The sequence below is a fragment of the Peromyscus leucopus genome, chromosome 12 (assembly GCF_004664715.2).
Source record: "Peromyscus leucopus breed LL Stock chromosome 12, UCI_PerLeu_2.1, whole genome shotgun sequence".
NCBI lineage: Eukaryota > Metazoa > Chordata > Mammalia > Rodentia > Cricetidae > Peromyscus > Peromyscus leucopus.
This window is the reverse complement of record NC_051073.1, coordinates 69,834,783-69,978,961: the sequence shown is the minus strand read 5'-3', so window position 1 is coordinate 69,978,961 and position 144,179 is coordinate 69,834,783. Positions and strand designations below refer to the sequence as shown.

At 40.2% G+C, this 144,179-nt stretch overlaps 1 protein-coding gene and 2 pseudogenes across 1 annotated transcript; 2 read left to right on the top strand and 1 right to left on the bottom strand.

Moving 5' to 3' along the window:
- Positions 1 to 33,102: 33,102 nt before the first annotated feature.
- On the bottom strand, positions 33,103 to 33,463 carry LOC114697086 (annotated as a pseudogene).
- Positions 33,464 to 56,088: 22,625 nt separating this feature from the next.
- On the top strand, positions 56,089 to 56,811 carry LOC114697123 (annotated as a pseudogene).
- A 7,095-nt stretch (positions 56,812 to 63,906) lies between these two features.
- LOC119088834 (tumor protein 63-like) lies at positions 63,907 to 143,758 on the top strand. The gene is made up of 3 exons (XM_037209993.1): positions 63,907 to 64,784; positions 142,682 to 142,810; positions 143,557 to 143,758. The coding sequence occupies exons 1-3, from the start codon at positions 64,723 to 64,725 to the stop codon at positions 143,756 to 143,758; spliced, it is 393 nt and encodes a 130-aa protein (XP_037065888.1). The 5' UTR covers positions 63,907 to 64,722.
- The last annotated feature ends 421 nt before the right edge of the window (positions 143,759 to 144,179 follow it).

Sequence of the window (144,179 nt, the reverse complement as noted above, 5' to 3'; positions counted from 1 at the left end):
TAAACCTTAATCCATTGCAAGCTCCTTTCATATTGGCAGCAGTAACTTCCACCCTTTATCTACTTGGGATGAATTCAAACAGGTGTCTCAGAAGCAAAAGTCCCCTCATCATATTACAGAGTGCCTTGGCAAGAGAGAGAGTGTCCATTAATGAGATCCTTCTTGAATTGATGTGGGGTAGATGCCAAGAGATCTCTTTCAATAGGGGCCTTGAAAGAGCTCTGTCGTGTGCTCTTTTGCTTCAAGTCTTAAATGATTGCTTTACAAAATGTAATTTAGCGCCTCCATAAGCCAGACACTCTCCGAAAAAAAGAGAACAAACTAAGTCATAGTTGACTGTCCATCTCTGAGTGTGACAAGGAAGCTTATAAGGTCCACGTATTAAGCAGGCTAAAAATGCCCAATAGAGAATGAAACATGCTATGAGTCTTAAGGAAACACGGTTCCAAAGAGGTACAAGGATATTCATAAACTGTTATGATCCCTCACATGACCCAAAAGAGCATATGAACAACATGAAAGGGGATCAGTAGCTCTGTGTTCACTGTTTTAATCCATTCATTGCGTTTAGCAAATTATAGGAAAAAATAACTCAACATACTTAGGATAAAAATATCTTTTTTGTCTTGTTTGGCTTGGTTTGGTTTGTTGTTGTTGTTTGGTTTTTCGAGACAGGGTTTCTCTGTGTAGTTTTGGTGCCTGTCCTGGATTGGATCTTGCTCTGTAGACCAGGCTGGCCTCAAACTCACAGAGATCTGCCTGGCTTTGTCTCCCGAGTGCTAAGATGAAAGGTGCGTGTCACCACCGTCCAGCCAAAAATATATCTCTTAAATAAATATATAAATGGAGATACTTTAAATGGCCTTTAAACATCTGTCCTGTTCACTCCTCACTGATATCACTCACTACCCCTTTTCCTACGCCTCTTTTATGGCTCTTCTGCTATAGTTTCTCTGCTGCCTTAATAAAGATAATGACCAAAAGCAACTTGGAAAGGGTCCATTTCATCTTACACATTAACGTCACAGTTCATCATGGATGAAAGACAAAACAGGAACTCAAGCAGGAATCGAGGCAGGTACTGAAGTAGACTCCATGAAGAAACAGTTTACTAGCTTTCTTTCCAAGGCTTGCTCAGCTTCCTTCATATATGATACAGGAACACCAGTCCAGTGGTGGCAGGACCCACAGTAGGCTGGCCCTCCCACATCAATCATTGATCAAGAAAATGCCCCACAGACTTGTCCATTGGTCAGTCAGATGGAGGCAATTTCCAAAGAAGTTTCCTCCTCCAACATGAACTAGTTGGTGTCAAATTGACAAAAACAAACCAACACAGAGGCCACTCACCCTTCTCTTCTTCTTGACAGCAAAAGAGTCATTATAGACTCCAACCCTAATAGTTTCGGATTTTCCACTGGATCTGATGTATCACTCATTGTGAAATTCACTCTTACTCTTTCACAAGTAATGAAGACATGAAGTTTTATAGATATGTGGTACTGAGCCAAAAATAAATGACCAAAGGATTTTTTTAGGATAATACTCAATGCATTAAGGAAGAATTTTAAAAATGATTTTCCTTTTCATCTTTCTATAAAACAAAGAAAGTACAAATATTTAGTCATATGTATATTGTCATTTCATATTGGGTGAAAATAATGGATATTCAGTTTTTTATTTATGGTATCTAGTAGGGTCATTGTTGCCCCTTTGTAGGGTAAGTGTGTGTGTGTGTGTGTGTATGTGTGTGTGTATGTGTGTGTGTGTGTGTATATGTGTGTGTGTGTGTGTGTGTGTGTGTGTGTGTGTGTGTAAAACCTCTACAGTGGTAGATTTCCATATGACTCAAGATGTCTTTAGTTCCAGTCATCCTTCCCTGGATGTATTTCCTCCTCTAGCCTGCCCTCCCAACCCTATCCCAATTTAACCCTTCCTGGTTTGTTATTCCCCTTTACCGTTTATACCAGTACTTTCTACTTTCCTATCTTGAAATCCAGCCCCCATGGTCCCTTGCTAATTTTCTGACTTTGATAAGTATTACAAATGAAAGACATATTGAAGATTCTAAGCTGGGTCCCACCATTGAGAGAAAGCACCCCATATTTGACATCACTCAGAGTGGCTGCTTCCTTCCCCATCTATTTATCTGTGAATTTCATAATTTGGTTTTTATTAACATGGAAATAATATTCCATTGTGTAAATGTACCACATTTCCCTGTCCACTCATCAGTTGGTAGACGTCTATGCTGTTCCACCTTCTTGGCTATTGTAAACACATCAGTGAACGCAGCTGAGCAGGTATCTCTGTATGAGGATGCAGAGTCCTTTGAGTACATGCTCATTGAGAGTGGCATGCTGAATCATGTGGTAAATCTCTAGCTTTTTAGGAACAAACACACCAATTTGCATTTCCAGCAGTAGAAAACGTGTGTTTCCCTGACCCCACATCCTTTCCAGTATCTACTGTCATTTGGTTTTATGATCTTGGTCATTCTACCTGGACAAGATGAAATGACTGGTGAAATTAATCTCAGCATATATTTAATTTGTATTTATTTCCCTTTTCTCATTTGCATTTCATCTTTTCAGAATTCTCTGTTTAGCTCCACACCCCAATTTTTAAAATTGGGTTGTTTTCTTTCTTTCTTTCTTTCTTTCTTTCTTTCTTTCTTTCTTTCTTTCTTTCTTTCTTTCTTTCTTTCTTTCTTTCTTCCTTCCTTCCTTCCTTCCTTCCTTCCTTCCTTCTTCCTTCCTTCTCTCTCTCTCTCTCTCTCTCTCTCTCTCTCTCTCTCTCTTTCTTTCTTTCATAAGTCTTTATTGATTCTCTGGGGATTTTAGACCATGTACCCCAAACCTGCCACTTTCCAGTCTTTACATACCTGCCCCTCACCCCTTCGTGCCCAAATTAATTAAAAACAAACAAAAAGCAACCCCCCTTGCCTCTCTCCATCTCTCCCCATCTCTCCCCATCTCCACCACCTCTTCATTCCTCCTAGAGGCACTGGGAACTGTGGTGTGTCACACAGCACGCACTGTTCTGCTTCGCTTTCTCTCCCATTTCTCCACTATATATTCACTCATCATAATGGCACCTGTGGGTTTCTTCAGCCAGCCCAGGCCATGAAGACCCAGGATGGCCTGTGGGTGTCTTCCACCTGCTTGGGCCTAGTGACACCAAGTGGGCCTGTGGATGTCTTCAGCCAGCCCCGACTGTAGGTTATTTGTTTTCTTGCTTTTTTTTTACTTATTGTTTTTAGTTCTTTGGGTCATTTAGATACTAACCCTCTGTCAGTTGTATATCTGGTAAGTTTCCCCCCATTCTGTAGGCTGCCTCTTCATTCAAATGAGGGTGTCCTTTGCTGGACAGAAGGTGTCTAGTTTCAGATGATCCCATTCATTAGTTCTTGGTTTTCATACCTGCACTACTGGGGTCCTGTTCAGAAAGTCCTTTCCTGTGCCAGTGAGTTCAAGCATATTCCTTAATTCCTCCTCTGTCACGTTAGGAGTACCAGGTTTTTTGTTGAGCTTTTTGATCTATTTGGAATGATGCTGTGTGTGAGAGATAGCTATCCAGTTTCAGTCTTCCTTATGTGGCTATCCATTCCAGTTTAGTCAGCACCATTTGAAAATGTCCTCTTTTCTCCAATGTGTACTGTTGGCCACCTTTGTTAAAAAAAAAAAAAAAAAAAAATGAAACAAGTGACTGTATGAATGTATGCCTGTATCTGGGTCCTCATTTCATTTATTAATGAGTTTCTTTTTATGACAGTACCATGATGACTTTGGAGAAAAACTATGTTATTTTATGTGTACGAGTGTCTCCTTATCATGCATGTCTACACACCATACATATGCCTGGTACCCTTAGAAACCATAAAATTACATTGGATTTCCTGGAACTGGAGCTACAGAGGCTGTGAGTCATCATGTGAATGCTGTGACAGAGCCCAGGTCCTCTGGAACACCAGCCAATGCTCTTAGCTGCTGAACCATCTCTCCAGCTCCCCTGATGGTTTTATTGCTATAGATCTGTAGAATAACTTAAACTCTGGGATCATGACACTTCTGATAGTTTTGTTGTTGTCATTCAGAATCGTTTTTGGCTGTCCTGGATCATTGGTATTTTCATATGAAATTTAAATTTAAAAAATTCTGTGAATATTTGTGTTGGAATTTTGATGTGAATTACAGTGGAAATGAGTTCCCTCTCTCAGAGTTGTTGCCAAGTGAGTTCTTTAGACCCCAAACATTTCAAGTCATTCCTGATGCTCTTGGTCACCCTTCAGGACTTGATGCTAAGACCCTGTTGCTGAAACCACCACACACATGAATCATGGAACAAGGGAAATCAAGCTGGTGTTGGTCAGAAGCCTCATCCCACTGGCTAGCTTTCAGACTTCTGGAGGATGCCATGCATGCTCTTGGAGGAGAGAGTTATTGTCAGTCTTACCCAGCTGAAGGCTGGAACACACAGCATGAAATTCTCAAAGAATTAATAAAAAAAGAAAGAAAGAACATTCATTCCTTCATGAAAATTTCAAGTACAAAATTTATAATCCTCTTGTTATTCTGTCTCTCTATTTTATTGAAGCATGTAAAAGATGCAGACATATCATATGTTTAGAAGCCCCCTCCTTTCCATGGCTTTATGGAAAGCAAATATCCTGTTTAATTTTACCCTCCCTTGGCAGCCATAAGAAGATTTTTTAAAAATTTAATCTGAGAGCTGTATCTTTTCTTATATTTACTTGGCTCCAGATCTCTTCACAGAGAGATTATCTATCGTTTTGAGGAACTTCCAGGCACACTTGTCAGTTTTTGTTGTCTTAAGAGATTACTAGTTATTTCATCATTTTGATGAAAACTTAACCTCAATATTAGTAGAGGGCTCCATCAGGTAAAAAAAAAATCTTCAAATGGAGTTTCCTGGTTGAATAAGATCTGTTGAACTGTATCAATAAGAATTTTGGAAATATCTGAAGGCCAAGTATGGCAAGGTGATCCAGTTCCATACCTGTACTGAATGTGAGAAAGGGTTGCAGCTGCTAGAATGTCAGTGAGAGTTGAAATATCATCAACTCAGGCGTTTCTGTGACCAACACTCATTCCTAACAACCTTGAAACTGCATCTGGGTGTGTTTTCCCTGAAGACCAAGCACTGACATTTCCTTTTCCTCCTAGTTTAAAGTTGAGGCTTTGACTTCATTACCAAGCATTCTTGTTGGGGCCAGAGTGATGGCCCAGAGTATGCTTGTATGCATCAGAGTAGATGCAGTTCTGGCAGAGGAACTGTTCACTTCCCACCACCAGCATCCGTATTGGGCAGCTCACAGTCACCATGGGTACCTGCACTCACATACCCTCAAATGGACATACACATGATAGACATGTATCCATGCCCATAATTTAAATGATTTTTATAAAGAAAGTGCTCTTGTAGTTTTTACGTACCTTCCCATATTCCTTTACTCAGCTCAGGCCTCCATTCCTCCTTGTTGGAAAATCCCATATTCATTCCCTGTCTCAGTCACTTGTTCTCATCAACTCTTTCCCTTTCACTCCTTCCCTTCTTTGTTTTCTCCTTTTTTCTTTCTCATCACCTCTTTTCTTCTTTTCCTGGTCTCCTTCTTATTTTGTATCTCTTCATGAAAACATTAGAAATACATTTAGATTTCCTCCTTGTTTATCTTTCTCATCTTCCCTTCTCAAGGAAATGATGGTGTAAATTTTGTGTGCCTGGTTGGTATACATAGTTTCCCATTTTCCTTCCTGTAGCTGTACATACAAGAAGGTGAGGCTGCTTTGTATATTGAAAGCTTATGGAACTGTTGTGTGTGTTCCATCTTTTGGCAGTTTTCTCCTTCACCTAACATTATACCTGGTTGCATACTCATAGTGGGAATTTTAGTAATGCCGTCATATTTCTTTATCAAAGCTTGAAAGGGCACAGGGTGCAATACCCAGGCTGAAGCAATAACGGTGTCTTCTCCCTCTGGTAGAGTATTGATTTGACCAATCAGACTCACATGTCTCAATCTGAAACCAGGAAAATAGGTTCAGTCCCTTGATGGTGACAGATTTTCAAGCACTTTTATTTTCAGCAAGGAGAAATGGAGGTTTGAGCTGAATAAATGAGGTGGCTCTCAGAGAGAAGCAGAGAAGCAAGGCAGAGACTGTACTAGAAGTTCTCAAGTGTCCCATTCCAACCCGAGGCTAACCACCATCCCTACAGTGTGCATGATGAGCAGTAAACGTTCTTCCTTGTCCTTCTGGGTTTGTGCTGAGATTCTGACTGAACATCAATTTTCATGAGTTAAAAACAATACTATTTTGTCTTTGAAAAGAATAGAACCAGTGTTTGTTGAAAGCCTACTATGTGTCAACTAATGCTCAAAGCACTCCGTACATTATCTAAATTAATCCTTACAATAATGTCTTAAGACAGATATTACTCCTCACAAGGAAGGTATTTATAACTCAGAGGCTGAAACTGAGATGGTACATGATTTGGTTAAACCAAACATCTAACAAATGTGAAGTTGAAACTCAAAGCTAAGCTTTTATGCCTTTGAAATCTGTTCGGTTTTGATGTTGCTCATCATCTCATGCCACTTGGGAGGTAAGCCAACGTTCAGTCAATACCACATGCTAGTTACATAAAAATACAACGGAACTTGGCAGAAGATCATTGCTTAGTCAGGGAGTTAAGTCCTAAGTCTGTCCCTTACTTTGATATGTGACAAGCTAACACTCTTTATTGATCATTTTCCTTCAATTGTAAAATTTTATCTTCAACAAAGAGTACATAGACACCAGCAAATTAATAGCAACTTTTAATTCTCCAAATGCAGTATGACTTTCCAGAAAGCATTCCATAAACCCCTCTGTATCTTGGAGTAAGTTGTAAAACTATTAGCAAGGGTTAACATTTTATTTGCTAGACTCCAAATAAGCTTAATAACATGGGTGAAGGATCGAGCCTCTAAAATCCAACTTGCATTTGATAGAGGACATAACTCCTGATCAATAAAACCTACTGAAATACTACTCACTGGGTTAGCAGAGGTTTTCATAGCCTATTGTTTTCAAAACTGATTTTGCTATAAATAAACAATTTCACTATTCATTTACTTCAGCATTCCGCTTTGAATTTACATGATTGTAGTTTGTTTATGTTTTAGGTTAATGATATTTTCCAAAGCTTTTTAACTACTTTTACAAATCTCTAAGTAAAATTTAACCCACAGAAAAGGGCTAGTCCTATTCAACAGCAAAAGCAATTACCAAAGTGCTTTCAGCTCTTAAAAAGAACGGGGACATATTAAAAAACAAAAACAATATGCTAAGTTCTCAAAAAAAATTGCTGTTGATCTGAGCACTCCATGTTCACCTAGAACTTGAGAGAATGTTAACATTTTTTTCTATTAGACACTTCATTTTGAATCCATTTGAATATTTTGTTCATTTTTCTCCTATAGTTAAGACTTGCTGGAACGTAACAGGCTAAATGGGAAATAAAAGTGAGATGGTTGTTAGATTGAGCCACACTACTGGTTGGTTACTGGTTATGAAACCTGATGGGTTGGTTGAACTTTAAGATGTAACTTCTCTGCCTTTTCAGATTTGTGACCAAAAGGCAAGGTTGTTCTGAATGCCTAAGACTTTCCATGGAAAAACAAAATTCAGATGAGAGCTGCTGTTATCTCCTTTTTGTGTAAAGAAATCAACGGAAACTTCCAGCCTAGGCACATCACTCTCACCTTCCAGAGAGTCCTGGAAAAATGATGAAAGCATGCTATTTTCATTTATGAAGACATTTTCTTTCGTAACTGCATGAAAGTGAAAGATTATGTCAGCACACTGCTTTCCCCCAAGTTCCTACTCCCTGTAGGAACTCACCTCTTGAGTTAGGGGGACAGAAAGGGTATGGGAAGACACCCACTAAATGCCCGATTGACCTACCCTAGAGAAGGTTAATAATACGATCCAAGAAGACAAAAACTACTTCCAAGTAACTTAACAGAACAAAGCCAAAATATGTGTTTTAGGAAAATGAAACTATATAGTTTTCCAATTGTTAATATTTTCAATTAAAAATAAGAGGAAAGCAAAGAATCAAAAACACAAAACCCACGATAAGAAGAAAAATTGGCTAAAACTGAGCAGGGACAAGCTCAGGCTACAGAATCATCTTGCAAAAATATTTCCACATTTATTATGGTTGCTTTCAATGAGTTGTGGAAACTATAGGCAATGTAGAACTCTTCAACAGAGACATGGATGATAGAAAGATAGAAACTTCTAGAAATGGAAGCTATAGGGGCTGGAGAGATGGCTCAGAGGTTAAGAGCACTGGATGTTCTTCCAAAGGTCCTGAGTTCAATTCCCAGCAACCACATGATGGTTTATAACCATCTGTAATGAAATCTTGTGCCCTCTTCTGGCCTGCAGGGATGCAGGCAGAACACTGTATGCATAATAAATAAATAAATAAATAAATAAATATATTTTTTTAAAAAAAGAAATGGAAGCTGCAATGCCTGAAATGGAAACTATAGTAGGTGAGCTTAGTAGCAGATACATATTTGATTTTAAGTAAATCCACGAATTTGAATAACTCTTGTTTTTTTTAAAAAAAAAAAAAGTACAAGAGGGGAAAACAGCAGAATAAGACTAAAGAGGAAAAGTTTACCAGAACCCAAATCTCAAAGAACTCAAAGAACAATTAATCATATATATAATATATATATGAAGAAAATTAGACAAAGATACAATCAAATTACTTAAAATTAGTGACAAATAGGAAACTACTAATAGAGAACAGCCAGACTAAAAATATTTTATGTAGATAATAAGTGATGGGTGATACAAAATAAAATCACAGTGTCTATAGTCATATATTGTGGATTGCACAAAACCGTGAGGAGACATTATTTAAAACTATTACTTGATACCCTTCCCTCCAACAGGATTTGCCAACCACGACACCATGGACAAAGTGAAAGTGCTAAAGACAAACTAGGGAAAGAACGGAATGGAATCCATGCTTCAAAGAGCTAGTAGCTTTAGTTTTTAAAGAGTTTTTTGCACATTGATAGGAAATAGATATCATAACATCAAAACACAGGGAAACGCCATGAAGAACAGTTTCTCAAGGAAGTCCAAATGGCCAGTGAAATATGTTAATAATCCTAACAGAAACCAAAGCAATTCAAATTAAAACAAGACATCCAAAGCACTTTTAAATAGAAGACTTCAATGTGACAACTGTGAACAAGATATTAGGAAGTAAAGGGCCCCTCAGGTTCTCCTGGTGGCAGCGCAGTGGCACACTTTCTCTGGAGTGATCCTCAGAGGTACCCCACTTGTCTCTCGATCTCACAGTGCCGCTGCGAGCAATTCAACTTAGGACAGAGCTTCAGGGTGTGTGGAGAGGCGCAGCTAAGTAGATGCTTGCCATCCCTGTCTTTATAATAATGAGGCGTTCAAAGAAGTCGTATACCTAACAGGATTGAAATGGGTAGAGGACTTATACATATGCAGGATACTAAGCCAGCATAAAACTGTTTAAATATCCTAGACCATCATGAAATGACTCAAATCATATGTAATTGTGGTGTGAAACACAGTAGAATAGAAACTATATTATCTCACCTGGCAGACATGAGTGTGTGTGTGTGTGTGTGTATGTGTGTGTGTGTGTGTGTGTGTGTGTGTGTGTGTGTGTGTGTGCATGTATAAGGAGTAAGATCTTGAAGGGTATGATTCTAAAAGAGCTTTTTTCTAGGTATTTTAAAAATGTTTTTGCTCATTTGTATCTCCTTATTCCACACCGAGTGCTCGTTAACTTGTACGACAGAATTTGAAAACACAGCAGAGAAGCATCTCAGCACTTTGTAAGTTTCCCAGCCAGGTGAAACAAGGACTTGTGAGTACCCAGGCTTTTTAGAATGGCAGTTGCTTCGCCTAGATAACGTGGAAGCAGTTCAGCAGGATAAGAGTTAAGGAGTCTCTCCTGGAGGGAGGTGAATGTCTGGTGTTTCCATTTTTCCTGCCAACTCCAATGCCATGCTGTCTCTAGCAGCCTGCAGGTGGCTGCTCTCTTCTGCCTTGCTGGGAAAATGTGGAGAGACCGACTCTGGGCAGTAGCTGCTGCTGCAGTTTGGGCACCCACGGGTGTCTCTGCTGTGACTGCGCACCTCTGTGCAAGTTGTATTTTAACATGTAAGCACAGGCTTTTTCAGCCTAAAGGGTTGTGGAAATCAGGGGAGAGGACCACAGATTTCCATTTTACCTTGCAGTTTGGAAGGCTTGAGGTATCCTGGCCTTGACGACTTGTATTCTTTTTTGGCATCTCTGGGTGAAAGAGTCTGAAGCATCTGACTTCAAAGGTGGAATTTTGTCTTTGATGATGTCCCATATTTCATACTTCTGCCTCTGTGGACTTTCTCTAAGGAAGCTTCTAGGCTTCTGCCATTAAAGCCACTGCCACCACAGAGGCAGCTTCTGGAATCCGGGGACTGAATTTTGCTGCTTGACGCAATGGAGAGACTTCTTTCCCATTTAGGTTTAGGGGTACAGTTGGCCAAACTGTGCTCTCTGTTATGAACAAGACCCTCATTCTTACTTCGGCTGACCCTACTAACAAAGGCACCATTCAAAGCAATTCACCTGAGTCTCAGTTTGAGAACTTCTACCTTCAAAAATGAGCCAAAGACTATGCTGAGAATCCAAAAAAAGAATTAGACTTCTGATAACAGAGTCACAAATGATGTGGTACGGATAAAAATGATGGATTGAAAAGTCTGGAATGTGGGTATATATGCACAATAATATGTGTACAATGTCAAGGATGACTCCAGCAGCTGACCACACTATCGTTCAAGTCTTCAGATTGGACATATGCCCTATTTAGTATAAAATGGAATGCACTATAGTGAGTCTACAGAGCCAGACCTCATACACAAGAGAGCAAATAATGATGCCCAGTGGAAAGAAAAGTCAAGGGGAGAGGCAGACTTCATATATTGAAAGGCTTGTAAATGGGTGTTTCACAAAGGGGGATCAACACTGGAAAAGGGAACAGACTGCAAATGTGTTTGAAGTTAGAAGTCATAAGAAGCTTCCAAGAAGTCAAGGTGAATAGTATTGTTTCTTGGGGTCTGGGGCCTGGGACACTTTAACAAGACCATGGCCCAGCAAGACCTTTCTTCTGGCACCATCTGACAGTCACCAAACACATCAGAGCACAGCCAATGTTCGGGTGAACGGCTTGGCAGCTGTTGGCTCCCAGCACATATTGAGAAATAGGAGTGCAGGTCTACTCCAGTGGCTTACCATTTCCTTTGCCTGCCGCCATTTCCTGATCTTTAAAATGTAAATTAAAAACGCTTGACTTGGGTGTTTGGTGGGAGATGAAGATCTTGAAACATTTTATGTTATAAAATTCCATTTATTCAGAATAGGTGGTGTTCTTGACAATTACCTTTCTCTCTTTACTTGGGGAATTCTCTAAGCCAAGAACCAAGCAAAAGCTGGGCACTGTGTTTTAGAAGCTCATCTAACCCTGGCAGCACCAGACGCAAGTTTCCTATTGGCTGATCCTGTCCATCGAATACTCAAATGAAAAGAAATAAACTGTGGCTTCAGTGTTAAAGGTCATCTGTCCATCGAATACTCAAATGAAAAGAAATAAACTGTGGCTTCAGTGTTAAAGGTCATTCTTGACTTTACTTCCTGACCCCTTAAAATTCCATTCCATGCATCAAGAGCCACGTGTTGATGGGAAATTCCAATAAATTCTCCAAGCGACTTTTAAAAAAAAAAAAAAAAAAAAAAAAAAAAACATGTTTTAGGAGATGTCTGTTGCTTCTCACATGGGCACTTTTTTTTTTTTTTCTTTCTTTTATACACATCCACATCGCAGTGAACTCACAACCTGTGACTTTATGGCAGACACCATCCGTTTCCTCTTCCACACCATCTGTCAATCAGCCCTCTGCTCTGAGCCTGGCTTGGCAGACCATATCAACATGCTCTCTGCTCTCCAGATCTGGTTGGTCCATGAGTGGCTCCATCAGGAAGTCAGAGTACGGTGGCAGAGGAGGGAGGGTCTTACATTTCTGGTTCTTAGCTCTTGCCAGTCCCCTTCTCTAAAGGTTACCTGCTCTTCTTTAAGCTCTGAAAGTCTCAGCTTTTCCAGATTCATCCCATCTCTTGTGCCTTAGGTTGGGGCATTGGCATGGATGTTGTTCCTCTCATCTAATCTATATGCCTCTATATATGATTATATATATATATATATACATATACACCTATAATATAGACACATTATTGTGTATTTATATTCTCCCTATATATGTACATAAACTATGGATGAACTAAAATGAATTGTTCCAATTCAATAGACATCTGTATACCATTGGAACATCACTTAAATAGTGGCATTAAATAAACAACAACAATAAAACATGGATTTATGGAATTATTATAATCATGTTTCTGCCTATAATATACCATAATGCTGTCCCCATTAAGGCTTCAGTTTTCTATACCTGAACGAAAGTGGAAAGTTTTGACTAGGGTCCCTTCTACAGCCATCATCTGAAGGACACAATGACAAAAGTTACCAAGAGCTGCTGTAGAAATTCGAGGGTTTGCCACGATGATCATTTGCCACAATTTGCATACCTGTGCTCGTCACTGTCATTTCATCAGCTGCCACTTCAGCATCTGTGCAGGTGAGAAAGCCTCTGATGCTTGAATTCACTTTGTGATTCCTGGTGGGCGGTGGTTTTGATCACTGCTCATTTCTCTGGAAATGGCATTCGCATTAAATTTAGAAATGCCTGATTGTTGGCCTATGTTGTCCAAATCTGCATGGCTTCAAAAAGGAAACACAGCTTTCTGTTCTTCTAGACAACATCCCTCGTCGTCCATCAATCAATCAGCCGGCTGTCTTGGAACACAGACTGTCACTCACGCTGATGGTGGCTTCTCAGTTACCACTGTTTTGACTCTTGGTAGGCAAAGAGAAGCACTCTATGAAAAGGCAGTGACAGGGAACGCTTGTCCCTGGCAGCACAGATTTGCAGGCGGCAGCGACACTGTCAGCTTCCTTCAAAGCAGGGCTGTTCGTTTGTCATGTTGAGATCCTGAGTAAACTTCCCTTGCAGGAGCCTAAATCAGAAAACTAGTGTTTTAATCTTTGGAGCAGAAAGTGTCTATTGAGCTCCTGGGTAACCTGTGGAGACGTATTCAACATGGAAAATCAGTTCTCGTTCCTTACAATCAAACCCAGTGTTATGTTGTTCGTTACTTTCTTTTCTGTCAAAGTATCTATCTATGGTGCTTGCTAAAGAAAAAGTTAAATTAGCCATAAAGGTTACTCATGCATGTGCAACACACAGCATCTTGCACAACCTTTCAGTTCTTTTCATCTTCTTTCACCCTAACCATCACTGTGTGTTGTAGTGGCATTTGGTAAATGTTGGCATTCTTACACAGTCATGTTTTTGAGTGTATGAGGGGTCATTTTGCTCTTCTGTAGATGTTTGTCTGTACCCTAGAGAGTGGTCCATACACAGAGTGTGGGCTGACACTTCCTTGAATCCAAGGACAGGTAGAAGACACAAAGGTACCTTATTGAGATGCAAAACAGAAATAAAGTAATACCATTTCTCAGTCCTCTCTCAAGAAACACATCTCCTCATTTAAAAAAAGGCAAATTAGAATTGAATTCAAATTCCAACTTGGTCAAATGTACACATGGGACACCTTGGCACTTGTCAGTAACAAGTCCTAAGTATAGATCTTCACAATGCCGCTGGCATCTAGTTTCCTCTTTGCCATGTAGGCCCCATTGGTCTCTTGCTGACTCTGCACCAGTATCCATCTTCACACAGATAATAGTCAGCCTCCCTGAGATCATGACTGAACCACAAGAAAGGTTTGCTTGAGGGACCTGTGCTGAAGAAGTCGGTCACAGAATGTAGTGAGGACAATGAAGAAATAGTACAGAAGGAATTAGAGAATACTATCCTCTTGTATGTGGCATAGCTGTTATCATCTTGGAACCAGAGGACCTTCTTAAATAAACACTGCTCCAGCCCACACTTTTTTCTTTGAACTTGCTGTCTATATTGTGGCATTGTCCCCCTCCTATACGAGTAAGGAGGCTCTAACTCCATTTCCTTCTACACAAGACCCTAAGCAGTCAAATTCTTCAAGAATTCTAAGAAAGGAATCATTTAAAATGCTGATAAAAATGCACTTTAATCAATTAAAGTGTTTTTAAAAGAACCATTTTGCACCTTAATTCATAAGTCACATTTTAACACTGTAGTCCTCTGGTTTGAGGATGTTGAAAATAAGCTCAAATTTATTTATGTGCTTTATTGTTAGATGTAGGGATGTAAGATCATATAAATTGAATTGCACTGTGTACAACCAGTGGTCTAAGCATTGGATCAGAGAGTGAAATGTTGACTTCTCAAAAATACATTGTGAAAAGGTAAAATAATATTGAGGAAATGGGGTGAAAATATGTAATATTTCCCAATGTTGAAATGCTTTCTCAGTTATTTTAAAAGATGCATTTAATATGTCATGTTAGCATTGCTTTAACACTCTATTAGACCCATTAAGTGATTTTGTGTTAATTGTTTTATTTTACTGTCAATTATATTAGTCAGGTTAACTAATGAAACAGAACTTATAGAATGAATGTACCTATGCATTATCAAGATATGCTTTATTAGAGTGGTTTACAGTCAGTGGTCCAACTAATCCAGTAGTAGCTGTCTCTCAGGGGAAAGTCTAAACATCTAATAGCTGTTTGGTCTATGAGGCTAGAGGTTTCAGATGGTCTTCAGTAGCCACTGGAATCCTGAAGAAGCAGGCTCTAATGCCAGTGAAGGAATGAACTTACCAGAGAGCATGAGGGCAAGCAGGCAAAGAGCAAGAGCTTCCTTCTTCCATGTCCTTTATATTGGCTGCCTCCAGGAGGTGTGGCCCAAATTTAAGGTTGGTCTTCTCAATAAAGAAAAATCCTTGGGTTTTGGTTAATACCACATATATTCAAGTAGACAACCAGAATAGGTATCACAGTCAATATTTACACTATTATGAAATTATTGTACTTGCAAACATTCCAAGTTATTATGGCATTAGTAGTAGTAGTAGTAGTAGTAGTAGTAGTAGTAGTAGTAGTATTGTTATTGTTATTATTTTGAGACAAAGTCTCTCTATATAGCCCTGGAACTCACTACAGAGACCAACAGACCATGAACTCAACTCACAGAGATCCACCTGCCTCAGCTTCTCAAGTGCTGGTACTTTTAAAGCATGCTTTCTGGCAATTTGGCTCTACAATCTTCCTGCCCCCCCCCCCATCCTACCCTGTTCCCAGAACCATAGATGCAGGAGCTCCTCATTTGTGATTGGTTAAACTTATGCATGGTAATTTTTCCAAAGAAAGGAACAAATTGCTTTATTGTGAATTCTACATAAAAGAAAGCAAGGCACCTCACGGCTTCTTTAGGCTCTGGAAATGCACTTAATAGTCACATTCTGGTCTACATATTAAGTGACATAGAGCACTGATCAGTCCTGGATAGTGCCTGGAGCAGAGGAGAATTTGACAGCCAGTCCAGTCCCAATCCATTCTGCTCTGTCTTTCAGGCCAAATGATATATTACACTGTATAATATGGGAAATATACAGTACGGCACATATGGAAGACTCCAGGCATGCTGCCTTAGAAAGTTCTACCACCTAAATGAAAGTCTCTTGGCATTCTACTGGCCTTTGGTAAAGAAAAATGCTTCAATGAGGAACTCAAGCTGTGGTTTTGGAACTACTCATAATTCCTTATATTCTGAGATACCTAGAATTCTGAGAAATAATGTCGGAAGGACCTGGTAGGCTTAGTAGTTGCTCGTTACAAGATGTACATAATACTTGAGGCTGAGAAGACTCTAGGGGCATGGTGGCCTGTGGAAACTGGCATTGAGCCTGTATGGGAGGTGTGGCATACTGCATGGGTATGTAATCCTAACCCTCACCTCTGCTAGTGACCTTATCCCTCGCTGCATCTATGACAATATGGGGATCTTGAAAGATGCTGAAAAACTCAAGTGTGGGTTGCAAATGGATTGACTTGATTTTTAAGGACAAGTCACATATATATGGTGTTTTCATCAGTGATAACCTAGAAGATAGATCAGAAGAGGAATATTATCAGTGTTTGGACCTGAGTAGAACACATTATGGTATCCTTTATGGGGAAGGAAATGCGAGGCAAAGAGACAAAATACGTAGAACTAGAGAGAGTCCTGGTTAACAGCCTTCATGTTGGATCAAGAAAACCAGAGACAATTAATAAATACATATATGGGAGTGAATACAAATATAAATGTCTTTGTGTCATATACTGACAATCATCTGTAACTAGACAAAGTCCTAGCCAACCAGCTATATAAAGTGGCACAGTTTGCTTTAGTTGAAGACAAAAGGGCCATGATTCAAGTGGCCCTCTTAGGCTCAACAGCACGAACGTGCCTGGAGTCAAGTAAAGGAAGGGTCATATCTGTGATGCTGGCCAAAACAGGCTCCTTGGCTTTCAAATAGGACCAATAATCATTAGAAAACTTTTTTTCAGAAGTAAAATTTGCTTTTCTAGTGGTGCATAAAAAACATATAAATTGTATTTACTAAGGGCATACCACACAGTGGTTCAATTCATGTGGACTTTATACAGTGTTGACTTCAGGCAATTGTCCACCTCAAGCAGCTGTCACTTGGTTACAGTGAAAATAATCTTTGCTCAGACTGTGATAGTAAGATGCTACAGACTGAATAGCTTATGCACAACACAACAAAAATTTATTTCTCACAAATTTGGAAAATAGGAGGACTATTGTGAGATTAATGACAGATTTGGTGTCTGGTGAGGATCGATTTCCAGCTACAGAGATGGCATCTTCTCCTAGTGCATCTACTCACTGCAAAAACACACAGAAAGCTCTCTTGGTACCATTTCATATGGTCACTAATTCAACTCCTGTGACACCTGCTCTCATGATCTAATGACTTCTAGAAAGCCCTCATCTTCTAATAATTGTAGTTTGCAGAGTCAGGATTTTAGCATTTGTACATGTAGAAGATGTAAAGGATTAACACATGGCCAGGCTCTAAAGCATGAACACACTGGGAAGTCTAAGGAAGCAGCTGGATCCTGCTGCTGTTGGTTGGTTGGATGGTTGGTAACATGCTTACTTTACAGGTATGAAGAATTGAGTTGGATTCCCAGAACACACATACAAAGCCAGAGTGGTAGTGTACACTTGTAATTCCAGTGTAGATACAGGTGGATCACCAGAGCTTGCTGGTTATCCAGCCTAACTGGTCACCACTACACCCATGTGAGATCCTGTATCATAACACAAATGGACAGCTCCTGAAAAATGACACCTAAGGTTATACAGTGGTTTCCACATGCATTTTTACACGATGCATAACCCCATCTATATACACACCAAACAAACAACCTATATTAAATGAATTTACTATGCCAAGATAATAAGACATTATGGAGTCAGATATTAAGCAGTTACACATGAAACTAAAATTATCATGGCCATGACCACTGACACAGTCATTTTAAACAAAAGTCAAGTTCAAAATCAAAGCAAAGACTGAATCTAGTGCAGTAGCAAGGACATTTTTATTTAACTTTTTAATGTCACGTCTCAGGTAGTCGGGAATCTAATGGGTGATATCATTACTAAAGTTCAGAAGTCAAGAACTGTCTTCTGTCCAAGACTAACTGGAATTTTGGGAGCACTGGATAGAGTGGCTGCTGGAAGTACATCTGGAACCCTTAGAACTGTTATTAAACTTCTCTCTGTGCTTTTAATGTTAATAACAAGGCCAGCAGAATCATCTGATGATGAAAGCTAAGGTATGCAAGATTTTGCCAGAGAGGGTTGCGCCCAGGGCCTCTGGGAATTTTCTTCTCGTGTTTCTAAGCCCTGAGTGCCTATCTAGAAGTCAGGAGCCCCAGAGCCTCAGTCACCCACCCAGCTCCGCACAGCAAATGGGGCTGTTTCCTGTACCAACTACGCTTTGCTATAGCAGATTGACTCAGATGTGGTATTTTAATTGGTATTAAATAGAATCACTACTTAATTAAAGCAAAGGCTAATTAATTTTCTGAGTCATTGTTTGTGTAAAAGATGCTAAATTCCAGTCAAAACCAATTTAACTGAATAATATCCAATATTCAATTTGGTGCCTGTAGGAGGTCTCATTTATTTTCGTATCTAAAGGGATAGTTTTACTAGAAATAACCTAACATAGAATGTTTAGATTCATTAAATGTCACCCTGGAAAGAGACTTTGGAGAACTCGTTCAAGCTTGTTCATTTTGTAAGTGGGAAATTGAAACCTAGACAATGAAGAGCAGTTACCCAAGATCACACATCCCATTCCTGTGCTCATTCTTCTATTCTTAGAAACACGGGTTCTCTGTAGGTCCTACAGCAAGACTAACAGAAGCAACAGAGAACCAATAAAGACTGCCAGCATCACAGATCTGGGCCAGGACAAGAACCCCAGTTTCCACCCCAATGACCTCTCTACCACAACACAGCACACTCATTAAGTCCAAGGGAGTGTGTAAGCCTTTTGGGTTGCAAAGTCATGATGATTCTGAAACACTGTTTCATTGATGTTAAACATTGGAAAGATTTTTTTCTTCTGTTGGGGGAAGGGTGAGTATTGAATAAGACTGACCTTCAACCTTTCTGGTGATGAGTACACTCTCTCTAAGTGAATTTAGCCCTTTCGAGGTCGTTTCTTGGATAAAGACTTCCTAGGACAGGTGACCATCCTCCACTCATTGGGTAACATGGTCCCACTTATGTTTGCTCTATACCTCCCCACAGAGTTTTGATCCCCCAGCATATTCCCTGTATGCACCTCTCTGTAGTTGGAATGTTGGAAACATTCCAGGAAAAGCAGCTCAGCTATTTTCTATGACGTCTACTCATGTAGTCAGTGTTCCAATATGGATGACCACCATGATTTCCAAAGGTCCTAGAATCTGACAGGTTCAGAAGGATTGCAGATCTAGACTCTAACTGATGCTTCTCAAGCAAGGAAAAGACATAGATTCTCTGTAGTTATAGGTAATGTGGCAACACTTCCTGGTTTTCACATTTGCTTTAGAGTAGAGAGATGAAGATCCAACACAGCCTCCTGTTTTACTAAAGATCAATGGTCTAGTTACTCCTGGTGATACTTTTAGGTTCTTCGCTATGTTACTGAAGATGTTGGGTAGGTAGAAAGAGCCATGCTTGATGATTCTGTTCTACATGCTCCTTTTTAGAATTTTTTTTATTACTATGCACTCTCAGAGTTTATTTTGTTTTGTTTTTTGGCTTGTTCTATTGGAATAGAGTGGATGTAACTAATCTACAAATTTGTCTGAATTCTAATTTAGATTGTCGCCTTTTTTTTTTTTCAAAACTAAGGCAGTGGATAAACTAATGATGAGCTGTTGTTGAAAGCTTCTAGGTATATCTCTATTAATCCACAGAGGAAGGAAGGCCAGTGTGTTCCTGTTGAGGCTAGCATGGAGCCATTATTCTGCTCTCTTGTCATGAACTCAGCCAAGGTGAAGAAACCAGCCCTCACCTGAAATGGCCGTCTCAGTGCAATGCATCCTGAACAGGGAATTATAGGTTGTGCACAAACCCTGCCATGCCCTGGGGAATGAAAGGCTAGTGCCAAATTTTCCCTTCAGTACATGCGCGACTCCAAACTGAAACACATTCAGAATGAGTTCTGGGCGATTGGGCGTGTGGAAAGGGAAGGTGGGGGAAGTGTGTTGCTAATGGTTGCATCAAGAGTTTTATGGGCTTTCCTATACCAGGCCTCCATCTTGGTGATTTGCTGGAACTTACTTGAATGATATGTCTTAGCCAAAAGCTCAGGGGACTCAGTAACTACTCTGCCAGGAGAAACAGACTTTGATGAACTTCAGGGACAGCCCCAGGAGGAAGTATGACTCCTCAAAAGACTCAAGGCTGATTGATTGCAAAATCCGGGGATGGGAGGCAGGGAGGGAGCCCTGGGTCTGTCTTCAGACAAGCAGGGACAAGGCTTAGAAGGAAAGAACAATCGTAGGGAGGAGCTTTGCCTCAGACAGACACAGCTTTTGAGACAGAGTGAGGAGGAAACTCTCACATGGAATGAGGCTATGATTTGAGCAAGTATACCAGGAAAGGTTCCTAGGATCAGGCAAGGCCATGTCACAATGCTTCCGATAGGGACAGGGAAGCCCTAAAATCTCTTTGACTTCTTTGAAGTAGAGTGAGCTGTTACCCCCTCTTCTCAGTCCCCATGCCCGAATGAAGCGTTGGGATCTTCTCATAGGTAGAGATCACAAAGTCCTTTTAAGTTAGGACACTAAGTAGGAAGGTGTCAGGCTTTGCAGTAGGAAGAAGAACCTACGTGGGATCCCAATCTCCTTCAGTTAAAGGAGCAAGTCAGTTTGAGTCACTCAACCTTACGCCTTGGTTCTCTCAGTTGTAAATAAAAGACACTGGTACCATCTGCAGGGGGTCACTCGGATGTGTAAACACACTACAAGGCAGTGTGGTTCTCAACGTGTGGGTCATGACCATTTTGGGGGGGTTACCTAGCCAATATCAGATATTTACATTATGATTCATAATAGTAGCAAAATTACAGTTATAAAGTAGCAATAAAATAATCTTATGGTTGGGGGTCACCCCAACGTGAGGAACTGTATTAAAGGATCACAGGATTAGGAAGGTTGAGAGCCACTGCTGTAAGGGCCACTCATGCAGGAACTCTTACAGTTCCTTCATTGTCTGACTTCTGTTTCACCATTTCAGTAGTTCCTGATATTGAATGATGACTGGTGTCAGAGGAAAGGAGGTAACAGTAGCGCCCCGCCCCCAGAAATGCTTAAACATCCTTTCCTCTAGGCCGAAGCAAACACGGATGGACTTAATGACCAATGACACCCGTCCTTAGCACCCTGTGTTTTGCATGAATTATCCCACTTGGTCTCCCACGGACCCCTGTTGAATGGCACAACCGTTCACATTCTACACGCGAAGAAACTCAGATCCAGAACCTACTTTCCAGGCAGACACCATTAGTAGGTGAGAAAAGCTATCCTTCTTAACAGCAAACACTTCCCAATGTGTTGAGTGAGGTGGTTCAGAGATTCTAGGGATGTAACACCCAGGAGGTTGCAGAGTAGAAAGTGAGGGCTGATGTAGGCAATTTCTGTGGAGGAAATTTGGGCTTGATTTTTGGAATATATGTAGGGTTTAGGCCAATGTAAGAATGCAGGAAGGTATTCTAGACTTAAGAAACAAAATTGGCAAAATTTCACAAAGATGTAGAGCACATTCACGGAACTGTGTCTTATAATATATGGTAAATGTCTTTGTGTAGGGGCAGGTGTGGCATACTGTTGTATGTGTCTATTGTATTTCCTTGTTAGTGTGTATGTGCATGGGTGTGCATGCATGTGCATGTGTACATGGGGTTGTGTGAGGGCATCTGTGCAAATGCATGTGGGCACCAAAGATCTGTGGCAGTGCCTTTCCTAGATTGCTCTCCACAGCGCAATCACAGACACAATCTCACTGAATCTGCAGGCCATCAAGTAAGCCATACTAGCTGTCATTGAGCTCGGGGGACCTGCTTGGTTCCACCCCTTTCCCTCTCGGTGCCGGGGCTTGTTATGTAAGAGACTTTTCAAGGGGAAATGCAACACATACAATTTTATTCACCCCAGAAAGGAACCCTCAATAGACCAATGTAACAGTTCTACCGACGTCCGGCTTAATGAACCGATGAGTGTTATTGGGTTTGCTAGCAGGATTACGGATGAGAGATTCTTTGCAGGGGGAGAGACAACTCAAATCAACTGCATCACTGAAAAGCCCACCCCAACAGCACCAGTGGCGACTTACAGAAGCCCTTGAGCTCTCCTCAGAATTTATAGGCTGCTCCAAAGTTCTGAGAACCCTCTTCTGGTAAGGAGGCCCATCAGTGTCTTCCCCCAGTAATTTCTGCTTCTATAACTCGGGGAATGGGTTCTTGTGAGTCTTGAACATCTCAGCTCTCCAAGACATGTGCATTTTGTTTACTTTCTCAGTCCTCCAAGCCTTGATCTTAGAGAGAATGCTACAATTTGGATGAAACTGTTATACAGCAAGGTGACAAAGCATTCATTATGCCCTGAAGGTTCTGAGCATCTGATCTCAGGTCTTCGCATTTCTTAGCTGGTACTTCACCAACAGCCATTTCCCAGACCTTAGGCTTCATATCTTACTAATAAGGTAACTTTCCTGCTTATCTTCAAAGCCTGGTAGTTTTTTCCTGATTTTATGAGGTAGGAAATACTGGATGACACATTTATTGGACCCCAGGTTCGCATACACCAACAGCAATGTTCTACGCAGCTCATGCTACTCGGGTACATGTAAGGAACAGAAAGAAGCCTGTTAGCAGTTACCTTGGAGTGTCTTGAGAGAACACCTCATCTGCTCTTCATTTTCTCCCCCAGCTCCTCCCTGCTGATCCTCTTCCTTCCCCCAAGTAGCCCCTTTGCCATCAGGACACATATTATTTCATTACCTTCTCTTGTTCTCACTCCTTCCCTTCCCTTAATTAAACATCTTCCTCCTCTCTCATAGTCCCCTTTCTAGTAACATAATATTTATATATTTACTTCTATATTCCACATAAGAAAGGAAACAATATATAGTTACATTTATTTCTTTTCATCCGTGTGTGTGTGTGTGTGTGTGTGTGTGTGTGTGTGTGTGTATGTATGTATGTGTGTCACAGCATGCATGTGGCAAACTGCAGGAGTTAGTTTTCTCCTTCTAACATACAGGTCAAAGTTCGGCTGTTAAGCTTGGTAGGAAGTGTTTTTACCTCCTGAACCATCGTTCTGATCTTTGAAGTGTGTGTGTGTGTGTGTGTGTGTGTGTGTGTTTGTATATACACATACACCATTTCCCTTCTTCATCCTTCTCCTCCCACTGACACAATTTTTTTTGTCTTCTGTATTTGTCTCTTCTTTCTGTCTGTAACCCATTGTGCCTGAGCCTAGGTGAGAGGTTACTCTATGGATTGAGACCAACTTTATGATAGATATACCAATGAAGGAAAAATATGACACCTCCTCATCCAGTGAGCTTTAATTGTGAAGAGTTCCTCTCTGATAAAATGCTGATGGTCCCAGTCTTGTCAGAGTCTGGTGTGGACAATCACACTGTAGTGAGGTCATGAGATCAACAGTTCTGCCATGTCCAGAAGACACCTTTCTGCTGCATACCTGCCTCACCTTGGCCCTTGGGTTTTTTCCCACTTCATCTTCTGCAATAGCCTAGAGCTTTGGAGATGATAGCAGACCCTGTCCCCGTGGGGCTGAGCACTCCTTAATTAATTAACTTATTGAATTAATTTTGTATGTAAGTAAGGCTTCATGTTTGAAAACTCTGATCTAAGGAACCCCTAACATTTTTAAGAAGGAAAAAAAAAGACCAAAGAAGAGAATAATCTGCTTCAAATTGTAAGATTGTTTTATAGGAAGCTCCCTTAATCCTGGGGTTTCTAGTACAGAATCTTTCTCCCACCTCAATATTTGGCTTGAAATTTAGAGCAAATCTCAGGTTTCCATGTTGTTCTGAGCCTTCTTTATTTTCTTCTTTTTTCCCCCTCCTTCCCTTCCCTCTCCCTTTTCTTTCTTCTGTTCTCTCCTTTGTCTCCTCTGTGTGAGGGGCCCGAGGAGTTGCTGCTTCAGCACCCTCCTGAGTTGCCTTGCAGAGCCAGGCAGGGCACTCAGCCTCAGTCCCGAGACACACAGTGTACTTAGGTCATTCCCACTTCATAAAGTGAACCTGCTCCTGCTGAAATGTTCTCCACCCTGCATCAGCTCGGATTCCCCAGTGCTATGTGAGTCATTCATTTCTTTCTTTCTAGTTCTTTCTAATCCAAGTCCAGCATTCCCAAAGGCTCTCAGTCCTCATTCTAAAACCAGACCCACCACGTTCTTTCTAAAAATCTCCTGGGCTGTTCACACTCCTGAAAACTGTAGCAGTAGCCAGTTGGGTGACTTTAGCCTGATCTGAACATCATAGTCATCTGTTTGCAACCATGTTTCCAGTACTATGGGACTGTAGCTTTTATTTATACTTTTGTTTTGTTCTGTTTTGGTTTGGTTTTGGTTTTTCAAGATAGGGTTTCTCTATGAACCCCTGGCTGTCCTGGAACTCACTTTGTAGACCAGGCTGACCTAGAAATCACAGAGCTCTGTCAGCCTCTGCCTTCTGAATACTGGGATTAAAGGTGTATGTCACCACCAATGGGCATTTTATTATTATTTTATTATTATTATTATTATTATTATTATTATTAATTTAGCCACACCACTTTGGTTTTTTTTTTGTTTTTTTGGGTTTTTTGTTTGTTTGTTTGTTTGTTTTTGTCTTTTCGAGACAGGGTTTCTCTGTGTAGCTTTGCGCCTTTTCCTGGAACTCACTTGGTAGTCCAGGCTAGCCTCGAACTCACAGAGATCCGCCTGGCTCTGCCTCCCGAGTGCTGGGATTAAAGGCGTGCGCCACCACCGCCCGGCTACCACTTTGTTTTAGAAACCAAACCTGATGCTCCTAATCTGTGTTTGGTTTCTCATCCTCTTACTTTGCCATTCTTTGTTTCTGAGTGATGAAATGCCCAGGAGTTTAGTTGCTCCTTCCCGTACTGGAATTGTTCAGTGTGAGTTTTTTTCCCAACTGGAAAATGATCCCGTGGGCTCAGAGCATGCCATCCTCTGGGTATCTCTGTGGCTGTCCTTAACAATGTCACCAGTTCACCTCCCAAGTCTCTCTCAAGTCATCAGTGAGTGTGGGATTAACCTTTTTGTTTTAGATAATTAGCAATAAAGTGGGTGGTGGTGGTGCACACCTTTAATCCCAGCACTTCGGGGGGGGGGGCGGGGGCAGAGGCACGTGGATCTCTGTGAGTTCAAGGCCAGCCTGGGCTACAGAGCGAGATCCAAGAAAGGCACCAAAACTACACAGAGAAACCCCATCTAGAAAAAAACAATGTAGATAGATAGATAGATGATAGATAGATAGATAGATAGATAGAGATAGAGACAGACAGATAGATAGACAGACAGACAGATAGAAAAATGGGCTCCATGAAATTGAGCTTTCCTGCTTCCAGACTGCTGTCACCAACTGCTTTTTGTTCATACCATTATTGAGAAATCAGGCTGACTCAGTGGCCCACTGGAGCTACGAGGACTCGAAGGTTTTACTGCTTTTCTGCCACCTAATTTTCACTCCATCGGCACCAGCAACACTAATAAGAGTAGTATGACCACCTGGAAATCATGTTATGTACCAACAATTATCACTTCTCTAAACCAATCTTCTGCCTCTTGCTCCTCCTCTGAGGAAAGAGTTGGAGAAAGTTTTAAGAAAAATCCATGCTAGCTCTCTTCAAATGTTTCAAGGGCTCTCAAGGACTGGGAGAATTAATCTGTAGCCTTCAGAGTGAGAGGGAGCAATTGAGTTAAGAGGAACCACAGTGGCGTGCAATTACCCATGAAACAGCGAGACTTCAGTCGCTGGCTGTCTTGTGAGGAAGTGTGTTCCTACCCAGTGGCAACGGGCAGACAGAAGTTAGGTAGCACTTAAAGCCGGTGTGAGAGCAGCTGGTTCTTGGCTAACAGGTCCTCTAATAGTCTCATCAATTTGAGATTACAGAATAATGGCAAAGAAAACATCTTTACATATTCTTGGCACCAGTGAACATGACATCAAGCCCCTCAAGATCAGGGTAGCAAAATCCTAAGTTTCGAAAGAGTTCCTGGGAAATTCTCTCCAAAGAGTCACAGGCAAAATGCCCAGGGTTGCTCTACCCGTAGGATGGAATCCAGTACTACCAAATTCTGTGTGCTGAAATCTTTCTTCCACCCCTAAATGTCCGGGGAAGGTGGTTCCGTACGGCAGGAAGCTGGGCCGACAATGTATGATGCCAAAGATTCGTTTTGTTCTTTTCTTTTTAGTTGCTTAGTGCTGCGTTTTCCCCTCTCAGCACGTACTCAAAGTGATGCAATAGACAGCTATAATCATCACAGAAACTCCAGCGCAAAGGTCGATGGAGTTACTTTTGATATGTATGTCTGTGGACGCAGAGGACAAGTGCATGGTGAATCATGCCTTGAGAACTGAAACTTCGGGGAATTACAGAAGTCTTATTCATTAATCTATTTTGCAATTCTCCATATTTTCTCCCCAAAGGGGTTACTAACAATCTTGTGAATATTAATATATTATCAAGTTAATTCGTCTTCTTTTCTGAATCAGACCATAAATAAATCAGCCATCATTTATATCTTTCAGCCTCCTAAGTCAGAGAGAGAGAGAGAGAGAGAGAGAGAGAGAGAGAGAGAGAGAGAGAGGAAGAGGAAGAGGAAGAGGAAGAGGAAGAGGAAGAGGAAGAGGAAGAAGAACACACAGAGCAGGGAGAATCCTTTTATTTTTTTCTATCTTTAGTTTCTAATTTTGAATTCAATTCAGGCAGCTTAGGTCTGGTGAGGTCCTTAGAGGTCATCCAGCTTAGTTAGGATAAAAAGGATGCTTTAGAGTTTGTGGTGATTCAGCAATGCATCCCTTATGGTGCAAACCATGCCCAGTCCTTTCCAGTGCCCATGCCGAAATGTTTGCTTTCTAGCTCCAACATGACTAGCAGCTGCAGTTTTACCACGTGTACTGCCAAGTACATAAATGTGTGCTTCAGAATGAACTTGGTCAGCCAGGCAAGCCACAGATATGCATAGCTAGCCGCAGAAACACCTTCAAAATGTTTTCGTGGTGTCAGAAAAGTAGCGAAAGCACCACCATCAGAAACTCCAGTGGGAGAGTGTAGGCATTAGATGTAAAACAGAGATCAGAAAAGAGTCAAGAGGAGAGCAGAAACTCACCTCCTCCCCTCTGAAACTGGTCCCATTGGCTGTGCATGCCCACAGCAGTTATATGCCCTGGTGTTTGCTTAATTGGAACCTTGTCACTGATCAGAATGACACATCGGTAGCATGCTTTTTATGTTTACGAGCTATTGTCAGTGCGGCCAAGTGGATTATAAAGGTGCTTTGTTCCAAAGACTGTTTTAATTGAGGTATCACTGCAAAGGTGCAGATGGCTTATAAAAATACTGATGAAATTGGAAGGGAGAGTGTTGAGATATTGGTTCATCACCCACCAAACCCTTCTTCTTTTTTTTAAATCTGTCTGGGAGGGATATACAATCCTAATGTCGGTGGCCAAAATCCATTGGCTTTTGCATGTATTCATGTATAGCACAGTGAAACAAATGCAGGGTTCCTCGTGTTAGGAAGATTGCTGCCTCTTACAGCTGGATGGTGGTGGTGGTGGTGGTGGCGGCGGCGGCGGCGGCGGCGGTGGCGGCCGGCCGCAGTGGTGCACACCTTTAATCCTAACACTCAGGATGCAAAGCCAGGTAGCTGTCTGTGAGTTCGAGACCAGCCTGGTCTACAGAGCAAGATCCAGGACAGGCACCAAAACTACACAGAGAAATCCTGTCTTGAAAAAAAAACATAAAAAAAGATAATCTTACAATGCACAATAAGTTTGACTAGACCACTTCTACAGACAGGTGCCACTCAACTTATATCCTTACTTCTAGATTTATCAGACTACTGCTTTATATATATGATTTAGATATATACTCAAATATGTATATGAATAAGATTTATGCATTGCCCCAAAATGCATGTCATTAAATATTGTTAAAAGTAAATGCATGGGTTGGGCGGTGGTAGCCCACACCTTTAATTCCAGCACTCGGGGAGGCAGAGGCAGGTGGATCTCTGTGGGTTTGAAGACAGCCTGGTCTACAGAGTGAGTTCCAGGAAAGGCACCAAAGCTACACAGAGAAACCCTGTCTTGAAAAACCAAAACCAAACCAAACCAAACCAAGCAAACAAACAAACAAAGAACTGCCCAAGCCAGAAAATGTATTGAAAACAAAATATTTTAAGAACAGAGATTTAAAAAAAAAAAGTAAATACATGGTCTGGAGAGATGGCTCAGCTACTAAGAACATGAGCTGCTTTGCAGAGGGTCCTGGGTTCAATTCTCAGCACCCATTTGTCAGCTCACAATCATCTGTAACTCCAGTTCCTCTGGACTCTGCAGCCACTAGGCACACACATAGTTCACACACATCTTTACAGGTAAAATACCTACAACCATAAGATTATTAAAAACCAAAAAGAAACCAATTAAATGCATAGTGAAATAAACGTACACCACAAGTTACTGTTTTTATTTTATTGATATTTCTAAAGACATAGAAAAGGAAATAAGAACAACACAGCCATAGCAGAGATAGAGTACATCAATGGGATATTAGAGTAAGTTTCATTGTATACTTGTCACAGAAACATTACATTGAAAGACTTTTATCCATTAAAATAAGTTCAAAGTCCAGGTGAGAGATTATACACCTATGGAATACAGAAAAGAGAGTAGTCTAGGGTAGGAATAGCAGTGTTATACAACCTGTATCACTCATCCTTCAAGCTTTTTTAGTATATTCCAACAAAAGATACTTTCATGCCATAATTTCAACCTGAGGTCCCTTCAAACATCCCTAAGAGCTTAGTTCCCAGTGTGGTGTTACTGAAAGTAGAACTTAGAAGAAGCAAGAGCTAAGGGGTAGTTCTAGGTCACTGACAGGGTGCCCTTGAAGCAGATAGTGAGCTATTAATCTCTTTTCCTATCTCTTTCATTTCTTGATCAGCATGATGTGAGCAGCTGACTACCATATGGTCACAGCCATGATATGTTATCTTTACCACAGGCACCAAAGCAATATGGCTTTGTTAAAGGAATGGAAAACTGACTTCTTCCCTCCCATAGAGAAAGTAAAGAAAAGTCAGTATCTAAATCACCAAATAATGGGGAAGACAGAGCCCCAACTGGGCATCTCTTGTCACCAAACAAAACTTCCAGTATTGGAAACAAGTTGCATCTAATTGAGTTGTTGCCCAAGGGCCCCCCATGGAAACCCCCAAACAACTCAGATTATTTCACAGGCTGTTGGTTGCTCTCTGCAAATGACAGTAAGGCCTTATATCTGAAGAAAACACCTATGTAACTAAGTCATTAAACATGGAGTAGTCAAGCTGACGCCTGCCTTCAACCTTCAAGCCTACTGACTGGTATTCATGATACTGGAAGGTACTCTGTATGCTACCAAAGGAGAAAGGGAAACACCAACCGAGCTACAAACCCTTCAGTCTACAATGCTGACCTTCCTTCAAAATGCACTAATACAATAGTGGCACAAAGTTTATGGAAGTAACCAATCACTATCCGATCTGAGTTAAGGTCCACTCCATTTGATGGGACCCATCCCTGACATTGCTTGGGTTGTCAAGTCCCTGCAAATACATAGGTCAGGGACCTATGGTAAATCCAGATACTATTGGTCAGCATCCAACTGTGTGACCCTAGCACCTTACTTGTTTTATAACTTTGATGAAGGACTGGTTTCTGGAAAATTAAAAGCCAAGCCAGATGTTTTACACCCAGTTTCTAGATCCATTTCAAAGCTAACATAGCTCCCACAGAGCAAGGTACCATAAGCAGCTCTATGATTCTAAGAAGTAGGCCTGCCTGCCACTAGGTACCATATCTGGCCACCACCTGAAGACACAAACCTATGCCCAGTCCCCATAGCCACATCCCCAGAATCTCTGAATCAGTTATCCTGTCCTATTTATGACACTCTTGAAAGACTAACAAAGTACTTACCTTTTCAAATCACAGATATAAATGTAAGATAGACAAAATAGGAAGAGAAAGGAATGAAAGCATAAAAATATGAAAAACAAGTTACCAAAGAAGAAAGACCCATAAATGTGAGGAAGAAAGAGGAAAACAAACTGTTGTCAAAAATAATCAACAAAGCAGGAATAGTAATTCCTTTCTATCAATAACTATTTCAAATGCAAATGGATTAAATTTTTTCATCAAAGATACAGATAAGCTAAATTAAAAGAAAAAGAAAATAAATTCAAAACTCACAGCTTTCAGTAGACCAACTTTAACTTTAAAGGTGGGTTGGAAACAGATGTGCCTCACAAATGGCAACCAAAAATGAGTAAGTGTGGCTATACTTCTATCAAACATCATTGAGGTCAAGCTAAAACTGTCATAAAGAATAAAGGAAGTAATTATATATAGGCAGCAATTAATCAAATATCTTTTAATTAATATGTATGTAACTGACATTATGAAGCCTAAATATATAAAGGAATGCTAATATAAATGCAGATAAGAAAAAAATAACAAAAATATAGTCAGTAACAGTAAAGAAATTCAATACCTTTCATTTTTTGAATATTTATTTTTTTTTAATTTTATATATGTAAAGATTTTGCCTGCACATATGTGGACCATGTGCATGTCTGGTAGTGTGGAGGCCAGAAGAGAGTGTTAGCTCTTCTGTAACTGGAGTTATTAGAGCTACAGATGATTGTGAGCTACCGTGTTAGAGCTGGGAATTGAAACCAGGTCCTCTTCAAAGCAGCAAGTTCTTTTAACCATTGATCCATCTCTACAGGCCTCAATAACTTACTTTCAGAAATTAATAAGATATTCAGAGGGGAAAATCAATGACAAGAGATTGGAACACTATATACTATGAATTTATACAATACTATGTATGGTATAACAGATATATATCTGTATTTTTATCTACACACACACACAGACACAGACAGACAGACAGACAGACAGACACACACACACACATACACACACACCACATAGTGATAAAAGTACATGGATGCCCCATCTCATTCCTTTTGAACACTAGAGCTACCTACTCTGTCCTGAGAGAGTTTTGGGGGCCTACCTCTCCTCGTCTCCCTATTGTTGGGATTGGGGGACAGTCTTATCTACCTCATCAAACATCATTTTTAGAGACATCTCTCTCACACACACATTCTTAGTGGTGCCAACCTGCCCTGTACCTCTAATGGGAAGGAACCTTCCAAGTCATGGCACCAGATGTTGGTTAAGCAGTGGTGCTCATGACTGGCCGCAGCCCAAGGCGGCCATGCTGATGGAAGAGAGCACCGGATGTAATCACGAGTCATGGTTGCTTTTTAGAGCTTTATTAGGAGAGAGAGAGAGAGAGAGAGAGAGAGAGAGAGAGAGAGAGAGAGAGAGAGAGAGAGAGAGAGAGAGAGAGCACCACACAGAGGACAGAGGGAATATGGGGCGAGAGAGAGTATGGAAAGAGGGGTCACAGAGAAAGAACTCCCGCTTTTTAGGCTGGGACGCCATCGCAGGCTGGTGACATAATTAAGGACATAATCCTTACATCCATGTGTGTGTGTGTGTGAGTGTGTGTGTGTAGCTGGGCATTCCAGCTAACAGCAATGCTCTTTTCTACTACATGGTATCTCCCAGAAATGCCATATGTACTCTAGAAAGTGAGTTAAGATTGAAATAACATCACTAATTTTTCTACAACACCATTTTGAAACAACAAATAATTTAAAAAAAGACATTATAGAGTTCACAAGTAGGTGAAAAAACCAAACAACTTGTTCTTGAACTTTCAGTTGATAAAAGGGGAAGAATAATAAGAAATTAAAATGTCAAAATGAAAAGAAGATACAAACGAAAGATAAAACAAAATATGGGAACGTCTGAGCTCCAACAAAATCTTGTCTAAATAGTGAAAAATATCTCCTTGGAGGAAAAATGTTGAAGAATGAACCCAACGTTAAAATCCAAGGAACAAGAAAAGGATAGACAGGCTAATTCCCCAACTAGTACAAGTTAATCATTTACCGATTTCAAGTAGACATTCAAGTCAGCACATCTAATTTATGTGAATACAAAAACATGTGCAGAACCTACTAGTAGATGCGACAACTAACAGCTCATTAAAAGGTTCGTGCAGCACAGAAAAGTAGGATTTATCATGGAGAAGCAAGGATTGTTCAGCACATGAAATTAGTAAGTGTAGCACAGTATTAACATCATAGTGAGTAAGATAATATGTCAAGTTCGGGCTCTGTCTTCTCCATTATCTGGCGATTTAGATTGCCGTTCGATTGCCTTCAGACTTGCATTTATTTTAGGATTAGGTATTATTAGGTTTCCATATGACCCCTTGAATGGCCCTTAGTTTTATCTGCCCCTCCCTGCATTCCCTTCTTTGTCCTCCTCTTCGCTCCCTGTTTGATCCTCACATTCTAGTCCTCATCCTGTTCATCCATAACTATCTATTTCCCTTTCATAGGGAGCTCTACCTCTCCCCTCTAGTCTCTTACTTTATACCTAACTTCTGTGCTTATACAGATTGTAGCTTGCTTATCAAAGACTTAACAGATACTATCCACATATAAGCAAATACACACTGCAATTTTCTTTCTGCGTCTGAGTTATATCACTAAGGAAAACTCTTTTCTTTCTAGCTCCATAAATTTACCCCCAACTTTCATGACTTTGCTTTTTATTAATGACTGAGTAATATTCCATTGTATAAAGTGCCACACTTTCATTATCCACCTAGGTTTTTGACGGACATCTAGGTTGCTTCCAATTTCTGGCTATTTTAAATAAAGCAGTGATGAACATGGTTGAGCAAGTCACTCTGTAGTAAAATGAAGCATACTTTGGGTATATGCCCAGGAGTGGTATAGCTGGATCTTGAGGTACATCTATTATCAACTTCTGAGAAACTGCAACACAGATTTCCATAGTGGCTGTGCAGGTTTGCACTCCCACCAGCAATTGAGGAATGTTCTTGCTCCACGTCACCAGCATGAGTTGTCATTTGTGTTATTGATCTTAGCCATTCTGACTATATAAGGTGAAATATTTTCTTTTTAATTTTTCCAGTCATTTTTTATTAGTAGTTGCATGATTCAGGGTCCCTGGGAAGGGACCATCATATACCCAGGTTCCCTTTACCATCTGGGGAGAGGGACAGAGAACAGAGGTGAGGTGGGCAGAGCCAGGTCAGATCTTCCCAGGAAACGTGCCTTCTGCTCTGTGGTCATCCCAGGCTGAGACCCACGATTCGGGACAGAGGGACTTGTACACACGCCGGTACCACTCACGCACGGAGACCCCCTTTGCGCTCATTGCCTTCTCGCAGTAGTGGAAGTCCAGGTAGTTCTGCCAGCAGTTCCTGGTCTAGTTCTTGTTTGGGAAGCAGCTGTCAGAGGGGGCAGTTTTGTGGTTCTTGATTTTAGTTTTGATGTCTTCAGCCATGGTGATGATTCCTAAAGACTGCCCTGGAGCAGCGGTAGTTCAATGTGACCCTTAGCAAAGACGCCAATGCCAAACCGGAAGTGGAATTCTTAAAATAGCACGCCGTTAATCCCAGCACTCGGGAGGCAGATCCAGGAGGATCTCTGTGAGTTCGAGGCCAGTCTGGTCTGGTCTTCAAAGTGAGTTCCAGGAAAGGCGCAAAGCTACACAGAGAAACCCTGTCTCGAAAAACCAAAAAAAAAAAAAAAAAAGGTTCTGATTTTCATTTTCCTGATGGCTAAGTAGGTAGAATATTTCTTTAAGTGTTTCTCAGCCATTTGAGTTTCCTCTTTTGACAGTATTCTATTTAGATTTGTACCACATTTTTAATCACGTTTTCTTGAAGTCAAATTTTTTGAGTTATTCATATATTTTAGATATTAGCCCTCTTTCCTATGTATAGTTGATAAAAGTTTTTTCCCATTTTTGTAGGCTGTCACTTTGTCCAATTGATGGTGTCCTCCACCATACAGAAGATTTTCAGTTTTTTGAGGTCCCATTTATTAATTGTTGTTCTTAGTGAGGTGGATTTTGTTATACCTGAGTTCTGTTCAGAATGTCTTTTCCTGTGCCAAGGAGTTCAAGACTATTCCCAACTTTCTCCTCTATCAGATTCATTGTTTCTAGCTTTATTTTGGAGTTGATTTGTGTGCAGGGTGATAAGTATGGATCTACTTGTGTTCTTCTACATGCAGTCATCCATTTTGACTAGCACCATTTGTTGAAGATGGCGTCCTTTTTTCCAGTGCGTAGTTCTGGATTCTTTATTAAATACCAGGTGCCCATACATGTATGGATTTGTGTCTGGGTCTTCAATTTTCTTCCATTGATGGATGTGTCTATTTTGCACCAATACCATTCTGTTTTGATTCCTATAGGTCTGGGGGTAGCAATACCTGCTTCAGTTATTTTATTGTTCAGTACTGGTTTTGCTATTTTGGGTTTGCTGTTTGTTTGTTTCAATATGAATCTGAAAACTGCTCTTTCAAGATCTGTGAAGAATTGCTTTGGAATTTTGATGAGGATTGCATTTTGGTAGGATGGCGAATTTTATTATATTATACTGAACCAAGAGCATGAAAGCGCTTTACATTTTCTAATATTTCCTTTGATTTTTTCTTCAATGACTTTAAATTTTTATCATATAAATCTTACACTTGTTTTGTTAGAGTAACTCCCTCGATTTTTTGAAGCTACTGTGAAAGGTATTGCTTCCCTGATTTCTTTCTCAGTTCATTTGTATTTGTCTATAAAAAAAAACTACTAATTTGTGTGTATTAATTTTGTATCCTGCTACTTTGCTTAAAGTGTTTATCAGATGTAGGAGTTTCCTGGTGGAAATTTAAGGGTCACTTAAGTATATAATAACACCATCTGCAAATAACAATACTTTGACTTCTTCTGTTCCAGTTTTATGGCATTCTTACTGCTCTAGCTAAGACTTCAAATATATAGTGAAGAGGTATGGAGAGAGAGTGGATGTATTTGTCTTATTTCTGATTTTAGTAAAAAAAAAAAAAAGCTTTGAGTTTTTCTCCATTTAGGCTGATGTTGGCTGTCAGTTTGTGTAAATCATCTCTATTATTTTGAGGTATATCCTTTACACCCTTAGTCTTTTTAATACTTTAATTATGAAGGAGTGTTAGATTTTGTCAAAGGCCTCTTTTGCATCCAATGAAATGATCATGTGGTTATTTTTTCAGTGTGTTTATATGGTGGATTACATTTATTGATTTTGTATGTTGAACCATCCCTGTATTTCTAGGATGAAGCTTATCTGATCATGGTGGATGATCTTTTTGATGTGTTTTTTACTTTGGTTCGCAAGTATTACGTTGAATGTTTTTGCATCTATGTTCATAAGGGGAATTGTTCTGTCATTTTCTTTCTTTATTGGGTCTTTATGTGGTTTAGTTATCAGAGTAACTATGGTGTTGTTAAAAATAATTATGCAATGTTCCTTCTATACCATGGAGTAATTTAAGGATAATTGGCATTAATTTTTCTTTGAAATTCTGGTAGAATTCTGTATTAAAATCATCTGACCCCACGCTCTTTTGGTCCCCAACCTTTTAATTACTGCTTCTATTGGGGTTTCAGGTCTTTTTTAAATTGCCTATCTGATTTTGATTTAACTTTGGTAGGTGGTATATATCAGAAAATTACCATTTCTTGTAGATTTTTTCCAATTTGCTATAATGCAGGTTTTAGCTACACACACCTTGCCATAGTGCCACTGCCTGGGGACAGAGAAAAAGGGCTGTTTTCTTTGAAAATGCTTGGACCTTTAAGTGATAGTCTAAATCCAAAATATGGCAGAAAGTTAGACTTCAGACCTGAAACTGTAAAACTATGAGAAGAAAACTTACTAGGTTTTCTTTATGGCTTATGTAATAAGTTTATAGATATGACTTCAAAAACCCATCCAACAAAAGTATAAATAAACATATGGGATAGAAGCTTCTGCACGGTAAAGGAAGCAAAAGAGAGATGATAATTTACATGGCATGAAATTTCAACACATTTCCAAGCCACATATTTACCCACAATGCATAAAGAATACAAACAACTTTATAGCAGGCCAACAAATACCCTGAATACAGTAGAGGCAAAGGCTCTGAACAGGTATTTTTAAGCAGAAGACATACAATCGATTAAATAGTGTAACTACATCTCCAGTCACAAGGGAAATGTAATGTAAAATTGTATTAAGATAGTGCATCATGGCTGGTAGATAGAATCGTTACCAGCAAAATGCAAATGATAATAAGTGTCAGCTCTACTGTGGAGAAGATGGCAACTTTGCGTACTGCAAAGGGAAGTATAATTGCTACGGTAATTATGGGGTGTCCTAAAAAAGTTAAGAGCAAAGCTACTATGTGATCCAGAGATTCAACCCAGTAGGATACACAGCAATAGAAAATAAAATTGGTGATTTGAGACAATATCTGCACACTCATATTCACTGTGGTATTCACAATAGATACAATATGGACTCAACCTGTGTCTTTTGTTGGATAAATATATACAGAAAAGTTGGTATATATAGATAGAATGATATGTTATCCATGCTTAAGGAATATGGAAATCTTGGCATTTGTGATAATGGAGATGAACTTAGAGGAAATTATGCCAACTGATATAAGCCAGGCACAGAAAGACAAATAGTGCACAATCTCATGCATATGAGTAGTCTAAATTTTCAGAGATGAATTCTTAGAGGCAGAGAGGATGATGGTTTCCAGGACCTGGGGGTGATGGAAATTGGGAAGCACTGGAGGAAGTATGCAATAGTTTAGTCGTGAAAAATGAAGATACTCTGGAGATCTAGTACACAGCATATAGTGACTGCAGTTCCTAACAACATGTCCTATGCTTAGAGCTTGCTGAATGAGTAGATCTTATGTGTTCTCAACACATAGACTCAGGATAAAAAGGTATTTAGGTAAGTTGATAAACATAATCAATAAGTTGATTATGCTGATCATTTTCATCATATGTTTATACCAAAACATCATGTTATACACTTCAAATGTGTCTACAACTTGTGTTTGCTAGTTATGCCATAAGGAATTGGGTTGGAAGGAAAAGGCAACTTAAACTATCTTAAGCAAATATTTGATCATTGTAATAAGTACCAGTAAAAAAAAAATGTATACATATTCTATTGTTCTATAATGATAGCAACTTAGCTTTCAAGGTACAGGAAATTGCTCTAGAAATGTATTTTTAATACTCCAACAAAGTACCATACACGTGCCTGGTATGATGTACCTCTTTAGAAGTTGTTGGGCAGGAAAACATCTTCAAAACAGTATAGAGTTTTCCCAGTGAGATGAATGGTTGCTTCTAGGAGCTAGAGGATAAGATGCCATTTCTATAGCCTCTACACAATGTGATTGCAAGATATAGAGAAAGCAATCTGAGAATAACTGAAAACATCTTCCCTGATGACTGATTTTCAAAGTGCTAGAAGCTGCTATGAAAGCTCTTGGGTGGAGGGGGAGAGAACTGTGAACCTTATGAATCATAACATAACTTGCCAGGCAAGATATGCCCACTTATGCAATAGTGGAAGTGATTATTAGAGGAATAACCAACCACTCTATGATTGGATTTGTGCTCTTATCCATAGGTGGGAGTTTATGCTTAATACTATAAATATGATCAATAACTGATGGCGGCAAGGGACATAGAAGAAAGTTGAGAACTTTATACTGTCAGTTAACTAATTTGACATAATATAAAACTGCCCTCCAAGTATGTATGTTTATACTAATTAACAAATCTATTCTTAGCCTCAATCTTAGGAGCCTCTCTATGCAGTTAAAGGTGGTAAATATGGAGACTCAAATGGTGCTGGTCCTCAGCGTGTAGAAGAATACAAACTGATCCATATTTATCACCCTGCACAAAACTCAAGCCCAAGTGGATCAAAGACCTCAACATAAATCTAGATACACTGAACCTGATAGAAGACAATGTGGGAAATAATACTGAACATATTGACACAAGAGACAACTTTCTGAACAGAACACCAATAGCACAGGCACTAAGATCAACAATTAATAAATGGGAACTCATGAAATTGAAAAGTTTCTATAAGACAAAGAACACCATCAATAGGACTCCACATCCAACAAAGGGCTGATTTCCAAACCATGTAAAGAGCTCAAGACACTAGACATCAACAAACAAAATAATCCAAATAAAAATGGGTTACAGATCTAAACAGAATTATCAACAGAAGAATCTCAAATGGCCAAGAGATACTTAAGGAGATGTTCAATATTCTTAGCCATCAGAGGAATGCATAAAAATGATTCTGAGATTCCTTCTTACACCTTGTCAGAATGACTAAGATCAAAAACACAAGTGACAGCTCATGCTAGAGAGGATGTGGAGCAAGGGGAACACTCCTCCATTAATGCAAACTTGAATAGCCGCTTTGGAAGTCAGTGTGGTGGTTTCTCAGAAAACTGGGAATCAACCTACCAAAAGACCCACCTATGCTACTCTGGGGCTTATACCTGAAGGATGCTCAATCATGCCACAAGGGTACTTCATGCCACATATATCAACTATGTTCATGTCAACTTTATTTGTAATAGCCAGAACCTGGAAACAACCTAGATGTCCCTCAACTGAGAAATGGTTAAAGAAAATGTGGTACATTTACACAATGAAATATTACTCAGCTGTTAAAAACAAAGACACCAGGAAATTTGAAGGCAAATGAATGGAACTAGAAAAAAGTGATCCTGAGTGAGGTAACCCAGACCAAGAAAGACAAACATGGTATGTACTCACTCACAAGAGGTTATTAGCTGTAAAATAAAGGATAGCTATGCTATAATCCACAGACCCTGAGAGACTAGGTAACAAGGAGGGTTCATGAGGGGACACCAGATCTTCCTGGGAAGGGGAAATAGAAGAGATTTTGTGAGTAGTCTGAAGGTGGGTAGGGATGGAACCATGAGCAATCAGGTTGGGGGGGTACAGAGGGGGAGAGTGCTGAGGGGGACTGCTGGAGGAGCATTTTAGGTCAGGAGGAAGCCTAGTGCAAGGGAATCTCTGAGAAGTCTATGGGGAGGACCCCAGCTTAGACTCCGAGCAATAGCAGATAAGTACTGTGAACTGGTCGTCTCCTGTGACCAGATTGGTGCCTGGATCAATTGCCATCAGAGAGGCATCATCCAGCAATTGATGGGAGAAGATGCAGAAACTCACAGCCAAATATTAGGCAGAGTTTTGGAATCCTTTAGAAGAGGAAGGAGTGTAGGAGCCAGAAGGGTCAAGGACACCATGGTAAGGTTCACACAATCAACTAACCTGGGCTCATAGGAGCTCACAGAGACCAAATCAACAACCAGGGAGCCTGCATGGGACTGACCTAGGCACTTAGCCTATATATTACAGTTGTGTAGCTTGGCCTTCTTGTAGAACTCCTAACAGCAGGAATAGGGGTTAACTCCAACTCTTTATATATATATATTCAGTTCTATATATCAACCCCTATTCTCCCCTCCACCTTCCCTTACCCCAGCCTAACTCCAACTCTTTCACTGGCTTTTGGACCCTACTCCTCATATTGAGTCACCTTGTCCAGCATTAATACATGGAGAGGTGCTCAGTCTTACTGCAGCTTATTTGCCATGTTTTATTGATATTCATGGGAGACAGAAAAGGAGGGGATTGGGGAGTGTGGGGGGGAGGGAATGGGGGACTGGGACTGGGAGAGGAGGATGGGGTGGAGGCTGCAGCCAGGATGTAAAATAGATGAATAAAAAATAAAACCATGATGAATAAATAAAAATAAAATCAAAAATATTAGCACTGAAGGCAAATGAAATTTTATACAGATTATTACTAAGTCAAATTCCGCAGCGACTGTTGGCTCACATCTGGTTAAATATTTAACCTTGTTTAATTAACTTCAGTTTTCCATGTTAGCCTAATTTGTTTCATGTTCACCTTCTTGCTGAGGACAGTTTTACTATTAAAATTATGTGTTCAAGGCTTAGGTTTGAAGATAGGAAATTGAGGCCAGCCTTGGCTGAATATCAACACTGGGTTTCAGAAATAGAGCAAATATTTGAAGGCATTTAAAATAAAATGATGCAAGCCTGCCAGAAGAGTGCTAAATCTGAAAATAATAAAAGCACAACTATTGAGCTCCAAATTCACTCTGGCATTTTTTCCCCCGTGGGAGAAAGGTCCAGTTTGCATACTGGAGCCACTAAAGGTCACCAAGCAGGAAGCAGCATTTCACCAAGGGAAGAAGTGAGCAGTGGACTGTTTAACTGCTAAGGACTAAAGGAAGCAGGGAAATGGAGGCCCTACAAACAACTCCAACATCAGTACGAAGATTTTATTGGAATTAGAGCGGAAAACCTGGGAGACCCACAGCCAGGCACTTGGCCGAGCTCCAGGAGTTCGGTTGAAGAGCGACAGGAGGGGCTAGAGGAGCAAAGGAGGTCAAGGTCATGATGTGGAAAACCACCCAGGCAGCTGACCCTGGCTAGCCAGAACTCACAGACTGGGGACTGACAGCTGGGAACCTGCATGGGACCGAACTAGGTCCTCTGAATGTGGGTGACAGTTGTGTGGCTTTATCCGTTTGTGGGGCCCCTGGCAATGGGAACAGGACTTATCCTGGGTACATGAACTGGCTCTTTAGAGCCCATTCTCTATGGGTGGGATGCCTTACTCAGTCTTGATGCAGGGGGGAGGGGCTTAGTTCTGCCCCAACTTAGTAGGACAGTCTGTGTTGGCTGCCCAAGGGCGGACTTACCCACTGTGAGGAGTGAATGAGGGTGGAATGGGAGGAGGTGGGGGAGAGGGAACAGTGGTTGATATGTAAAATGGAAAAAAAAATAAATAAAAGAACATTTAAAAAAAAACCAAACACTAGAAATGAGTGAGCCACAGTCACAATGATGCTCCAGGAAGGCAGACAGGCAGTTTCTCCCTTAGAAGCTATATTTTTGGGAAAACAGATTAGGAATTTACCAAGAAACAAGCCACTACCAGATTCTGCAATGCTAACCCAAATTTTAGAGTTACTAGTTTTTTTTTTCAGGAAAGTTTTATAGTCTAGGGAAAACGTATTAAATCCAATATCAATGTCTTTGGCAGCTTCCTCTGTCTATGGTTTGAAAGTCTTCCATTTCCCTAACAACTGTTCAGTAACTCTCTCTCTCTCTCTCTCTCTCTCTCTCTCTCTCTCTCTCTCTCTCTCTCTCTCTCTCTCTCTCTCTCTCTCTCTCTCTCTGTGTGTGTGTGTGTGTGTGTGTGTGTGTGTGTGTGTGTGTGTTTATACCTGAGTGCATGTGAAAGAGGACATCTGATATTTTACTCTATCACTCTGCCTTATTCCCTTGAGAAAGTTAGAAAAGTTCTTCTCACTGCACCCAGAACTTGACATTTTCTCAGTCAGGCCAATTGGTCACCCAGTGCCCACTGGCTTCTCCCAGATTAGACACACATTGCTTAAGGCTGGGTTTATCAGAGCGCTGCCTGTTCTTTCCTGGCCTTTTGAATGGGTACTACAGGCCTTATGAGTGTATAGCAAGTGCCCTTAGCCACGAAACCACCTTCACAGCTCCAGTTCAAGGTCATTTATACTATGCCTGGGTCTTTTCTGTTGTCATTACACCTTTTTTTTCCTACTCAAAAATGAATACTCAGCTCTTCAAAAAACTTTACTGAGCAGGTTGGAGAGAGAACTGCAATCTGTTTATGCTGAGTTGGAAGAGCCTATTTGAAAATCAAACCTATCACTTTATGGGGGGGAATTAAAAAGGTTTCCTGAGGTCTGACAGCAAGCACACAGCATGGAGTCATGCAGGCAGTTCACTGTCAAATCCACATCGTCACGGCAATGCATGCCTCTCTAATACTGTTTTAGGTGATCTGGCCAATATTAGATCTAGGACTGTTAAAGCTCCCAAACACATGTTAATGAACTAATGAATAAATTAGATTTTAGGGTATTTCTAAAGGCAGACTCAATAAGAGGCAACAAGATATCTGTAGAATCTGGTAATTTCATGTTACCACTTATCCACTTTGATACTTCTGAGACCATCACAAATAAAACTTTGAGGTCAGCACACATACACACTTGAATGTACGTTAGGAATCAAACATACCATCTGATGCAGCTGTCCTTGCTGTACAGGGAGTATAACTGAATCTCCAATCAGTCTAACATGTGGTGGAATTTAGGGGGTCTTGTTCATCTCACCTTGTGAACTGATACTTTCATTGGATATTTTTAATGACAAGCTTGTCCTTCATTTTCTGCCTAGAAAGTCACTGTTTATTTTTGTTATTACAGTTGATGCCCTATGACTTCCTGTGGTCCAAATTGAGTATCTTCTTTTAAAGACTTGGTTGTTGTTCTTGAACAGTAATCTTATGAATAGCTAGATTTTGTATTTAATAGAAAGTTCAAGAATTTGGAGGAAATGAAACTTCAAAGTATATAGTCTTACCCTTTTTAGCCCTATGGGAAAGTCCCCATGTATTTACCTAGTCTTCAGAATGTCCAGATGTATCTTCCAAAAAGGCATTCAACTCACATGCTAGAATTATATGTCCCAAACTGCTTGTCCTCCTCCAGTGTCCTGCTTTGGGACTACAGTAAATCACCCTCAGCTTCCCTAAACACACACCTCTGAAATTTAGAGTCCGCTTTAGAAACCATGGAAAAATATCCAAGCTAGATGACTCATCAGAAGATGCTGAATTTACCAGTTGGAGAAGGTTAAGGTTTAGGGTTAACACCCAATCTTCAGAATGTTGCTAGAACAACCTATTTAGTTGACTAATTCTGTTTTTCCTTCTGTGAATTGTATTCAAAAAAAAATTTTTTTTTGGTTTTTTTGTTTTTTGTTTTTTTTTTCCGAGACAGGGTTTCTCTGTGTAGCTTTATGCCTTTCCGGGAACTCACTTGGTAGTCCAGGCTGGCCTCAAACTCACAGAGATCCGCCTGCCTCTGCCTCCCGAGTGCTGGGATTAAAGGCGTGTGGCACCACCGTCCGGCTGTATTCAAAATTCTTGTTGTGCAAGGTTAGAAGTGAAGGATCATCCTGCCCCAAATATTTATTTGATCCCTGCTTCAGTGGCATCGTGTACATGATGAGCAGGTTCACTGCAGGGAAGGAAGGAGAACTTGCAATTGTTCTGTGTCTCTCTTTCATAGTCCCATCATGGTCTGATTCCATCTACCACACACATCACAGGGCGTGGAGTAGTAGAGAGCTATTCATGCGGAAAGGTGTGAACTGCCTCATTTATAGCTCTGGCGCCCAAGAGGGGATTTCAGATGAGGGGTGGAAACAGGAACTATGGGGAAGTGAGACCCAGTACCTACAGATGTAGCTTTCTGTCCATGCACTCAAGTTGAAGGACTGAGAGAGGCACATTTGTGCCCCATCTCAGTCATGATTTCACTCATAAAACTAATGTATTTAATGAGCATGCTAGGAGTCTGAACTAAAGCTGATTTCCAAAGAAAACTACAATGGGCTTTCCACTCTACACCCTTTAGAGGAATGGCTTTAGGGACAGAGAACTCTGCCAGACCAGGAATAGGTGGGAATCTTACATTCCACAATTTCTTTTCTCTTTCAACAATGGGGGGGGGGTCTTTAACAACTCCATTTTCCTAGTGTGGGACTTGAACAAAAAAAAATGTCTCTATCAAAAGAGTAGTCCCAGATCCCCTTTGTCCCAGGAAAGGACTGGTCCTATAGCCAAATATTCATGTGCTCCAGCCGTTGTCTCCTTGCTTTCTATAAATTATAAGACAGCCATAAGCAAAGCATGGAAATTAGGCTGTTCCCCTGGTTCAGCCCAACCACAAACAAACACATTTTCCTTTGCCAATTTTTGTTAACTTAATTTCTATTTAGATGCAGGGCAACTAAGGTGGTGGGATTATGGACCTAAGCCTACAGTGACACCTTCAAGTCTACCAACTGTTTCACCTCAAAGTAAACTAGGAAACTCTCAGACTCTCTTCTCACCACTGACAACGCAGGAAACAAAACTCTCGGGAGCTGGAGAGATGCTTAAAGTGATGGTACAGTAAATAGAAGAACTAGCTTTAAAATGGTGGGAACAACGCATGCAGAAAGGTAACTGTGAACAGGATGTTGCCTTTGACCGCTACACAGGAAAGGCTGTCTGACATGTACGCAGTAAAGGAAGAAGAAAACGTCCAATGGGTGAAAATAGTTCCGACACCTCAGGTCTTAGGCTGGGATCACTATACCCAAGTGTTTCCTGGGTCTGTTTAGATGTACCGTTGAAGGGAATATCCACAGGCCAAAAGAGGCGGGAGGTGCTCAGAGCAAGCCTGCCATGAAATCCCTCAGATCTTTTTTATAGGTGGGAGTTGTGAAATGCTTTTTGCATCTATAATTAGGGAATGGAGTGGAGCAGATGGCTATGGCGCAGTTATAATTAAAGTATAATGCACAGTAAAATCACCTTGTGCAGCCAGTGATGCATACAAGCCAGAAATATTAACTCTCTTTGAAAGTGCTTTTAAGCTGTTTCTTTGGGCTGCAGGAAGAGCTATTGCATCATGACACCGATTTCACACACTCTTTTTTGGTACCAAAAAGTTCGCCCTGCAACATCAGGAATGTCCTCTACTAAATTGCTCACTGAGTCTCCTTAATAAGGAACACGGTTGTTAAAATAGAGGCACATACATTATTTTAACAGCACAGAGCTGGTGTGCTGCGATAGATACCCACCAGGGCTACCAGTTCATTTACAACTTGTCGGCTGTACTAGCAAGCAAACTCAAAGGATAAATGTCACACGCAAAGACTCTAGGGCTTGCTTGTTAGGCTGCAAACCAGTTCTGTCGTTCCATACACGCACATGCTGGCTTCTAAAGTGGCAACAGTCCATTTTTAATTCTTGCTAATTGAGAAATAATAAAGCAATGGGGCCAGCATCATGGTCTGAGAGGATGACTGTCTTATGCCAGGCACTGAATGGCCTGTCTTTCTCAATGTTTAAAGGGAGAAAGTGAGACTACATGATGAATCTGGGCCTTTCTATGTCCTGGTTATTCTTGTTCTTGGCCTCCTCCCCTCTTCCTCCTTCTTCTCCTCCTTCAATTTCTACCTCTCTTCTCCCTTCTCCTTTGAGGTTTGTATTCAACTGGTTTCTGTAATTGTGATTATTAAGATGCACACAGGGAGCACAGGGTTTCTTCCTTTGATTATCCAGTCTACTTTGCTTGTCAAGAAGCAGTGAGAACTGAGTGGCTCACATGAGCTTTGACTTCTGCTTTCCTTCTGAAGAAGCCATGGGACTCCACACACATGCAAATTTCTTGGAATTTCATTGTTGCTGATGCTGTCAGGGATACAAAGAATCACAATTCTCCAGTCACAGATCTTATTTTTCTAATTTATCACATTACACCTTACCCCCACCTCCACCCCCAACCCATCAGACCCACTTTGTTCCTAAAAGAAAATCATCCACACCAGCATACAAAGTCCCAGTATCCTTCTGGAAAAGAAGTGATTTATTTCACATTGTCTGTCAGGAAAAAAAACATAACACAAATAGAAGTTCTTCTTGCAAAGATCAGGCCACAACGTTAGCTCTTCAGCCTAGCATCCAATGACAACTCATCTTAAGAGGCTGATGGTGGGATAAATAGGATTAATGGAACTCTGGAAAGAAACAAGCCCCTTTTCTTCCAAGGAAGAATTATGAGTGAAGTAAGCCAGCTCTACTCTAGTACAGAAGTGCTGGGTCGGGTCAGATAGTTCAGGGGCTGAAATGCCTCCCTGGGCTGTCCTTGGATGAGCCAGCTTCCCTCTGCGCTTCTACTTCTTAATCTGTGAAATGATTGAGCCTAGAAGTCAAGGTGGGCAGAATTAGAACTTAGAACTAGTAGGCACAATGTTTAGAATAGAGAGGCCTTTACTAAGTTCAACCCCCTCTTGAGTGCTAGTGCTCTGACTGTTGTCACTCATTCTAAGATTCCTTCATGTGTCTCCTCTACCATCTCCACATAGATCCCTACGTGTCCAGTACAACTGGAGAGGTGGGTGGTGGGATTAAGTTTGGGAAATAAACCATTAAGCTCAACTTTATGTAATTATGCTACCTAATTAGTGGGAAAAAATCATTTACAATGTTTAAAACTGCAAAGTGTCCAGGTCAAGCTTCTCATGGGATTCTCAACAAATTCTTGGAAATAAGTAAGTCCTACACAGCACAGTTACCTTGGACCCAAAGAGAAGTACACCATGAGCCACTCAAGAAGAAAATGCAAAGTCCATTCTCCACCACACATCTGTCTCCTGGATATCTCGGTTCCCTTCTACTCTTTCATGAGATGACCAGACGCTGAGGGGGAGTTCTTTTCCCACACACTCTCCCTAGTGATCTTAAGCTCTCCATTCCCTGTATACTTTGAACTGTGAGCCTAAATCCTGTCTGTTGCTGTTGTCAAGGTAATGCAGAAATAGGAAAAGTAACTCATATCCAATTTCAGAAAAAAAAAAATTACCATGTTAACATCACGGGTCACCATGTTCTCATGCACCTTTGATATGTTACAAACAGGTTCCATCAATTTTGGATATTCTTCCTGAATATCTAAATATTTGAGATCTTGAAGTATAATAGAGACACTGATTCAGGTCACAACCAATGAAAGGACTGGGAACTGATATGCAGCATCCTGCCTTACCTGAAGCAGGAAGAAATACATTACTGTAAGGTCTGGTGATGTCTGTATAGAGTCTACAGCACAGTTCATGTTCACTTAAAAATTTGTGTCAAGCATGCAAGTCTTGTGGTGCAGGCTGGTGTTCTCTGCTCTCAGAAGACTGAGGCAGGAGGATTATAAGCTCATGTCCAGTGAGACCCTGGATCACAAATCTGACAGTAAAAGCAAATAAGTCACTGACTAACAAAAATCTAAAACAAATGACAAAAGTCACACAAAACATGAAGAAAACAGTTCTTCAAACTTGTTATGTAGGGAGATAGAGTTTCGAGGAATGGTCAGTCTACCTTGGAAACATTTTTGTAAGTCAAAACTATTTCAAAGGTTTTTGAAAGCTTGTTTTTGAGAGGTTAGCTGAATTATATATATATATAATATATATAATAATATATATATATATATGTGTGTGTTGAAACCGTATCTATTGTGATCTTATCTGTTACTACAAATAAGAAGTCTTCCAATTTTGAAAATTAAAAGTCTATTTTACTACTGTGAAATGGCTAAGAAGACCTTTCAAGAAATAGGCATTACAGTAAATCTGTTGCTAGGATATAGATATTTTCTAACATAAAGTTCAAAAGTAGAGTGACATATTTATGAATATAACACATGCACATTTATTCTTTTACAATAGTTTATATGCCTTTAGACAAAATTCAGAAGGAAATGCCATTGAATAGCCAACAGCTACTTCAGGAGCTCAATACTTTCCACCTTGCATCATATGGTTCCTAGGACGAGCTTAGAGTATTTTTGATATCACAGATAGTCTCACAAAACTCATGAAATATTTGGTGGTACAAATATTTACCTTAATAGGAGGCTAGCTGGTGTAGTGTACTAAAAACTATCTGATCGAGACAGAAGCACTATCATAGAAAATGGTGGCACTCACACTTTATCTGCATTCCAGATATAGAAATCTCTGGATTCTTGAGTTCAAGCCACATGGAACAGCCAAGATGGTGACGCCTTTAATCAGAAAGTCAGCTTTAATCCAGGAGTGGTGGTAGAAAGAAAAATAATAAGGTTGAGGACAGAAACTAGAGGCATTGGCTTGTTAATCATTTGGCTGGTTAGCATATCAGGCTTTTAAGCAGCAGTTCAGCTGAGAGCCATTGGATGAGGACATCAAAGCTTCCAGTCTGAGGAACAGGACAGTCTGAGAATTGGCAAGTGAGGTTACTGTGATGTGCGATCCTGCTACCAGCATAAGCTGGCTCAGTTTGGATTTATTATGGGAACTCTTTAAGATTCCTGCAAGCTAGCAAATATACTCAGGACTCATGTGATTCAAGAAAAGGACAGTGGTGCTTAGATAAACAGGATCAAGTGTTCCAGTAAAATTCTCATCCACTGATGCATCACTGCCAAGGCTACTTGCACTGATTAGGAACAGCCAAGTTTTCTATGTGGGGTCCCGGGCACATGGCAAACTGGGGTTTCTGAGCCCAGACTATGTTTCAGTCAGAAACAGAGCAGAGCCAGGCCATGGCCAGATTACAGTACGATAAATTCAAAGTTGACGAAGCAGGCTGACATAAAATTTACATAAACTGATGGCTTGGGCTGTTGATAAATTGATTTAGTTTATTTTGTTCCTCGTTTCCAAACAAATGTAACACAGCAGTAGCTTAAATACTTTATCAGTTATTGGCATAAATTATTGTCCCTGAAGTTGTTCTGTTCTATTTTTTTCAGACTTTAAGTTATGATTACCCAAAATTGTTCTAACTTGTTAACCAAACCCCAAGCCCTCATTAACATTTCCGAATTGTCCCTTAGCATATTAGAATACCTTTACATAGAAACCCAGTTGCAGCAACTCCATAATAAAATCAACAAGGGCAGTTCCCACTGGAGGAGCCCTTATCTCTGACTTTCTTCTGAGCACCTCTTTTCTCCTAACCCTTATGCTTAAGCCTACATTAACATATCTTTTATAAAAACCTCCAACTTGAATCAAAATGTGCACTGTAAAGACATCACGAATTTTCTGCCCCTTTGTCTGTTGACTAGTTTCCCTTCTGAGTCTTGACACATCAGAATAAACCTATTCATGCATTTCTTCTTATTTGCTGGTAGGCAAGCACTCTGTGGCTGAAGTACATACACCCTTAGCCCACGAGGTGTATATTTGATGCATATGTATAAGAAACTATAGTTCAGGGAATAAGCAGAGTTGTTTCATATAATATATCTCTTTCTTTTGCTCTTTTTTTATTATCTAGTTGAGATACTACTGGTCAGTTTATATCACTGAGTTATTATATTTTTCTGATTTCATAATTACTGAGAGAAAATCTCTGACAAAAAAACACTGTCTATAATGAGAAATCACATTGTTCTACATTTTCATTATTCTTTAAAACTCCTTTTAGATGTCTTTCTATATCTAAATGGCAAATAACTGCCATGTAGAGCGTGGAGAAAATTGTGACTCAAGTATACATGATTAAATGGCTTTGCTTTTCTCTTTTGTGAAATAGTAATATTTAATATTCTTGGCAGCTTAATAAAACACAAGAAAAAAATCAAGTTATTAAGTCACCAATAGGATGAGCGTGCTTTGTGTAATTATTTCTTCTGAACTGAAAAATCTCTTTCTCCCCACTGCAAGGAGAAAAGAGGGGTTCCAGAAAGTGAGTGAAACTTAGAAGAGTTATAAAGCTCCTGAAACTTAGAAGACTCGGAGGGCCTCATATAAATAGTAACAATTGTTGATGAGAAGAGACTCTGATTGTCCAAGCTGCCTACACACTGTGTAGGGAGCCACCCCCACCCCCCACCCCAGCTTCCTCATGTAGCCTCTACAATCTGTCACTCAAGCAGAGTGACTTTTTCTATATCTCAATAGCCATTGAAATGCTCAGACTCCTTGAAGTGACCCTAATAAACTCACTGGTTCATTAAACCAGACTTGGGTGCCATCATTTCTTTGGTCTATCATAGGTGCCCTATCTGGGATGAATAGGTTTGTTCATATCTTCCCAAGAAAAGTCACTAAATCATGTGTCATTTTACTATCCATTGATGGCTTTTAAGGTAGTAATGTGATAGACTGTGGTGGTCATGAGTGCTCTTGAGGACTCTGTGTTCCTTTGTCATATATTGCCCCGTGCTAATAACACATGGGCAATTCTATCGGTCAAGGTTGAGAACTTACTCCTCCTTTTTCCTTGCTTTTATCCACTGTGAGAAACCCCATGCATAGGTTGCATGCAACTGTACAGATCGAATCTCCATTGGTTGCTTTGCTCTCTCGATTTACTTCACTGTCAGATTAGGAACAAAAGCCAGTTAATAAAACTTGGCATTTCCAAAGATGTGATATGGGAGCAGATATTTGAAGAGTTGAGAGAGGCATAGTCTAGTAATGTTACCCCAGTACTACTCTTGCTGATCTGGAAGCATTCTAGGCCACATCTGTTTTGGAGAATGAGAAGGTCACAGAGTGTCAGCCACTGGAATGTCAGCTGTGAGAAAAAGGATGTGTCATCCACCCCCTCAACTACTACCTACACAGGGACAGACAATGTAACCCATTCACAAGGCAGGTGAGGTCCTATATGATTTGGATTGTTATCTAAATGCTATCAGGGGAGCTTCCTAACTGATCCTCCTACCCCGTTCCTGACTTACAGGTAAGCCAGAATCTTTATTTAAAAAATGCATTAATTGGATCATGTCACATATCTGGTGAGAGCATTTCAAAAATTTTCCATTAATCTTTGATTAAGATCCTGGCATATCTCATCCCTGAAGAAATATCTCCTCTGACACCATCTCCGTTCAGTCACCTTGGCCCATGTGAACTCTGCTTTCAACCCCCTGACCCAGTCCTGCCCTGCCTGACTCTCTTCTCCCGTCATGCTCTTTCTCCTACTCTCCAGATGAGCTCTTTTTTCTCAGTCTCAAGAGCACCTCTCCAGAAAGGCTCTCCCCCAGGGCTGGAGAAATAGTTTAGTGGTTAAGAGCACTGACTGCTCAACCAGAGGACCTAGGTTCAGTTCCCAGCACCTACATGGCAGCTCCAAATCATCTGTAACTATGGTTCTAGGGAAGCTGATACCCTTTTCTGGGTACCTCTCTGGGTATCAGGCATGCACATGGCATGCAGACAAAACACTAATATACATAAAATAAAAATGAAAAAAAAATCAAGTTATAAAAAGGCTATTTAATCCGAGCTATTTAATCTGAATTTCTCACACCATTTCCTCTCCTACCTTTAATTTCACATGATTTCTGTTTTTTCCAGGTGCTGAGATGTCATGCTGACATAATTGTGTATATGTACTTTGTCAGTGTTTCTTCCTGGGTTCTGACAAGAATGAGCACATGACACTAGAATCTTCATCTTGATTTCTGTGTTCGCATATCTAGTTTCTGGACGGCACTGTCTCCAATCCTTCCCTCCCTTTCTGTCTTGGCCACTGAAAATGTATCCAGGCCATAGGTGAGTGTCCATACTCTATTTTGTTACTTCAGGGAACTTTTCTTTCTCACAAAGTGGGTGACTAGGTTCACTATTCACTGCTTGTAGATTATTTTCTGGCTGTTGTATCTTCCAAATCCATCCAGAAATGTTCTGAAAAGCTGCTGCCATTTACCTGCATGCACATACTGAGGTAGCCCATGCATAGCCAAGGCTGAGCTTCAAAGAGACAATGAACAGCTCATGAAAGCCACAACGTTCTGTGCCTGTAGCTGACCCTGGTATGTAGAACTGTCCTGGGACTCAGACACAGGCCTTCCTGTCATCCTAGAAAACTTAAACACAATGTGACAATCATCATCAGCCAAGATGTCTGCAGTCCTGAGATGGCACAAGATGAAATAAGGTCAGTTTATAGCTACTTAGAATAGTCAAGACGCATGCTACTTCAATCCCCCATCTCAGTTAAGGTAATTTCTGATGCTTTTATCCCAGAATAATATAATTTATTGTTGCTTGTTTGCTTTTTGGATCAGACCTTGTATATTGCAGTCTAGTATCAAATTCACTGTGTAGCTGAGGAGGACTTTGAGCTTCTGGTTCTCCATCCTCTACCTCCCAGGTACTGAGATGGTAGACCTGCACCTGCACACCTTGTTTATGGGGTATAGGAGATCAAACCCAGGACTTCATATATGCTAAGTAAGCCCGTTCCAAACTGAGCTTCATCCTCAGCCCATAGTTTGAGTCTTGCATCCTATTATGTCTTATAGTTTAGATTACAATACCCAGTCACAGAGCAGCCTCGCCTTGTACAGGAAAAAGAGTGCAAAAAACACACAATCCTTTGAACGCTTTCCAAAACAAGTCGATGCAAACTTAAATATCCAGATAACTCCCTTCTAACAGATTCCTACTAAGCTACTCCATGGATCCCCAAGGTTACATACTTATTCACTATAATAGATAATCAATCCAAACTCTTAAAGGTTATCAGCCAGTGCTAGTGCACTTGCCTAGCATACATGAGGTCATGAGTTCAATCCCCAGTCTGGATAAATAGATAAATATTAAAAGAGAAAATAAAATCCATGAAGGACCAAACTCTGCTGCATATGTGATTGGTCATCTTAGGTGGAAGGGTATAGACAAGTTTCCTCCATCTCTTTTATTTGAACTCAAGTGAATATTAGGAGAGGATCCCTGGTAAACTTGAATGGATAATGGATATGTGGGTGACCACTCACGTAGTTGACCAAGCTCTTGTCCCTCTAGGATCCATCTGGGTGTAATATTTTTGCCTTTTGGTGACTGGCTGCGAGGCATCATTATTCCTTGGAAAAATGGAAATAACTGCAGTTCCACACATGACTGCCTCATGTTCCCCTTCCCAGTGTTGCCACAGTTTAACCAGTGGACTATTTTTCCCGGTATATATGGCTTGAGCTTACCCTTGCAAGTCAAAGTTCACATCATGATTATTCCAATGCGTTTTCCTTTAGCTCCAAGCTGCGTCTTTTGCCACAGTGCACTCGAATTCTATTGTCACTCAGCATGTGATCCAGAACTCTATAAATAGCCATGGGAAGTGTTGCCCCAGAGCTCAGAACTGATACAAAGCTGTTTCCTGAATGGTGATAAGTAATTCAGGATACAATAGTCTTTCTTTTCCTTCTCCTTCAGAAGGCATAATCTGCAAAGTCCTAACTCATGGATTCCTAAAGGTTTCATTCAAGTTCCAGGTTCTGAAATCTTCCTGGAGCTTATCCTCTGTTCCAGTGGTTCTCAACCTGTGGATTGCAACCCCTTTGAGGATGAATGACCTTTTTACAGGAATTGCCTATGACCCTGTAAAAACAAAGATATTTACACTACAATTCATAACAGTAGCAAAATTACAGTTATGAAGTAGAAATGAAAATAATTTTATGGTTGGGGGTCACCACACCATGAGGAACTATATTACAGGGTCACAGCACTCAGAAGGTTGAGAACCACTGATCCATCCTTTGACGAATGTAGACTCATAGCTATCTTATCAAGAATTCCTGCATAAAAGTCATATATTGTTTGTTCTGCCTGATCAGCATGCTATTGGTGTAAGGGAACATCAGTACATGCAGTGTGATGTGCTGTGGGTTGCACAACAAACCCAGATATTTTCAGTGTGCAATATAACAAAGAAGAGTTCATATAACCCTGAGGTAAAACTATAAATACATTTTGTTACACATCCCACACAAATGTGAATTATTTCTGATGCTCCTCTACCATCAGATTAAACAAGAATGCATTCCTCAAGTCAATGGCTGCCTGAACCTGAAACCTTGTCCATCTTCTTGGCGAAGGAAAAGCAAACAAACAAACAAAATAAACAAGCAAAGACCTCATAGAAGTTGTACATAGATTATTATTGAATTATTGAATTGAAATTATAAAATATTTGGTCTCTGAGATCCATCTGAACACTTTAGGGACCACATTGAGACATTAACAGAGACACAGTAAGCATGCTCCCTGTGTTCCTAAGCTTTCAGCCATCATATGGTGGAACTAATATCTACCATCTTCAGAATATGATATTTCTTCTCAATTTCAACTCTGCATGAATGAGAATAGAGCAATAAAGAGTTTTTTGTAGTTTTTTTTTTCTAGTCTGAAAGCTCTTAGTTCACAAGCTAAGATCCTAGAGTAGGTATCACACTGCTGATTTTACTATTCCAATAGAATACTTGGAAACTGGAAAGATGACCACAGGATGGTTTCCAGATACAGTGAACAAGTTAGACTTTAATCAACATTGTTTGATGTGTATCCACGTGATCTTGAACTCCAACAAAAGTCCATTCTCACCTCAGACCCTCCGTGTTCAATGTCGTCACTCAAGTAAATACTATACATGCGTTTAATTACACAGTTGGCATGGCCAGTACAAATGAAAATGTAAAGCGCTTTCTGTAGGAACTCTGTTTTAAATATTTCAAGCCATTGTCTACGGAGCCATGCATGTATAAAAAGCCCTGTTAACAGTAGGGCCTAGTGCATTTCTCTGAGCATCCTTGCCCATAGATTTATTTAGAGAAAAATAAACCAGTCATCATGACATACATTTGCAGAGCATAAAGGCATGCTTAACCAGAGGCCTGCAGTCTTCGAGCTATAAGCTTACTTAAAGCATTGTGAGAGGGTTATGGGCAAATATTTTTGTAACTTAAGTTTACAACTGTTCTCAGGTGTGAACTTTGTGGATGAGAACATTGTATTGCAATGTCAGATTAAAAATTCCTGCTACGTATTTCTTTATTTTTTTCTAAAGACTAAGATATCACTTAAACTAATGAATTATGAGTCTAAAAATGGGCTCAGGTCAAGGATTGAATCAATGAAATGCATGTTGATATTTCTACAGCATCTCTCAGCCTCACACACTCCACTCTCTTTTGTCTGGTTTTACATGTTAAGATGTACTCTTCATTGTTGGCCACTTGTCATATCCTTAAGAATGTAACGTCTTGGCTAGACATTTCTATAGCTCCTTGCAGGCCAAGCCCATTAGCAGCATCTCTAAGCTTTTTTGCTTTTCACTATTACAATTACAGCTTTCTGCTATCTGGCAGGTAATGAGCACCATTTGATTCTTACTGGTGAGAGTAGAAGGATGCCATCTCCATGAATAGACAGGAAGAAGCCCAACTCCAATCTGTCTCCTATCATCAGGCCTGAGCTACAGAGGAGAGGTAACATTGAGAGTCTCACTGATGTTGCAACCCTATCTTCCACATTCCTGATAGCTTTGCTGGCCCACCCATCTGCATCTCCCCTCATTAGATCTCTTGCCCTCATTGATCCAATTTAGTGTGTTCAGTTTCTTTATTCTGTTTTTTCTTTCTTCTAGGAAAACTCATGCAACAATCTTTGTTCAGCATTGGTTATCATCTCCATTAGACTTTCTAGAGCAAGCTACCCTAATAGTGGTAGGCTTACCCTGTCCATGGCAGTCCTTAGCAGGGTGTTGAAGCCCATGAGAAAATATGTACAAGTCACCAAACTCTTGTATGCCTTATTTTTCAGCCCCTTCAGTGAAGTACCCTCAATATGCAACCTTGAGGATTCCTTATCCTCAGCTGGTATATGCTACTAAATTCTGGCCACTTCTCTGATTGCTGTGCTTTCCTTTATTATGACTAGAATGTCTCCTTGTCTCCTTCCTTATTCTGTTGGAATTTAACCTTAGATAGGAGGCTGCAGCCCTCAGGAGAAAGTCAAGGCACTCATGCTGTGGGTGACTGCTGCAGGGATACTTTCCCAGCATTTCAGCAAGACGAAGTCTTAGCTCGAATGAGGGAAGGGTGGTCCACCCCAAGCGGTCTCTGAGAGCTTAGGAGATTCTGAATGATTGAGTATTGGAGTTTATTCAAGGTCCCGTCCTTTAGTTCAGGGTAACAGGTGTTTGCAGCCCATCTGCATTGAGCCTGGTGTTTCTTAAGCTCTGTGACTTCAACCACTGGGTTCTCAGGCTGCAGCTTTGCATTGTTTGTTTTTGTGAAGAGGCTCTTGACTCTTCGTAAGTGACGAAGAGACCATTTGTTCCTATACTCACCCTTTAATTGCGTGTTAGGAATCTCCTTTCTCAGTCTCTTTCTGGGGTGTCACTATAGCTTAGTAACAACCCCACAGTCCTACTGTTTGATCTGCATCTAGCAAAAACATGAACTTAGCACTTATGGGAGTCTCTCCAAAGGAGGTCTTCCCAGGTCAATGTCAGTGAAATATACAGCAGTTAAGCTCCCCCTCTTCAACTAGAACTGTAAATATTCTACATGCCTCAAGAAATATCCTCCTTTTTTTTTTTCTTTTTTGAGACAGGGTCATACTATGTAACCCTGGGTAGCCTGGAATTCACTATGTAGAGCCTCAAGCAGCTAGAGCAGGGCCATGTTTGGACACAAGCTCATGGTCTCCTACAATTCCAGGGGCTTCAACTACAAAGATGATACAGAATTTAGAAGCTTTATTGTTAGAAAATCAGACACTAGAGGACCAAAGACAGAGGTAACCTGAGAAACATCCAGAGCAGTGACTGACCCAAGTTCTTCTAAAAGTAACTCAGAAATGTTAATTGTCCTTTCAAGATTCAAGGTCAGCAAGAAGCAACTGACTATCTTCTTGTTTTATCCATTAGAGTTGAATATGGAGATAGTGCTAAAAAAATAAAAGGAATTAGTACCTGATAACAGGAAAAATACTGAAAATGCAGATAAAAGTGGAGAGCCATTGGTCAACCTGGATGTCAATAATCCAGATTTTAAGGCTCGTGAAATGGCTCTGGCTAACTTCCTTCAGATTCCGTGTCTTGATGATTCCTTGGTAATGCTTAAGGAAATTCACATTTTGGTTCCGGAGAGTCTAACACAGGATATGGTTACTAAAGCAAATGGAACAGAAGAGGGCTTGCCTGTTGCTTTTTTAGACAAACATTCTTGCTTTTGACACAGGGGATGTGGTTCTTCATGAAGCTGCTCAGATTCTGCAGTTCCTGCATATAGACGTGCTCAGAGAGCTACCGACAAAAATTAATGACATCGTCGTAGTAGCAGGAGTTGTCGGGCAATTATTGATCTAAAGGCAGACCACAGATTGGGACAAGTTGGAAGATGAGCATCCCAGGATTTCAGCTACTCACCTGTTTAGCATGACGGGAAGAGTGCACCGCATGTGTTTAGGAGTCAATTGTCACATTTTAAAGGGAGAAATCCCAAGAGATTTACCATGTTTTACTTTTTCCTTTAATAAAGTTTCAGAAAGCAGAAAGAAAGGAAAAGAAGAAAGAAAGAAACTTGGCAGGAAAGCATTGCTGTAAACAATACTCAAACGGGGTCATTGCATGGGATATCCCTGTAAGGATGCCCTGAGAATTATTTCCAGCCCACAGAAGCAGTTTATCAGTCCGTCCACCTCCACATATTTAAACAGTGCACACAACCTGATTTCAAAACAAGCAGAGCTAACATTCTTGACTCTCAGCCCAAATGTGGGTGCTCACTATGAGCTCATCCCTGCATTTGGAGGATGGTATTTGTGGGGCTTAGGGTATTGTAGACTCCCTGGATCAGAAAAAGAACCCAAGGGACATGTGCTAGCACCATTTATTAGGCCTCCAAGATGGAAGATGCACGTGGAAGCATTCTGGATCTTGCCAGGATTGTCAAAGTGTGATGCTGATGTTAGGGAAACAGCTGGACCTGAGTTCAGATTCTGGCTCCATTGCTCTCTGGACTGCACACTCCCCAGATTTTGTTCCCCACTTCAAGGGGAGAAAACATGACCAGGGGTGTCTGGCATTTACATAAATGGGCAATGAACATAAACTATTTAGTCAAAAGCATTTGTTTTATTTACATTTATTTTGCCAAAGGCCTGTATACTACTGAGAATACTATGGGCATTTAATTAATGTTGTTTTCCTGAGTAGATGGTAGTCTCAAGACAGTTGTGAGCTGCCATATTGGTACTTGGAGCTGAACCCATGTCCTTTGGAAGTGCAGGCAAATGCTCTTAATCGCTGAGCCATTTCCCAGCCATTTTCACTTCATTGTTATTTTTTTTTTAACTTTCACCAACATTAAATAAGATGAAATTTTGTGAGGAAGATGTAACACAAACACAGCAGCAAGAAAGAGGAACAATACAAAATTTGGATAGTTTACCTGCATTTAAAGGGATCATGGTGGACACTGAGTTACTATGTATTACATTGTGTTCTTTGTGTAGAAAACTTAAGATATAAAAAGGGAAAGAAAGTCCTTCTCAAGAGCTCTGGGAGCCACTTAGACCCAGGGATTGGTTCTTATTGATCTGGCTGCTACCAGAAGCTTCCAGCACACTGATACCTACATAAAGGAGAACTTCAAGAAATATTTGTGCTGACTGTATGAATCAGTGGTTAAATAAATGAATGCTCTGAGGGAATCACATGAGAACCCTGCTAAAATTCAGATCATATCATGACATCAACCACGGTCACTGACGTACCGTGAGCAAATGAACAAACAGGCATGTTAGACTTGGGAACTTTAAGCTCCTTACACAGCAGGAATTGTCACTTTACACGTCATATCAACAGAGTGTGTGTGTGTGTGTGTGTGTGTGTGTGTGTGTACTTGTGAGTGTGTACATTTATGCGTGTGCACATGTGGGTAGAGACCAGAAGACAGTCTTGGTGTCACTCCTCAGGGCCTGTCCACTCCCCTCATTTTTTAAAAAAAAAAAAAAAAAAAAAAAATGGAACTCTGGCCTAAAGCTCACCAAGTAGACTAGGCTGGCTGAACCTAACAGAGCATCTTGTTGTCTCCTGCTTCCTAGGGTTGGGGTTACAAATGTCCACCTCCATGTTCATCTCTGTACCTGGCTTCTGAGGATCAAATTCAGGTCTGCATCATTGTAAAGCAAATACTGTACTACCTGACTGAGACACACCCCTAGCTCTCATTCAGATTTTATATGCCTAGAATATATGATGCAAAACAAAAGTCTAATGTATTGCTTCAATAGAAAATTTTGTAAAATCCTCCTTAGAAGATCGCAAATTCAAGACCCTTATAGACATTTATGTATATTTCTGAAGAAATGCTTTCTGATTTTCTTTTGTTTTTCTTACCTTTGATGTTTATGCTGACTATTGATTTCATCATTTATCTACACATATTTTTAATTTTTAAAATCCAGTATGCAAAATTATACATACTATTCACTGCCTTCATCATTTTTACACGTACAGTTGAGTAGAGCTAAATATAGCCACACTGTCATGTAACTGATCTCTAGAAGTTTTTCATCTTGCAAAACTGAAATCCAATGCCTGTTAAACAACTGCCCAACTTACCCCTCCTCCCAGACCCTAATAACACCACAAATGTATTTTGTAATCTATAAGCATTTTATAAGCATGATTTTTAGAACAAAATGACTTTATATAGTTATATACATAGGTGGATCAAACATTTAAATAGCTTTTAATAAGTTAATAGCCATAGAGTCTTAGATTCCTGGAGCTGGAAAGAATCTTCCCTAGGCTTTTCTTCTATGGTGCCAACTTGAAACTTGACAGATAATCCTTACTCTTTGTGGCTCTTCATAGATTTGTGTGTTTATGTTCACCAAAATTAATATAATTTCTATTTCATATATTCTTCTCAAAACAACCATATCATGTACAGTATATGTATAATAGTATATCATATAATACATACAAACATATATAATATGTATACTGAAAGTATTCATATATTGGATAGTAGAAAGCAATTTGAGTTTTAAGTAAATACTGAAGTCATTGATTTTCCTGTACCATATTACATTCCTGATAAAGGAGCCTTACAGACATTTTCCTGCCAGTTCCTAACGTGATCCTGTGGTGACCTCCAGCCTGAGCCTCTAATGACTCCACACACCAGAAACCAACCTATGAGCAGGAGGAACATGCTCAGTGACCATTCACACACCAGGGTGAAAAGCAGCAATTTCTTCACAAGCAAAACTGAAAACGACTTGACTGGGTCTTTTCAAGCCCAGCTGAAGGTTTACCCTCTTCAAACAGCCTTTGGGCGACTCTTAAAAATCCCACCCCTCCTCCTTCCCAAGACCATGTGGGGCAGAAGGTGATAACACAGAAATAAAGTAGAGAGAGGCAATGGTGTAAAAAGACCAGGATTCCAATATTTCACAAGTATATGTCTCCTAGTGGTATATAATATTGTAAACAAACTATAGAGGAATTTCCGGAGGTCTTGAAGTTACTGTGTAAGTTTCAAAATGATCTGCTTCTCAGAGTTTTAAATTGGGGAAAATCCACTGGTGGTGTTTTCAAAGCCACACAATCCCTGAGTCGGTGCATGGAGTGTTGATTTCATGCCATTTCGGCCAAAAAGTGAAAAAGTGAGTAACTGAATCTACCCAGGAGAAACTGTCCCCCCAAAACTAAACTAGGCAGCTGGCCTGTCAGCTTCCCAAATAGCCATGTCGTGAAGCAGCTGAAGGGACTGTTCGCAGTGAGAGAAGACTAAACAGGCCAAGGCGTGAATCAGGGCTTTTCTGTCACTTTCCAGGCATGATTGGCACAACAGGCAACTTTAAATGGATGCAGACAGTAGAAACGTTCAGGATGTGCATTTCGTGGTTTCTAGGGTTGAACCGTGATTATGTAAAGGATTTCTTCCTTTAGGAAGCACACACTGAAACGTGTAGCGGAAAGGCACATCTTGTCTTGCATCTAACAGATGCTTCCGGAAAAACAAATCTGGGCAGTACCAAATAAGGACTTCTTCCTGTGTTTCCTTATTTATCTCCCACTCACGTGGACTTTGAGTGAAGGAGGGGTGGGAGTGAGGAGCATCCCCCACACAGCTGTTCGGGTATGTCTGGAGGAGAAGCCCACCCACATTGCTTTTGGACACTGGGTGTGACTTAGAGGGTATCAGGTTTGTCTGTTAGGGAACCTGCCAACCTCCTCCCAGCTTAATTGGCGTCTGTGTTTCCTTGGATGCCTTCTGAATCAAAACTTCCCTTTCACTGGGACAACCCCCTGAAGCCTTTTCTTTTTTCTGAATAGACTCTAGTCATGGGTTCAAGTAGAAATATTTCCATTTGGTGGATTGCAGGACCTGCAAGATGTTCAAGGTCAAATCCAAGGACCAGAGCTAAGTCTGCAATGTTGTTTTTTTTTTTCCACTGAATTAACACTTGCCATTATCAGTACACAGTGATTCTGGTTCTAGCTTTACTCTACCTAGACATCAGATTGTAACGATTGTAAGAAATATGGAGCGCAAGGGGGGAGGGTTTGTAAGACTCTCTTCCCAACGTCGAGCCTTGCTTTCCCCATCAATAAATATAATCTGTGGTTGAACTGAGGTGACATGCTGAAAAATGTTGAACTCAACTGTCCCTTCATGTAGTGATAGTTGGCAAAATTTCCACCTTGTATTCTAGAAGTTTCCTTCTTGGTTCCCATAGTCTGAAGTGGTATAGGCCATAACGCGCTTGACAGGATGGCTCCTAAGGTCATGTTGCTCTGAATTCAGCTTTTCTAATTAACAGTGGCCACAGTCACAAACTGCCATGACTGGGGGAACACAGAAGGTCATCTGCTCTAAGCTGTTCACGGCACCATCTGTTTTCCAGCACCCTGCACTTACTGTTCTCTCCTTGCATGGCAGAACCCTTTCTTTCCCCTGTCTTGATGAGACTCATAATCAAGATGCAAAGGCACAGTAGCAAGAAGAGCATGAGCTGTGGCGACAGGAGCATGAGGCTGCTTGTTCACATCTAGGTGAATCGAGAGCCAGAGGTGTAACAGGCAAAGGAACTAGATTATAAATCCTTAAGCCAATGGCCCAAGAATCATTTCCTTCTACTAGGCTCCACCTCTCAAAGGTCGAAGAACCTCTCAAAATGAGATTAGATTACATGAGCCTGTAATGGACATTTTATACTCTAACCAGAGCAGTTGAATGTAATAATTTAGGACATGAGAGACTAAAGTCAGTTCCTCCCATCTGATGAGACAAAGGAGTCATTTGGTTTTTGAAGATTATACAGAGGAGGTTTGAGAACATCTCTGGTGGAAAACAAAAAAATGATCCAAAGCAGGATAATGATAAAAGTTTGCAGCCCAGGCCAGAAAGGCACGGCACTTGTAAGATAAATGTCACAGACTTAGGAGAGAGATTGTGTGTTGAATATCTGAATCAGGCCAGATACAATCTCTGCTGCTAGAAGCTGAGAAGGAAGGCATTTCTTCCTGTCACGTTACATCCAGAGCACCACATCCTGAACATTGCTGTTTCCCTGTGTTCTTTATCACCTCTTCATACAAATCAAGGATGTTCACAAGCATCTCTGAAGCATGTAGGTTGGAAAGGCCATTCATTACCTTCTCCTAGGTGTCCATGTAGGTTAGTCTGTTACACTTTCTGAGTAAAAGACTTTAGACTCTAATAAAATTTTCTAACTTGTATCTCAAAGAAATAATTTACACATCTGGGGGAGTAACTTAATCTGGGGGAGTGAGGCAATACAGATGTGAAGCAGGTATATTAATTACGCGATAACTGTCACAGATTTTCTCAGGTCCTCGGTGCTCATATGCTTTAGATGTGTTGCTGAATCCTGCCTGGGGAGTTTGCTTTTCTCTAAATCAGGTCAACTCTGTTTATTTCCATTAATCAGTTGGAGCCAATATCCTTCATAATTATTTCTATAGAATTTGTTGTCCTCTAATAATGTTGTATTTACCCAAACAAATTTAGCAATTTTTTTGTAACAACTGTTGATGGAATGGCATGTACTTTAAATTATTTTAAACATAAACCTTTCAAATTAAGCCATAAACCTTGTAAACAAAAAATACTCATAAAAGATGTTTGAAAATTGATTATGTGGAAGTCTATGACTTTGGAAGTCATTGTAAAATACTTCAATAAGTTCCTTCTTCTTTTCAGCAAGCATTTAATTATAAATACCTGACCAGCAGTGAGTACAGATCTTACCACTTGAGAATTTAGCCCTCAGGTCAGCCAGCCTGGCATAATAATCCCAGGGTTAGAAGTGTAATCTCAAACCCCACCCTGGAATTAAAGATCCAGATTCTTCATGGACAAGAATTCCAAGTCACTCATAGGCTTATTAACATTTAGGAAATTCTACACTTGAAACTACAGTCTTACTCTTCCTCACTTTCAAAGGTTGAGGACTGAACCTGAGCCTTTTCACACTAGACACGTGCTTTGCTACTAAACTATATTCCCCCATTCATGTGTTTTAAGGACAGTTCAGGCTGTCTTTGAATAGGAGGTCATCCCACCTCTGCCTCCAAAGACTCATCTTACAACTAGGAACAGACAGGCGCTGTGTGATGGAACCTCCCCATGGCCATGGCCACAGGACATTGCTTAATTCTCAATTTAAGAACTTTGCGAATTCGGTCATTTGTCTGTGCTGAGAGGAAGAAAGCCAAACACTTCAATTCCAATGATCAAATCTATAATTAATTAGTGAAATGATCTTTGCTTCAAGTTTCACATTTTGTAGAGCAAGCTGTCTGATTTGGCTGGGGCTCAGGCCAGCATGTGTTCGAGTTTCACAATTCACAGATGTTAGACACTCTCAGTCTGAGTAAAGGAAGAGAATGTCAAGTTTTAAATAGCTTCTCCCTGGCTGGAGCAACAAATAAAACATCTTTATGAACACATTTTGAACCAGAATTTCTTACAGGAAAATGTCAGCTTTCACTTTGGATTGTCTCACAACTTTGACATTTTCTGACGTCACTGGTTTGCAGGTGTCTATGATTGCCACATGAATGGAGGTGTCTTCTTGCCTTGTCAGTGACACTCGGGCACACAGCTTTTATTTCCCTGTTGGACTCTATTCCTATTTAGCTCCTGAATCATATTTCATTCAATTTCTAATCCACAGGACCAGGATCGGTTTACAGTCCTACATTCAGAAAGGAAACAAATTAATCTTCATGGTAACTTTGTCTGATAATATATTAATTCTTGAATGTATGAACAACGCTTAGATTTCATAGCAAAGTAGGTCAAAGGAGATTAAAGGCAGCAAATATGAGACACAAGAGACTGATAGAGTTTGAAATAAACTTCATTATTTTCTATCGACAGGCAATTTGAAATAATTCTAAATAAATACCTAAATAATAAAATAATTCAAAACCATTGTAAAATAAAGTATCAGTTCCTATTTTAATAGCACATTTAAAATACTATTACTCATGGATGGATGGATAAAATAAATCTGTACAGATTATTTTATTTGGGGCAGAAAAAAATTCTAGGGACATAGGCATGATAACTCTCTCTCTAGTTGAAACGAAGAGTGAGTTCTAGGTTAAATATAATCAAGGAATTTCCCTGTCTTTGCTATTTGAGATTGTGACCACAACAGGCGGTTGGCTGAAAGAGAGGCTGAAGGGGGGAGGGGAGGGAGAAGACGGAAAAAAAAAAGCTCTCTTAAGCGTCTCTGCAAAACATTCTAGCCCCAGTAGCAGTGACAGAAGCTCTCGAATCAAGTCAGGATCCAGATACGAGGTGGTGCTACTCAGCTGGAGCGAGGGGGACATTTATTAGCTCAGTAACACAAGTCCTGGCTCCTGAGATTAACCTCTGATGCCATTCATGCCAACACCCAATCACGAGCAAGATCAAAAGTTCGGAGATGCCTACAAATTGGCAACAAGTGTGGACACTCTACGTCAGGGGCTCTCAGACTGTGGCAGAGAGGAAGAACAGCTTTAGAGAGGATGCCCAGCTGGTAAGAACCGACTGTTTATGATGCTCTAGTCACTTGAGGGCTCTCATTGGCTGAAAGGAAGAAACGCCCCGCCTCTTTGCAAATCTGAGTGAAAGGGGGAAGTGTCTAAACTTCTATGTCTGATGGCATTTGACCCGATTGCTTTCAGCCTCCTGGCTCCATACCTAGATATCCTCAGGTGTATGTGTGTATTTTATAGAATTGCTCCCCATCTGTTGGTACCAAAGAGAGTTGAAGGAAATGAATTTTGAAACTCCACGGTGTGCCACCCTACAGTACTGTCCCGACCCTTACATCCAGCGGTGAGTTTAAATATGACGTGACTTCTGTCAGAACTGAACTGGTGTGAAAACTGAACTGGTGTGCCTGTGTAGTTCGAGTGTTTCAGCTGTGTACAAAAGAACCATTCCTTGTTTAGTGAGCACAATGATACTACTTGGGACTTCGTGTGGACTTAAAGTGGTCTGTAGGCATCTTTTCTAGAAGTTATGTTTTACTTTATTTCTTGAGTTACTAAGTGGCAAAGTTTGAAGACATGCATTTTTTTTTAAAAAAAAAATTGTCACATCACTGGATTCAAGAGAGAGAGAGAGAGAGAGAGAGAATGAACGGTGGGTAAAGGATGAGTGAGGAACTGTGAGATACAGGAGGTTGGAGAAGGGGGATGAGTATGATCATTCTCAAATTAATCAAAACATTTTAAAATTGCCACATCATTTTAAGATGTTAAATTGTGTTAGTTGGCATGCTTAGTTCCCACCCACCCAAGAAAAAGAAATTTCATTGGGCAGGGATGTAATAATCTATTGGGCAATCTTCAAGTCAAAACAAACACTGGAAAATTTGATTTATATCTTAAAAATAGATGGCCATTGTTATATGGAACAGATTGTGGCTTGTCATTTTAGCTCTAAGGAATATTTTCTGTTTGATTTGTTTCAAAACAAACATCATCTTTTAACAAATGTGACTTCTAAAACCTGTGATTAAACTGAATTTTATTTGTGTTTGTAGAAAAATATTTACCTAGCACTGAGCAGGGATATTAGTGAGAGTTCACAATAGTCTGCCTGTGTCGGGGGGAAGAGACTGTTTCAAATTAGAGTCTGCTATTTTTAAACGGGTCAATGAAACCTGAAGAGTGTTTCCCGTGTAAAGTTATGGGAGACATTCACACCATACACAGCAGTGTGATGTTGTTAATTTAACGGCATGAGATTTGAGGTTGGAATTTGGTACTTTGTACGGCTAATGAGAGGTCCGGCGTGTTGAAAACGGCGGGGTTAGAAAGGGGTTAAACTGACACTCGCCACCTGTGCTTGCTGGAGGCTTGCACTTGAATCTTAGTCAGTAGCGCTGGGCAGGGCTCGGTTACCATAGCATTGCCTCGGATTGTGAAAGGCTGCTCTGTTTTCATGGATGTGATCCACTCTCATGGAGGGCTGACTCTTTCTCTTCCTGTGAGGTTTCTGGTGGGAAAAGCAGAAGAGGAAAGATAAAGGGAATGGGGAAATCCAGCAAGAAAAGAGACTACAGATTCAGTGGAGCGGGGGGGAGAAGATAGGCAGAGGCAGAGAGGGATTGTTACTGACCTCTCAAGCTGAAATGGGAAATGTGAATGGTCCTTGCTGTCGGTACAAAACAGTATAAGCAAAAAACAAAGGGACCCAGAATCTATCTTCTTGGTTGACCCAAATGTTAAATTTAGCTGGACCTGGGCATAGGAGTGATGACAGAGCAGTATATCCATGATTATTGAGTTTTCCAAGACCTTTCTCCAATCTCCAAAACCACATCCTTTCACCAGCTTTAGCCCCACGTTTCTAAGAATGCAGCTGTGACTCAGCAACAACTTTTATAATGTTCCCTCCTGGGCCTTTCCTGAAGATGACTGGGTTAGATTCTGAGCAGCTTCACAAATCCCCAGCTTGTGGATTAGCTAGCCCTTTCCATCCATGCATGTTCTTCTGCAGGCATTTCTAGTGGTAGATCAGAGAAATCAAATAAATACAAGCAAAGAAACTGCTTTTCATGTAGCCCTGATGACCTATTAGCTAGCTCATGGAGAGATGGAATCTAAGTTCTCAACATACTGAAAACTCCCAGGCAGTAAATGTCTTCTTAAAGAGTTTCCAGTTTTAAAGCGCCCTGGTTTCAGTCGCCTTCCCAAACTGGGAGAAGGCCTAAGACTCTGTGCAGAGCTGTGAGACTGTGGTTCAATATGGCCTGGGAAGAGTTAGAAAAAATTGTTTGGGGCTAAAATGTCTATTCATTTATAATGAAACATAACCATTCAAATAACACAGAAAGAAGGAAATGTGGCCGCTCAGCCTCCTTTAGTAAGTACATTACTAGGAATGTTCATGAGAATGGGGGTGGGGTGTGCTCATGCTTGTGATCCCAGCATGCAAGAGGCTGAGGCAGGAGGATTGCAAATTCTAAACCAACTAGAGAGAGACTGTATGAAAATAAAAAAAAATTACGATGTTCATTATTGACATTTGATTAACTCTATAATACTTACCTATTTGTACCTATTTGATATTCGATGTCTTTTTAAATATTTTAACCTTTTTATATAGATTACTATTATCCCTCCTTAGTGATTAAATGAACAAGTGAAATATTACTGAGGAGAGAGGAATTATGGTAGAGGAAAACATAATTAAAATATATTGTATGACTTTTTTCAATAAAATAAAAAAAATATGGCAGCACAGCAATCCAGCACCGTTCTCTTTGCTGTCCAATGGGTGAATAGCATGAGCTGATTTTTCTAAGGAGCAACCCTGAGAGTTCTCAGTTTTCAAAATCTATTTTAAGAAAGACCAAATTTAATCATTCCATAATCATAGTCATCTACATACTTAAACTTGTCTTTCACGACCTTGTCTTTGAGAGAAGCATACAGAAGCATTTCATGATTGTTATTGTATTAAGGGAGGGCAGGACAAGTCAGTATTTTTAACTCCAAGCTACTGTCATTCATGAATTTCTTCTTTTATATAGAATAGAAAGAATAACATGCTATTATAACTAATTGATGAATACTAGTGCCAGTCCAAAGAGGACAGTAGAAATACACATTTCAAAGTGCTATGATCTATTAGAGATTTCACTCTCTATTTTTTCTTTTTTCTTTCTCCTTTTTACCTGAATGTATTGACATACCATGGATTTGGTTGTGTTCCGAATCAATACTAATTTATTTCAGTCTTTGCAAAAACTTTTCTGAAAACAAGAAAGGTGTTTTCATCTATGGAGCTTAGTATATTTGTATTTGGTGATATTGGCAATCACACAGAATCATAAGAAAAGATGGATAAAAATTATGAAGTCTGTCATTTGATATCTGATCCATTTTAACAAAGATATTAAAGTATGAATAAATGGTGCAAAATCAGCAACTAAATCAGCGGATTAATTTCCTAATAAGCAAAACACATGTACAGTAAGTCAGTTTGTTGTTTTAGCCAGATGAATACTAGAAATGAATGTAAAAGCCAGTATCTTAGAATCAAAGCCGTTTACTGTTTGTGGTATAAATTGTGTCCTTTCAATGACTTTCTTTTTAGAACTACCATCTAGTTTGTTAAGTATATTTTGAATATGTTCCGTGAGGCATTCAATTCTTTCAAATATATCTTTTCAAAATATAAGTCTGTGAAAAAATAAAAATAAATCAAGATTACATTTTGAAAATGATGTGATATTGCAGTTCAAAATAAAATAAAATAAAAGTAAACATCATTATACTATGATCCACTTATAAAATATTTTGTATTCTTTCACAGTGAACTTCTATCAAAGGCAGTTCATGCTGCTAAAATATTGTAGGAGTGTTCCTCATATGAATTAGTACTTTGTGTATGTGTTGTGAATTTCGTTTCATTTGCTTAAAGGTCAACTTTATTAGCTGTGCTTTCTAAATATATCTTAAGTGGAAGGGTGGTGATAGCCACTTACAATGGAAGACCACTTTCTTTGTGTTTGATGGAACTCACATTAAGGCAAAAGCATGCCAAGTGTGGGCGTAGTCATTTGCCCTCTGCCCCCACTGTGACCTTACTCTGTGACCAGGCAAGCTGGCTTCCAAGGATGGCACTGACAGTTCCTCTGCCATCTCCTCTCTTACTGACATCTAACAGTGGAGACAGCAGGAAGAGAGTCAGCATAGGCAGTGTGACCTGAGGATATACTTTCTCTGGCTGACTTCTTGTTGAGCATCCTACTAAAGCATATAGACCCTGTGAGAATTCTCCCAGGCTCACATTTTGGGACGATTGCTGTCTTCTATTTCTTTAATGTTTAATGTAATAAACACTTCTAGCCACTGCTAATTCCAGGGAGTCTCAATGTAGTCATTACTTCTAATTACAGTTAGAATTTAAAAAACAAAGATTAAAAACTCTTTATGTGTTTTTAGGAGGGCTGCCTAAATAAATAATACATACTTAATGTAATTTCTAGTGTTGGATGAAGAATAGATCTGCATCTTTCAATGAGGAAATGAGAGTGGGTTTCTCTAAAGATTAGGTTTGTCTAGCTGATAGATTGTCAGGAGGACAGCACATTGCAGCTTGCTTATGTTGTCTAAATTCAGTTCTTAAGTGACAAGGCTAGGATCAGAACAAATAGATACACTTCCCTTAAAGGAATATTGGCTTGTAATTTATGTACAGGGTCTAATATATACTTCAGGTGCAATTGTGAAGAACCACTTCAGGTTCCTATCATGATGCTATTATAATGGTCTATGTTGCTTCTGAGATTCTAGCCCATTTGAATGTTCCAGGGACAGGGAAATCTGTCATCAGAGTGTGTATACCATGTGTCAAAGGTCTGGACTGTAGTACCACCTTCAAAATGGTCTGTAGATGTAATGATCTTATTAAATAAGAAACACAGAGCCAAATGCAGAGTTAAAAGCCCAAAAGGTCAGAGCAGTAGCTAAGAGCTGAGACTAAAACCTCCTTCTTACCACTCGTTACCACTGCCGTTCTTCCCCTGAGAAAGAGACCTACTTCCTGTGTGTCTGTCTTTTTATTGACTTTCTGTTCTGCCTTCTCATTGGTTGGAAACCCAAACATATGACCTCCTCATCACTGCCTATCTATACAGACCTCCATGTCTCTATGGTTGGTATTGAGATTAAAGGCGTGTGTATCCAGGCTGGCTCTGTCCTTGAACACACAGACTGCCTGCCATGTGATCAGATTAAAGGTGTGTGCCACCACCACCTGGCTTCTGCTATGGCTTGCTATTAGCTCTGACCCCCAGGCAACTTTATTTATTAACATACAAATAAAATTATATTTCAGCACAAATAAAATATCACCATAATTGTCTCATTATGATTGTCATGAATGCCTTAAATTGTCAGAACTTGGGCTCCTGGGAGTTGAGATTGAGACCGTTGAGATGCAGTTCACAAGGACTTGGAGAAGCAAACACCTGCCAGTTCAACTCTAAAATGTGCCTCCTCCCTGAAGTGCTCACTTGTAGTCTGTGTGTAGTGAGCTGGTACACTAGTGCTTCCTTTCCTTACACACCTATGTCCTCACCAAGGACACAATCAATGTATAATAACAGTCAAGGTCACTACACTTTGAATTTCATTTTCCAGGTTAGCAAGAATAAATTAAGAACAAGAATCATTACAGTTCTTAACATCATCCTGTCTCTGAACTTTTACACTTTAGAATTAAGTAATATGGACCCTAGAGGGGCTGAGTTGCTGGTATACATCAAAATTCTAGCAAAACCAGGATGAAAATGTAACTCTTTTGTTCAAATTCCAAACTCTGGTTCAACATCATACATACTAATGACAAGATCATTTTATTATATTCACATATAGAAATTTAGTTTAAGGATCTCTCAATGTATAATGATCCACTTGGAAGGTGGCAGATGAGGTTGGGCAGAATGATAGCGCCCAGAGGAAACCACATCTTTATCTCTGGAACATATGAGTAGACTACATTATATGGACAAAGGGAATAAGGTGGCTACTAATTAAGGATTCCAATTAGTCATCTTTGAAACAGATTAATCTGGATTGCCTATGTGCAAAAGACTTTAAAGACAGAAGAATCAAAAATAATGTAATATGAAAAAGACAACATAACATAGCTGATTGGTGACTTTGGAGATGGAAGAGAGTCCTGAGGCAAGATAGATGGTCAGCTTCTAAAGGCTGGGAAAATAAGGCAACAAATTCTTCCCCACAGGAAAGAGCCCTGATAACCCCTTGCTTGATTTCAGCCTTTTTGTAAGCCTTCTGACCTGCCAAACTGTAACATAATGAGTTTGTGTTGACTTCCATCACTGTGTGTAGTAATAAAAAAATGACTCTACTAACTACAGGATTTTTATCTTCAAACTGTAGAGAAAGAAACTGTGATTTGCTGTAGTTTATTTGACTAAAGTAGTTCTCTTTATAGCAGTGTTTATGGTGCAGAGTCAGGAGGGGAGAAGATGAATGAGATCTGTTCCTAGATTTCAGGGTACCTCAAGTAGAATGACCTGTGTGGAAACAATGTAAGAATAATGTCTGAATCACATGCATTTAAAGGTTCTGGAAAGGCTGTCAAAAGACGGTATTAGAAGCAGCCATTTGAGAGAGGGAGCAAACTGGAGTAGTGATTTTTGTTAACAGTGTTTAGTAAGGTGTTAAATTGTTTTATGTGAAGTTGAACTTGACTTCTTGACAGTATCCCTAATACTCTGAAGCCCATCTGTAGGTTTGGTAAAGCCAGGAATGTACATGCTTACTTCTGATTTTTCCAGGGTTGGAGAGAAATGTCCTATCCGTGCTTGGAGGCTGTGATTGGCAGGTTTGGCTGGAGTCTTAAAATTGTGAAATTACAAAAAAATGATTTGATTTGCTTGGTTACCAGGTCACACTTGAAGAAGCAGCTCCCTGTGCTCTGAGGTTCCTCAGTCCTTTGAGATTTGAGATAGAGAAATGGATCGTAAATAAAAGGAATGCAAAAATCAGCATTTTTATCAAGTACTTCTGATGCGTCACTTGTTTGTACACCACGACCTAAGTACAATAAACTTATACCCAATTCCCCCCAAAAGAAGCCAAAAACTAGGTAGCCTGGGATGCGTCTTCCTAGAGAAAGACTTCATGGTATCACTTTACTTAAAAGGCAAATGGATTGTAAGATTAAAGTGACAATTTCAATCTGTGTTTCAGGACAAGAAAGCTAAGTTTCTGATGAGGTGTTTTGAAGCTCAAATTTGTCTTGACGGGGTTCTCTGCTCCTTTAAAGGGCTCACAAGGACTAGTCCTCCAGCAACAAGTGATGGACGGATAAAGCACTGTAATTATGATCAAAGGCCACCAACTTCTGCCTATGTAATTACGCATTTCCCGGCTCCTGAAAGTCACTTTGTTCCATTAAAAAGAAGATGAGAAAGGGACACGAGTGATGTGTACTTATTGGTTAGTCAAGGTTTTGGAGATGACACTTATTAATTTTTTTTGCCTTAAGCCATAAGAATTGGGAGAATAATTTAGATGGTGAAAATTAATTATGACTCCATTCTAATGTTTATTATTGGTGTTATTTACCTTCTCCATTCTCACTCATCTTTCTCTCTAATTATAAATCAGACTTTATGGAAATTAGATTGAAGCCACTAAGGCTGAGAAAAGAATCTGAGCACTCACATTCTCCTGACACTTTCAAATTTCCATTACGTTTTGTCATTTTTATTTCAAATGAGCAAACTTAATTTTCCAGGTTCAGCAGCAAACAGCCAGTCTCCAATTCCATTAACTGACGCCTTCTCTCATAATTGAAGGCAAAATTAGTGGCATAAAAATAGTAAGTCTGAGAAAGTCTTTTGAGCCAAGAAACACAAAATGGAAACAAGTGTGATAATCAGCCACATACTTACCTAGAGTTTTTTTTTTTTTTTTTTTTTAACGTAAGCTTTTTATTAGATATTTAATAGCATCAGGTGAAATAAAGAAGAGAACACTACAAATGTGTCATGGAAGAAGAGTGTGATAGAGACATTAGCTTTTAATACTGCATAGTATACTACACCTCCAGTTTGTCAATTGCCTTTAATTTGACTATATGTCATTATCTGGAGATTCACCAGTGTGATCATGATCAAGCTTTAGAATGTGTTTTTGTTGTTGTTCACTTGTTTTTGATTGTTTTGTTTATTGTTTTTTTTTTTAGGTGTGGTTTTTGTTTGGTCAGTTGGTTGATTGGTTATTTGAGACAGATTTTCTCTGTGTAACAGCTCTGGCTGTCCTGGAACTCACTTTGTAGAACAGACTAGCCTTGAACTCACAGAGATCTTACTGCCTCTGCCTCCTGAGTGCTTTCTTAAAAATAGTAAATGTAAATATTTTATTTTAAAATGACTAGAAAATTGGCTTTTCTTTCTTCCCATCTTATCCAAGTTCACAGATACCTCTATTTTCATGACCAAATTTAATTTAATAGTGCATTTATTTCTTAATTACAAATGAGAGTACAGAAATATGTTTTCAGAGAGAGGCCCTGCTTCCTTCCACTTTCTCTATGACATTGGGCCTATCTCTCAATATAAAAAAATAAGACGCATGTTTCTCTTTGCTACTTGTTTTTCTTCAGACAATGAAGGATAGGTTGGTTTGTTTGTTTCAAATTAAATGTTTAGCAATCACAAGACTGCTAGTAAAAACAAAGAATTTCATTCAAGGTCTTGAGTACTGAATCTAATTGGATGAATCTTTGAGACTGAGGGTGCTTTCCTCCAGTGTCCTGTAGAGGCTGTTGGGAGTTCTGTCGTGACTTTTCCAGTACACAGGGTTATGAATAAATGACTTACCTCAGCTAGTGCTGACATGCTCACAGAGGCACTGTCCCTAGTCTCACAGAGTCAGTGAAAACTTCCCATGCTTCTCTGTCTGTGAGGACACTGCTGGTCCTGCTGTGGGGGTGATGAGGTCTCACTCAGGTCTTAACATGTATTCATATACATTTTACCTTCAATTCCTTAATGGGGTGGAATAAAACCTCTTCTATTAACTTTTCTCATTGCCCTAATTTTCCTTTATGTCTTTCACTAAAGCTAATAATATTTTTTTCAGCATGGTGATATAAAAAATACTTTAGCTTAAAATATCAGAATAATTTTTAATTAGTTCAAGTTCTACTTTACAAAAATAAAACTGTACTCATTTCTTAAAGAGATTTTTAAGAACATGTCAAAACTAGAAACATAAGTGAAACTAAGAAAATTATATTCCCTTTGGATTTTATAAAGGTTTTGTTTGTAGTATCTAGGATGTTGATTGCATTTTAAAGGAGATTTGTAAATGAATTAAATGAAGATTTAAATAAACTGATAAACATTGTGTGGTTGGAGGAAAGGGACAAAATTTAAAGGAAACAAAGATGCCCCAAAACCTCAATTCCATTGCCAAATACAAAAACAATAATATTTTGTAAGTATTTATTGAGTGCTAGATTCATGAAATACAATGAAGGCTCTTAGGAGTTCTGAATTTCATTATGTATTGATTAGAAATATTGTGAGTGCTTTCCACTTGTCAGGTAACTCTACATCTCTAATGGAAGCCACTGCATTGGATACTTTTAGTCATAACACTATAACTTGTTAAAATCTTATTATGTGTCTAGAGTTTACACAACTATTTTGTCTGCACAGGGTAGACCAGTTGGACTTTTATATGTAGTCTACTGAACTCTACCACCTTATGTTTTATATGGTCAACACCCCTGATCACAGTTCTCGGTAGGAATGACTTGTATACATAAATTTGAAATAGATACCTTAAAATATAATAGCTGTTGTAACTCTTGAGAGGACATGAACTTTTAAAATTGCTTTGCATGTGTTAGGAATTGAACCCAGGGCCTTGTGCATGCTAGGTAAGCATTCCAGCACTAAACTGTATCCCCAGCCCTAGAGGATATGAATTTTAAGGGATCGTTTTCACTATTAATATAACACCACAGAGCCAAAATTGAGGGAAGTCATTTCTGCCTAGAGAATAAAAGTTTTCATCTGAGTAACAGAGACCTCCCACACAGGGCTTCAACGTGGAAAGCCAGGAATTACTCAGTTTGGAAACTTGGGGCTGATTATCCCAGAGGACTCCCCTCTTAATAATTTTTAATGCAATAATTTGGTTCCCTGTCAATTCACAAATCCCATTTGCTAACTTCAGCTTTTGAAATTTGCTGAGTTCTACACCCTGTAAACCCTATCAGATTAATTGCACTTTCCCCTTTTCTCATCATCAACAGGCTGTTTTCTCCCGTGTGATAATTTAACTGCACCTAACAATCTGAACAGAGGAGTCATGTTGGCTTACTGAAGCTCGAGACAAAATAAAGACCTTTATCAAGCATTGTTCTGTCACAGGGCCCCTTTCCCTTCTCACAGGGACTTCTTCCAACTCATTAGAACTACGCTTTTTTGTTGTTGTTGTTGTTGTTGTTTGGTGACCTTCCTGCAATAATTTAAACAGTTCCTACTGCTTCAGCTCCAAGAGATCTCATTCCTATTGCCAACAGGTCCAGCTGTTACCACCAAAATGGAAAAATACCTCCATCTTGAAGTAAACAGACAAGGCTGGGACTCCTCCCAGGGCAATGGATGAGTAGAGTCTAGAGGAAAAGTTAGGGAAGTTTTTAAACAAGCAAAATAATAAGGGAAGTGTGCCTTGCAGGAAGAGAATCCATTGCCCTGATACTTGAGATCCTTATAGCTTTGACTGAAGATTAGCTAGAGCCAGGCTGACATGAGCCCCAGAGACAAAACAGGATTCCTTTCTAACACTTTTGCACACATCCTAAACATGGGTCTTATTACGGAGGGGGAAGTCACACAGCTGAACTGTGTGGCTTGTGAAGATGAGGCCATATGAGAAGACCCTTTCACCCATATAGGTCTAGCACTACTTGTTGGAGATCATATAATTGTCACTAGACTGATTTTCTGGGTGGTTAGACCAGCTTACATTCCCAGCAGCAGTGTGGAAGGGTCCCCTTTTGACAGCATCCAAGCTAACATTTGCTGGTTTCTTGATGATCACTAGTCTAACTGAGGTGACACCAATCTCAATTTCCTTTTCATTTGCACTTCTTTCATGAATAGTGAGGTTGACCCTTTTGTCATGGAGTTCTCGGCCACTTGTGTTTCATCTTTCACAATGTGTCTATTTTGTCTGTCTGCTTTTGTGTGGGTTGCTTGATTTCTTGTTTTTAGTTATTTCAGTCCTTTGTATGTTCTAGAGATTAATCTTCTGGTAGATACATAGAGACTGAAGATTTCCTCATATTATTACAGACTGTTTTCACTAGATTAACTGTTTGCTGTGAAGAAACTTCTCAGTTTCATGAGTTCCACTTGTTAATTCCTGCCATTATTTTCTAGGCAGCTAGAGCTCTATTCAGAAAGTGCTGCTGATGCTTATATAACAAAGCATTTCCCCTTCTTCTTCTTACAGTTTTTGAGTTTTAGATTCCATATTGAGGTTTTTGATCCATTTGAGGTTGAGTCTTATACAGGGTGGAAGATGGGAATCTAGTTTTACTCTTATACTTATAGATATCTACTTTTTACATACATGTATTAAAGAGCCTAATTTCTCTCCAACATGTATTTTCAGTAGATTGTCAACTTGGCAGAATCTAGAGCCACTTAGGAGACAAACTTCCAGGAATGTCCATGAGGGATTTTTCAGAGGGTTCAATGAGGGAGGAAACCCCACTCTAAATGGAGGTGACACAATTCCATGGGTTGGTTTCCTGGACTGAAGAAAAAGGAAAAAGAGAATTGAATATCAGCATTCTCTCTCCTTTTTCTTTCCTTACTTGGCTTGGACACAGTGTGACGAGCCATGCCACACTTACGTTACTATTCCTTCCTGCCACCCTGAACTGTACCTTCGAACTTTGAGTCACTCTAGACCTTTCTCGGTTTCATTTGCTTTGGTTGGATATTTTGTCAGAGCCACAAGAAAGGTTATAGTGTTTCTGTCACAATACAGCTGCTGCAGTTGGATGGATGCTTACCTGGATTCTTTATTCCTTCCCACTGACTCCAGTGTCTGTTTTGTGCTGTTTTACTTATATGGCTTGGTAGTAAGACTTGTTTTTGCTCTGTTTTGCTTTGGGTATTTGGGATCTTCTGAGCTCCCACATGAATTAAGGTGGTTTTTTTTTTCCATTTAGGTAAAAAATGGAAATTTTATGGGGAATTTTACAGATTATAAGTTTTGCAACATAGCCATTTATACAATATTAATTATTCCAATCAATGAGCTTGAGATATCCTTCTATCTTCTACAGTTTCATTCGATAGCTTCAGTGTTTTAAGGTGTTCTCAGTTTTTTTTTTCTGAGATTATGGAAACTTTATTTTTATTTATTTTACATCCTGATCACAGTTTCCCCTCCCTCCTCATCTCCCAGTCCCTCTGCCTGCCTCCTCCCCCAACTCCTCCTCCATTTTGGTTCAGGAAAGGGCAGGCCTTCCACAGACATCAAGAAAACATGGCATATCAACTTGCAGTAAGACTAATCACCTTGCCTTGTATTGAGACTGGGCGAGGTGATCCAGTATGAGGAGTAGGGTCCCAGAAGCCAGGAAAAGAGTCAAAGACAGCCTCTGCTCCCACTGTTAGGAGTCCCATAGAAGACCGAGCTACACACCTATTATATATTATACAGAAGGCCTCGGTCAGCACCATGCAGGCTCCCTGGTTGTTGATTCAGTTTCTGTGAGCCCCTGTGAGTCCAGGTTACTTGGTTCTGTGGGGTTTTCTTGTGATGTCCTTGGCCCCTCTGGTTCCTACAATTGTTCCTCCCCATCTTTAGCAGGATTCCCCAAACTGAGCTTAATGTCCGTCTCAGTTGTTGAATTAAGCCTCTTTGATGACAATTGGGCTAGGCACCAATATATTAATATAGCAAAATATCATTAGGCATCACTACATTGACTTTTTTTTCTCCACACATACTCTCCTAGGTCCCTAGGTCATCCTATCTGTGGGTCCTGGTGCTCCAGGCAACTTCAAGGGTGGGTTCACGCTCATGGCATGGGTCCTAGGCTAGACTAGTCATTTGTTGGCTAATCCTTCAATCTCTAAGCCATCCTAACCCCAGCACATCCCTTAGGCAGAACAGACTGTAGGTCAAAGGTTATGTGGCTGCATTGGTGTCCCTATCCCTCCACTGGATGTCTTGTCTGGTCACAGAAGATGGTCAGTTCAGGCTACATATCCACATATGCTAGGAGTATTTACTGGGGTCATCTTTGTAGATTCCTGGGAGATTCCATTGTACCAGGTTTCTACCTGACCCCAAAATGCTTACTACCTTTCCAGTCCTCTCTTTCAGTACCCCCGCCAAACCTGATCGATCATATTCCCTACCCTCAGTCCACTCACAAAAATAGATGGAACTAGAAAAAAATCATCCTGAATGAGGTACCCCAGACCCAGGAAGACAGACATGATATGTACTCATTCATAAGTGGGTCTTAGCTGTAAAACATAGGATAACTATGCTACAATCTACAGACCCAGAGAAACTAGGCAACAAGGAGAGCTTAAAAAGGGGGCACTAGATCTGGGAAGGGGAAATAAGGTGTATATATTAGTTTTGTCAAAAGCCTTCCCTACACCTATTGAGGTGTTACATGATTACTGTCTTTTAGTCCACTTATGTAACAGGTTACATTTATTGGTTTGCATGAGTTTACTATTTTACTGGGTGAAACATTTTGATGTGTTCTTGAGTTCAGTTTAAAAGTATTTTATTAAAAATTTGCATTTATATTCATAAAAGAAATCAATCTATAATTTTCATCTTTTGTGTGACTTTATCTGCCTTTGGCACCAAAGCTTCATAAAAGGGCTCAGTAGTGTTCTGTGGTTTTTTATTTTATGGAACTGTCTGAGAAGAATTGTGTGGGTTCATCTTTACATGTTTGGGAGAATTCAGCAGTAATTGCATCTGGGCCTGGGCATTTTTAGTTGGCAGATTATTTTTATCACTGCTTCAATCATGTTGCTTGTTTTAGATCTGTTTAAGTTGTTTACCTCATATTAGTTTAATTTTAATATGCATTTAGAAACTCGACCATTTCTTTTAGACTTTTCCAGCTTAGTGGAATCAAAGATTTTAAGGTATGTCCTAAAAATTTTCTGAAGTCCACTGGTATGTTTTATAACTCTTCCCTTCCTACCACTAATTTGGTCGAGATGTCTCTTTCTCTTAGTTTGGCTAACGGTTTGTCAGTCTTATCAAAACCAAATCAAAACAAAACCAGTTCTCTGTTTTGTTGATGCTTTGTGGACTTGCTTTTGGTATTTGTTGTTGTTGTTGTTGTTGTTGTTTTGCCCTGGTTTAAATTATTTCTTTCTGTCTACTGATTTGAGATTTGGTTTGTTCTTGTTTTCCCAAGACCTAGGATATATAGTTATTATTTAAGAACTCTCAGACTTTTTTTTAAATAAAGGCACTTATGGCTATAATCACCCCTCTCAGATCTATTGTCATTGTATTTTATACATGCCTTTTCATTTTCATTGAATTCTGGGGATCTGTTTTTCTTTACTTCTTGAATTCTTTGACCTTTCGTCATCTAGTAGTGTGCCGTTTGGTTCCCATGATGACCTACAGGTTTTATACTTCCTCTTACTGTTGAGTTCTACTTTTAGTCCACTGTGATCAGATAGAACACAAGGAAATTATTTCAGTTTTCCTGTATTTGTTAAGATTTATTTCTGTGCATGGTTATAGGATTTATTTTACAAAAACTTGCATGAGTTGCGGAGAAGAATGTGTTTCAATGAAATGTCATATAGATGTCTGTTTGTCAAATAGACATATAGATGTCTATTTGATCTACGATATAATTTAGCTCAAATGTGTCCCTATTTTTCTTCTGTGTTTTTAATGTAACTTAATAGTAATGTTATAGTGGATTAATCTGTGCCTTTATATTGAGTAGAGCTTATTTTCCGAAGCTGGTACACCCATGATCAATGGTTATATGTTTAAAATTATAATAACTTCTTGATGTATTGTTCGCTTAATTATCATCTCTACTAAGTTGAGCATGAAGTGAAGTTTACCAGATGCTAGAAGACATCTGTTTTGTTTCCTGGTTCCATGTACTTGGAACACCTTTTGCATCCTTGGCTTCTAAGCTTGTGTCTGTCTTTGATGATGTGTATGTTTCTTAGAGACAGTGCATGGATGCATTCTGTGTTTTAATCTGGTCTACTAGTCTGTGTCTTTTGATTGGTATGTTGAGATCATTAATATTCAGTATTACTAAATATATATATTAGTTTCTATTTTTCCTGGCTGTAGAGTGTTTGATATTTTCTTATTCTACTTTGCTTAACTGCTCTTCTAATATTGCCTTCTTTAATGTGTTCTCCTTGGTCTGGTTATCTCAGACTGAAGAGTTCCTTCTTTAAGGATTGTGTCTTGAGCTGTCAGAGTAATCACAAAATTTCTTTAACCTGTTTTTGGCAGAGAAATGTTTATTTCTCCTTCAATTATGATAGACAGTTTTTCTGTATAAAGTGGTGTGGGTTGGTAGTTACTAGCTTTCAAGTATAACATCCAAGGCCTGATGACTTGTAAAGTTTCTGTTGCGTCCTCAGCTGGTATTCTGTTGGGCTTACCTTTGTGTGTGACTTGATGTTTCTCTCCTGTGGCTCTCAATATACTTTCTTTGTTCTGTAGATTTCATATTTTTAATTATAATGTGATATGAGGAAATAATTTTCTGGTCTTACCTATTTTATAGACTAAATGCCTCCTTTACTTAGATTTTTGGAAAGTTTCTGCCCTGAGTTTTAAAACGCCCCTTTTTCTATTTCCATGAGTCACGGATTTGATCTTTTCATAGTATACTATAGATCACATATGTTCTCTTCATACTTACTTATTAACTTGGTGTTATCTAACTGTCTGAACCCATCTACCTTGTCTCTTTCTTGTGCTCTCTTTGATTCAGTCTGTGTGGAAGGCTTCCCAGGGGCCCATTGTTTGACCTGTTGAATTTTCCTCCCCCAGGATTTTTAATATGTCTTTTTTTAGTCATTGTTTCTTTCTCTTTGTTGAATTCCACTTTTACATCCTGAACTGAGCTCACTTTTAAAGCTCTCTTTCTCTAGCCAGAGCTGCTACATTGCCTGTCCCTATTTCCTTCCTTATGTACTATTCCACTCTCTACTTTTGCTCTATCAACCCTAGACAGGTCATTAGTAGCATTTTGACTTTTCCCTTGCCGTTCATATAAACATTAACTTACGGCACAGTGCACACAATGTCCTCATTATTCCTTTACCATGTGAAATAATAGAACTTGAAGGGGTGATTCTTAAAAATTATTACTATATTTTCATTGTGGGTAAAGACCCTTTGATAACAATTGTTTTGTAGATTGTTTTCTACTCCCAGGGGAGTAATGGGGACCAAACTCAGTAGATCTACCTATTGAGATAGACGCTCAGTCTAGTAGAAAAAAAAACACCATCTCGGTCCTGTTTGAGCCTGGCCATCTTAAGCATTGTAAATACTTCCCTGAAATAAATATGATTTAAAAAACTCAACCAATGATAATGTATAAGCAAAGATTCATAAGTCTTAGAGCAAAAATGTAAGAGACATGAAAACCAAAGCAATATGATTCCTTCAAAAACAACTACACCTACAGTAATGGCCTTTGAAATATCCAAAGAAATCAAGGATGATATAAACACTTGAAAACGCCAAAATGTCAATCAAGAAAATCCAAACAAATGGCTAAACACTATTGAGTTCTAACCTGTGTCTGTCCCAGTCTAGAGGTCTAGAGGTACCTTTCTTTCCTTTCTTTCTTTCTTTTTTTTTTTTACAGTTTTTCTGCTTTTATTTTTTATATATTTTTATTTTATAATTAACTTGATTTCACATATCAGCCACAGTTTCCCCTGTCCTCCCTCCTCTCACTCCCCAGGCCCCCCCCAATCCACCCCTCATTCCCACTTTCTGAATGGGTTTCAGCATAGCATCCTGCCACATTTGCTGTGTTTCCCAAGAGTGTGGTCCACAGAGGCTCTGGGACTATAGACCACTACATACACACTCATCAGGGGTCCTTTAACATGCCACCCCTTCATGCCCCTGCTGCAGTCCTGAGAGTCTTTTCTGGCATTCCCCCTCTCTCCTGCTCTTGTTCCCCCACAATGCACAAATTTTCTCTCCCCTCTGTTCCTTTATCTTTCTTTCTTTCTTTCTTTCTTTCTTTCTTTCTTTCTTTCTGCCTTTAAAGTGTCTGTTTCTAGGAGTTCACTTGTGATTTTCTGAGGCTCTTTTGCGGTGACTCGCGTCATCACAGGGAGGAGAAAGCTCCTCCAATTCTGATCATTTCTATAGCACAGACTCTGGACTTTGCCTTGTAATACATCTCACTTTACTTTGCTATTGAAAGGAGAGATATTGTGCCTGTCATCCACATTTTTTGATGGTGTTGACTAATTTTCCTTGTTGTTCCCTAAGAATTCTAACAGACCATCATGTGTGTTTCAGGCCATCTTCTGTAATCCCCAAGACTTTGGTTTTTAACAAGCACTGCATGTGATTTGCAAGCAGCTCGACTTGAGGAGCTTTGCTCTAACGTCCCAGACACTGGCTTTTAGGACCACAGTACTGAAAATGAAACCTAAGTACAACTGAGTAAAAACTCCAGACATTGTGGCCCACTCATCAAGATATTCTGATACACACTGAAGCTTCAGAACTTTCTATGCACTGGTCCAGGCCAGGAATGTTCTTACTTAGTTCAGCATTCCCTATGTGCAAAAGAAGACATTTAATGAATGCATAGGAATGGATTGAGTGAATGGATAAGTAGATAAGACTTTTGCTCATCTTTCCAAATATTATATGTTTCTTATCTTAATAACAACTTAAGTTTTACTTTTATGTCTTTACATACTTTTATATACCATGGCCTGGGTGATTGTGTACATGTAGATGACAAATTATTTTTAATATATACTCTCACATTGAATCTTTCGTATAGCTAGTAGGTCATCACTAACTGTTTAGGTGAGTTGGAATAACTTCTTATTTTTCTTCTGTTATTCCCTCAAGCACATCCACTCTTTCTTCCCATGACAGATTGTTTCATGTCAACTTAAAACAACAAATGTAAAAAATAAGAAATATGGGACCCTGAACAATTGGAATTTGTTTTTTCATAACTACAGAAATGCATCTTATGAAATGAAGTTTAGCATGGAAGTGAGAAAGATGGATATGGATGATTTTTTTGAGATTAGAGGTTTTCAGCTGTTCTTGGCATTTATTTGTTTGTTTATTTATTTATTTATATTTATTTGTAGCATGGTTTGGTTGCCGTATAAAATAAGTGATGGGACTGCAGTACGAAGGTTGGAAACTGGGGGGCAGCAGCTTGAGCTTGAAATGGGCTTCTCCAGTCACAAGGGAGTGGGCCATGGTTGCCATTGGTCAAATGATGCCATTCAGTTTCAATCAATGATAACCTGGAAATGAAACTGCCAGGCAATATAATTAACGTAACATTTGGCAACGTCATCTCATGGATCCTATTGTTGAACAGAGACAGCTTGTAAATAATAGCCTTTGTCTAATGCTTTCTCGTCTTCAAGAACTCAACTAGCTCTGACAAATAGATTCCGATTTCTTTGCCAGCCTGTGGGTGGGCAGATTCTCATACACAATGGGGATGACTGTAACCCAGACACTAACACCAATGTTAGAGGCCTTCAGTTTAAGATTTTTGGCTGACAATGGCCATCCTGTCCTTCCGGTCTTTTCCTTGATTAATTAAGGCTTAAAAATGTAGACTTCACTAGAATATTAGAAAGGCACTATTTTACTTTTCTGATTTTGATGATGAGCAGTTCACCAAAGCTGTTAATAAGAGCCATACATTAGTAACTTTTCCTGGAGGTGGCCCAGCTCGACAAGCCTTCCTCTGGTGCACACACTGCACACTATGATCCAGAGGCTGGAGAGAAAAAAACGTTAATTATGTTTTCTTGGAGAACCTTTGAAAACTCCATATGACTTTTTCTTAAGGACATGGGAGATATCTCTCTGGAATTCTAACATCTTATTTTTCATTTATTTCATCTCTCACAGTGCCTAGTCAGTGTGTATTATGAAGCCTTTCTAGGAAGGTTTCTTGTTGCTAATAGAAACTTGTGGGGGATGAAATTTGATTCCAAATATTGCTGGTTGAACACGGCACAGTGGACAGATGGGTGATAGCTGTTTAATTTGATCTTGTGTATTGGTCTCTATAGCTGATACTCTGAAGAAGGGCTTCGCCATACATATCTGACATGCCAGGGCTGCAGCAGAGACCCTGTGATCCGAATCCACTCCCTTCTCACTGTTGCTCTGCCTTGACTGATTGTCAACACCACTTCCAATAACCCCACTAGCTCTTTCTTCCTTCTGATGGGTTACAATATTTGACAGACTTGCCTCTAGATGTGGGTGGTAGTCATTCCGTCTCTTTCATCACCGAGTCAGATCCAGAGAGCTCCACTCATAATGGACTCCCAGTCTTATTTCTGGTTCTAAGTTACCATGATTATATATCACCATTATGAACTATCGTCTGAAATCCTCAGTTCTAGTCCACAAAACTGCTAAATTTCAACTGATGGAATCAAAACAACAGTTTTTTCTTGACGTTTATGTTGCTTTCCTATCATTCTCAGTTTTTCCACCATATAATGTTAGCTTTTGGAGTGGCTTTGTTGACCCTGCTCGCCACTCTACCTTTTAGGATGTAGAGCAGCCAAACTTTTGTGAGCTATCATAATGAAGCCAACATTCTTTGCATGTGTGGTTCTCTTAAAGTTTTTGTCCAGGCATGTTTAGACTCATGTTTGTTGTTCTAAAACTTTTATATTGTCCAAGGACTAAGTAGCAATAGCTTCTTATTCTTTGTCATTTGGGCACCAAAACGATAATGTTAGGGAGAAGCAGCTCAAGGTTGTTCCAGTGGTTCTTGCTGCTAGGGAGAGAAACTCCTGAATTTCAATGATTCTCCTAGTAGGGTAGAAGCGATTAAAGGATCAAATGAATAGGTCCTTTCCTGGATGTTTATGCTATCCATTGTCAATGCTACACAGCCTATCTCCTACAGATCTGTGAGACAATTTCGTTCTTATTAGCTGAAAGTGGGAAACGGTCTCCTACTTGCCAGTCACATATTTGAAGTATAAAACCACTTAGTATTATCTCACAAAATACATGAAATTAATACTTGGCTAAGAAAAAAATATTAATAACATACTTCTTTAAAGTCATCATTCCAAAGTCTCAAAATTACAGGTGATGTGGAAAAATGAAAAATACAGGGTATTAAACTGAAATGGATACAAAAGAAAATAGCATATGTTCCTTCCTGGGTTACAGTTCAGTAAAATCACTCTAATTGTAGCTTCAATAAATATTTTTGGTCACTGGCTTTGCTATTGGAGTGCTAACAATTTTATCTTAGTACATCTCAAATTCAGTAGAAGATAAAAGTTATTTTAAAAAGTCTTTTAGTGTATTTTTAATTTATCTGCATGAATTCATTCTAGGAACTGCTTTTCTGTAGAATATTTGTAGGAGAGACATGTCATTGATGACCTTGAGGGTTTTGGGTACTCCAATGTCACAAAAGGTACTTTTCAAAAATCCCCAAATATCAGTAAAACAAACCAAAAATATAATCAGTAGTCAAAACTGAAAGATCTGATGTGCTACAGTCTTTCATATATGTATTACTGACTTAGAAATATAGCTATTTCCTGTAAACCAAGATACCCTTTTCTGGGGTTTCAATGTAACATCTCCAGGCTCAATTCCTCCTAAGCCATACCATCCTATTTTTCAGTCTCACATGCTCTTGGTGAATTCCATGTTCATCTTTGAGAGTTGGAAGGGATTTTAATCTAAGCGTTAGTGAGAAGAAGCTAGACCTTAGCTTTTGCATTTTTTTTTTGAATACCTGGATGGGAGGATCATATGCCCACCCTTGCAGTTCTTATGGCTATAGCACAGTAACTGATTCTGTAGTGATTTTCGTCCTTGCCCAGCAGCAGGAAACAATGCCAGACTTAAGATTTTCATGGACCCACAGAATTTGGGAGAGTGAAAGTAATGTTATTGGTTATCTTTTACTACTTTTAGACTACTGGAACATAGCATAAATGGACATCAAGAGTAAAGATCTTTGAAAATGATTTAGGGACACCAGCAACTTATCCCCAGACTGTCCTCTCTTTTATAAAAAGAAACAAATGAAAAAATCAGCAGCTTTTCTTACACCCATCAACTACTGACTTCTATATTTGAAGTATTCATTCTTTGGAGACAAAGATAGTTCCCCTGACTAATGTTTACAAATATCAGCATCTCTGTTTGAGAGCATCATTTGAGCTCCATTCCTCAGCAGTCTCAGTTAAAAGTGGAGAATACAGTCTGGAAGCTTTGCACAGATGTGTGAACCACAGGATCTATGTCACCTCTATCACACAGTGATGAGATGAAAGACATCCCAAAGGAATAGATTTAGAGAATCTCACTTCTGAAGCATCTTATAGGATAGAGTAAGAGCTTGTAATGTTGACATTATCCCCTGAAGTCCATGGAGTCTGGGTGCTACAGAACCAGCAAACTGTCTGTGCCAGGCCTGGATGCTTTATTTCATTCTTTCATTCACTCATAACTTATTTCAACAATAAGATTCCTGTTTCTATGGATATAGAAGCAAGCATTAGATATCATCTCTTGAATGTCTGCTTGCTTTGTTTATAGCTCAATTCATCTTCAGAACATTTTAATGACCTAAAACATAAAGATTAAACTAAATGAGTTGTTAAATTACAAGTTTAATACTCTGTATAGCTTTGAACTTCAAACTTACTTAGACATAACTGATTTCTAAGACCATATTTTTTTTTACCTTCTCTACTCCACCATAACAATCTGCCCTTAAAAGACATAGGGGTTGGTGGGAAATGGGAATATGAACAATAACTGTGGCCCAGCACCCAGAAATATTATTCCGCTGACATCATTCATTGAAGGACAATATCATTACTAATAGTACTAAAGTTGGATTTATGAAATGCACAACTATGATTATTCATTTTCCTTCCAATCTTCCTCCTTTCCCCTCTCTCTCCCTATCCCCCTCTCCCTTTCTTTCTCTCTCTCTCCTTTTTCGCTCTTTTCCTTCCCCTCTCCAAAACAAGTTTTGAAGCTAAAAATCATTGACTCATAATACAAACTTCTAGTCCTACATCTCACAGAAAATACCACTTTTCAATATAATTTTTCTCCTCTCATGTTCAAGTTTTAATGAAATATGATATTAAGAACATTTATTCTTATTTTTGTATTTGATAAAATACTGTAGTGATTCTAGGTTATTGTTTAGTTTTTTAATTTAGATATTAAATATAATAATGTTTCCTGTCCTTTTATAGTAAATGTAAATAGTCATATTTATATTGAATACTGTCTATAGACTCTTTAACTCTTTACATAGCTAAGGAAATTAATTTTATAAAGCAGACAATAGCTGGTGGAGACAGAGGTGGGACTGGGATGCACCTGCTCTTGGCAGCTTAGCATTAAAGTTTCAGGAATTTGGCAATTCAGTTAGGAAACATGGTCATTATTTTAAAAACAGATTATATTTGGCTTAAAATAATAAAACAAAGACATCTATGAGCAAAAACATATCTCTTCTATACTCTATATTCAATGATAACATTTTCATAGTTTAAAATTGGCCATGGTTGAAATATTTATATGCTAGAAGTTTTCAGGTAATGCACCTCAGATATCCCTCCCTCTAGGGATCCAGTTGTTGAATGTGTGTTAACATACCACCAGAAAAGGGGGCCATTACAAGTGCTGATTGGTAAGAGCTACCCACAAAGCCTGCCTTAGTTGGGTGTTATCCTATACTTACACTTGGGAGGCTGCTTTTGTACTAATGAGGTACAAGCTTTGTATACCTTGTGTAAACTCCCAGGCGGGCTGAAGTCTCAGTAACTGAAGGCTGAGTTAAATGCCACATTTGTAGCTCTATTGCCTTTTTTTTTTTTTTTTGCAACTGAAGGGCTTTTCTGAGGACCAAAGTCAATATGCTAAGGATGCTGGAGAAGGAAGCTAAGAAGAAACCAGGCTCCTGGTCATGCTTTTGAATTAATTAATTCTAGAATCACACTTCAGGCATTCTGTCATGTGAAACATATATTTTAAAGCCACATTTAATTGGGGTGTATATTCCTTGTAGCTGAAGGTAACCTGACTAATATACCAATTACTCTTTTTATAGATAAAAGTCAGATAATTTCTACAGCCAGGACAGTTAGCAAAGTTCACATAAGGTCTTATTAGCACTTCTATTTTCAAAGCCTGTCTTTTTATTTTTAATCTTAAGTACAACTTTGAATTAATTATAGCTTCCAGTATATGAAAGTGTTATTTGAACCTAGGTCCTTTATGTGAAATGCAACCAGAAAGGAACTGTTAAAAGAGTATGAACATTCTGAATGTATATTCATATAATTATGAGCACTGATGACCATGATGAATTCTTAATATAGAACATAAAGTCAATAGAGTTCTCTTCAGCAAAGGAAGTTACATCACAATCCAGCCTTGCAAATGTGTACAGAGTCCATTAATTTTGGAGGCTGTTAATACCATATTTAACAAATATAGCATCAGTAAGCATGTATCCAATTAAAAACAGATGAGTCACATTTAATTAAACATTATCACTATAATTCCTTGGAAATTCTAGAAGTTATAGAAACAACACAAAATACCTTACACATTATTAAACATGTGATCCTTTAACAGAGAAGCACCATGCTGTTGAATAGGAAAGGAGTCATTGACTGCAACTCCATAACCCTGGAGGTTGTTACAGGAAGCTCAGAGCAACTGCTATGAAAACAGTCACTGCTGGTGCTGTTCTTGGGAAACAGAGAACTGTGGGGAAGATTTTCATAGCAAATATGAGATTGCATATTGTAGGAAAACCCACATTTGAAGTATTCAAAGTCAACCTCTATCCTGAGTTCAAGTTTATTCTAATGAAAGGAGACATAAAAATAGAATATATATATAAACGCTATTCTATGATTCAGTGAACCTAATACAATAATATAATGAATAACATGAAATTTGACTGATGTGTTGGCTCATTTGCCTCATGAGATGCTAACTCACAGGTGAAAACAGCTAAAGAAACCCTTTGAAGCTTTTTGGGAGGATGGAATGATAACTTTTCCTAAATTAATGATACCTAGAAGGCTATCTCTCCAAGGACATGAGCATAATGTCATCTTTGGTTCATTGTCTATGTAAAGTATTTTCATGTATCTTTACAAAGTTATGTACATTTGCGAAAAGGGGAGTTTAATACTTTTAAAGGACAATAGAGGGGTCTATGTTTGTGGCCATACACAAGTCATCTAATATTGGACAAAATTCTTTTAGAAACTGTTTTTTACACCTTCAAGGAGCTTCTTATTCTTAAAAAAAATAAGGCCCCCAAGAATCTGCCTAAGTTTCCTAAATTGTGAGGAAGGAAGCTGGGGACGAAGCAGAGATCAACAGTCCCACTAACGTTACCTCAGAGATGAGAACTCAGTTTCTGAAGGAGTTGAAATGTAGGGGAAAAAATCCCTTGAGTTGAGTAAGGTCCCCAGGTTTGTACTCAGTGTGAACCAATTCAAGTCAAGTGTCTTTGTTTCGAGTCAAGAGTTGGACTTCCTAAACTCAAGAAAAAACTATTGGAGGCAAATAGTAAGCATATATTCTAGACTTGAGAAAACAGAGACAAGATTCCACAGTTCTGCATTGGTGCTCCAATGCAGCCAGAGTGGGAAACATTTAATATAGCCAAGCATTCAGCTGAGACCTTAGAAAGACCTGGACCTCATGTTTGAGCAGAGGTCAGCATTTTTTTCTCCAAAGGATCAGAAAGTAAATATTTTAGATTCTTCTTTTCTTACATCCCTTTTGCATCTTCTTGCTCTGATTCTGTGGTGCCAAATCTTCTGTAGACAATCCACAAATGAATAGGCATGAGTATGCTCCAATAAAGCATTAATTACCAAATCACCAGCTGTCTGTCTAGCTTTGACCCACAGGCCATAGTTTGCTGACTCTGGTTCTAGAGTGAGGCCCAATGCTACACCTACTCATTACAGCTTAAAGCTCAACTTTGATAATCTCCACAGGAGAAGTTTATGTTCACCAAGACAGATATTCCTGAGAATATTTTATCCCCTGCACTAATGCTAGTGTCCCAGTCAAAGAAAAACAAAACTAATAAAAGGCAATTCAGTGGTTGTCTTTGACAAAAAAATCTACATTTTTTCAAAAACAATATCAAAATCCTGTATATTTAAATCACATCAATAAATATTTTTAAAAATTACTGAACAAGAGAAAAAAATAGGTTAAGAAAAACAGAGATTGACAAAAGCCCAGAGCTGTACTTAGAAAAAAAAATGTTGGAGGAATTATTTATTAACAATCTCAATGTATAAAAGAACAATGATATTTTATATGATAGATGAGAGGTCTAAGAGGATAAATGAAAAGTGCAAAACTACATATGTAACAAAAATTTAATAGCTGAATATTATATTTCAAAGGTTGTTACCAGATATAAAAACCAAGTCAAACAGGACTTAAAAAGAAAAGATTCATCTTGAATATAGAGAAATCTAGTGAGGGATTATGCTGGTTTAGTAAAATCATGGGATTGTACATTCTCTTCCAAGATTCATGAATTCACTCTCCCTGGGTAGATGGCTGGTTACTAGTACATGATTTCCCTTCTGTTGAGTGGGTCTCAAGTTCAACTAGAGAGCTGTTGGTTACTACCAAAGTAAGTGTACCAGTACTGCACCCATATGGGTTATTATGTCATACTGATAATTGATATGGTTCATCGCTAACATTGCTTAGTAGGACTGTTGATTGAGTCCCTCCCATAGGAGTTTGCATGCTGCCTTCTGATGCCATGAAAGCTAGTCCTCGGGGAGTTGTCATTCTTAGACAAGTTTCTTAGACAACCTTGACCAATAACTCAATAGTCAGCCATGAAATTTATATATGCAAGCAACATTATACAGAATAAGTTGTATTTGTGAATATATATGCATATACATATATATGCATGTAACAACAATTAATGAAAAAAAGATGCCATGAATTTGAAAGGCAGCAAGAAGGGATATATGGGAAGGTTTTGAGGGAGGAAAGGAAAGGGAAAAATGATATAACAATATTACAATCTCAAAAGATAAAAGTAGTAAAGAGATTTATCTGTTTCTGTTTCTTTATGTGAATGTTTACCTACACATATCTATATAAATTGCATACAGTTATTGTACCCATGGAGGACAGAAGGGATGACTGAATCCCCTAGAACTGGAGTAACAGATGGTTGTAAATTACCGTGTTGGTGCTGGGAACAGAACCTGTGTCCTCTGCTGGATCAGTAAGAGCTCCTGGCTGCTGAGCCTTTAATCCAACTGCTCAATAGGATCTCTTTGTGTTCACTTCGTTTTCTGGTAAAAAGATGTCATACTTTTGTGTTTCAGTTTCTACTTTTTTAATAAGAAGTCATTCATCCGTTGTATTCCCTAGATAAAATTTTCACTGTCTTTTGTGGCTTTCACGGTGTGCCCTTATCTCGGGTATTTAGGAATGCATTTGTTCGTTTGGTTTTATGTGATGGCTGTTTTCTGGAGTTACTAGGGACTTATTGGAAATTGTTTTCCATGTCATTGCAACCACTACTAATGTACTGATTTCCTCTCCCACCTCCTTTCTTCTCCTTGACTTTCAGTTGGACAGTCCTAAGATCCCTTGATATTGTTTTAGATATGCTTGAGGTGCTGTTTCTTAAATATTTTTTATTAATAATAAAAATGTCTATTAATTTGCTTCTCCATCCAATTTTATTTTATATTCAGTTATCAATGAAGCTTATATTATACGTTTTTGTAGGTTTTTTTTATAATTGTGTGTGTGTGTGTGTGTGTGTGTGTGTGTGTGTGTGTGTGTGTAGCATGCTTGCATGTGCTCCACACATGTTCAGGTGCTCACAAGCCAGAAGAGAGCGTTGGATCCCCTAAAGTCGGAGTTACAGACTGTTGTGAGCCACTGTGTATGGGTTCTGGGAACCAAATTCTGGTCCTGGAAAAGCAAGCATCAAGTGCTCTTAACCCCGGAGCCATCTCTCCAGCCTTGAATTTTAAAAGCTAGTATAGGCAAAATACATGTTATTATAAAATATTCTTTGAGTGCTCACCACAATTAATTACATTCTGGGCTGTAAGAGCCTCAATACATTTTAAAATATTGAAATCATGAAAATTATGTTCTTTGACAAAATGATATAGATTGTAAAGCAGTAAATGTGATTTTTTAAAGCTTCCTAAATATCTGGAATTTAACAACAATTTCATAAATAAGTCATGGGTAAGGAAAGTAATCATAAGGGAAAATATATTGAACTAAAGATGATGAAAAGGTTGGAAATTTGTAAGATGTAGTCCATGCAGTATTGAGGAGGATGTCATTTTAAATATCTGTATGAGTAAAAAGAGAAATCTTGAAACAAAGTACGTAAGTTCTGATATTAAAATACTAGTGAGAGTGAATTAAGGCTTCAGTAAGCAAAGGGAGTCAAATTAAGTTACAAGGAGAAATCAATATTAGAGAAATTAAACAAAAAACACTGAGCTTTTCAATAGAATTGAGAAAATTGGTTAAACCTCTAGCAAGAGTAATTAATGGAGACAAACTACAAAAGTGAATGTCAGAGTATGAGTGATACTAACATGAACTGTAAGTGATACTGACATGGACAAAAGGATAATTCTGTGATAGAATGAAAACCTTTCTGTCAGGAAAGTCAACAATCACGTGAAATGGACACACTCCTGAAAAATATACCTTACCAAAAGTAACATAGAGAAATGAAAAAATTGAAAGATCTAAATTTATTAAATACATTGATTTGTTAAAAGACAGAAAGACATCAGGCCCTGAGAGATAAGTACCTCAGTCAAAATGTTAATCAAGAACTTGAATGTCAAGTTGATGTGAATTATTTCAAAGTATACAAGAAAGGATTTTCACCAACTCATTTTAATAAGCCAGTCAGGCCCTCATTCCAAAAGCGGTGTGCTAGGTCCTTCTGGCTTTCTGCTGCTGTGATAAGCACCATCAACACAAGCAACCTGGAGAGGAAGGGGTTTGTTTTAGCTTGCAAGTTACAGTCCGTCACCTAAGGAAGCCAGACAAGGCAGCAAGCTAGGGGCAGAGACCATACAGGAGTGCTACTTGCTGGCTTACTCTTTGTGGCTTGCTCAGATTGCTTTCTAATACCAACAAGGACTACCTGCCCAGGAGCGGTACTGCCCACAGTAGGCTGGACTCTCCCACATCCATTGTTAATCAAGAAGATGCCACAGACATGGCCACAGGCCAGTCTGATGGATGGCAATTCCTGAGTAAGGCTTCCTCTTCTCAGGTGACTCTGGGTTATGTCAAGTTGATAAAGAACAAGCCAGCACATGTTGTACAGCCATTACAGAAAAACAGAAGAAAGGGAAAAAGAAGTTCAGTCTCCCCGCACCCCCAGCTCTCATGAAGATAAATGCTAACATTTTAACAAAAATAATATGGCAAATCACTTTAATAGCACTTAAGACAATAATATATAATGAACAGAGAACTTTTAAATTCAAAATATATAACTTTGATCAAAATTTGAAAAACTAGTCATTTAAATTTGTTACATCATCACAATAAAAGAGAAAGCCACATAATTGTTGGAATAAAGGGTAAAAAGGTGTTTCACAGGATTGAACATCCTTTTTACTAGAAGGTTCTAAGAGCCAGGAGGAAAGAAGGACTCCTCCTCACTTGGAGAAAGGTCACCTGTGAAAACCCTCCACTGTACACATTTTATTCCAGATTTGCAAAGAGGTGATAACTCAAAACAATGTATGAAGAAAAGGAAATCAATCCTTTAAAATGAGATATTATTCTAGGATTTCTGATCAGGACCCTGTATCTAAAAAATCCAAAACCAACAGTTATCATTATTGTCTGGAATAGTAACCTCAAGTGGTAGTTTCCCCACCCTCCCACCCCGGTTTTCTGAAGCAGAGCTTGAGGCAATAAACTTGTCTGCTCACAGTGTATTTGGGTAATGACCCAAAGAAGGAAGAAGGAAGGTGCAAGGAGAACCAGAGGGGAGCTGGGGTCAGTCAATATAAAGTGATTGATTGGGGTGACTGCTGTGGACAACAAGGGCTTGCCTGAAAAAAGTCTCCTGAGAAACATACAGAATCAGTCCCAGAACTGGCCCAAGAGAAGGCCAGAACACTAGTCTGTAGGCTTGGTTACATGGGCATCCCTCAGGGGTCATTAACTGTAACTGATGTTCTTTGGTATGCAGTCCCACATCAAGAGGCTGAGCAGATTTCTGCAGTGTCTGAGAAGGCCAAGACGCAGGATGCAGGTCTGCACATAAAATGCATTGGTGATGGGATCCATCCTCTGAATGGACAGAGACCTGCCCTTGCAAGAGGAGGCTGAATCTAGCTGAGTGTGGTGGTTCACATCTACAATCTTAGCACATAGGCGGCCGAGGGTGGAGCATTGCCACAAATTCATGTCCAGCTTGGGCTACAGCATAAGACATTGTCTCAGAAAACAAACCGAAACCAAAACCAGAAAACCAAACAACCAAACAACAAGAACAAACAGATAAATGGGGCTGGAGGGATGGCTCATTGGTTGAGAGCACTTGTTGCTCCTTCAGAGGACCCAGGGTCAGCTCCCAGCACTCACAATTTATTAATTATGGGGTCTCCAGGAATGTGAGCTCTTTCTCTCTCTCTGCCTCCAGAGTTCTGAGATAACAGTCTTTTAGCACCATGCCTGGATCCTATCACCTGTTTTAATGAAGGGATTTACCTTTTTCTTTTTATAAAACCATTATCTCAGTCATTTAGCTTGCATTTTAAAAGCTCCCATGGAAGACTGCAGGCATGTGTCCGTATCCCATGGTACTCCTGGCTGAGTGACGCTCCAGCCACCACTGCCTGATCCCAAATGCTGTTTCCAGGGCCAAATACAGAAGCTTTGCTTCCTAGGCAGAATGTGTCCACTGCTTGTTATCCACTTGTTCTGATGACCGGAACTGGAACATCTTCCCACGGCCCCTTTTCTTCAAAATAGGTCAATGTTTCTGTGGCCATGACTATGCTCATCCAAAAGAATTCTTGTTGATTTGAATCTGAAATGTCCCCGCAGTCTCAAGTATTTGAATGCTCTATTTGGTGGCACTCTTTGGGGAGACTATGGGGCTTTGGGGATATGCGGTCTGACACACATAGGCCACTGGAGACAGGTCATTGGTGGGTACAGCCCTGTAGTCTGCTTCCAGTATAATCCCTGCCTTGTGCTCTGTCACAGCAGCTGCCAGCTCTCACCCCCCACGATGACGTCATCCAGCTGCCTTCCCCACTGCTCTGTGACCAAATCAAATAATCGATCAGTCCTTTCTGTCAGATATTTCGTCACTGCAAACCAAAAAGTAACTGAAAACGATAAGGAAAAAAATTGCATTTTTTATTGAAGCATAATTGATAGAGTGTACATAGTGAAGCATAATTGATAGAGTGTACATAGTTCCAGGGTGTAGCACACTGTATGGGAGTAGATGTTGTTGTGTGAGTACCACAACAAAAGAACATGCCCACCATGCCACACAGCGGAGGACATTCAGAGCCATCCTCTCAGAAGCTGCCCCGTGAGTCTCAGGGAATTCTTAGTTAAGCTCATCATGTTACAGTTTTGCTCCGCAGGCCTTCATCCTGCTTAACTGAAATATTGCCCCCCTTTCTGCCCCTCTCCCCATTTCCTACCTTGATAGTTTTGTATCTTGCTTATTTCACTTAGCGCAATGGTTCTCAGCCTTCCTAATGCTGTGATCCTTTAATACAGTTTCTCATGTTGTGGCGGCCCCTCCCCCAACCATAAAATTGTTTCCTAGCTACTTCTGTAGCAACTGTAATTTTGCTACTGTTATGAATTGTAATGTAAATGTTAGGTGCACAGGATATCTGGTCTGTGATCCCCAAAGAGATTGCAACACAGAGGTTGCAACATGTTGCAAGTTTTGCAAGTTACAAGTCCCTTTTAATGTCCAGTAATACATGTTTATAATTTAATGTGTGCACGGTATCTTCCCCATTATTTCTCCATTGATAGGCAGATATTTAGCTTGATTCCACAGTGCAGATGTCTCCTTGGATGCCGCCTTCATATATATACATCACCAGAACTGGGTTGCTTAATTCCATGTTAGTGTGATGTTTGACTTCTCCAGGCACCTTCATGTTGGTTTCCACAATGGCTATCACCATTTACAACCTCCACATTTTTCTACATACCTTTTCTAGAATTTGCTATTGGGCATTTTTACTGTTAGGCCATCTTCTGGATGAGGAGATTTTAATTAATGAACACTTGCAAATTTTCTATTGAGAGATGTTTATTTCTGAGTCCATATTTTTAATCAGGCTGTGGTTTTTTTTTTTTTTTTTTTTTTTTTTTTTGCTATTGAATTATTTTATCTTGTGTGTGTATGAGTGTGTGATCAGGGTGGTGTGTGTGTGCGTGTGTGTGTGTGTGTGTGTGTGTGTGTGTGTGTGTGTGTGTGTATGCATTAGTTCATTTGCATGAGTATGGACATGCATGGGCAATGTCACAGGACAACTCCAGTTGATAGTTTTCCCATCCACCTTGTTCTGTGGCAGTCTCTTGGCTGTCTGTCACTGCACATGCTGGGCTCATTGGTTCATGAGGATCTGTGTATTGTGCGTTCTTTTACCTCCTCCCACCTCCCCATAAAAACCTTGAGATTGGAGATGCAATGCATGCTGCTACGCTTGGCTTTTACATTCTGAGGATTCAAACTCAGGTCCTCATTCTTGCATAGGAAGAACGTTACCCTCTGAGCCATCTCCCTGGCCCCTATTGGGGTAATGTCCCACTGCCAGTTAAAAATAGAGGAAGTTAATAGTCTCCATCCTCAAAAGTCTAAAGAAATGAAAGAAACATAAATCAGAAAGGAATAAATAAAATCACTTTTTTTAGACAGTTCAGTGTTGGAGAGCAGTGTTATGCTTATGACTCCAAAGTTACTTTAAAAATAAATAAAATGAGAACTTGATATCTTTGATGAGTAGAGTTGCAAAAATACTGAACAAAATCCTACAGAGCAAACATCGGAGCACAGCACAAAGACTAATACACATGACCAGTGGAAGAGAAAGCATTTGACAGTAGACAACATCTTCTGGTGATAAAAACGTTAGAGGAGGAAAATTCTTCGACCTAATAGAGGCTCACACACTGCAAGTGCACAGATCCTCACATGTTAGCGACACACTGACAACTCTTCCTTTACAACTGCAGCAGGAAAAGGATACCAACTCTTCTAGCTCTCTTCCAAGTTTCTCCTGTATTCATGAAAAGTCGCTGTATCCCTTTGCCTGCTTTGATCATCCTGTGTGTCAGTGAGCATCTCATAGTTAATGGGTTTATTTGAGCTTCATCTGGATATTCATTGTCTTCTTCACATGTAAGAACTATTCTATCTTTCTTTCTTTATTTTCATTTTAAACGCACTGGTGTTTTGCCTGTGATGTATGCCTGTGTGAGCGTGTTGGATCCCCCTGGAACTGGAGTTAGAGACGGTTGTGAGCTGCCATGCTGGGAAATGAACCCAGGACCTCTGGAAGAGAAGCCAGCAGTCTTAGCTGCTGAGCCATCTCTCCTGATCTGAACTATCTATCATTTAAAAAGAGAAAATAAGGGGTTTTGCTTCAGTCTTAATATTTTAGGATTTGTGCTCTTGCACAGTGTCTGAGACTTCATTATGTTGAAGAATTTTCTCTCCATAACAAATTTGTTGCCATTTTTATCATAAGAAGATAATGCATATTGTCAAATGCGGTCTCTCCTGTTGGTCATGTGGAATATTCTTTTTAATGTGCTCTTATATTTACTATCTAGAACTTTATTGAGAATTTTTAATTCTTTTTAGGCAGTATATATTTAGATGCCCCCTTTTTCCTCTCTCTCTCTCTCTCTCTTTCTCTCTCTCTCTCTGTCTCTGTCTCTCTCTCTCCTTCCTTCCTTTCTTGATCTGACACTATTTGTATTATTGCTTATGTGGTATCAAGTTTTGTGATTATGATCCTCAGAATCTTTATCAGTAGCTACACTGTTGAGAAGTAAGCCCCTCTTCCCCACTGTTGGGAATATTTTTCACAAAGAAATCTCACTACCATTCAGTCCAGCCAGAGAGGGTAAATAGATGAACACAGATCTGGGTTGGGCTTGTTCCTAGAATCTTCGGTAGATGCTCTTGATGGTTACATGAGGAAATGGCCAGGTGTGTGATTAAGTACACAGGGATTTTCCTGGTGTCTGACTTTTCAGTGGCAAATCTAGAGGCTTAGTCCCCAGGGCCAGGCTTCTAGCTTAGTTCTATAATGCCTGGCCTGGAGCTTTGGTCCAGTGGTGTGGACTGGCGATAATGTCTGTGAAGGTGGACCTGGGGTCTCTGTGCTGGGGCTATGGTGAGGCGCAAATCCAGGACATTCAGCCTGTACTTGGCCCTTGAGCATAACTTGTATAGCAACATGGTGCTGCGTCAGTATGGGATCCTGTCTTTCAGGAGCCTGTGTTCTAGAATCTGGGAACTGAGTACTGGTAGGGTGTACTAGGGCAGGCCTGGTACTTGGGTCCACAACAAAGCTGACGACTTACCTTACTCCCTTTCCCGTAAATGGATGGTGTAACTTCCCACAGTACCCTGCCCTTGCCTGGGGATGGGTGGCACTGGTATTGTGAAACTGACCTTCGGAACCTCTCAGATGTATTTTTCTAACCTGTGTGCTGCACACAGTTGCTGTACTTTCTCACCTGGACTGTTTTAGCTCCCGAGGAGAGCTTCTCTGTGTGAATAGCTGTTCAGATTGTGAGGGAAATGAGACGGGAACCCTCCTGCTTGGCATTTTGCTGGCATTCCACTCATTAACGTGAATTTTAAAGTTTATAGTTAGGTAGGTAAAAATGATAACTATTTAGACATTAATAGCATTTCCAGACATTAGCAAAATCACATGAAATAATTCGTGGGAGACATGTTATTTACAGTAATGACACGAATATGAATTTGGAACGATTAAAACCATGAGCTATCTATGGATAACCCCAAAACCTTCACACAGAATGGTGTGGGGACTTTAATAAATTCAAGGGGAAATCACTTTCTGATAGATAGAGTTGTTAGTTCTCGACAAGGGTGTTAGTGGCATGGAAGTCCAGCCATAGCTCCAGTGAATTTGATTTTGTTTCTAAAATTTGGGGGATAAAAGAGATCAAGAGAAATAAATGTCTCAGCAAAAAAATGAAAAGCTAACATTAGATTTTCATTATCAGATACTAAAACATATCATAATTTTATGGTAATACAATTTTATAGTAGTATGAGTGCAAGAATAGCTCCCCCAGCACCACCCCCCCAAAAAAAAAATCAGTGAAATATCATAGGAATCCCAGGAATGGATTCTAATGTTTGGTGCTGCAAAACAGAGTGATATTAGTGCTCAGTTCTGGAGAGAAGACCCAAAGGAAGGAAATAGAGCTAGTAGTTACACATGTACATTTATCAAACGAGCTCTTCACTAAATATAAAGACAAAAGGGAAAGCCGTAGACACGAGACCAATTGATTTGGTTTGCAAAATTCCATCTGTCTAGAAATAGAAATAATACCATCATATAGAAATTAAGAAGCATGCTGGGAAAATAGTTCGGTCCATGACAGGGGGTCAATACACGGTACATATATTAGTCCATAAAATGCAAAGCACAAGATCTTAGGTCCCAAGAAAATTCACAGAGACCATTGATATGTAATTCCTCAAAGGAAGAATGCAGGTCCCAGAAGCATATTCAAAACACTCAATTTTGCTAGCAATTGAAGAGAGCAAAATCAAAGGCAACCTGTCATTTTCTGATAGATAAATTGGTACTTTTCTTTTCTTTCTTTCTTTCTTTTTTTTTTTTTTTTTTTTCTTTTCTTTCTTTCTTTTTTTTTTTTTTTTTTACTGTTAATACCAACTGCTGTAGAGAGTTATAGTGTTTTAAACGTTGCATCATCCTAAAGGAACATAGTGTAATGTTTTGCAAAAAGTAAAAAAAAAAACAAAAAACAAAAAATTTCACCCAACAAGAGAAGTAAGCTTTCTTGGAAATACTGTTCAGGCATTGAGCTGCTTCTCCCTCAATAAATTGATTGTTTAGAAGTTTTATTTCCTGGAATCTGCCTTAAAGATGGAAAAGGATATAGACTGTTTACAGTGGAGTTCACGGAAGCATTATTTATAATGCCAAAGGCGAACCAAGAAAATCAATGATAAACTATCCTCTGTGGCTGTTAGGAAATCTAGTCTCCTTTCTGCTCTTCAATCTCCTATTTAAGGACATATAGACACATGGCTCCCCTTGTGCCCAAGACTGAACCTATGTCGTGCCTACCTCTTACTGAGACTCTTTTTTTTTAAGAAATTTTTTATTCACTTTACATACCAACTACAGATCCCCCTCTCACCCCTCCTTCTGTTCCCCCCAAAAAAGTTCCCCCCATCACCCCTTCCTATCCCCTCCTCCAAAAGGGTATGGCCTCCCATGGAGAGTCAGCAAAGCCTGGTACATTCAGTTGAGGCAGGACCAAGCCCCTCCCCCTTCATCAAGGCTGAACAAGGTGTCTCACCATAGGTAATGGGCTCCAAAAAGCCAGCTCATGCACCAGGGACAGATCCTGATCCCACTGCCAGGGACACCTCAAACAGATCAAGCTAGACAACTGTCTCCCTTATGCAGAGGGCCTAGTCCAGTCCCATGCAGGCTCCACAGCTGTCAGTCTAAAGTTCGTGAGTTCCCATGAGCTTGGTTCAGTTGTCTCTGTAGATTTCCCCATCATGATCTTGACCCCCCTCTCCTTGCTCATATAAAGGGAGTGAGTGTGAACCCCTGCAAGCCTGGTAACTGGATGACTCCTAGCGGATTGTATATAAATGGTACTATGGAGCACTTGAATACATCAGGAACCATGTTAGGCCATTTCCATGAACTGTCTTACATTTGATTGCCTCTGTAGTCTCTATTGTCCAGATGAGAAAACACAATCAGCGTTTGAATCGCCTATGTAGCTAGTAAATGATAAATGTGGGTATAAGCCAAGATTTATGTTAGTCCACGAATAAAACTCTTAATGATCACAAGGATAGTACCTAAAAGACCAAGAGTTCCTAACTTACATTAAATAACTATGTGCTAGACCCTGCAGTAAGGGCTTTTGTGCATGTCCTCTTTTAAGCTTAGTAACAGCTCCGCGAGAGAAACACTATTACCATCCCCATGCACAGACGAGGAAACCGGTATAGAGCCCCTACATAAACTACCCAGGGCTTAAGTCCTGAAAGTGTTGGAGCCCAAATGAAGCCATAGCCAGTGTGGCACCCCTACCATAGAAGTCATTGTTTCGTAGCATGTTAGAGCACATGCTTCATCTATGCATTCTCTTTTGGAGACAAATATTCGACAACCCACTTGTATAAGACGCCAGAGTGGCAGACACACAGTAGGCAGCAGGAACAAATGCTATTTCTAAAAAATGAGAGCCGTTATTTCTTCCTTAGTTTCCGGTGAGTCAGTTCCAGCCCCTATCATATTCGGCGTATTGAATGTCCCACGATACAGCTGAACAATTCGAGTTTCCAAACAAAGCCAAGACGATGACTTCATCTTCTGTCCCTTTGTTGGGAACTCAGTCTCCTCTTTACACTTGAACATGAAGTCATCGTGGTAGGCTGCCAGTTGTGAGCCCCCGCTCAGGGCTTCTGAATTTTCAGAATCTCTGTCTTGCATGACCGGGAATAAGAACAACTCGGCACCTGTTCTCAACGTGTTAAAGGGTGAGGTGTTCTCACCAGAAGGCTATCTGCAGAATGTAGACGTGTCACCTTAGGATGAAAAATGGGCTGCGCACAGTTTTACATTCAAAGTTTGAAGATGTGATTACATCCCAGCCATTTGCAGCTTCAGCAACTGCATGGAGACAGTTGGGGGAAATATCACTGGGATGGCAATATGGCTGTATCTAGCAAACAGCACTCACGGCGTGATATAGACTCTGTATAAAGTTCATGACACTAGATTTCCCAGAAGAAACTTTCGTTGCATCCTTTAGTCTTTCCTGCAGTGAGTCAATATCCACTTGAGAATTCTGGTAAGCTAGGCACTGTGCTGTGTACAGAAATAGTGAACTCAGCCCGATACATTCATTGTGTTAACTGACTTACAGTCCTATCAGGAGGAGACACGATCGATTCCAATACAGGTTATAAATGTTGTGGTGCCCAGATGAATAGAGCACGCTGAAAGTGGAGCTCAAGGAGTGGTTAAGTCTACATTTCAAAGGCTAAAGAGCTTGAATCGGGATATTAGAAGTGAAGAAATTCATGCAGACATAGTGATATAAATAAAGCAGAATTTTGAGAACCGTGGGCTCATTAATGTTTCTGAAAGTGAGAGTAACAAGTGAGACTAGATGAGGGTAAATTGACATTATATGGATGACATGAAGAAGCACAGCTATTTAAGGAATGGAAGTATAGAGAAGTATATAAAGAAAAATTATTAATGATGCTAATTCTAAGAAGGATAGAAGTATAGATAAATGGGTAACTCATGTCTCATTCTGTAACTTGTGCCTTTTACATTTTTATAGTGAGAGAATATACATATATACATATATATAGTGTGTGATAAAAATGAATAAACAACTACATTGTGATAGACTGATATAGGAGACAGTAAAATGACAACAAAATGTGACAGACCCCAGGGAAACTAGAAACAGGAAGAGTCAAATGGGCTCTGGTGAAGAGTCTGACATTTCCCTCCAAACGTATGACATTATTTTTTAAAATGTGGCCAATAAGGAATGATAGAATCAATAGGTTGATTATCCCCATGCTTAAGGACTTTCTTAAAGAGGAGTAGATTGAAAGGAAATGGATGGAGAGAAAGGTTGATGAGAGCTGTTCTTGTTTAGAAGAGTTAGCGTTATGAAGTCAATGGGCTGGGGATACTGATTTTAGCCTCCTTGAGGGTTTAGCTTCTCTGTGAGTTTAGACTCACTCTCTTCTAAAAAGTTTCAACTTTGTCCTTCTTGGTCATTGTGCCCCTCTCTTCCTGCCCCAGGTTCTGTTCCTAAGGCCTGGCTTCATGGTTTCTTAGTTCTTCAGCATTCCCAGAGTGCCTCACTTCCTGTGAACTCCACGGAGGCCTGGGTGTCTTATCTACTTCTACAACCATCTCACAGTCTGTCCTCCATAGACATGTGTTCAATGGAAGAAAGGAAGAAGATTAGGAAGGGGAAAAAAGGAAAAGAAATCGTGCTCTCAGCTGGCTTTTTGACAGAATGGAAAGTGTGGTGCAATTGTTGAAAACTCGGTCTTCTTATTCATCTCATCTTTAAAGGGCAGAAGGAAGAATCCAACATCAAATATTTCAGAGGTTCTCCACCTTCCTAATGCTACAGCCCTTAATCCAGTTCCTTGTGTTGTGGTGATCCCTAACCATACAATCATTTTTTGTAGCTACTCCATAACTACAATTTTGCTACTGTAAATATCTGATATGCAGATGGTCTTAGGTGACCCTTGTGAAATGAAACCCTCAAAGGGGTTATGGCCCATGGTTTGAAAATAGCTGAAATACTTGTTCTTCACAAAACAGCAAGCCTGGCAATACATAAACTATCTGGGTGACAAATGACACACCAAGAGGACAGAGCAGCATAATCAGTGCCCCAGCACTATCCTCAGCAGCACTGGCACCGTGACTGCCATCCCTGACCCTGGGAGAGACAGTTTCCGGTCCTGCAAAATGAAGAGTTAGAATAGAAGTTTTCTAAATTGTTTGATTGTTGTGAGGAAGGGACAAGGAAAGAGGATACATAGCTATGACTCATGATTGTAGGAAAAGAAAGGAAGGCAGGGAGACTGCTCTGAGTTCAAGACCAGACTCTCCATCTCTGTGGTCCTTTTATGTGTTTAAAGTATATATATGTCTTAGTTAGGGTTTCTATTGCTGTGAAGAGACACCATGACCACGGCAAATGTTATAAGGAAAACATTTCATTGAGGGGCTTACTTATAGTTTCAGAGGATCAGTCCATCATCATCATGACAGGACATGGCAGCATGCAGCCTGATGTGGTGCTGGAGTAGCTGAGAGTCCTACATCTTTCAGGCAACAGGAAGTCAACTGACTGTCACACTGAGTTAAGCTTGAGAAAAAGACCTCAAAGCCCACTCCCATAATGACACACACCCTCCAACAAGGCCACACTTACTAATAGTGCCACTCCCATTGGGGGCCATTTTCTTTCAAACCACCACAATATTAAGTATATAATGTTGTATATAACAAGACACGTATTAAATATATATTATATAATAAAATCTAAAATAAATATTAAATATGTTTGTGTCATATTTATATACATACACATACATACACATATATGTATAATTCCAGCCTGCAACTTCTTCTTCTCAGTACTGAGCTGGAATTGGAAGACAGTGAGCACATCTTGCATGAGAATGGCTAGGAACAGAACTGTCCCAGGTGGCATGGGACATTGCTCCAAGAATTCAGGTGTGACATGGCAAATAATCCTCATTTTAGGCCCAACACCTTAATAGCCTACCCCTAATAGATGGAAGGACATTTACTGTGGCTTCATTTATTCCTAAACTAAGAAAGCTTGCTAAGACTAATTTAAAAAAAAAAAAAAAAAAAAAAAAAAAAAAAAAAACCACCTGTGGTAAATATAATACCAGAGCTTCCTGACTTTCCAGATAAGAGGACAGAACACATGTTGCTGAGGAGGTTACTGAGTGGGAAGACAAGTCAAGGTTTTAAGTGGTAAAAAGAAGACTTTCACAGTCAATGAGCCAATGAAGAATGGCAATTAGTCTGTGGATATGAACAGAGTTGAGCTGTGTCTCTTCTTTTTAATCAGAAAGGAGTTATGATCAGTAAAGTCTGGAGTGTTAGGATCTTGCAAAGAGAGAATACTGGTCCTTTATCAGTGTCACTCACTTTGACTCAGTCATGATGAAAATGGACATAGATTTCATATTTCTAATGCTAATGTCCACAAAAAAGCAAAGCTCTTCTTTGGTCTAATCTAACCTTTTTTCTTCCAGGGATGGGAAGCCAAGCAAGAAAGACATAAGCACTTGCCTGGTCTGAACAATCTAATTCCTGTATCATAAATCAACTACTAGTATATTCCCAGTGCCAGCCTGTTGCATGATTCAATGATCCCTTCCCACTTGTCCTCAGGATGAAGCCTTTTCATCCTTTCTACCTGCACTTGTTGGATTTTAAAGAAATGCATATGTAGAAAGGAAGGTTACAAAGACTGTTTTAAGCAATTCTGCCTCACTCTTGTCTTGTGGTGGTGGCGAACACCTTTAATCCCAGCACTCGGGAGGCAGAGACAGGCAGATCTCTGTGAGTTCGAGGCCAGCCTGGTCTACAGAGTGAGTTCCAGAACAGCTAGGGCTATACAGAGCCTTGCCAAGAAAGAAAGAAAGAAAGAAAGAAAGAAAGAAAGAAAGAAAGAAAGAAAGAAAGAAAGAAAGAAAGAAAGAAAGAAAGAAAAGGGAAGAAAGAGAGAGAAAGAAAGGAAAAGAAATATTGATTCACAGTTATCTCTGCTATCACAGAGTATCAGAGACAATCATTTGGAATCAATTGGTTGGATCACTATTAGGAAACCCTGAGCATCTGATGGGTGCTTGAATGAGATGTCCTTTCAATGCCATCTAATTCTAAACTTTTACTGGAGAAAAACATTGAGCTTTGTGCTATGGCTGTCTCACTACCTTCTCCCCCACCATAAACATCTTTGAGATCTAAACCAATGTGTGACCCACAATGCTTGGGAATGTAACAGACATTCAATAAACACAAGTTTAAAAGCTGGATGAGAATCTGAAAACCATGGCATACACAGTTGGATGCTTGCTCTGAAAGGTCACTATCAAGACAAGACTGTGTTGTGATTCTTTATGTCCTGTTCATTTCAAAGAAATCCCTGATGCCATGTTGTCTAGGGAAGAAAAGCACACTGGCAACTTACATCATATACTATAGTTCTGCAATTCCTATGAAGTTAAGGAAAGGCAGTGCTTGTATCCAAAGAGATAGAAAGAAAGCTCAGTGTTAGCCTCCTTGAATAGGTCAGGAGAGACTTTCTGTCCCTCCCCATTCCAGAGCCAGCTGCATCTTCTCATGCAGTGGCAGCCTCATCCCCAAGACACAGTGGTGAAGGTTGCAGTGAATAGATTTGACCACATTGCTTCCTGCTTGTCTGGCAAAGTGGATATTATTGACATTAGTGAACCCTCATTGATCTCAACTACATGATCTACATGTTTCAGTATGACTCTACCCAAGGCTAGTTCAACAGGACAGTCAAGACTCAAAACAGGAAGCTCATCATCAATGGAAATGCCATCACCATCTTCCAGGAGGGAGATCCCACCAACATCAAATGAAGTGATGCTAGTACTGAATATTTTTTGTGGAGTCTACTGGTGTCTTCACCACCATGGAGAAGGCCAGGGCACTTAAAAGGTGGGACCAAACGTGTCATCATCTCTGCCCCTTCTGATGATGCCCCCATGTCTGTGATGAGTGTGAACCATGAGAAGTATGACAACTCCCTCAAGATTGTCAGCCATGCTTCCTGCACTACTGACTGCTTAGCCACCCCCCTGGCCAAGGTCATCCATGACAACTTTGGTTTTATGGAAGGACTCATGACCACAGTCCACGCCATCACTGCCACTTGGAAGACTGTGGATGGCCCCTCTAGAATGCTATGGCATGATAGCCATGAGGCTACCCAGAACACCATCCTCACATCCACTGGTGCTGCCAGGGCTGTGATCAAAGTCACCCCAAAACTGAAAGGGAAGCTCACTGCCATGGCCTTCCATGTCATGTTCTTACCCCCAATGTGTCCGTCATGGATCTGACATGTCACAATGTGGAGAAATCTGCCAAGTATGATGATATCAAGACGGTGGTGAAACAGGCATCTGAAGACCCATTGAAGGGCATCTTGAGTTACACTGAAGACAAGGTTGTTGCCTGTGACTTTTTTTTTTTTTTTTTTTTTTTGTTTTTCGAGCCAGGGTTTCTCTGTGTAGCTTTGCGTCTTTCCTGGAACTCGCTTTGTAGACCAGGCTGGCCTCGAACTCATAGAGATCTGCTTGCCTGCCTCTACCTCCCAAGTGCTGGGATTAAAGTGTGTGCCACCACCACCACCACCACCACCACCGCCGCCGCCCGGCTCTCCTGTGTCTTTAACAGTGAAGCCCACTCTCCCACCTTTGATGTTGGGGCTGGCATTGTTCTCAGTGACAACTTCATAAAGCTCATTTCCTGATGTGGCAATGAATATGGTTAGAGCAGCAGGATGGTGAACCTCATAGCCTCCAGGGAGTAAGAAGCCTTGGGCCGCCTACCCTAGTAAGAACATAAAAGCAAAAGAGAGGCCCTCCCAGTTTAGCTTCAGACACTGAGCATCTCCCCTTACAGTTTCCATCCTGGACCCCCAGAGAAAGGGGATGGGCTTAGGGAGCGCTACTGTCTTGAATACCATTGATAACATTCACTGAACCCCCTAGAAAAGAAAAGAAGAAAAGAGAAAAGAAAGGAAAAAAAAGACCAGAATGGAAAGGAAAAGAAAAGGAAAGAAAAGAAAAAAAAATAAAAGATCAGAAGAATTGTATTTCAAGAGGTACTTTAAATTTAAGAAAGATTCACTAAAAATAAAGCCTTCAAAGTCTAAAACACCTTCCGGCCAAGCCTGTCCAACTCCCCTCTCTCATAAACACATGATGATGATGAGTAACTTGAGACCAAGAAGAGGGTATATAATTCAACCTAATCTTCCACTGTCAGGTCACAAACTTCAGGATTGCTGTAGGTGAATGTGAGTAGGGGGTGTGATCTTCCCTAAGATCTGGCAGATTTATTCCAGGGCTTTTGTGCCTGGGGAAGGCTCCTCGGGCACAAACGGATGCTTCTTGCTTAAGAGGAGGCAGTTCACAGGCACTCCTGACCCTGAAAGTATTGGTGGCACCGCCCCTGTGCCTGGAAACAGCTGTTCTGTATCCTCTGGCTCTGAAACTGCTTCCTGCCTCATTCTCTTTCAAAATTTAAGAGACCTTATCGCTGTGCTCTACGGCAAGAAGAGATATGGCTGCTGATAGGGGTCAAGCCTTCAAAAGTTTATGGCCACCGGCCTTGGAAAGGAAGCTGATGGAAAAACATGATATCCAGAGCACTATATCCATCCTCACCTGTCATGCCTAGGACTTAGCCAGGAGCACTGCGTTCTTCTTTGTAGGTGTGTTGAGAGAGATCCTAGGAGGCTTCCGTTTCAGAAACTGTGAGTCTAGTTCGGACTGCTTAGCAGAGAGGAAGATATTGCCTTCTACATCTTATTCTCCCTTGAATTAAGAATCTCAAAACACCAGAGCTAACGAGTGCTCCTTCACTTTAAACTGCAGAAACTAAAGTGTCAACGAGTGGAAATAGACTCTCACAGCAGCAGGCATCTGATTTGATCAAGGCCATGCTTGGAGGTAATGTCGACCTGTTCGGCAACAAAAATCTCTTTATCTGAAGAATTGGTGGTTCTGGCACTAATTCCTACAGTGTTTGTAAAACATATATGTATGTGGCAATATCCCCAAAGTGTATGCCAGTGTGTACATCCTAGGACCTAAGTTAAATTATATCCTCATTCCAGGTCTCAGATTGCTCATTTCTAACACAGGAGAGGGGGCTGTGCAAGACACTTTCATGGTATTCTATAGTTTGAATTTTCTTAAAACAAAATATCCCCCTAATGGAATTTTCAATAGCTGTGTTAAGCAGAAACGCGGCCACACCCCCAAGTGTGCTTTCCTGATGCACGCTCCTTGGTCACCATCCTTAACAGGAAAGCATGCTTCCCATTGAGGAGGCTGAACATCTGCTGTGCCCTGGTGTGTAAGAGCGTCAGCCACTTCTGGCCCTGTATTGCTTGCTGTCCTCTGGAATTTCATTGCCATTTGCTGTATAAACAAGCCAACTTCTCAATTAGGTATCAGAACTATGGACCATTGTACTGTTAATTGAACCGTTTGAATAGATCATCAGATCACCTGGCCAGAGATGCTTGTCTTCAAAAACGCCTTGAACAGCTCACACTGGTTAATGGCTGGACTAAAAGCATAGACTCCCCATCTCTTAACTTTTCTGCTACAACTCCCACGCTTTGTGCTGTTTGGATTGGTTTTGAAAGCTGCTGTGGTCTCACCTGGGAAGCACTAATTCTAATGCTCATCATCTCAGGGCACACAGCTGCTGTGAGCTCCTATACCATTGACTCCTTAACAAGCTCCCCTGGGGTCCTTCCTGCAGGAGCACCACCTTGGGGAAGATTTTCCTTAGGGGACTCAACAAATACAAAGTGCTTTTGAAATGTGGATTTTGCTTCTAGATTATGCACTCATGTGTTTTCCTTCACATGTGTGCATCCCCTTCTCCTTCTCCTGTTTTCCCCTTGGTCCTTTCTATTCTCTTCCTTGTCCTTTTATTATTTCATCCTTGTCACCTTTCCTTTCCTCTTCTTCCTCTCCTTCCTTTCATTTTCAATAACAGTTTTTCTTTGAAAAGGAGTGTGATGTGACTCACCCCTCAATAGGCTCTAACTAGGCAGTAAGAACAGAGTCTAGAGATCCAGGCATGGCAGAGCACACCTGGAATCTCAGCTCAGAGGAGACAATAAGACAATTTGGAGAGTGTGTAAAGAGAGCCCATCCCAGAAGAGAATGAATTTTTAAGAGGGACTAGGTTATGACTTGACTTTGGAGCAACAGCACTTTCATTTTAGCTGGATTTAAATGGAAATATCTCTTAATCTTCAATAACCCATTCCTTCCTCTGTTCATGCCCCTGTTCCCCACACTGTGTTTCATCTTAATCAGAGGAGTCCCTCCTTCCTTTAAGAGAGAGGTTAGAGGTTAATCCTCCAAAGGGATAGAATAGCTGCTGATGTCTTTTCATTTACTTGTGTGTATGGGGTGTGTGTGTGTGTGTGTGTGTGTGTGTGTGTGTGTGTGTGTGTATGTGTGTGTGTGTGTGTGTGTGTGTGGTATGCATATGCTTGTTCATATGTGTGCATGTGAACATAGGAATGCCAGCATACATGTTGGGATGTCAGAGGACAACCTTCAGGGTCTCCTTGCTGCTCTATAACCCAGGCTAGCTGGTCCATGAGCTTCTAGAGATTATCCAGTCTCCACATCCCTCTTCTCAAAGGGATGCGCAGGGAGTAGAGACACTCGTGCCACTGTGCCCAGCTTTCATGGGCGTTCTGGCAACCTAAACTCGGGTCATGCAACTTGCCCAGCAAGCACTTTTATACACTGAGCCATCTCCCCAGCTATAATGTGGCCACATTTTTAAAGCTTGATTTGTCTGACTTTCCAAGCCGGCTGTGCTCATTAATGAGCTATGAGACCATGTGCTGATTACTCTTTCATTTCCTGTATCTATAAAGAGGTTAATAATAGATCGGGTTCTTTGAGGACTAAGTATGCTAATGTATGTGATGTTCTTAAAGGAGTATCAGAAATGTCATAATTATATAAATATTATTATTTATAGCTCTAGATTTCTTTGTAATTGTTTTCTTGCAGTATGATAAAGGTGTACTTATTTTATTGAAATTATCACTTAAAGTAGATTTTAGAAATATTTCAATAATGGCTAGTCCCTTCTTTACTTAGAGGACCATCATACTATGGAATGTGAAGTAGTATCTATTATTATGCATGTCTCACAAAAATTAATCAGAATAAAAAGGGATGACTGATACACACTGTGATGGGTTAATTTTGATTGCCACATTGACTGGAATGAGAAATAGCTAGATTTGGAAAGCTCACCTCTGGGTACGTCTGTGAGGGCATTTCTAGCAAGGCCTAACTAAGACGTCATGTTTGGTGGGCAGCAGCATCCCATAGGTGAGGGACCCAGATACAGTAAAGGAAAAAGCTCACCAGCACAGTCACAATGATGCAATGGACAATACAGCTTCTGCTTACATCAGACTCACTCTTTTGTGAATGAAAGGCCAGTTTTCCTGTCAACTCTTCATGCAACATAACAAGGATCCCCCGGTCAACTATGCACAGATACTTCCTTGTTTTAAGACTATAGCAACCCTGTGAAACTTCTCTTAATTTGGGGATTTGCCTCATAACACAAAATCATCGAGTCACCTTCTCCATGTTAGTATGACATCTGGTAAAATATTTTATTAACTTTTGGTATACAATTTGAATTTAAAATCCAATTTAAATGCTCACACGTGGAGCTGGGTACATAGCTGAGCACTAGAGCATGTCCTTGGTATGTATAAGGCTCGGGGTTCAATAACAAGCAGAAAGAAGGTAGAAATATCACTACTATTTTGTGTTGGACTTGGGGAGGCACCAAGAGGCAGGATTCAAATGCATGTAGAGCATTGGTTTTAATACCAGTGACATCAGTTCATTGCCTGTGGTCAATTGTCTCTTCAAAGTAAAGATATTTAATGAGTAAATATTAGAAAAGTCAGACTTTTCTGTGCTCTGCCAACCCAAACTTGGTAATGTTGGAGCAAAGGAAGGATGCAGGTATAGATGTAAAACACAAGACTCTAGCATTTGTGAAACTATAAACGTGGGTCCTCTGACATTGCTGTCCTCATACCAGCTTGGATTTCCAATGAGTCATTTCTGTTTTAGAGAGAATTTGAGTTCTTCCTCTGACTTCCAAAAGTATAAAGCAGGCCTCTTATTTAGATGTTAACATAACAAAGCTAGTTAAACATCAGTTGTAATGATTTACACAGATGTTTACCAACTCAGACTTTAGCTAATGAAGCTGAGCTTCGTCAGCTCAGCTTTGCCTCAGTCTTGTTTGAGAACTAAGGGTTGTGTGTGGTGATGGGGAATCGCTTGTCTGATTGCAGGGCTGGATAGACAAATGGTCTTTTTAGAGGCCTTCATTGTGTAATCTGTGTTGGACATTTGAAGGGTCTGCAGTGAGCCTGATGATTGGTGGATCAACGAGTTGTATAATAACTGGAGGCAAAATGTCTTTCCAGAGGCTCCTAAATAAGACTCTTTTGATTTTCCTAATTGAGGTTGTTAAATCTTGCCAGGAGGGCAGCCTATGCAAATCAAGAAGGGAAACAGAATGGCTTCTTGACATGGCCCCATGTGAAGTAACTCAACATTGTGAAAACATGGTGCCATTCTTTGGAGATGCAGTTCACTGGGTCTTCATTCAATAACTCTCTCTGAGGCAGGGCAATACACTGCTTCACTGGGTTTTTACATTGGGTTTGATACTGCCTTCCATGTACTTCCTGTTGTCCTAGAATTGCACTTAAGAAATAGAAATGCACTTGTGATAGCCAACAAATCACAGAGCAGATCTCTAACCAAAATGCAGTAACTCCACATCAGATAGGTGGGTAGATGGATGCTATACAAGAATGTGGCACTGACATTTAGACCACAGATTTCTAGGCCTGGCTACCTGGGTGCTGACATGGAGAACCATAAACTCATGGCCCTGGGTAGCTATGGTACAAGAAGATATCAATGTCTGTCTGTGTGTTCAGGTGAAATCTTCCATTTTTATCTTGGTTCTGATGTGCTCTATCAGAAAGAGGTGACACACAGAACTAGAAACAAGTAGCTAGATGTACAGGAACTCATATCTTAAAGTTGAGATTGTGAGCTCCTTTACATCCTCTAGATTTTCCCAGGGTAAACTTAGGGATGATTAAGATGAGGGTAAATCACAGTATCCATTGCTAGAAATATAAGAAGCCTTGGGTCATATTAGCACCCGCCAAATCTTGAAAATGAATATATCACAGAAGTGATGTCAGTAAAGAAGATTAGGCAGATTATCAAGAACTGCCCAGCTGGGTGGCAGTGGTGTTTGCCTTTAATCCCAGCACTCGGGAGGCAGAGGCAGGCAGATCTCTGTGAGTTCAAAGCCAGACTGGTCTTACAGAGTGAGTTCCAGGCTAGCCAGGGCTACACAGAGAAACCCTGTCTCAAAAAAATTTTAAAAAAAAAGGAAATAAGGAAGGAAAGAAGGAAGGAAGGAAGGAAGGAAGAAGGAAGGAAGGAAGGAAGGAAGGAAGGAAGGAAGGAAGGGAGAAAGGAATTTGGTTGTTTCAGGCTATGTATGGAGATTTCTCTGTCAGGATTCTGAAGGGTCACAATGAATGGGAGGATATTAAGCTAGAAATATAAGTGAGGCATATGCAACAGGAGTATGAGACCAAAGGAAAGCCTAATTGATATTCTAAACCTTCTTCCAAGAGCCTAGAGGTAAGGATGGATGAGTGCAGTTTCAGGAACATGAGGGTTAGCTGTCCTTTTAAAGTTGAGTAGACAATGGCGACGGAGGTAGAACTAATATACAAGGGCAGTGAAGGAGGTCTGGACCTGCAGTTGCCCATGTGGAGCTCAACCCTCCATTTCCAGGAGAAAGTGGCTTTGGGTGGCTGTGTCTTTGTTTTGTGTTCGACTCTATACAAGCAGGGGTGATAACATATGCCACATCTCAGTTCTAGGATGGCTGGTTGAATGTACTCCTGAATCTGAGGTAGCAGGTTTTTTTTTTTTTTTTTCATATTATACATCTTTTCCCAGGTAGATGAAGAGTCCTACCCATGCCCAGTTTAACCTTAGCAAGTTGAGTTTGTAGCTTTTCCACAATCTGGAATTTCCAAAGGCAAGTGCATTGTCTCCAATGCCTTAAGGCGTCCTGTAGAGTTCTGGATTAGCTCTGGGGACTGTCTTGACTATTGGACCTGCTGAATGAACCTAAGGGTCCTCCGATCAAGAGTGAGCTGCATCAGTAGGTAAGCCAGTAAGCTTCTAAGTGTCTTTTTGTTTTGGAAGTTTTGGGGGTTGCAGGCAGGGGTGGATTACAAGATTTAATGGAGTGTGGCACATCAGACACAAACTGCAGGGGATATTTAATGAACGATTCTCAACTTTCCGAAGGTTAATTTGAAGCCACCTTCTTTCTAAGCCCAAATGATTCAGATTTGAAATCCTCGGACCTCTCTGGAATATCAGACTTTAAGGGTCTTTTTTTACTTGCTGTCATAGATTATCTCCCTGTTGTTTCTTGACTTGCTGGGGGATGGGGTTGATTGGTAAGACACCTTTTCCCCAAGGCCTGAAATTCTTCTTGTATTCAGAAACTGAGTTGGGATCTCATCGCATTCTACAAAGTGTCTGCCTGGGTCTCAAGGCTACCAGCCAAGGGTGTGATAAGCAGGGCAGGAAGAAGGGTGTGCCACAGGAAAGAAGGGTGAGCCTTTGGGTGGGGTGAGCCGCCATGCAGCTGGTTGCCATGGCTGCTGTATTGTTTTTAACAAGGTAATCAATCAAGATGGAGAAGAGACTTGGACCTGAATCTTATCTCCGTCATTTGAAAGCTAATCTTGGGAAATAATAACGCTTTCCAGTGTTCTGTTCAACAAAGTGACTGAGATAAATTCTACCTCGGAGCATTTTTAGCAGTATTAGAAATGATGCATATTAAAGAAGAGCAGGAAGTTAAAACATCCATCAACAGTGAGTGTGTGCTGGGCACTAGGCTTCATACACAGCCTCACATCCATTCCTTTCTCTCAATCATCATCCCTTCACTCTGTGGAGGGGAACACTTACATCTGGTGAACTTTACACCAGGTAACTCTAACATCCATACCCTGCATCCAGAAACACCAAAGTCTGACTATTGAAAAAATAAAAGACAATGCAAGTGCCTGCCAGAGAAACTGAGGCATGAACATGACAGGCATGAAAGAAGCCATGGAGGCAGAGATCTTTAGGATTTTCAACAAAAGTAACTCTCAAACTCCAGGTCCTTGATACTAATTCAGGGAATGGCTGAGCAGTTCACCTACTCTCCATATGTGTCTTGATCATTGCCAGGGCTCCATGGATGAATTGAGAGCATCACCATCACCTCCTTCCTGTAAAGAGAAGGAACCAGAAGCTCAGAAAGTGACCATGACTGACTTATGCAGAATCACACGACAAGTTCTTAGAAGAGCTGAAGCCAAAACACAAATCCCTTCCACACTGGCCAACTGCTTATTCCACCTCACTTCGGCTTCTGAAAGGGGCTCACTGCGGTTAATTAGAGATCTTCAGATCCCTAATAATCCCTCACTCACTAGACAGTACCCGACAGCAACTAATATACGAATTAAAGCACTTTCCTGCTGCCTGTCCCAGAGAACAGTGCATTCCCATATGGACCACCAACCTACAGGAAGCTCATTCCACTCACTAACCAGATTTTACACTCACTTTGGTCTAGTGCTCTGGGTAGGATAGTGATAAAAACTAAAATGTCAGCAAGCCAGTGTGTATTAGAAACATCATACATATATGACGAGTACTTGATGGAAGACATTTATCTGGATAAATACGATCTAAGGTGGAAAAGTTTGTGTGTGTATTTGTGTGTGTGTGTGTGTGTGTGTGTGTGTGTGTGTGCACAAGTGTCTATGTGTGTACATGTGCTTATGAGAGTCTGCATGTGTGTGTTCTGCTCAGGATTAAATTAAGGGCACACTGATTCATGCTATTTTTCATTCCAGAATGTTCTTTTTTTTTCTTGCTCCCCACATAGTATTGAATTACCTTTTCAACCTCCAATTTCCACTGCGTCCCTTGTGAAGCCACCCATAGCTTACAAAGTGGTTCCCCCAGCTTTCTAGACAGCCTCACACTCAGATAACATCTACTTATTGTTCGGAACTTGGTTTAAATGTCACCATCGCAGGGAAAACCACTTTGATATGAGGTTTAGGCCCCTAATACGTGCTGTCATTGTCCCTTCTAGTCTTTTCTTCATGCACTTGTCACAGTTCTGTGAGGGTAATTTTGGGGCTTGACTGAAGTGAAATCCGTCTCCATCAAGGGGCGGAAAAGAGAAGGCTCTTTGTCCAAGCTTTCCTCACTCAGAGCCTCGCGGCGCACTCCACACAAAGCCGACCTCGGGTAGATTCCAGCACTGAGTGATCAGTGGTTACTGTGTGTGCGCAACTCAGCTCTTGCGCTGCTGAAATGTCTGCTGAATTTAGTTCCTTTAGAGTTTTGCAAACTGTTGGCAACTTGGAAGTACTAAAAGAAATTTCAGATAAGTAAAAAGTGTAAAATCTCTCACCCGTGGAGTTTCATAAGTTCTAATAAATCCAGTCAGCCAGCTAGAAAGATTCGTATTTCCTTATCACTTCTTCCTCCTTGATAGGCAGAATAAAAATTATAAGAAATGTAGTGCTCCATATTTATAAAAGACTGTGACTTTAAAATTATGTCTACTCAGTTGTATGACTTCCCTCAAGTATTGTCCAGATACACATAATATTTCTCTATATACTACCGTCATCCGTTCAGTGTTTGGTGGCAGATACTCTACTACCCTAGTGTCCTGGGAAGTTGTGAGGTGTAGACACAAGAGGTTGGAATTTCATGAGGATGAGTTTCATACTCAGCAGCTTTTTCTAGGAGGGTCCTTTCGGGAAATTTGAGTGTCTGCATCCCCACGTATAAAATGGGTGTAACAGTAAAACCTGCCTCATAGGATTAGTAGAAATGTTAAGTAAAGTAGCACATACAGTATTTAGTTTATAATATGTGTTGAGTTTCAGCAGAAATCAGCAACAAGGAGGGTTTTGTTATCTTAATTTCTCAATAAAATCACAGTGTCTCACAATAGCAGAATTCTTACTAATAAAGGGATTTAGAGATGGGGTATTGTTCAGGGAAAAGACCAAATCCACAGAAAATGTAAGGTTCTAGGTTCAATTTCCAATACTCATAAATAGACAAATGAACAAACAAGATTTAAAAAAAAAATCTTAAAAGCAGAAACTATGACATCAAACAGACCTTTAAGTCTCTCCAGGTATTCAGGCATTACTTTTTGTGATGCACTAATTAAAATTGTCTAAATACCACATTTTCCCATAAATTAATTGCATAGCATGAAATTCTAACTTTTAGCATAGATATGAAGACTGTTGAATCACTTCCAGTTGGGTTCTTATATCTGGAAGCAGCCATCCACACACAGCTAGAGTTGGAAGGGAGATAAGGTAGCCAAGGACTTCCTTTTATCACTGACACTAGATCCTTGGACATGGCCAACATCAGTTTTCTTGTGGAGGAATGTAGCCGGTTATCTAGGCCATAACATCATTCCTTTTCTGCACTTTGCTTCCAATGCACTTTTACTAGGAAGCAGACAACGTAAATGAATGAAGCCTAGCTTGCTGTTCATGATGGCGTCAAATAAAGAAACACAGATGAGTTAGACAAGATGCACTCTGAAGGCCCTTTGACCTCTGGTGACCTGAGAACCCAGAGATTTGACTCTTGGCAAAACATTTGAATTGTGTAGCAAAGACTGTAACAAATACTGCTGTTCCAACCCAAACCCATATGCATGCTGATTCAATGTACCTGGGGTAGTAGAGCCTTTGTACTGGTCATAGTTTTGGATTTCCAGGAGATTCTAATGGAAGGATTGAATAATTATGCGTGAAAGAGTTAAATAATTCTGTCGTTTCTCAAACACATCCCTTCTTCCAGCTGGGCCAGAGACACTTAAAGATTGACCATTTTAAGTGCATACTATCATTGGGAGAAATGATTAGAAATATTTAAACATACAAGTAGATTTAAAAGAAATTCCTATAACATCAATTATTAGATTTCATAGAAATGATTACCTATGTGTTTCTTCTTAAAAAAAAATCAGTGTGGGTGGTGATACCTGGCACATGTCATTCTGATACATGCAATTGTACCTTAGCTCATAGCTCTCCCTCTCACCAACTATGGGCATGGCTCTCGTTGCCATGTTAAATTAGAAACTGAAGTAGGTGAGAAAAGATGTGAAGTTCTTGAAACTGTGTTTATTGTATGAGGCAATTTTATGTTTTGAAATTTAAAAGGAAGTATGCTGATCTCACGATGCTCAGAAGAAACATTCTCATGTGGCTATATGCTAGAGATCCAAGGAGTGTAGCCTTTTTACCAAGCGATAGAAGGGATCACTAGTTCAAACCTGAAGGGGATGGCCTGTCCTCAGAAACTGGTCATGTGAGGAAGAACATACCAGCCCACTGTGGATTGGTGATGCGGTCCTTTAATAGAAGCTGGTACACTTCAGGGTAGTAGAATAGTCCAAATAAAGGCTAATACAACATTTGATCCAGACAGTTTCTGTAAAGACACCATCTTCTCCCATCTTCCCCCACTACATGTCTCCATGCCAAATTGGAATATTCCACACATGCTCTTCTTCTCCTACACATAATATGCACACAGCAGGACCATAATAAAAAGCATTAATTTGCAAAACACAGAAGACTTATGAACATTAGGGGACAAAACTCATCATTGTGACCTTAGTCCTTAATTTCATTTTTCTGTTTTGTTTTGTTGGTGTTGTTCTTTGTTTGTTTTGTTCTGAAGATAATTTCTATATTTTGCCTGTGGGTTCTTTGTCTCCCCAATTCAGTACCTATAAATCAGCCCCCATATCAGCTGTTATAGATATGATATGATTGATATGATATGATATGATTAATCCTACATAGATAGCAAATGAAAAGCCAAGCTGTAAAGCCAGAGGCCGCATGCCATCAGCAGCTTTGCTAGAAAAGGGCCAGACAGATGATTTGGAATATTTTTTAATTCTGGAGCAGTCCTGACTCCAAAGCCCTAATCCACAAATGGAATCCACAAGTCACCCCACATCTAGAAGGAAAGATCTTCATTGAATATAATGAATACATTTCCTGTCCATGCACAAAGCCCTTCACAATGTATAACTCTTGTATTTTTTGTTTTTGTTTTGTTACACATCTTTGAAATGGCTCTCTTGCTTACTCGTTCATAGGACTTTCACAGTACATATGCAGATCAAACATTTTAGCTTTGCTGATAATTATTATCAACATTGATTGCATTTTAGAATCACATAATCCTATTTAATAGCTATATCACATTAGCTAAAAAGATAGGTTTTAAAAATTATCCATTTTATCATTCAGGCATATTAAATATTGCTGTTTTCTTATTCCCTTCCAAAGTCTAGCTAGATGCTGGCATGCTTAGGTATCTGGAATGAGAGCACAGATAAAAGTATATTACTTCAATGCATCACATAGACATTTTCTGAATTTATCACTGTAATCATTTTAATTCTACATGTAATATTGCATTGTATAGAATTATCTGAATATATTCAGCCAGTGTTCCAAAATCAATATTTGAAGTGTAATCTATTTTATTGTTATTAATACATCTATAATCATCTAAGTACATATGTTTATTTTGTAGTTTTAAAGATTTACCTTTGTAAGTAAGATAATCCCAGACAGGTTTATGTCAGAGGATAAGAATAGAATATTTGTAGCTATAAAATAATATCATTTTTGCTCTTTTACATGTTTCATTACATTTCATTAAGCAAAAATTAGATCATTATGCTAGGAAATGATTGCCTTTAAAACATATCATAAATATTAATATTAATACCTTAAGTACTAAGATCACTATCATAATAAATTTAAAATCAGGAAGGAAAATTTAGAACCTGTATTTAAAACTTTTTAAATGGACTCATATAAGCTTACATGCAATTCAAAATGAATCTAAACTCTTCTTTAATTCAGGGTTCTGATATTTTTAGCACTAGCTGAAAATAATGAAGACGTTGTCTGCTTAACTTACTGCACTTTCCAGGCACACAGAAACCAAACCCACAAATGGCTGCCTCTACGAATCAATGCCAGAGTTTCATCAGGTACTCCATACCTCCACTCCACGCAGTGGGCTCAGGTCCGTCATCCTGCTGGGTTGGTTGATCCTATGTCAGAGGCACCCATGGCTGTTTTCATTTTTTTTCCCTCTTTATTTTCTGAGCTGCCAAGTTGCTTTCCTGCTCTGGATCAACAGATTGGGAAATCGACTTCAAGCAGCCGGGACAATATCTAGCGCTTGGGAAGTGTTTACCAACACTGACTTCAAATGACTATGCACTATCTTTTAACGTCACATTTGGAGCAAACATTTTTCCTGCCAGTCGTCGTTGTCATGAGGAATATATCCACTTACGGAAAACAACCTGTTGTTTTGGACAAAAATACACGAGAAAAGCATATTCTATCTTTTTAATTCCTCCCTTTGTCAGCTAAAGCTTGATTTGCTGTTGTTGTTGTTGTTGTTGGCATTCTGTCGTCCATATGCTTTATTCCAAAATGTAAACTCTGATGGCACACAATAGCTTTCAGTTCGGTCAGTGAATTTCAGCTCTGGCCCAAACAACTCTAACTTTGGAGGCGAAACCCAAACAGCACGGCATGCCTGCATTTCTAGTAAAGCTTATAAGAAACCCAGTTGGGTCATCACAGTAAACAAGCCATAGACAGAGGTGTGTGTAAGTGCAGGTTTTATAATATTTGATTAGAGAGATTTATTTTATGTGTGTGGCGAGGATGCACACGTCCTGGCATATGTGTGGAGGCAGGAGAAGAGCCTGGGGGAGTTGGTTCTCTTCTTCCACCATGTGGGATCTGGGGGTTAAACTCTGGTCAACAGGCTTAGTGCTGAGTGCCTTTAACTGCTACACTATTCATCAGCTCTGTAATGTATACGAATAGAACAAGCACTGTCTTAACTTCCCTAGGAACCTGGTGCTGAGCAAAGCAGGGTCCACTCACTGAATCTTATTTATGTACTGTTTTATTAGGCTTCATAACAAACATTGAATAAGCGTCTTGGGAATAATAGGCAACAGAAGAATGAGTTTCTAGTTCCATAATTCTTAAATATGATTCTACTTTATAGACTTCTTTGTAGTCACAAACAGCTCATGTTGGAGGTTCTAGTATGTAAGCAATTTTAGAGTATCAATGTGTTATTTTATAGTTCCTACAGAAAGCAATCTGCTCACACCCTCAAATAAGTTACTATAATGTATCCATTTAGTTGTATAGATTTCATTTTTTCCACTTAAAATCTATTAGCTTGCTGCATGATATATTTTTATGTATTGTTATATTAGCATTTATATTTATGTCAGCAGAAAACACATTTCTTATATATTTAAGGCAGTAGTTACTCTTGTCTTCATCAAAAACAAGGGAAACTTACATTATTTGTTTTTGAGACAGAGTCTTACTATATAGCTCAAGTTGATCTATTCTTATCATCTTCTTCCTGATCCTCTTGAGAGCAGAAATTACAAGTGTGCAGAGCCATACTCTTGTTATGTATTCTAGTTTTTACTATTATATGTAGGTATGTATGCCTGAGGAGGCCACACGTGTCAGAGGCCGTAGAGCTGGACTTACAGACAGTTGTGAGCCGCTGGACATACAGACAGTTGTAAGCCGCTGGACACGGGTGTGGAAGCAAACGTGGGTTCTCTGCAAGAGCAGCAAGTGCTCTTAAACAGCTGGGTAGTCCCTCCAGCCCCACTGGTTTGGTATTTTGTCTTAGAAAAGGTTCTGAAGAAAACTTTTGTGTACTTTCTTGGAGAAATACAGACACTTTAAAATTTGTGCTTTGCCTAATGAATGTCTCCATAGGTCACTGCTCTCTCCCCAGAGCTATAGTTCTCAAGAGGACACACTCTAAAGGGGAGGTACATGTGTGAGCCATTTGCCAGAAGGACAGCTACGTTAAGGAGTGACAAAATTCAAGAACTGTAGTTCTCTTAAGATGTGGGCCTTGCTTCCCCACTTCCGTTGTTCATAAGACAGAAAGTGGTTGCCCTTTATACTTCATGAAAATATTATATCAATGAAGATATACTTCTATCTATAAATGTGTTGAATCATTTGAAACAAAGGCACGATAATCAGATCATTACTTAGTAATACCCAAAAAACAAGATGCGGTGTTTAACATCCAGCTATTAAATATTTATTTTATTTTTAAAAACAAGGTTTGCTTTCTGTTCTTTCTGTTCTTTCTTTCATTCTTTCTTTCATTCATTCTTTCTTTCTTTCTTTCTTTCTTTCTTTCTTTCTTTCTCTTTCTTTCACTACTAGATTTAGAATATATACTTGTGTCATGGAGATCTGTGCACGTGTTATGGGAAGGGCTGCTGAGAAGAGAAAATAGACCCTGAGTGCCCTTTGTGAATAGAGTTTGTGAGGTAATTCTCCCTCCTTTGGGGTGAGTATTATCTCCATGTTGTGGAAGGAACGAAGTAACTTGTTTGAGTCCTGGGATCAGTACAGGACCAACCTAAGATTTGAACTGAGCTACAAACTTCAGCTGTACAGGACCCCAGACAAGTTTCTCAGCTTTAAACTGCTGCTGTGGAAACTTCTGTTTGCTGCTAAAATGGGAAAGGGTGGAGCTAATTTAATTAAAATAAATGATTTATAACATTAACGAAAGAGCTTTCCTTCTAGCTCCTCTCAATGTTTCCATTTCACTTTTAGCTGCCGGTTTGTATCATTTCTTATTTTACCTTCCCGGTTCATCCAGCTGTAGTTCCCGGACTTACAAAAATATACTTGCTAAAGACAGGTTCAAGGGCAAGATGAACTTCCAACTCTGCACAGTTATTTACGCTATTGAAATGTTCATCTCGGAGAGTGCGGCTTCTCCTCAGGCTAGAGGAAGGTGGGACTAGGAAGGAGGGTGGCTTGACAGAGCTAGGGAAATTCCAGGGATGGGGCTTGCCAGATTGCTTGCTGGCTCTCAGTTGCCAAACTCCACCTCCTGCTCTTTTTGCACAGCTGTGTGCCTCATTAAATAGTGATGTCTACAAATCACATCAGCGTTAAAATGCAGAGCAGGGGGAATTCCTGAACACAGGCTGCGGCCAAGTTCCTAGAGTTTTAACAGCACACTCATCAGACTGCCTCTCTCTCCTCTGAAACTATAAATAAGTTCAATATTTGGAGGTTTTTCATCCATTGTAGTGCCTACCTGTTCACTTGGAGTGTTTGAAATACATATGAAGACCAATGATGGCACCCATGTCTACAGAAACATGGCGTGGGACATGTGTTGTCAGATGTTAGACTTGACAGAGCTAATGATCTTTCAGTTGGGTGAAGAACATCACTTCATCACAGAAGCACAATTTTTTTTCCTCACCCAAGTTTGATTTTCAAAAACTGTGTTGTGAAATTTAGAACCAAGAATCCAGTTTTCTCTCTGCTCAAGGGAGAGAGCTCAACATGCACGTGTATTTTATCCATCATATGGAGGTTTGTATGTGCAAGGTCTAGTGCTGAGTGAGTAAGTCAGACAAGGCTCATAAGTGTGAACCAAGGCAGGGAGATGTCAGCTAAGAGAAGGATATACTTGAATTGTTGTAAAGACACAGAGAGACTCTCAAAGTCCATCAGAGGGGAGAGGAGAAAGTTCAAGAAAGAAATCACCTTGGGGATAGACTTTGAAAGATGGGTAGCTGAGAAGAGATAGATGGGGGCTCTGCAGGAGAAGGGGAAATGAAACAAAGGTACAAAGAATAAAGACATTCTACAGATTATCAGAAATGTGTGTTCTTTGGGTCGAAATTGTGCTGTGATGATTGGAAATCCACCACAAAAGTAAGATGGCTTGTTTACCTTTCCATTGGGTACGTGTCTTCAATGACAATGGTTAGGTTCTTACACTGATGCTGTGGGCCTTGTCTGATTTGAGTAAATAGTAGAAGGGTGGATAGGCGGAGCATCCCATAATGGAAAGCTGTCCTAATGGTACTTGTGGGTGGACATGGAAAGTGGAAGTGTTGGAAGAACCAAAGGAAAGAGGATTTATAGGTATCTTAGTTAGGGTTTCTATTGCTGTGATGAGACACCATGACCACAGCAAGTCTTATGAAGGAAAACATTTAATTTGGGGGCTCACTTACAGTTTCTAAGGTTCAGTCCATTATCATCATGACAGGGATCATGGCAGTGTGCAGGCAGATGTGGTGCTGGAGAAGTAGCTGAGAGTCCCTCATCTTGCAGGCAATAGAAAGTGATCTGTGACACTGGGAGTAGCTTGAGCATAGGAGGGAGACCTCAAAGCCCACCCCCACAGTGACACACTTCCTCCCACAAGGCCACGCCTCCTAATAGTGCCACTCCCTTTGGGATGACGGGAAACAACTACGTCCAAACTACCACAGTAAGTATTAGAAAAAAAAAAAAAATCAAAGAAGAGAGACTCTGGAGAGTTTTGGTAACCAATCTAGAAAAGGAAAACAGAGCGGTTCAAACTGGCATGTTTTATCAGCATATACACTACATAATCACCATAATAGGCAGTAGCAGTTACTGGGACACAACATGCTTCCTTGGTTCTATAAGGAAGGCAGACCAGCACATAAATACACAATGCCTACACATGATAAAATCCAGTGAGAGCTGGTAATTCATCGTGGTGATGTGGAGAAAAACAGATCTATTTTTGACTGAGGAGGAACAAGAAATTATTTTTGGAATACTCACTCTGAAGTTAGATGAGAAATAACCAGGTTATCAATACTTATCTTCAGCCATTCTGGGCACTGTCACAAAATATAATAAACTTGGTTGGTAAAACAAGAAAGTTTAGTTTCTCACAGTTTCAGACCCTGAAGAGACTGAGATCAAAGCCACAGAGCAGTCCGGTTAGGGCTATTCTTGCTCTAGATGGCAGCTTTTGGCTGTGTCCTCGCACAGTGGAGGGACAAGGCAGCTCCCTGCGAATTCTTTTTATAAGGGGACATTCCCCACCCTTACGGCTCTGTCCTCATGATTTCATTACCTGCCCCAAATCCCATCCTCATTGCACCATCAGCTTTGATGTTAGGTTTCAAAACATAAGTTTAGAGGGACATAAACATTCAGGCCACACTAATAATTAAGTGCGGAACATTGTGTTTGATTGAAGGAGGGAGTAAGCAAACAAAAATATCCTAACAGTCAACGACTCCTTCAGAAATGGAGATGAGGTGAGCAGTTAGGGTTCCTGATGAGCTGAGGCTGGGATCAGATCTCCTAGTGTCTGCAGAGGTGTGTTGAAGGGTTTGGATGAACAACTTGATAAAGAGCCATATCAAATGCAGCATGGCTCTGAATGACCTATTTGTAAATGCTGGGGGTAGGGGGCTCGTCCACTGCAGTATCTTTATGTTACAATAAAGAGATGTCTGTGGCTGGGACTTCCTTCAGGCTTCCATGGAATGAAGGTATGTCAGGATCAGGATTGGACATCCTGATCATTGAACTCAAGTATCAACCATGAACTGAGATGAGATGACCAAAGCTAGCCTTATGGCTCTCTCTAGCAACCTTATCTCCACTTTGGCAACTAGACGATTCTATTATTCTCTGTATTTCTGAGACAGCACACTATCTGTCGAGTAACAGGTACTCAGTTAGTGTTTGGCTGAATGATAAGACAGAAACCTAAGTTTTTTTTTTTTAAACAAAAAAGTTAAGTTGTTTTCTTCAGTAGAGGGAAGAACTTGGTTTAGTGCTTGAGTAAACAATTCACACACTTCCGTCTGGTTTGGAGGAGGAGAGAAAGCCAACCTTTGATGGCTTCCCTTTGATCAGACAATTTTTGATAAATAATGAGTTCCTTCAAGACCATCTTATCCAATCTTGGGGCTCAGTGTTAAATGTTCTTCACCTGCTTGTTCTGATCTGGGTTGCATGCACTTCAGAAACTCAATCTTCACACCTCCCTGATTTATTTGCTCTTTGAGATGTGAGGGGGGAAAAAAATCAGTGAGTAAAGGTTTTGGGATAATAGTTTTTAAACTCTTTTTCCGAAAGAACCATTATCTTATAAAATACCACAACTGAATAATTAAATCACAAATTTACATTTATAATCAGTAGTCTGAACCACTTATTCCTAACAGTTTACTGAGTATTTATTTCCTGGAACTTTTGATACTTCTTTTTATAGTTATAATTGAGATTATGAAATGTATGTAATTGATGGGTGAAATATTAGGCATTTATAACTGCATATATTAACAAGCAATCCAATAACATAATTATGAAACAAATTATTTTGTTTGTATGAGTGTATTCATGTGCACTTAGGCACATGTGTATTTGGGAGTTTGCATGTTACATGTATGTGTGCATGAGTGTAGAGGCCAGATTCAACCGGGGCTGCCATTCCTCACTTGATTTCCATCCTCTTTCTTGAGATAGAATCTCTCATTGGCCATGTAGACCAGGCTGGCTGACCATGGAGTCCCAGGAGTCCCAGGTCTCTATTTCCCATAGATCTGGGATTAGTAGTATGCCACCACACCCAGATTTTTAATGCAGCTTCTAGGGGTCAAATTGGTTCTCATGCTTGCTCAACAAGCACTTTACCAACTGAGATATCACTCAAGGTCCCAAATCAATGGGACCTAAGTCTTTTATAACACTTTGAAAATTAGTATGGAGGAACTATTTGATCAAATAGGCATCTTTTCTTTTTTGTCTGTGGTGAGAAAGGTGGTCAGAGTTTGGTTTTCATGTTCTCCAAGGTATATTTTTCATATATCAATAGTTCCCAATTATCATGAATACATATAAAACCGGGTAGCATTTTAGATAAACTTGGGTTTCCAAATCTGCATGTTGCATGAGGCATTCACAGACAGTGTTAACTGAAGGTGAGTAAATGAACCAGGTAACTAACTGATAGCGTATAGACAGGAGCCCCTGAGGTTGCGATGTGTGACAACACCAAACTCTTAGAGCATCTGGAGATGGCACTGTTCAAGCATCAGTGTTTTCTGTCTTTAATCTCCACTCTCCGCTGCTGTGGGCTGTGACCTCTGGGAAGGTGATTCTGTGCTCAGTATCTGTTCCTAACTCTGGGGCTTTCTTTGTCCTGAAAACTGAAAAGACATATGCAAAGAGACAAGGCTTTTGCAAGTCCCAGAAGTCGTTCTTTCAAGTGGTCCAGGTTCATTGCTCAAGCACAGACTGTACAAGAGAATATTCCAAGAATACCAACACCACCTAAACAGGAGAGAAATAGCTCTTGTTATGGCAGAAATTTAAGTAGTGCTTACAGTCAACTGCCTGGAGATTTCCTCTCAGTACATCTTTGTGGCCTGAGACAACATAGTTGAGTCTTAGAGCCTTCTCTTTCTAGAACTTCTTGCTGGGCTGCACCTGCCTTCTGATGGAGTCCCCTTGGTGGGACATCTTTACATCTTTTGACATCTCTCCAAGAGTCTCTGAAAACTTAGAGTTCCCTGGTTTTCTGGGAGAGGCTGAAAAGATGGGATAAATGAGTACCAAAGGTTTAGTTCAGCATCCTTCTCAGAGTTAGTCATTTCACCCATACATATGCACACACACACATAATTCTGGTAAAAGTCATCTAAAAAGGGCTGTCTAGACATTGGGGAGATGGCCAAGTGGGGAAAGTGCTTTCTATGTAAGCATGAGGAACTGAGTTTGAGTTTCTATTACCGTGTTAAAAAAAAAAAAAAAATCAGGTGCAGCAGCAAGGGCAGTGCCGGTCCCCTAGCCTGGGAGGATGGAGAGAGCAATGTAATTGAAAAGAGCAAATTCCATGTTCAGTGGGAAACTGTGTCTCAAAGAGATAACATGGAGAGATAAGGGTGAAAATGCCTAAAGTCAAATACCCACAGACAAATGTAACACACACAACACACACACACACACACACACACACACACACACACACTCACTCCAGAACTAGAACAACCCAAAACCCCCAAACTCAGCAATGTTCCCACTCAGTGGAAAGCATTGGGCTTCTCATTATAAGAAAGACAAAGAAGTGTGTATTCTTTGGTTTTCATTTGCTTTCCTTTGGGGTACAGCTATCCTATAGCGTCTCTTGAAGTCAGGCATGGCCACATGAATCACAAGCAGGAGCACATCATGCTACTGCTAGAATGGATCCTAAAACTACCTAAGATTCCTCCCTTGCTTTCTCAATTATTTTTCTTGCCCACTTCTTCCTCATTAATCTCCCCCTCCTTATTTCTTTCCTGATACACTGGATAGAAAGGAACCAGAGGAAATCTGTAAGGCCTTAAGAGCAGCTGAACAGTTGATGAGAAGATCCTAAGATCTATGAGACACTCGGGATAATACTGTACAAGATAGCCACCCGCAGGGCCATTTCCTAATGAGACGTGGTGTGAGTGAGGAAGTGTGATGGTGGGACAGGGTTAGAGTTACCGCATTGACATTTTATTAGAGTTCCGTCTTACAATTGATCTTCGACAAAACACTGAGAAGCGATCACGTGTAGTTCAGTCTGGATATGAAGGAATGATGGCTGTGAACACTTTTCCATCTGGAAGAGGAGGCTCTTGGGAATGGTTCACCTGTTTCTCAGGTGAATGGACTACTTTTGTTCTTTGAGGTTTGTTTTGACAAACACAAGAACTTTCAGCTGTACCATGCTAGCAAATTGTGATTATAATTATATACTGATCTTGATGTCAAATGCCTCTAAATAGTAGCAGGCTACAGACAGTGAGTGTGGGACCGTATATGCAGTGGCTTGGGGTATAGCTACCATGGGATAGAAATCTAATACTAAAACTTAGAGCAGCTAGGCCCATTACGAATGTAGATATTTTATGGAAAGCACATGGAGCTCACTGGGGAAGAGACAAGATCTATCACTGCAAACATGTCTGTGCACTGGTTCGTTTTTCTCTTGTTAAAAAGAAGAAAAAAAATAAATCAAGAACTAGCCAGGTATGGTGCTGCATCCCTGGGAGGCAGAGGCAGGCAGATCTCTGTTTGAGGCCAGCCTTACCTACAGAGCAAGTTCCAGGATAGCCAGGGCTATACAGAGCAAACCCTGCTTACAAACCAAAACAAAATCACGAGGACATAAAATTGAGAAATAAGCCTCCACTCTGAGGCTCTCAAGGCTTAAATCAGGCTCCTCATTGTAACTCCCAGGACTTGTGATTCTCAGAAGGCTGGGAATTTAACTTCAGACCACACTTTAAAACAGAATACTACTGCCTACTGCTTAAGTACCTGCCAGGTTATATACTCATTCCGGACACGGACAGGATTGACAGATTGATAGCTCTTTCTCGATTCCGTCTCACATCTACGGACTAGGAGCTAGGGTCTACAAATAGAAGAAAACAGGCAGTGTTTATCTTTCCTGGTTACTTTAATCGGTATACCATCCTCTAGTTCCAGCCGTTTTCCCACAAATTTCATCATTTTGTTTTCATTTGATCAAGAGACTTCAAAGCAATATAGGCTATTGTGGGTATACTTAGTTTCCTCCAAGAACGTAAGATGCTCTTGTTGAAAACACCACACCCTCAGACATAGGCCGTGGGCGAATAGAGATGGAGCCAACATGGATGTCCCTGATAGGTTGTCCAATCTGAAGCAGTCAGCCCTAAGCACAGGTATATGTGAGCAACACTAAAAGACTCAACAGTTTGTGTATGTGTGTGCCCTTGTGTGTGTGTGTGTGTGTGTGAATGTGTGCACATATGTGAGTGCATGCAACTGATAACTAGTGAAGAATTCAATCACTTGAGAGGAAGTGAAGAGACATAGGGTAAGTGAGAGAGAATGATGTAAACACAGTTATTCATGTATGAAGTTCTCAATTTCAAAATTTGAAATTAATCCAAAAAAAGGACTTTTCGATCTTGATATCACTAAGTACAGTAAGATGCATGAATTTCACTGTGTGTGCTGTGATAGTGCTGAGGGATTTTCTGATGGCCTGAGCATTACAGCCCGATCCTTCCGAAGGACCCCAAACGTACTAAAAGTGTGTCGCCTCCCTTTTTTTTTCCACCCTGACCCTCCCTCGTCCTTCCATGTCACTCACGCTCTCCATCACGTTGGTGGGAAGAGGAGAATGTTTGCTGTGGACATGCTGTTTCAGGCAGCAAGGAGGCAACACTGAGCATGGATGAGCACAGCGGGAGGCTTTGGTGCATGGAGTAAACATGGTACTGGAAACCTCCAGAAGTCAAGTATTTAAGGCAGTCAACTACAAGGGTCCTTTCTAAGCTTCCACACAGGATGGGCTCTGGTTACTTGCATGTCCAGAGGGAATCCTCAGGGGCAACCTTCTAGTGATGAGGAAGAAAGAGGACATGAGGTTCTAGGATAGGGGCATCTGCTATGATTACCCATCTCTTTGTATATAATTCCTTAAAGGGAAAATATTACCCCGATAATATGTATATAACCAACACTAACCAGGCTGAAAATGAACCTCCATATGTGATGCCATTTAGAAATTAAATAGCTCCTACAAATGACATCTCAGTTAAAATGGGTGCATAAATATGTAATGACTTTAAGTTAGCCAACGGCACAGCAATTCAAGTTTCCACGGGACCAGAGACATCGTGAAAGTTGGTGTGGAATGGTTGGAAATACTTTAAATTTACTATGGAATCATTTACCCATAAAAGACAAAGAAAAAAAAAAAAGACAGGGTAACATGTCTCTGAAAGAGAGGTTTGGTTATGGTTTTGGTTTTGGAGCTGCAGACTGCAGGCTTGGCCTTGCAGAGATGCTCAGCAGTAACTCAATGGGTACAAGATCCAGATGGAGAAGTCTGCTTTACCGAAACCAAGTGTATGAACGGCACCATGGTTAGATGCACACCCACCGTATGGAAGTGGTCTATTGAAGAGCCTCCTGTCTCAGCAAGGATGCCTGCATGGAAACATAAAGTTTTCTCTATTCCCAAATGGTAACCAATACCTGTAGCAAAGAACACCCATGAGCACCAGAGGGAGCGACGCCCCCGCAGAAACCAGAGTTGGGGCTGTTTTGGTGGAAGTAAGTGGACTTGTTCTTCCGGAATCCAGGCTGCTTCTGGCCAGCACAGTTTCTTTTCATCCCTAGATGGATACCATCTGTTTAAAGACTGACCTGAAGCCATCTGAGAGATTGAACTCTGTCCTCAGAGACAGGCTTCCAGGTACCACCCTAAAACCCCATGAGGTCATGGACCTGCCCTTCCTAGCTCTCATAGCCGCTTTTATATCCATTTATCAGAGATCTTTTTATACTACAAAGTCACCTTTATAAGCATTATCACATACCAACCAATGCATGTATGCAATCTCTCCTGGATACTTTAAACTACTGATTAGGAAATCCAGTTTTTACTTTATTAATTGGGGTTGATAAATTTCTTAAAATATTTGACAACAAATATGTTTAATTTTGTAGGCTGGTCGCTGTCACAGCTTCTAACCTCTGGCCATGTAGAGCAAAAGCCCCAGACAGCATAAGCAGTGAGCAGTCAAAACCCAGAAACACAATCCTGCTGAGGAGAGGGAGGAAGGATTGTAGGAGCCAGAGAGGTTAAGGACATCACCAGAAAATACACACAATCAGCTAATCTGCACAGGGTCTCACAGAGTCTGAAACAACAACCAGGGAGCCTGCATGGGACTGACCTAGGCCCTCTGCATGTATGGGACAGTTGTGTAGCTTGGTCTTCTTAAGAGACTCCTAACAGTGGGAGCAGGGGCTGTCTCTGACTCTTTTGCTGGCTTTTGGGACCCTGTTCCTCATACTGGGTCGCCTTGCCCAGCCTTAATACATGGGGAAGGGCTTAGTCTTACTGCAACTTGATATGCCATGTTTGGTTGATATCCATGGGAGGCCTGCCCTTGGCATAGAAACAAAGGAGGAGGGAATGGGGGAGGGGGAGGAGAGGAGGGAGACTGGGAGGACAGGAGGGAGTGGAAACTGTGGTCCGGATGTAAAATAAAAATGAAGAAAAAGAGGTTCAGAATGTGGAGAAGGGAGTGTCTGGGAAAAGTTAGGAGTGAATATATCCAAATATGTTGTATTAAGTTCTCAAAGGATTAATAAAAACATTATTTTTTTTTTAAAGAAAAAAACAGACACTCTTGGTTTCAACTTTTTTTTTTTTTTTTTTTTTTTTTTTTTTAATTTTTTTGAGACAGGGTTTCTCCGTGAAACCGTCCTGGTTGTCCTGGAACTCACTCTGTAGACCAGGCTGGCCTCAAACTCACAGAGATCCGCCTGCCTCTGCCTCCCGAGTGCTGGGATTAAAGGCGTGCACCACCGCCGCCAGTCACCTGGCTTTAACTTTTTAGACTGTCAAATATTGTCTTCATTATCACTGTTGGCGTTTATTAATTTATTTGCGGGTAGAAAACCATCCATATGAAGTTTACACGGTGGAGAGGTCGCTCTCTTTCCAGCCCCCGTGGCAATGCCTCTTTATGCCTAGGAGCCCTTCAGGGAGGGGAGTTCAGAGTCTCCACCTTGAAGACCTCCCCACTTGCCCTTTAGTGAGGCAAGCAAGCTAACAGAAAGGCTCCCTGCAGCTGAGGTGCATAGTAATTACCTACCCAGTGTGCATCGGGTGGGCGGCTGGAAGGAGAGCAGCGTGCAGTCTACAACCTAGGCTCCTTGAGCTGCACTCATAAAGTCATCCAAGGAGGTGAGAAAAGCCCCTAGCTGCGGTCAGAAGGACTTGCCATCGCTACACCCTGCGAGGTTTTTGTGGAGACTTGGGTTCTGTTCCCCAAACAGCAGCAGATAGCTCTGGGTGTAGCCCTGGAAGTGGGCGGTGTGCAGGCCGCTGTAGGGCTGCCTGCCCGGCCTTCTTCAGCAGCAGGTGATAGGAATTGCTTTCCTGGATGAATTGCCTGAGGTCAGCTGAATCAGAAAAAACTGGGGCTGCTTTTGTAATGGTGAGGGACCATGGGCTGGAGGCCTTAAAATATCAGAATAATTCAGTGGGGGGAAATAGCCATTATTTAGTAACCCAGTAACCTTCACAGGAAGAAACGGAGCTTACAGAGGGGCAGGGATTCCCGAGCTAACCTTGTCAGCTGGAGCACACAGCGACAGAAAATGTAGTCTTCACTGCCAAGGGGAATGCACTGCTCTCCAGAGTGAGATATGAACTTGGGGGCAGGACCCAATAAGCAGCCGGAGGTTGGGGGCGGGGAGCCAGATGACAGGACAGTATAGTGCTGCACCTGACTTTAGATATTTGATTAAGACTTTGTTTCTTAAAGCTGCTTCCGAGAAGCCCCTTCTTGTTCCCTGCACATGCCCAGACTCCCCTCCCTGGAGTAAGGTTGGCCCACCTGCCCGGGTGATTGTCCTCTGATTCCCTGTGTATGGAAATCACAAAAGTTGGGCTATGATGTTTCTCAAGCATCCCACACTTTAGCGCGTCTTGAGGAACTCCCAAGCTCTAAATAATACCTTTTTTCCCAGATTGCACTCTTCCAACTGTTGACTTACTGGGATCAGGGTCAGGCTCAGCCATTTGCATTTTTAAACATCCGAAGTATTCGAAGGTATTGTCAGGTTTGAGAAATCAGGGCTAAGGGAAGCCTGAGAGATTGAGCCTAGAGTAGGACAAGGGCAAAAAGCAGTAGGTAAGAAGGGCAGGCAGGAGAGGGTGCTGAGGGTGAGTTAGTGCTTAGTGCTGGGGTTCACTAGTACCTAAGCGTGGAAAGGAGCGGCCAGAGGCTGCTGAGCTCCTGGGTCTTCATGGCGTGCATTCTAATGCTTGCGGCTGAATTTAATCCTGCCCTAGGGAGTGCTTTCACCTGAGTCTATAGGAGCCGCCACTCTCCGAGAGCGCCATGAAGACAAATCAACCCTCTCTGTAGTTTGCCGGTACACAGGACATTTGTTTCTCTCAGCAAGCAGGGAAGACAAGGTGAAATGACTCAGAAAGAAGTAGTTTGAGTTGACAGGTAAAAAATAGCAACAATAATAATAGGGCACTGCTGGAGGGTGTGAGTGTGTGTGTGTGTGTGTGTGTATTTGTCAGGAACCATTGGGTCTTAGCGATTCGGATCACACAGTAAGATGAAGGCTAGAGTCTTCGGAATAGGGGATCTTAGAATTCGTTTTATGTCACCCACCTCCCTTCACTGAGGATGAACTTGAACCCCAGACAACAGAGACTTGCCCACGATCGCAGCCACAGAAAGCCTCTATCAGGGCTGTACTGTAGGCACAGCTGTAACCTGTGTCCGAAGCTCTAAGGGGTCCATGACTGGAAGAGTCAGCATAGTGTGAGAGCTGGGGACACAGGCGATGCAGCCATCTCACTGGGTTTAAATCTCTTCCAGTCACAATGCATGTATCCTTCTTTTGTGGAAGATGATTTGCTGTCCATGCCATCCTTTCTTCCCTTTAAGTGAAGACTAGTAAAATGTTATCATAGGGTGTTGAAAGGATCAAATGAGTTCATAGCCAGGAGTATGTAGAAAACGCCTAGCATGCTGCTTGTATTATGCAACATTGCAATCATTACACTCTATTTTGTTAATACTGAAATGGTATCTGAGTGCTGGCATGGGGGGCAGTGGTAGAGCATCTACTTAGCATGCTCAAGGCCCAGAGTTCAATCCCTAATGCTTCCAGAAACATTTGGAAATTGCTGTCTGAATGGACATGTCTATGACACAGTGCCTACCTGGGAATGATGGATATTTAGAGAAAATTTAATTTTTATGAAAGCATTCTGAGCTCTAGACATACTGAAATTAACTGAATCCCCAAGCTATGAGTTTTTATATACTCTGTCTTTAAAGTACAGATTTCCAAGTCTTATGCCACATATCTATCTATCTATCTATCTATCTATCTATCTATCTATCTATACAGGACTTTGCAGCATTGAACCCTATTTCTGCTATAGCCCTAGTACCTTTTCTACTTTGTGTTTTCAGACAAAGTGTTGTTTAATTGCTCTGGATGCCCTTGAACTTGGGATCCTCCTGCCTTCAACCTGCATGGCAGGCCTGTGCACAGGTCAGGCCCTTACCACATCATTGAAATCAAAACACTATAGGGGTAAGATCAAGGCATTGGCATTTCCCACAAAGTACTCCAAGTGATTCTCCTTACCTTGAGAGTGTGGCACTTCCTTCCTCTTACTAGAGGAGTACGTAGCCTCTTAGCTTAGACTTGAGGCCTTCCTTGCTCCTGGAGATCACACTTTTCCTGGTTGGTACAGTTAAAGAAACTGAGTTTTCAATTAGCCTCCAAAATGGCAGTCTGGGGACTCTGGAGCCATGCTCTTATAAACATCATCCACATTCTCCAGATCCACACATGACCTTGAGCACAGTCTTATCTGTAAGATTTGAGAATGTTGGTATCTACCTAAAAGGACATTGTGAAATTAAACAAGGCTTGCTGGGTGCATTGCAGGGCACCTCCCTAATGGGAGCATTGAGATGCTGGCTGCTGGTTTGGCTCTAGCTACTGACACCGCTCCTGTGGTCCACTGCTCAAATGTTTCCTCTGACAAGTACTGGCTTTACCCCTATTCTCTGTCAGCTACCATGCTGAAAAGCACAACCAGGAAGAACAGGGGCTAAATGGTGTTTCTTGTCTCTAGGAGTCAATCTCTAGATACTATTAAAAACTTCTACCATGTGGTGAGATATGATTCTAACCATGAAGGGAACAAAAGCTCCACAATGATTTAGTGACAAAGAAATAGAATAGCCCCCCAATGTAATGAGGGCAAGGAGGGGACTAAGTTAATGAGCGCAGGTTCTGAGCTGGGGAAGGCTGAGCATCACGGGCCTATAGCTTCAGAAAGAATAGCAACAAGTGAAAGGAAGTCAGAAAGAAGCTATAATGGGACGGGGTGGGAAGCAAAGGGAGCTATAGGCAGAGAAAGAGTCATTATCTTCAAAGTAGAATTGGCTGTGACAGAAAGTGAAGCCAAGATGTGAAAGTTAGAGTGCTCTCATAATTTTCTCTTTCTGAGTTGACCTCTTGGAAGGAATAGACATGGAGTCATAAGGAAAATTGTGATAGGTAAAGGAGAATCCTCTGAAAAGAAGTTACTAACTCTGATGAATGCCTGAATAGAGAAGAAATGGGCATATAGGAGATTCGTCCTAATATTAATCACTTCAGTGATATATAGGAGGAACCCCTTTGAGCATGATGCTTCATAAATTAGGATAAATGGAAATCAATTGAGGCATAGGATATGCTCCAGATGCAGTTAATTCTAAATTTTGTTTGCTAAGAGTGAAGCTGATGAGTATATTTGAGTTGGGGTAGAAGATGTGTTAAATACTCATCTTGATGTTATGAACAACACCTGGCATGGACAAGAGACGAAAGATTTGACTCTGAGGCTCAGAGTATCCATCATTTGAATCAGAATTCTGTGGGATGGGGACATGGAGTTTCCATTTTCTCCACAGCTACTTGGTACACTGGTAACAGGAGCATATGGGATGGGCTGTTCTTTACTTCTTGGCAGGCAGGGAATAGAAATAACAAATAGGACTAGGGAAATGGCTCAGGATGTAATATGCTTGCTTGTACAAATAGCAGGCATGAGAACTAATATATTTCCAGAACCCACATGCCAAGTGAAGGTGGAAACTTATAAATCCAGCACTTGGATGGCAGGGATAGGGGGATCTGGCTAGGCTAACTATAGCTATGAACTCCAGATTCATAGAGAGAGCCTGCCTTAAAGCATATTGGGGAAGACTGCCTGCCAGCATCAGCCTTGGGCCTCCATTTATATGTGGACACTTGAATGCATCACTTCACACATACGTACACATACATCTGAACAGGCATACAACACATATAGCACATGCACACACACACACACAGACACACACACACAGATGCACACACACATACATCTGGACAGGCATACAACACGTATAGCACACACACACACACACACACACACAGAGCTATGTTCATTGATTCTCAATAAAGCAATTATATTATGAATACACAAGAGATTAACCCACTGAATTGATCAGAGCCCTTTTGAAAATTGTCTTTGGACATGCTATCCCAGCCATACTTGGGGATGTCTTTCAGTAATATCCGAAGTGTTTACTAAGCCTATCAAATGTCAATCAAAAGCAACCATCACAAATGGAGAGACAGGAAACACACTGATTTTTTTTTTTTTTCAACACAATGGTAGGGGAAAAAACTGCTATCTAAGGAAGCAAATATGCTAATGGGCCAGCCAGACTTAGAGCAAGTGAGTGATGGTGAGGAGGTTGGCTTTACCCAATCTAAGAGCAAATCTATTCATCCGTGGCCTTTAGAAGCTGGTGAGTATGATAAATGGACAATGCAAATGGCTTCAAAATGTTCTTTGGCCTCCTTAAAGCTAGATATTAATAATTAATATCAGCAATTTTAATGATGCTAATCATTATGACCATGGTAGTGTAACTCAAGGATTTTAAGGGTTTCTCAACTAAAAATGGGAAAGGAATTATGTGATCTAAAATGCTTCAGAGACCTAGACAGGTTGGTAAGAAACTATCAACCAATAGATAAATGGATATTGGAAGGAGAAGTCAACCTCAGGGTTTTGATCTACTTTTACCTGAGAGTCGGAGAGACGCCCTGAGTAGTTTAGTGATCAGGGTCTCTTGAACACCAGGGAAGTTGGATGTATTTTTACACTATATCTGTAGACTCCCTTTATCCACCATCCTCCTTGAGCACCAGTGAAGTTGGCTGTATTTTCACACTACATCTGTAGACTCCCTTTATCCACCATCCTCCTTGAGCACCAGGGAAGTTGGCTGGATTTTCACACTACATTTGTAGCTTCCCTTCCCCACCACCCTTCCTCCCACTGAGCTGATGCTGAGAACTGAATGCAAGGTTTTGCGAATGCTCAAAGGCTGAGCTACATCCAGGGCCCCTCTCCAGGCTTTTGAAAGTCACCCCTGCTGGTGCTGTTAAGGGTTCCTAACCTTGGCTTCCCTATATTTCAAAGAACTTAAGAACCAAATTGGTAAAGAAATGTGGACTTATTTACAATATAGCCAAACTGGAGGAGAGAAGGGCTACAGATTTCTGTTTCCTGATGTTGTATTTCAGTTTTCTGTGGAAGATGAAACAAGGCCAAAAAATACACATCCAGTGGGTTCTGACCTGGGAAAAGGGGACCTGAGCTCAAGGTTCTTCCTGTCCTCTGTGACAGAGATGGTTGTCTTTTGTTTTGCTTAAGGACAGGCTGAGAGAAATGGAATTAAAACCTTTTCCCCAACTGTTTCAACAGAGAAATGATTCTGATTTGGTTGATGGTGGAATTTCCACCCACTCAAGGTCTGGCAGAGTTCTTTATCTCTAGGTCCATTTCTCTGAAAGGTTTGGACTGTTCTTATCTTTTCTTTGTAGGTCAGCTTCAGCTCAGACTCCTCTGTGCCTATGAAACACACTTATTTTGCAAGTAAAAACTGAGAGTGGACTGATCGGTGGGAAAGGTGTATCTGCTTTACCAGAGCTTCTGCCTACGGTCTTAGATAGCAGTCCCAGTGCCATTGGCAAAAGGGTCCCACAACCTAGGACTGTTATTTGCTTATCACCACTAGTTTTTAATGCCATTTCTTGACCATCTTGTTGGCAAGGGATGCTTATTGTGACAAAATAGGTTCAGTAGATTTTTTAACCTTAAAAAGAAAATCTCCTAAATGTTAAAATTCCATGGCTCCGAAGTTGTATGGGGAATGAGAACTAGACATTATATTATATATGTAATTTAATAAGGCATGACTTTGAAGCCACACAATCTTGTATTTAAGTCCCAGCTTTATCGTTTACTGCCTGAGTGGACTTGACTAACCTGCTTCTCTTCTCTGAGGCTGGAGGGCCTCTGCATAACTGGAAAAGCAGGCCCCATTCAAAGATCGCGCCTTAATCCACAGCAATGCTCTACTGCAGATCAATCCTCAGACACCTCAGACAGGCAGAGCACAAACTGAGAGGACTGGCCGGGATTGGCTTGTCTACCCCTAAGAAGGTCACCGTGCAGTAGGAAATTAGAAATCAGTGCACAAGTTGTTGCGATAAAGAGTAAAAATTAAGAAAAAGTTACAAGCACTGTATTAATAATATCTATGGGGAAAAAAAAAAACCTTTTTGTTTGTTTGTTTTTCAAGACAGGGTTTCTCTGAGTAGTTTTGGTGCCTCTCCTGGATCTTACTCTGTAGACGAGGGTGACTTCAAAATCACAGAGATCCTCCTGGCTCTGCCTCCCAAGTACTGGGATTAAAGGCATGTGCCACCACTGCCCGGCTTAAAAAAAAAAAAAAAAAAAAAAAAAAAACCAAAAAAACAAAACCCCAACTTTCTAAAAAGCAACATGCCCTATTCATTAGCTAACCCTTTGAATGGCTTTCTGCATACTAGAATCTCTGTAGATGGTTGAGTCGTTTGCACATGAAACATTTCCAAGTGTATTATGTGCATTTGTTTCAGAGGGATGACATGGAATCCACAGATAATTTTATTTTTTAAACTAAGCCATCCTGCCGTATTTGTTTTTAAAATGGCACTCAGGAGTATTGATGTATGCTAGATAGCAAGACGATTAGGAGGAGATGAGTTTTCAGCATTTATCACCTTTGTATTTTAGTGTAACTGTCATTTAAATTTATTTCATAATAATATGTTAGAATAATAGCTGTGATTAACCATTGCTTGGAAAGTCCCAGGGAGTTTAGCTCCTGTTCTCAACAGCCAACATTGCAGCACAGTAATGGATCTTGAGGAAGTTCATGCTGTAGGGACCTCAGCTACGCTGTGATGTTAATGAGACAGGATGAACTTGATATGCTAACCATCCTTCATAGCCGGGACTCATGCATGGCATCATCCCCTCAACCTATGAGAGTTCCAGTGTGATCCTAACTGGACAGGATGCTCCTGGAAGAGCTGCTTTCCTCTCCACGGTTACTGAGACCTGAGTCAGGAAATCTAGCAGCAGCCAGGAGCTTCTAGTTGCCTTGCTAACTGTTATCTTTTCTGTTAGGCAGTTTAGGGCATGCTTGTGTAGAATCAAGTGCATTTCTAAATATATGTGTGTGAGTGTCTTTGTGTGTGTGTGTGTGTGTGTGTGTGTGTGTGTGTGTGTGTGTGTGTGTGTGTTCTAAAGGGAAATAGGGAGACTTTGTTCTTAAAATGAATTCCCCATATTTATGTTACTGGATAAATGGCAAGCATGGGCACTGCTAAAAAGCCATAGGTTGGTCCAGGTATGGAAAGTATTAGCATCTTATGTCCTAGTTTATTTTTAAAGACTGCAGAAAGAGCCACGTTAGAGCATAACAGAGCTGGCCTGATTGTTCTTTAGTTTGGTATTTCAGTCTAGCCTTTCCACATGGTCAATGAACAGAATCAAGGTGGCAGTGATGCTTTCTGGGGCCACGGGAAAGCAAAAGAAAACGCCAGCTGCTGACTGATGCGTGTTTTCCAGTAACTTCTATGAAGAAAAGTATTCTTTTCTGAATTAGAATACAGAGTGAAGGATAGTTTGTTTAAAGAAAAAAAAAAAAAAAAAGGCCATAAAGAACTTAAAAAAAAAAAAACCCTTCAGACTTCCAGTGTTTGGGCATGACTGGTTTGACAGAGACCTTTGAAGGAAGCCATTGTTGCATGAGTAATTGATACTGAGATTCTCCCATAGGCAAAGACTTAAAAGATGGGCAGTGCTGACTTCATCGTTCATGCCCTATGGCCCTAGGTGACCTCTCCACTCCCTCCCCCATAGTGTTTGTATGCTGAACTACTGAACAAGAAATTAACTCTGTTTGCAAAGGAGATGTGTAAGCATGTCCTAATGGACAGCCTTGAACTCTGTTCCCCTCCTCTCTCTTCCTTTCTCCTCCCCTCACCCCCCTTCATCTGCCTTCCCCTATCATTTCTTCTTCTCTTTTTGGAGGTCAATATCTCACTAGGCGTACATTTCTAAATTTTTGTACTCTTAGAGAGGAAAGAAAAAAGCCCACCCAGTTTAAGAGGAAGTTTATTTAGCAAAGTAAAGTAAATGATAGCATACTCTAGGAACAATGACTGTAGCCTCTCACCATAAGGAAGGAATGTGTGTCAGAGGATGCGGGTACCAGCCCATTGGCTTCTGAGTTGTATAATTTAAAGAAGTGTTTATGAATATGTATGAGATAGGTGACATACTACTGATGAAAAGTAATGTTTTTTTTTTCCCCCTCTCAAATTATGGAGGACTAAAGGACTAGATGTTCCTTTGAAATTCCTTGCAGAGTTTGGTTCCCAGTAATCATGCCTGGTAGCTCACAATCACCTGTAACTCCTCCAAGAGATCCAGTTCCCTTATCTGGGTTCCACTGATACCAGCACTCATGAACATATATACCCACACAGACACAGATTAAAATTAGAAATAAATCTTCAAAGAATAGCTTACGAAAGGACCTTTCAATGTAAGTCCTAGTGCCCACTCTTCTTTTGACACAGCACTTAAGTTCCATATCCTCCCCAATTGCATATCTCCACATTCTGTGTCCAAAATTTTGCACAGCCTTTATGTTTCATATGCACTAAGTTATTGTCCATGTTAGCCCTTCATATTTGACTGTAGACCAAAATGGATGAGACAGACAACTGGTTGACCTCCTTGCTAGTCTACCTACAGTGCACATTAGCTCTTACTGCTCAGGCTGATTCTCCCTCAGACACTTGTCTCTTTCTTTGGGCCTGCCAAAATTATATATCATGATTTAATAGAGATGTTTACACTCACCATGTTTATTATAGATTTGTTTTCCCCTTGTCTCCATCATGACCTCCCAGAGGAATGAGACAGTCATACTCACTTTTTATTTCCAGTACTCAGATGCTTCTTGGTGAAGGATGCATATTTTATTCATTATTTTTATATTATTTAACCAAATCAATGAATGTACTGCTGAGGTAGGGTGGTATGATTTATTAATAAACCCAGTGTTGTAATCTCCTACTATGTAAATAGAATATAGAGTAAATATTTGAAAGGGGAGTAAGAAGATTAACTGTCCTCTTACACTATTAATTTCATTCATTTTTACATGAACAGCGATGATTTAAGAGCATAACTAATTTCATTCTGAGGTAAAATTAGCCTACTGATCATTATAGCAAATCACTACCCAGATTATCTAGGCAGATAATATTCAGACTTGGAGAATATATCAACTGAAAAAAAGCTGGAGTTTCATTCTAGATAAACAGGGATCAATGTTGAATTAAAAAAAAAAATCATACTTGAGAACCTAGCCACAAAATGAACAAGTTGAAGTGGCATTAATTAGCACAGAATCCTGGTGTTTGTGTATCCCTTAGTTAACCATGAATTCTAATTCCAATTAAGTAACACCTACACACACACACACACACACACAACCTGGTAAGCAACTAGTGATTAAAAAAATAAAGCCTTAGGTCCAAGAAGCTTATATTTATTGTCCTACAGTGTGGTACTAAAATTGTAGCTACAAGAGAAGTTATTAATCCTAGGACAAAATTGAAGTTCTCTGAAATGACTTCTGTTTTCCAATTCTACTTCTTACCTGCTGGAGGCAGAATGGGCAGATAATCATTTGAGGCACTTATAAAATAGGTTTAATGATAGGTCAGCCTTGCCGACAGATTTAATGAAGGGCTGTTTATTTTCTTTTTGAAATCTACACTCTGTTGGGAAGTGTAAGTATAGCATACAGTAACAATGCTATTAATTAAGAGAGATGCATTTGATAAAAATGACTTGATTGTCTAGCATTGGAATTTTTGTCTTGATTGCCTGCAGAGTATAGTCTGGGATGCTTTCTAAAGAAACATCATTTGTACAACTTAGGAACTGTGTTCCGTATGCCTGTATGACTTTACAGACTCATTGGTGTTTTCGCTTAGATTTGATTTAATTAGCCAGTGTCGTGAATACAGATACTATAATCTTAGCTTCATTTTTTTTGTCCTTTTAAGTTTCGTAGAAACCCCAGCTCATTTCTCTTGGAAAGAAAGTTATTACCGATCCGCCATGTCACAGAGCACCCAGACAAGTGAGTTCCTCAGCCCAGAAGTTTTCCAGCATATCTGGGATTTTCTGGAACAGTAAGTATGGAATAATCAAGAAGTGCACCTGAACTCTTTAAAAATAAGTCAACACAAATGGCTGAAACATCATTTACTACAGAACATTTTGAGAGTCAGTTAACCAAAGTTATCCTTTTGTAAATTTAAGGCCGTCGATTATTTAATGGCATTGAAAATAAAGTTTTCTTTCTCCAGTTTTCAATACCAAAAGAACATCATTACTTTGAAGTAGTAGCACTGTACACATTCTAAATGTTTTTCCCAGAACAATCTGAAACACCTTCCCCAGTATCAATGTCTGGCCCTCAAGCCCTATTCCTTTTTCTTGAAGACGTATCCCCTGAGAAGGTGAAACACTCTATTTCATTAGTCATTTTACATTTCTGTGAAAAATGTTTATTACTGTTTTTCTCAAAGCCAGGTTTTAGTTAAGTTGATAGAAAGATGAAAGGGGACACTAGAGTGCTTACTGCCCACCACTGGCCTTCCAGGATCTGCACATGGCACTGTCCCTGACCTATCCACGTTAGCCTTCGTGTCAGCCAGCAGAGGTCATGTCTCCAACATGCCAAGTAGGATTTAGTTTGACCTTCCTCGGATGATGTGCATGGGAAAGGGTTGAGTCCAGATTCAAACCTGGGGTTTCTGATTCTAAGCAAGGACTGGCTAGCACTGAAGCAGAAAAATTTCATCATTATTAATTAGTTAAATGCCTTGCAGTTTCTCCCGATTGGTGATGCATACTGTCCTCTTCTTTGTGCTAGGCCTATATGTTCGGTACAGCCCATCGACTTGAACTTTGTAGATGAACCATCAGAAAATGGTGCAACCAACAAGATTGAGATCAGCATGGATTGTATTCGCATGCAGGACTCAGACCTCAGTGACCCCATGTGGGTGAGTACCCTGAGCTCCCTCTTCATGTGTGGGCCAGGCTATTGGCAAATCAAAAGGAGATGGCTCTGAACAGAAAGACCGTTGGGAAGAGAGCATATCTCGTCAACTGGGAAATGATTAGTGGTGCTTTTTCTTTTCATTTGTCTGTTTGTTTTCTTCATTGTTCTTTATGGTAAGCCCAAATCAGAGAGGATGATGGCACCAGGGTGCTCACAGCCTAGAGAAGCAGAAGCTGGATCTGATGCTACCCAGATCCATCCGCTGTGGGAAGCACTTTCCTCATTTAGCTTCACAGTAATGCCGAAGGAAGAAGTAACTTCTGGACACATACTCAGGAAACAAAGTCAAAAGGAGCATAGATGAGAAATAAGTGGTATTTCCTGGGCTTTTCCACTGTGTCACTCATAATGTTAGGATGTTAGGTTTATTACCTACCTATTAAGTGGTGAAACCATACTAGTGACTTCTGTCTCTGGCTAGGTCAGTAGTA

Bases quoted from the DNA above. Each gene is read 5' to 3' on its own strand.
- LOC119088834 (XM_037209993.1), top strand. From the start codon at position 64,723: ATGAATTTTGAAACTCCACGGTGTGCCACCCTACAGTACTGTCCCGAC. The intron at 64,785-142,681 runs GTGAGTTTAAAT...TGTCCTTTTAAG, and splicing joins CCCGACCCTTACATCCAGCG to TTTCGTAGAAACCCCAGCTC. The intron at 142,811-143,556 runs GTAAGTATGGAA...TCTTTGTGCTAG, and splicing joins ATCTGGGATTTTCTGGAACA to GCCTATATGTTCGGTACAGC.